The sequence below is a fragment of the Spermophilus citellus genome (assembly GCF_964194105.1).
Source record: "Spermophilus citellus genome assembly, chromosome: 17".
Lineage (NCBI taxonomy): Eukaryota > Metazoa > Chordata > Mammalia > Rodentia > Sciuridae > Spermophilus > Spermophilus citellus.
The window spans coordinates 24,065,279-24,209,457 of record NC_138199.1 but is presented as its reverse complement, the minus strand read 5'-3'; positions in this window follow the sequence as shown (position 1 = coordinate 24,209,457).

The window sequence follows — 144,179 nt, the reverse complement described above, 5'->3', positions numbered from 1 at the left end:
TGTTGTGATTTTGAGGCCCCATCTCATGCCAAAATGCTGCTACCATGCTGTTTGACCTCCAGAACCATGTACCCTGCCTACGGTATTTTGTTATAGCAAGAGAAAATGGACTGAGACACCTTGGACTGAGAATTTTAGGAAATCCAGAGGCCAGCACAGAGGAACCCCCATGGAAATACGTTAAGGCATGTTACAAGTTGGCTCAGGGAAGCCCACAAACAAAGCCATCTTGCTGTGGGCCGCAGGGGGAAGATTCACAGGATGGAGCCCTGAGAATCTGGACTCTGGTTTACTAAGGACAAGTGAACTTAACTTCCCTAAGCCTCAGTTTCCTCTCCTATACAACAGGGGTGAAAGCAGCTACCTTCCAGGGGAAGTGTGCAGAATGGAAGAGAAGAAAATTAGTGAGGTATATTAAAAACACAGCAAAGGTGGATTCTCAGGGGTGATTCTTCTATAGTGTCAGATTGAAGGGGTTTGGCCGTAACCCATCATGCTCTCAGTTCTGTACAGTGTAACCTTCTAATTGTTCTGAGTCCTCAACCATGTAATAGCATTGCCCCACATAGATCTGTCTGTCTGCCCAGCTCAAAGCCACCACATTACTTGGTCTCTGGGCCTCACTGCTCCCCCACTTACCCCAGTTTGGGGCAATCTCTGTATGCAGATGCCCCTGATGCCAGGGTTGGGTAGGTAGCATCCACTTGGATTTGCTTTTCAAAGTCCTTCCCCCAACAGATCTCCAGCCATTCCCACTTAGAATGGCCTTTGTTCTACTTAGAGTCTTACATATCCCTGAGTTCAAATCCTTAGCCCTCATCAAGCAGGTAAATTTGTGTGAGTTATTTAACCCGTCTGAGCCCCCAGGGTGCTCATCTACAGACTGGGTGAAATGCACTCAGTCATAGGGTTGTTCTGAGGATTAAGTGAGCTCAGGGATGAGAGCCACCGGCTCAGCGCTCAGCGCAGCCTCTCGCTGAATGGCCTTATTATTGTTAGTGCAGCTCTGTGCTTTGCCCACAGGCAAACAGCTGGGAGGGACACCTGCGTCCCCCTTCTCCTCCTCCCCATTCTTATCCCTTTTCTCCCAGCCCTGTTAAGAAATGCGTTTTTCTTCCTGCTGCCCTGATTTGGTTCCTCTCCTTCCTGCCCAGCCGCTGAGCTGCATGTTAATGGGCCCAAGCTCAGTCTCGGTTCTGGAGCCCTTTCAGGGAATGAGTGGTTGGACCCCGAAGTGTGCTCTTTTAGGAGGGGGACAGGAGGGTAGTGCTGCAGAAGGAGTCTGTCTGGATCCAGCCTTGACATCAAGACCTCCAGATGGCCTTCCTCTAAGATCCTCTTAGGTGGACGGAGCAGCCCTGACCAAGGAAACTGTCTCATCCCGATTTCGAGTCTCCTCTTCTGTTGAGTGTCTGAATTGAACTTTCTGGTTCTAAGATGCTGCTCATCTCAGCCCACCATGCACTGACCACGGATTCCACATATAAGACAGGTGTGTTCTTATATGTACTCGCAGATCCTTTCTGTCCGATTAGATTAACATTGATTTGGAGGTCATTTTTACTTTAAAAGTAAATTGATGAAGGAAGGTGTCCCTCAACCAATCTGCACCCAGGAGATCTACCCACTGTTAAATTTTCACGTAGATCCTGGAAGTGAGATTTTTAACCTTGTGGCTGTCAGTGAGGTCCAGTCCCTGGCTACCCAGCTCCAGGCTCCAACTGTCTTTGACCCACCCCCATTTTCTAGAATGGTGGGTTGTGGCTCCATGAGTAGAAGTGCACAGAAGTCTTCTGTGTTTCCCTGGGACCCACAGACAAGTCCTGCCCACACCAGGAATCCTTTAGATTTTACTTTCTCGGCATGGGCACTGTCTGCTGTTGGCTTTACCAGCTCTGCCAGCTCCTGACCCCTCTGCCTCGGGTGCCAGCAGCCTTCCCTGCATCCCCTCTCTCGGGGAACTCTTGCCCTGCCCACCCTGAGCAGTATAGATTCTCTCCTCTTCTGCTTTGGGATCGCTGCTTCTTCCCTGGATAAAACCTCTTTGTGCACCACTTTATATTTGAGTGTATGCTGCTCTCTCGGCACATCTCTGTGTGTTTATGGGAGTGTGACAACTGAGCCACACCCTTATGCATCTGTGTGCTCACAGAATGTGGGCTCTGGGAGAGCGCGGGCCTATGTATATGTATGTCCATAAGAACACGTGTGTGTGCATGCACCTTGGCTGGGTGTGCGTACATTTATATGTGTGGGAGTCCGTGAAGCCACATGGGCAAGTTGTAGATAACACTTTTCTGGGTGTTTGCATGGATGAATGTAAGTGTGACTGCAATGCCCATATGTTTCGTGTCTGTGTCTGTATGCATAGTGAGTGTGTCTTTTAAACTATCAGGTCATTGCGTAGGAAACTCAGATCAGGTGTCTTTATTGTAACCACCATCTCTAATCTCTAAGGAGTCAAACATGACATCAATATGCCTTCTATCCCCAGAACCCCTGACACATTCTAGAATCCCTTTAGATAGTTAATTTCACTCAGGCAATAACAATGTTATCTGCATTTTTATAGTATATTAAGATATCTGGAGAACAAAGTGTGGAAGGGCTTCCCCAGGGTCACACAAAAAGTCCATAGCTGAGCCAGAAATGAAAGTTTGGGCTCCTAATCCCCAGTCCAGTGCCCTCTTATATACCTACTGTTTTGTTGTTGTTGTTGTTGTTGTTGTTGTTGTTGTTGTTGTTTTTTGCTTTCCTGGAACATGATTAGAAGATTAAGACTAGTTTGGACATGGCTTTATTAAAATCATTCACCCATTTTTAAAATTTGTATTGTTTGTCATATTGATATTGAGTTGTAAGTTTTCTTTATACGTTATGGATACAAACCCTTTTTCATATTTATTAATGACACACTTAGAAGAACAGAGCCCTTTACTTTATACAAAGTCCAGTGTATTGATTTTTTTCCCTCAGGTGATTCACCATTTTCACGTCTTTCTAAGAAATGTAACATCATGAAGATGTCCTTTTGTGTTTTCTCGTAAAAGTTTGGTAGTAAATTTTATTTTCAGGATTATAATCAATTTTGGGGTCAATTTTTGTGTATGATATGAAGCACTGGGTTAAATTTCTATACAAATATCTAGTTGTTGCAGAAGCACTCATTGAAAAAGGTTTTTCTTCCCCCACTGAATTATCTAGGCGCCCTTGTTGAAAATCAATTAGCCATACATGTAAACTGAATTCCTGTTCTATTCCATTGATCTTTTGCTTCATGTCTGTCTTTACACCAATACTGCACTGCCTTGATGATTGCAGAAGTCAGAGACCGTGAGCTCTTCAACCTTGTATATCTTTTTTTAAAATTGATTTAGCTAGTCTAGATCTTTTGCATTTCACATAGATTTTAAAATCAACTTTTCAATTTCTAGCTCCCTATCAAGATAAAGGTCTACTGAAATGATGCTTAAGATTGCATTGAACCTGCAGATAAAATTTAAGAGATTGAATACTTCAATAAAATTAAGCTTTTCTCTTCGTTTGTTGAGATTATCTTTAAACTCAGAATCATATAGATCTTGTATATTTTTTATTGAATTTATTCCCGTGTATTTTATCTTTGTTGATTCCACTGCAATGGTATTTTTAAATTTTTATTTCCCAATTGTTTGTGCCAACATAAAAAAAATACCAATGGGTATCTAAATGTGTATTTTATGTCCCAAAACCTTGCCCCAAACCTATGTCCCTAAGTGGATTAATCCACTTACATTTAATGTAATTATTGATTACAGTTGGATTTAAATCTACCTTTGTTTCCCATTTGCCTCTTGAGTCTTTTGTTCATCAATTGCTCCTTCACTGTCTTTAGGTAAGTCAAATACCTCATAAAATTTTGTTTTATTTTCTCTATTGTCTTTTTAGCTATATCACTTTTTATTATTTACTTAACGTACTTGAGGGCTAATAATAGGCATCGTTAGCCAATTTTGTATGATTTTCCACTTCCCACATGATCCTTCACACTTCCCCACTTTACAAATTTCCACTATTTCTCACTTTACAAATATAATAACCTCACAACAGTATAATTATACTACTATATTAACACCTTCCACTCCTTCTACTAGTGTTGACACTATCTACTGCTTTTTGCATATGTTTTAAACAATAGATTATTGTTTTTGTCTTAAACACTCCATTGTCTTTCTCAAAGATCATAAAAGAAAACGTAGTCTTTCCTTCTTGGTGATTCGAGTTTCTGTCGGGTATCATTTCTTCTCAACCTGGAGAACGCCCTTTGGCAGTTCTTGCTGTGCAGATCTGCTAGGAGAACATTCTCTCAGCTTTTAAATTTCTGAAAATAACTTTGTTTCCCCTATTTTTTTTTCCTTTTCAAACTTTTTATTTTCAGTGGACAAATAATAATAGCATCTACTTATGGAGTACTACATGAATTCCTACATGAATGTGATGTTTTAATATATGCTTACATTGTGGAATTATTGAATCAGACTAATGAATCTACTGCCTTCCATGCTTACCATTTGTGTGTGTGTGTGTGTGTGTGTGTGTGTGTGTGTGTGAGTGTGCTGCTGGGGATTGAACCCAGGACCTTGTGCATGCAAGGCAAGCACTCTACTAACTGAACTATATACCCCAACCCTCTTTCAGCAATTTTGAAATACACAATACATTATAACTTACAGTTAACATCTCTGCAATAGACCACTAAAGTTGATCCCTCTTCTTTAACTAAAACTTTACATCCTTTGATCAATATCTCACCTTTCCTCACCCACGACCCCCCGTCTTTAGTGACCTTCATTTTATTCTTTCTCTGAGTTACACTTTTTTAGTTCTACATATAAGTAAAAGCATGTGCCTGGTTTATTTCACTCTCATTTTTTGAGGCATGTTTTTTACTGAATTTAGACAGAAAAATTGTCTGATTTAGCAGTTACTTTTCTCATTTGTTCTTGTATTTCTCTTTAATCATGTTAAAAATCATGTTAAAGATGTTACTCCTTTGTTTGTCATTGCTATTGGTTTTGAGATTTTTGTTGTTGTTTGTTTTTTGGTTTTTGGTTTTTTTTTTTGTGGGGTTGGGGGGGTTGCTTTGTTTTGGTTTTTGTTCTCCACCTACTGTTTCTGAGAAGTCACTGATAATTTTTATCATTGTCACCTCGTATATAATGTGTCTTTTTTTCCTGTGTCTCCTTTCGATATTTTCTCTTGACTTTGTTTTTAGCAGTTTGACTAAGTATGTGTGAATATATCTTTCTTGAGAGTCTCTGAACATTTTAGAATTGTAAGCCTGTATTTATTTCATCAAATTTTTGGAATTTTTAACTATTGTTCTTCATTCAAATGTTCATTCATTATTGTGGCCTATATTATGCATACTTGTGTGTATATATGTAGTTCTGATCAAATTCATTATTGACCTATATAAATTCATTTCTGACCTATATTCTCTTTTCTGGAATTTCTATTACACGTTATGTGACATTGTCCCCATGAATTTCCATGGCCACATTCATTTTTCTCCAATCTTTTTCCTGTCTACTTTCCTAAGATTGGATCATTTATAGTGATCTGTCTTCAAATTCACTTATTCATCCCCTATCATCTCTAATCTGCTATTAAGCTCAGCCAGTACATTTTTTTTATTTCAATTACTATAAATTTAAGTTCCAAAATTTCCCTTGGGTTCTTTTTAGTTCCCATTTTTCTGTTGAGATCCCCTATCTGTACATTCATTAAGATTGTATTTTCCTTTAGGTTTTGAATTCTGTTTATGCTTTAAAATCTCTGCCTGCTAAGTGTAAGATCTGAGCCATCTCAGGGTGAGTTTCTATTAACTGGGGTTTTGCCTTTGCTGGAAGTCAGTCACATGTTCCTGTTTCTTTGTGAATAAATCCTTGCCTCACCAGTCCCTGCCAGTTCCTATATACTGAGGGTCTCATGCTTTCAGCCCCTGTACTCTGAAGGTCTCATACTTTCAGTCCCTGCATACCTATAACTCCACTTCATTTATAGTCTACACAAGGTATTACTTTGTTTTTAAATATGACTGCTCCTATGAAAAATGAGACAATATTATATTTGTACATGCAGGGTGTCTACATCTATATATATTATTTGCATGTGATTGAAGCACAGCAGAGAGATTTCAGTGTGTGCTCATTCCAATGCCAAGTGAGATCGGAAGTCAGGAGCATTTTTTTTTTTAATATTTAGAGCTATTAAGAGAAAATGGCACAGGCTTTTAGAGTGTGAGTATTTCTCACTGCAAGAAAGCCTCTAGCTCCATACAGTGGGATGTTGTAGAGGGAATTCCTACATGATGAGGTCGCTAGAGCAGATGAACCCTCAGAATTTGTCCAAACACATAACCCATCAAATTTGAAAGTGCCCAGCACAGACCGGCACCTAAGAGAGGTTGGCAAAGTGCAAATCCTGGTTACGATTGCCGAGCGCTGGGCTCATCACAGCCCAGGCTGTTGTGGCCTCTCCTCTGGGTGACATTTACCTTTAAGCAGCAAAGAGCTCCAGTCCCAGTGCCCAGGATTGAAAATTGCTCCCACCATTTCAGAATAGAAAAGAAAATGTTTCTCAGCTGAAAACCATATTTGCTGGTTATGAAAATAATTCAGAGCGTTTTTTTCACATTCCTGTATTGATTCCCAGCCTTCCTGTTTTATTGTACAATAACAGGCCCCGGGACGCAGAATATATTACTGCACGAACGTAGAAGAATCTCTTCCCGGGGAATTGTCTGCATACCAAGAGCTGTGGCTTCCTCGGAGTTTAAAACAAAGGCAGCAGGTGGCCAAGAGAGCATCCGGGTTCTCTTTCTCTGTGGCTGGTGCCCTGGGCCTCAGAAAGCCCAAATGGACCATATGCCAGGATGGGTTTCCTGTCTAAGCACAGCACAATAGGGCTGGCTGCAAGTGGTATTGGCCCTGCGGAGGAACAGGTGAGCCTCCAATGCGATTGGAGCCAGTGGCTTGTCATCATCGTCACCCCCTAATGGGACTCATCTGTCCAGCCCACCACCCCAGCCACAGGCAGCTGCTAGGGAGAGGTCCTAATTGTCTTCCTGGTGAAACCTCACACTTCCCCTCCCAGCACAACTAAATGACTGAGTAATGGCTCCATAAACGGCCATCTGATTAGCCTGATCCCGAGGGGAGGACTACATGGACCGGCAGAGTATGCAGAGCCGTGCACCGGGATCCCCATCCATCTCTGTCACCCGAGGTGCCCATATTCATTTCTCAGCCCCTGACAGGAGCTGGGTAAAGAGAGGAACAATGGGCTCTTTGTTCCGTACCCACACAGGACCTGCTCCCCTCCCTTCTCCTTCCCACAAGGGAGGTGGGCTCTGCAGAGCAAGGTGGGGGGGAGGTCTTTCAGGTATGGAGAAGGCCTGGGTTCAGACAGGAGAGGGGCCCAGAAACTTGGGAGACAGAAGAAAGCGATGTCTAAGGAGAATACAGCCAGGAGAATCCCCTGAGAGCAAGGCCTTCTGTGTTGACTTGGGCTGTAAAAGCATATAATTGCCTTCTCTCATCCACACCTGGGTCATGGAGCAAGCAGACAGGGACCCCTTCCCTAGCTACCAGGTAAGGTAATGCTGGGAGGGAAAGGGCCAACACATGGGCCCTCCCTTGTTCATTCCTCAGAGATTCTCACACTGGGCCCAGGACATGCATCCTAACCATCTTCTACCACCCCTCCAACGTTCCCAAGAGCCCCCTGCTGTAACCAGTCACGTGGTGATGAGAAAAAGACTTTGAGAAAAAGACTTTAAGGCTAGACCAGGCTGAGAAGAGATCAGGTCAGGTCTGGTGACCCTTGCCTCTGAGCACTCAGGTTAAAAGAACTGTCTTCGTGACCAAGCACATTTTCTACTCTGTCCTAAGAAAATCCTGATGGGATTGGGATGATCCAGAAGCAAAAGGGACTTAAAAAATGAGTCCCAAACCAAAAGGAATACACAAGCACCTGAATGCAAAAATGAACTGAGTCTGTTTTCCTTGCTCATAAAATGGAGATGTTAATCCACACCCAGGGAACAGTCTTCAAAACCTTTAAAAGTGCCCAGCACCGTGCTGGCCATAAGGAAGGCAAGAGGTACCATGCTGGACTGGAAAGGAACGCAGAGGCAGAGTAAGTTCAGGACAGGGACCAGCCTTGCTCCAGGAAGCTGAAGCCTTAGGGCAGGAGAGGAGCTGTTTGTTGAGAGCTGATTGGGAAACCAACAGCTGAATCAAGGAGCAGGCCTCTTAGCTACACACAGGACCACCATGTCCCTGGAAGTAGCCTCGTCCTCATCCTGACCCTGATGGAGCCTCGGTCTGGTCATGGGCCAAGACACAACCTTGGCCCCTCGTCAACCGAGCTAGGACCCTGTCACCAGTCTTGACACTTTGATTGCCCTCTGACTTTAAGCATGATTGAGCCCCAATCCTAACTGTGGACCGAATACTGTGCCTGCCCATCTGCCTCCCAGAATCTGCTTCTGGCCCCAAGGTCTGGAAGACCCTGGAAGACGCCCATATCTTGCAGTGGAGGAGACAGGTATGAACGCTTTAAATCCCAGAAGTCCTTGTCCCTCATCTCACCTGGCAGAAGCCAGGAGCGTTAGTGATGACCCCTCTCTCCCCTCATTCCCTTCTGACCCCTTCACAGAAAAGCAACTTTTATAGTCATGTGTTTATATGCCTAATTAGAGGAAGAAAAAGAGCCCAAAGGAAGGAGCCCAGCAGGCCCTGGGTGCAACCATTAGGTCAGAATCCACAGGCTGGGTGCACAGTTCCATTCCACCCCTCTAGAGGAATAACTCCTGATGTCCTCAGAGATCCCCTGGCCACAGAGGACCCCCGTAGCCACCACTCTCCATTTTGGATGTCTTTCCTCTGAACTTGGTTACCATTTTTAATCCCCACTCCAGCCTCCACCCCATCTGAACCCCCAGGCATTCTGAACACCACTGTAACTCCATGCCTTTCCCTCTGCCAGGAGCTGTCAGATATCAGACCTCTCTCTGTCCTCTCTCAAGGCCCACCAGCCATGTTCAGGCCACAGCTTCAGGCTGCCCCAGCATCCCTGGGGGGCACCTGAATTTGCTGCTCCTACAGATAAAACCTGAATCCAAATAAGACTTCACACCAGCCAGGCATCCGGGCACATGCCTATGATTCCTTGGTTAGGTGGAGGCAGAAGATTGCAAGCTCATGGACAGCCTAGGCAACTTAGCGAGACCCTGTCGAAATAAAAAAATAAAAAAGGCTGGGAATGCAGCTCAGAGGTAGAGTGCCCCTGGGTTCAATCCCCAGTACTGAAAAGGAAAAAAAAAGACTTTATGCCAGACTTCTCTAAATCCCAGATTCACATTTGCAACTGTCTGTTTACCATCTCCACTCAGAGGCCTGAGGACCATCTCACATCCAGCATGTCCATCTCCCAGACCCTCTCCTTCCATTCTCTCTCCCGCCACTCTTCTCCGCTGTCCACGTCAATCACTGGAGTCCCAGGCACCATCACTTCCTGCCTGCTCACTGGTCTTCCTGCTTCTACCTCTGCTGCCCTACAACCTAGTCTTGACAGAGCATTCAAAACACTTCAGCCCCAACCCTCCTGGGACCTCCCCCTCACTTCCCTTGGAGAGAAACCAATGTCTAGACAATCATCTGTGAGCTCCATGGGACCTGACCCTGGGTACCATTCTGACTCCTCATTTGTACTGGGCCAATCACACTGGCCCTCCTTGCTGCTCTGCAAACATCCAGGCCTAACCTAGGCAGGGCTTATAAATGGGGTTTTCTTTGGACTGGCTAACTCCTTCACCTTCCTCAAGACTTTGCACAAAGGTCACCTTCTAAGGAAGTCTCCCCTAACTATCTCACTTGCAAAATCAAACCTCCCCCAGCCCCCAACCTCTGGGCATTCCTGATATCCCCTGACCTTGCTCAGGACAGGAGGGGAGCTGGACCTGTCAATCTAACACATTGCCTTATTGATTGATTGATTGATTGATTTTACTTATCCTTAGTTGTCCATCTCCTCCAATAGAATGGAAGTTTATGAGAACAGGAAGATTTTTTTTTTTTCACTGATGGATCCAAATGCCTGGTGCATGATAGAAACTTAACAAATATTTACTGAACGAGTGGAACCAGCATGGGTTCTGGAGTCAAAGACAGGTTCAAACCTTGTCTCTCATTTGTGACTCTGTGACTTTGGTTGATTCGCTTCTCACCTCTCAGCTTCAGTTTGGCTTCCACACCTGTAGAACAGGGATTGGGTTATTCCACTCCCACCAGACCGTTGGGAGGACCCAGTGAGACAAGGCACTTAATAAACGGCAGCTGTTTTGAGGGCGACTGTGCATTGGTACGGCAGGTACCAATGAAGCATTCAGAGCCCTGGCAGGGGCATCCGTGGAGTCTATAAATGCTGCCAAGAAGGAAGAGGAATGTTTAGACACCGCAGGCTGCAATTCAGCGCACGAGGCTGGCTTCTAAGGCTGGCGTTCAGAAGCACAGTCTCCCCATGAATGGGCTCTCAGCAGAGAGGAAATGATTTTGATCAGCGGACGGGAACACGAAGGCCATCCATCTTCTATTGTTTAAAGGAAGAATTCATCTCCGAAGTGGGGCAGTGAAGGTGATGAAGACAGGGAAGCTGGGGCAGATTTCAATGATAAAGAGAGAATTCTCCATAAAGCAACGGAACCAGAGGGCCAGCGGGGCCCAATGGTAATATTCTGTGTGTGTGCCCTTTCTGGTAGGTGGAACATGGGGTAAAAATTATAACAACCTCTGTTATGTTAAAAATCATACCAACAACCTTTACAGATTAGAAAACACTTCCATATTCATTGCCTCATATAATTTTCATAAAATCCATTTGAGGTTGACATGACTCACTTGTTGTACACAGATGGGAAGAAGAGGAGTCACAGACGCCCTGCTGAAAGGGCCTTCAACCTGCCACCGGATCTTTCATTAGCTTGTTCACGATGAGCGTTCTGTTGCTGTGTTTCTTTTCAACCTTTTTATTGATGCATAGCCTACCTACAGCACAGCATCCAAAAATGCAATGCACTTGCACTAAGGGGACCCGGAATGTTGCCAGCAACCCAGCAGCCCTCCCCAACCTCAGACTTCTTCCCACTCACGCCCTCATTTTCCCCAGAGTAATCTGACGTCTATCATCGTGCATTAGTTCTGTCTCTGCTTTAGCGTTCTGTACATTCAGTCATTTGGAATGTTGGTTTTTTTTTCCTCATGATTATGCTTGTCGCATGTAGTTAGAGCTCATTCATTTCCATTGATGTTTATCTCATTGTCCGAATATAACAAAATCAATTAATCCTTCCCATGGTTGACAAGACATTTGAGTCACGCTGGCAATCCATCTAGGAGTGGAATTTCTCTGTCATCCTGTGGACAGTATGCTTAAATTTCACGTTCCAAATAATTAGGCACATAGCCTTCTAGAGTAAGTAGAACTTGTGTTCTACCAATTTACCTTCCCCGTGGAGTACAAGAGTTTCAGCTGCTGCGTATCTATGTCAACACTTTATATTATCGGCTTCTTGAGTTTTAGCCCTTCTGGTGGGTGTGCAATAGGATTGTATTGCGGTTTTAATTTGCATTAATAAGCTGCAGTTCCAATTCAAGTGTTTAATTGGCTCTTTGAATATCCTCTTTTGTGAAGCAGTTGACCAAGTGAAGGATTCATTTTTTTATTTTCTTTTTTCTTGATTAGTATGTGTTATTTATATATTCTGAAAATGAATCCTTTATCAGAAATATAAATTACAGACATGGGGGCAGAGATTTTATTTTTTTTCAGATTAGAGAATTGTCCCACCAAATTCTACCTTTCCTGTAAGAGAGTTCTCCCGTGTACTAGGGTCTATTTCTAGATTTTCTTTATTGTTTTCATCCACTTGCCTACTTCTTCACCAGTATCAAACTGCTTTAATTTCTGAGTTTCAGATGTTGTAGTATCTAATCAGGCTGGCCCCACTTCTGTAAATTTTTCTTTTCTTTTTTTTCTGAATTTTCTGTTATTTTTGCAGATTTTTTTTTCTGGATAAACTGTGGCTTTTATTTCATCTGATTAAAAAAAAATCTTGTGAAATTTTAATTGGAATTTCACTTGCATTTATCATTTTGAGACCAAGCTCATCTCTATGGTGTTTGATACTACCATCCAATAGCAAGATCTGGCTTCTCATTTGAAGCATGCTTCAATATGTCTTTTAAATTAGAATTCTTCTTCTTAGGGAGATTTTGACCAGCTCTGGCTAAAATTATATCCAAATGTTTTTCAATTTTTCAATAGTTTCTATATCTTGCGACTGACTATTTTTAGCAAAGAGCAGAACTGCTGGTCTTGAAAATTAATTAATGTTGAACTTCACCACTCTACTGAATTCTCCTATTATTTCTAGCAGTTCTTCAGTTGGCTGACTTGGAATCAGCGAGCATATAGTCACTTTTTGCAAATAATGACACTGGGCTCCCTCCTTTTTCGGTATTTTTGTGTCGTCTCGTGGCACTGACTTGTACTTGGAGAACAATGCTAAATATTCAGTGAGGTTACACAAGAGAGCACAGCAGGAATTGTGCACACAAACCAGTGAACCTGAGAGCATGAACAAGGGTTTCTCTTCCTCAGCACTCCTGACATCTTGGGCTGGAGAAGTCCTTGTTGAAAGGGGCATCCTGCACATTGTAGGATGCTCAGGTGCAACCTCGAACTCTACTCACTAGATGCTGACAACTCCACCCCTCCAGTTATGACAATCGTGTCTCCAGACCTTGCCAAATGTCCCAAGCTGAGATTTTGAGCAAATCACCACAGGGCATCTTCTTCTCTGATCTATTCATTTTAGATTCCCCAGGGCTGTTAGACCCTTTCAACCTCTTCTTTATTCCATCCCTCTTTGACCTCCAACTCCATAAATCTAGGATTTTTCCCTGGCCGTCTTTTGTGGGTATTGTTCTCATCTTGTACGCCCTGGATTGAATGAGAACATCTCTAGTATTTCACCACTATTTCAAGGAAAGCTAAGCTTTCAAATTTTTACGATGAAGATATCAGTCTCAGCCAGTCACAGTGTTTTGGGGTGCAAATAATAGAAAGCCAATTCAAATTGGCTTGCACATAAAAAGAATCCATAATCATATTTTTTGCATAAAAATAGCTCAAAGATATATAAGTTTCAGGTGAAGCTTGGTCAGAGCTCCAGTTATTTCATTTCTCTGTGACTCTCTGAGCTCTACCCTCTTCAGGCCAACTCTGTTGTCTGCTTGGTTTTCCTCTTGGGGAAAAACTTGCCTGCTCTGTTTCAGACCTATATATCCAGGTTATATGCCATATATATAAAATCCAGAAATAAAAGATTTTTTTCCCAGGCCATGGGTACTTTTGTGGAGATGATTGATAGATAGATAGATAGATAGATAGATAGATAGATAGATAGATCTCCCCAGGAGAAGGAAAAGATTCTTTTACTTTGGGGGGAAAAATCTTACTCTTTACTCTGATTAGAACATCCTAGGTCTCTTTTTTCAAATCTTAACTAATCACTTTGGTCAATTAAGTGATAGATCTGAACTAATCACTGTAGTGAGCTATTGTCCACCCTTAACTGTTCCCTGTGGTGATGGAATTATACTAACCAATCTGGGGCTATCGGTAGCCTTTCTTAGGACAGGGGTGAGCATCATCAGTTCAACCCAAACCCTTGACTACCCGCCCTGGAGGAAGGATGGACAGTGGACAAAGCACGACCTATCCCTATTTTGTAAGGCTAGTTAGAGCTAAGTTATTAGTGAATATTGAATTCTGTTAAAATTTATTTTTGCCCCCTATTGAGTTGACCCTTAGGTGGTTTTCCCCTTTGAGATGTTAATATAATTTCATAATTTTGAAAGGCCTGTAAATGAGGGTGGGGGTTCCCTAATTGAATGTAATGTTTTATTCTTTAAATATGTTGGGGGAATTTCTGCCATTACTTCATTTAAATTCCTTTTCAGAGTGGTCATAGTAAGACTGGCTTAACGTTTTCTATTTTTGTGCAAACGTTGTCAATTTGGTATCTCTGCTACACTGGTTTTGAAAAAAAAAACTAATTTGGAATCCATCCTTACTTCTCTAGGCTCTGGTAGAGTTTAAATAGTACCAGGATCATCTGTTCCTTGAACATTTGAAAGAACTTACCTTTGAGACCATCTGGCTCTTGTACTTTTGTGGAGAATTTGCTTTTTTATAAAATTCCTAAATTTCTTCCATTGTTTTTAGTCTATTTAGGTTTTTTCATCTCTCACGGAGTCATTTTGATCATTTATGAGTTCTACCCTCTTCCTAGAAAATATCGATTTTACTCATCTTTTTAAATTTACTTTGACTAAATTTTTCACTAAATTTTTCTGTTTTAAAATGTTCCTTCAGATCCCTCGCACTTTCTCTTACTTATTTCTCAGGAGGTGCATTTGTGCTTATTTTCTAATGATTTGTCAGTTTTATTGTGCTTCCTTCCACATAAACTACTTCTCATATTTATCACTTGTACCGTTTTTGTTTTCTAAATTATCCATGTTTTTTTCTAATTTCCTTGAATTTATTAGGTTGGTCTTTCCTAAATCTTTGAAGTAGTTGTCGCATCTCTTGACTAAACCAGTCAGGGTCACTCCGCATGAATTTGAGGAATAAATAAAGACACAGAAAGTACCTTTTCTCTGGGTTCAGTGATCGTTCCTCAGCTGCAGTTCCCACAGCAAGAGAAGCACATGCTGAACCCTTTTATTGGGGAGAAGCCATTCAAATGAGGCCAGGGGTAGGATTACAAGGGAATAGGTAAGTGTAGCTCAACCCCCGCAGGTGATGCTTACACCTGGAGCCGGGCCTTGCCATCCAAGCTGGGGTAACACCCAAGTTAACACAACCTGGCACTATCATGCCAGACTGAAGGCAATAATTGGTCAGTGTCCCGGGGCATCAGGACTTGAAGGTGTCTGCATCCATGGCAGCTCCTGACAGTAGATGGTTAGTTCTCTTATTTTAGTTCTTTCTTGTGTGTCAGACAAGAAACTGTAGGCTCCTAAATTGCTGGGTTTGACTGAATAAACAAGATATCCTAATTATCAGATGCCAAAGTGAGATGAGAAATGGAGTACTATGCAGAACATCTAAAAGAGGTGATCAGGAACTAATTAGGTGAATGACCACTGTCAGGAAATAATGGGGTTGAGTGATGAGTCTCAGTAAAGATTTTGGAAGAGCATGTATTTGCAGAGCTCTGCTTTAAGTCAGATCTCACTCCAAGGAGTGGCATGGTCGGTGTAATCTCCTGAACCCAAGCTAGTGGGAAGGTGAGAGGAGAGCTTGTGCTAGAGGCTCAGAGAACTGGTACCTGACCCACCCTTGAGAAAGTGGTATGGTTTGGATATGAAGTGTCCTTCGTAAGCTCAGGTGTAAGACAATGCAAGAAAATTCAGAGGTGAGATGATTCGATTATGAGAGTTGTAACAGGATCAGTGGGTTAAATCACTGACATGCATTAGCTGGGTTATATCTGTAGGCAGGTAGATTGTTACTGGAGAAGATAGATCACTTGGGGGGGGTGCCTTTGGGGTTTATATTTTCCCTGGTGAGCAGAGCTCTCTCTGCTTCCTGGTGCTATGACCTGAGCTGCTTTCCTGTCTCATACCCTTCTGCCATGATGTTCTGCCTCACCTTGGGCCCAGAGCTGCAGAGCTGGCCAACCATGGACTGAACCTTGAAACTCTGAGCCCCGAATAAACTTTTTCTCCTCTAACCATTCATGTCAAGTCTTTTTGTCACAGTGACAAAAAGGCTCACTAAAACATACAGCATTTCCATCAATGGGAGATGAAACTGAAAGCCAAAGAAAAAGCTGTGCCAGAGAGCAAGACTTTCAGATGAAGGATCCAGTGAGGAACCTCTTCAGAAATCAGGAAAGTATGCCTAAGAAAGAGTTAAATTTGCTGAGAGCCATGGTGTGTTTAAGGTACTGGGAGTACGGGGGGCGGGGACAGGAGGACTGCAAGTTCAAGTTCAGCTTCAGCAACTTAGCAAGACCTGGTCTCAAAATTTTGACCAAAGGATGGGTAGGTGGTGATGTAGTTCCGTGGTGGAGTACTCACCTAGAATGTGTGAGACCCTAGGATCAAACGCCAGCATAGAACAGAAAAGAAAAGGTAAATTTAAACCACATGAACCATACTCCAAACGCTCAGCACATGAGGCCACCTTAGGATAGTTCTGGTTAAGAACGAGTTTTCTGGACCCCATTTCTTTTCCTCCTTTCCATCAGCTTCAAAACAAAGTGGGTTGTGGGTGAAAGTGGGAAGGGAAGTATCAGAAATAATCTTCATTACTTAAAACTATTGTTATAGCCTAGGTCTATTTGATAAAAGGTTGGTCCCAGCTTAGTATGTGGGGAGGTGAAGAAAACATTAAGAGGTGGGGCCCAGTTTGAGGTCTTTGGGTTATTGGGGTCATGCCCTTGGAAGGGGATTCATTCCTCTTGTTCACTTCCCAGCCTTGAGACGACCAATTTTGCTTCTCCACGTGCTCCCCGACAAGAGGTGCTGCCTTTCCATAGCCTGCAAGCAACAAGGCCAACAAATCATGGACTTAAATGTTCAAAACTGCGAACCAAAATAAACCTTTTTTCTTTATAAGCTGATTGTCTCGGGTATGTGTTATCATGATGGAAGGCTAACTGACACAACTATATTTGGTTTCTGAAGTGATTATGTAAAAAAGAAAATTTAACCACCTGAGAGTTACAAGAAAAGTAATGAGTACACATGTACTCATTGGGCATTGGGGGCAGAGGAGACTAAATGGGACAATAACAATAAAGACGTTTCTAATTAAATGAGTCCTACTTGTTCAACTACCAGTTATACTTATTTGGTTGTATATATGTTTTTTTGTTTTGTTTTGTTTTTTTAGAGACAGAGAGAGACAGAGAGAGAGAGAAAGAGAGAGAGAGAGAGAGAGAACTTTTTAATATTTACTTTTTAGTCATCGGCGGACACAACATCTTTGTTTGTATGTGGTGCTGAGGATCAAACCCGGGCCGTACGCATGCCAGGCAAGTGCGCTACGGCTTGAGCCACATCCCCAGCCCTGTATATATGTTTTAAGAGTAAAATTTTTCTTCAAGCTGCATCTCTAAGCATCAACATTTAGTATTTTTGTCCTCTATATTCTTAACTCAAGATCTTTTTTTTTTTCAGTTTCAGGTTTAATTGTCTTTGATGCAGGACTTATTTGCAAAAGAGTTTTTTTCTTTTTAGTTTCTAAGTGGTTGATTTGTGTGGGGAGAGTATTATCTTTATTTTACTTTTAAATTTTACCATATCAAAGTCTGATAACAAGAATAAGACCATGGAATCTTAACTTACACAGGGGTTAGGTTTTTTATTTTGTTTTGTTTTATATTTACAATGCTAGAGACTAAATCCAGGGGTGTTCTACCACTGAGCTACAGCCTCAACCCTTTTTATCTTTTTTTTTTTTTTTTTAATCTTCAGACAGGGTGTCACTAAATTGCCCAGGCTGGACTTGAACTTGTGGCCTTCCTGCCTCAGCCTCCTGAGTAGCTGGAATTATAGGCGTGTGCCATCCCCTGGCACAAAAATTTTTGTTCTAAGAAGAAAATGTTATGTGAGTTTCACCCTAATTTAAAAAAACGATTTTTAAAAAAAAAAAAAAGAAGTGAAGGAGAAAAAAGAAGAAATCAGCAATCATACTTTGATTTCCAATATTTCTTTCTGGTTCTCTTAATTTTATTTTCCATGGCATCCATTTTATTGTTTGTTTAAATGAAAGTCATGTCCTCTCAAGTACCTCTGAGGACACCCACTAAACTTTTTATTTTCTTTTGTTGCCTATGTGACTTCCATTGACTCTAAAATTATCTTGTAGGTATTTATTTTTATATTTTCTTTTTTGTTTTAGAGGTTGTGATAGTTTTAAAAGATGCTCACAAATTCTTTGCTCCTCCTCCCTTCCAGAGGTAAAACCTAATTTCCCTTCCCCAGAGTGGACTTAGTATCTTGTTTCTAATAAATGGAAGAAAATAAAAATGATGGAGTATAATATCTAACCCTGGGTTACATGAAGCTTCCTCCTGGCATTCTCCCAGAGAAGAAATCCAGGAGACATACCATGAGGACCATCAAGCAACTCCATGGAGAGAGGTCCACACGGTGAGCAGCCGAGGCCTCCCACCAACAGCCAACCAGGACCCGAGGCCTCTGAATACATGGACAGGACTTATCACTTCAGCATGATTGAGTAAGGAGAGGACCATAACACTGGAGACCTCCTAAAAATTTTAGGAAGAGGTCTCTCAATAGGTTCAAAAAAAAAAAAAAAAACTCTGATGGGGGCTGGAGATAAAGAACTTGCCTAACACATGCAAGGCCCTGGATTCAATCCCCAGTACCACAAAAAAAAAAAAAAAAAAAAAAAAAAAAAGAACTCTGATGGCTGCCAGACTGTATTCGGCAGCTTTTTGCTTCTGTGACAAAATACCTGAGAAAATCAACTTAAAAGGAGGAAAGGTTTATTTTGGCTCATGGTTTCAGAGGTTTCAGTCCATAACTATTGAGCTGCTTCACTCGGGGCCTGTGGCAAGGCAATACATCATGGTAGAAGCGCGTAGCAAGCAGAGGAAACTTTTTCAACTCATGGTGGCTAAGAAGCAAAAGAGACAGGAAGGCACTGGAGGAGCCCCAGAGTCCCCTCCAGGGCATCGCCTCAGGGGCCTGACTTCCTCCTCCTGGGCTGGGCCTTACCTCCTAGAGGTTCCGTCACTTCCCAACAGCACCACAGGCTTGCAACCCAGCCTTCAGCACATGGCCTCCGGGGTACATTTAAGATTCAAACTACAATGGATTTTTCTGTGGAAGGAAAAGGGAAAGAGGCACTGAGTGGGAAGATGCGGAATCAATCCCAATTCTCAGCCCCCACTCAGTTGACTAGGGCTTTAGGACCCCACACCTCTCTGGGTCCCAGCAGGCAAAGGGGTACCTTCTCATCTGTGTCCCCCTCCACCGGACTCTGCACTGCAGCTTTCTTTACCCCTCCTTATCCATCAACACCCTTCTATCTTTTTTTTGGGGGGGGGGCGCAGCAAGAGGTACCAAGGATTGAACTTGGGGCACTCCACCACAGAGCCTCGTCCCCAGCCCTATTTTGTATTTTTATTTAGAGACAGAGTCTCACTGAGTTGCTGAGTGCCTCACTTTTGTTGAGGCTGGCTTTAAACTTGGGATCCTCCTGTCTCAGCCTCCCAAAGCTGATTACAGCTGGGATTACAGGTGTGCACCACTGTGCCTGGCACCACCCCTCTGATTCAAAGGAAACTGTCAGTCTCCTCTCTCTAGCTGGTTTTCACCCGCTCTCTTTGACTTTGGCAATCGCAATGGTTGTTTCTTTGGCTATTACTTTCGTAGGTCCCTGGAGGAAAAGACGAGGTCTAGTCATTTAACCACGACTGTCTTCACTCTTCATCCTTGCATCGCTTTCTTTATAGTTCAGTTTGTTTCTTAACCAAATAAGAATCTGTATTGTAATAACCAAATTTGTCTTATTTGTTTTCTCTAAACCATAGCCATATTTAATATTGTCTCTTAATTTGTGTTGTCTTAAATGCTTCTGGGTGCTCATCATTTCCTACGTGGATTTTTCTCATTTGTTTTATTTGGAAAGTACACAAAATTCATTCCAGGCTTCTAAGAGTTGTCTTTCTAATTTATGAAGGATATTTAATCCATGCATTTTAGATGTCTTAATGCCTTGCTCTTGCCACAGTCTGGCTGGGCACAAATCACGAGCCACTCAAGAGGAACAAACTTTATTTCTGAACTCCACCAGCACACTCCACACACGCTCCCCAGGAACTCTCCTGAATGCCACGCGGCTCCTCCAGGAAACATCAACCGGAAATCCCTCCTCCGGCCCTTCCCCAACCAATGCAAACTCTTCAGGAATCCCTGCAAGAGCTCAACCGGAACTCAACGGGAACTCCGCGAGAACTCAAAAGTCATCATCTTCATGGCTCGCTGGCGTCACCTCTCAACCACTACTTCTGGCAAAAATGCCAGGTGTCATCCCGACTCGGCTGTGGCCCTCAACATGCTCTAAAAGAGGGCCATCATAGTTTGGATGTTGAATGTCCCTCAAAGGCCCACACATAACAGCTTGTCTCCAGGGTTGTGCTATTGGAAGGAGGTGGAAGCCTTAGGAAGTGGGGCCTAATGAAAGATCTTTAGGTTACTGGTGTCATGACTTTGAAGGAGATTGTTGGACCCCAGCCCTTTCCTCTTCCTCCTTTGCTTTCCCGCCATAAGGTGAGCAGTTTTCTCTGCCATGTGCTCTGGCCATTACCATCCAACACCCCAATCAGAGGCCTAAAAGTAATGGGTTTGCCAAATCATGGGCTGAAAAACCTCTAAAACCATGAGATGACATAACCTTTTTCTCTTTATAGTTTAATTACCTCTGGTATTTTGTTGTAACAACAGAAAGCTGACTGAGAAGGACTCAAATGACCCTTGGTTGTGTTGATATTGTACAATGCTATACAAGACTCTGCCATTGGGGAAGGAGTCGTGAAGGGGACGGGCCACCTACCTGTGTAATCCTTTGTAACTTCCTGTGAATCTGTAATCGTTTCAAAGCAAAAAGTGTTTTTAAAATACAAGGAATTGAAATAACAAAGCGAACATCATTGTAACAAGACCCACCTTGAACAAAGGTGGGGATTATGCAATGGTTGTACAAAAATAAACACCTCAGCAGGGCCCAGGCTGATAAACCATCATAGTTTTCTACTAGCGAAAACAAGCAATTTATCACAAGACCTTCAGCATCTCAGTGGGACCCAAATTGTTTAAAAATTTAAAAGGACTGAAAACGTAGCTCAGTGGCAAAGCACTCCCAGAACAGAACACCCCTAGTACAGAAAGAGAGAGAATATAAAGAATAGGAAGACGCATGAAAAATAATTCTGACGTGACCATAAGTGAAGAAAATGGTCAAAAATCCAAATTTACAGTTAAACGCTATAAACAACATAGAAAGAAAAAGAACAGAAAAGAATATACCAAAATATGAACAGGAATTTATTTAAAAATTGAAATTCTGATGGCTTTTTCACTTGATAACTAAATCTTCTCTAATTATATATAAATTTTCTATAGTCGTATTATGGTGTCTTTATGATCAATTTCTCTATATACATGAGAAGGGACATTTTTAACTAGTTAACTTATTTATAAGAACTAAATCAGAAAGATAAAGACTCTCGGGACTCCATCTCATAAATGATTCGGGATCCAGCCGAACTGTCTGGGGAGGGCCGGATTAAGACAAAGTGGTCTTGCTTATCATCCTTCAGTACTTGAACCCTGTCATTAATGAGAAAAATTAGTCTCGTTCCTCAGGATTCTGGAGAACAGAATGGAGACTTGCAGGGAAATGTCCCTTTGCTCATCCTAAGAAGAGATTCTCCAACTGCAAAACTTCCCAGCAAGAACCTGGGCTGCCTGTTCGTGGAGAGCGTCCTACCACTGGAGGTATTCAAGCCAAGGTCATCGCTGTGGGTCTCTGACATATCCAGAAGGTGTTAAAAGAGGTGGAAGAACTGGGCATGGTGGTGGGTGCATCTGTAGTCCCAGCTACTTGGGAATCCGAGGTGGGAGGATAACTTGAGCCCACACTTTCAAGTCAAGACCTATCTGGGCAACATTGAGACCCCATATCAAAAAAAGGGGTAGGGAAGCAAAAATAGAATTAAATGAGTGGGGCCAGTAGCCTCTATGAACTTGAGTCTCTCTTGCAGGTTACTATACCAGGAGGTTCATTCCCAGGGGGTTCATCAAAGGAATCAGAGTATGAGCGAAATCCCACAACATAATAATTGTGATAGAACACAGGAGCCAGAGGACTCTAGAGGCCAATTAGGGTAGTGTCCCCCATTGCCTATGAAGCAGCAAGAGAATCAGAGAGGGCCATCATGTGCTTAGGGCACACAGCTAGTGTGTTCAGAGATGTTCAAGTATGCAGTCCAGGTGGCTGACTCCCAGGCCACCCACCCATTGCTACAGTGCCTCCAGGGTGACAGACTCCCACTCTAGCCCTGTGCCACTGGGCATTTCTGCCCTCCAGAAATAAGGACAAAAATCAGCAAGGACTGGGTCCTTCCACTTGGAAAATGAGAACAGAAACATCCAGAGTCAGAATAAAAAGATGATGGCTATGCCACTCTGACTCTCTCACTTTGCTCTTTGTCACACACACACACACACACACACACACACACACACACAATCAACTGGTTTCTCAGGAAAAAAAAATTAATGACCCCTAGGCTACTTGTTGTTCTTTCATTCTAGTGACAAAAAAGCACTCGAGATCATCCCAGTTTCCTATGCAGTCAATATTAGAATGAAGGTGATATTTGTTTGGAAAGAATAACATGTCTGAGCCCCAGTGCCCCGAGGTGAGGATGGAATGCACCCCACTTCATAGTTCATTCTAAAGAAATGCCCTTCTGTAAAAAAAAAAAAAAAAAAAAAAAAAAAAAAAAATTAATCATGTCCGTGTCACTGGGTTGAGGCGAAGAAGCCACAGCATTTCTTAAGGAAACACAAGAAGAACCGATCAATAAAAACCATCAAGGACCCCGCATTCCTGAAGCACTTTGTGTAATCATTTATCCTGGACTTGGGAGTGATTGTATTGGGATCTTTTTTTCACAAGGAATCTGAGAAAATAAACAATTTGGCAGCCGAATTCTCCTTCCTGAAAGGCTTTGGTTTCTTCAAATGTGCGCTTGTGGTTGATTCGAGCCTCCCAGGCAGCCTCAGGGTCATTTGTGATGACTTTATCATTGGCAACAGGTGTCTTAGGGCTGCGGAGGCTCCTCATTGGTTGGCTCTCTCCAGCTTCTGCCTGCAGGAAGCATGAGGAAAATTATTTGGTCCTTTTGAGAGCCTTGACCAAGAGTTGATCTGTCATCTCAGAGTCCTCAATGTTGAAGCTGATGAGCCATCCCTGGCCCACCACAGGGTGAGCAAGGCCTTGCGGCTTCTCCCACTCTTGAAAACAGAAGTTTGAGATGATTGTAGGTTTGCATGCAGCTGTAAGAAATAATACAGGGTGATCCATGTACCCCCATCCCAGCTTCCCCCAAAGATAACATTTCACAAAATTATAATATGAAATCATCATTAGGATATTGGCACTGATTAATCCACCAACCTGTTCAGAGTCCCCTCGTTTTCCTGGACCTCATTTGTGTGTGAGCAGAAGCGTTAAGTCCTGCACAATTTTATCTCCTGTGTAGATCCCAAATGGTGTCTTCCTTCTACCTACCTACCTACCTATCTACCATCATCCCCACCATCCATAGACCCTGATAACCACTAGTCTGTTTGAATAGCTCAAATTCATCAAAAACTATCCATTTTATTCAAAATGTTATATAGGTGGATTATTCATATAGTACACAACTTTGGGCGATTTTTTTTCATGCCACATAATTCTCTGGAGGTCCATCCAGGTGGTTGTGTGGAGCAATGGTCTCCTCTTTTTTAGTGCTGAGTGTTACGCCACGGTATGAGTATACCCATTGGTCTAACCATTCACTGTGGAAGATCTGCTTCCAGGCTTCAGCCATTACAATAAAACTGCCCTAAAATTCATGCATAGGTTTTAACATGAACCTGAGTTTTCATTTCTCTGGGATAAAAACCCAGAAGTGCAATTGTATGGTGGTTGCATGTTTAGTTGGTTTTTTTTAATATTTATTTTTTAGTTTTAGGTGGACACGATATCTTCATTTTATTTTTATGTGGTGCTGAGGAGTGAACCCAGTGCCTCATGCATGCCAGGCGAGCGCTCTACCACTGAGCCACAACCCCCGCATGTTTAGTTTTTGAAGAAACCGACTAAATGTTTTTCACAGGGTCTGCGCCATTACACATTCCACCAGCAAGAGATGAGCGATCCGGTCCCTCCACGTCCTCACCACCATGTGACCTTGTCACTATTGTTTTTAACTTTATCCACGGATGCTGATATCTTGTAGGTTTAATCTGCATTTCCCTAATGGCTAGTGATGTTGAGCAGCTTTTCATGTATTTATTGCTCATCTGGCAAAATGTCTGTTCATTGAGCCTACTTCCTAATGGGGATGTTTGGGGGCCTTATTGTTGTTCTCTGCTTTTGACAGTCTTGACCGTACAAGGCAAATTTCCACAGCAAGCACAAACCACCCCGCTGGCCTTGCCTCACAGGCAACCCCCAGCCCACCACAGAGGAAAAGGTCACTTCGTCCCCTCCTTCCTTACCTCTTAGCTGGACAATGTCATGAAGAAAGGGCTTTGCAACCAGACTCAGGAGAATGAATTTGAATCCCAGCTCTGCCACGAACCTGTTATGCAGTCGGGGTGTGGGGGGATCCCATTCTGTCTTCTTCTGACCTTTATTTTCAACTCTATAAAATGACGACGTTGGACTTAATGATCTCTGGAATCCTAGAACTTGGTTTCTTTCTTGTCCCTGTCTCTGGGTTGGGCACACCACCACAGAAGCCAACATTTTTTTTAATATTTTTTTTAAAATTTGTTCTTGTTAGTTATACATGACAGTAGAATGTATTTTAACATATCATACATACATGGAGTATATATAATATTTTTGTAGTACATGATGTGGAGTTACACTGGTCGTGTATTCATATATGAACATGGGAAAGTTATGTCCCATTCATTCTACTGTCTTTCCTATTCCCACCCCCCTCCACTTCCCCCATGCCTCCCTGTCCAATCCGGTGAAACTCCACTACCCCTCCTCACCACCACCCCCACCCTGCCTATTGTGAATCAGCATCCACATATCAGAGAGAGATTTGGCATTCGGTTTTTAGGGACTGGCTTATTTCACTTAGCAGGATAGAGAGACCAATATTTTTGCAAAGAGAGAGGTAGCTGATTGCACTCTGGCTCTTTGGCTCTGCCCAGCAACAAGCTCCCTTCACTTGGTTAGCAGCACTGAACATCCAGGCGGCAGATATCAACTCTCCTCATCCATCCTGGTCCTTCAGAGAAAGCTGAACCCATCTACCAGCTCCTGATACCTCCCCCATGAAGGCCACATGACTAATCCTAAAGCAATCAGGTGTCTCCATCCCCTTGGAGACCTGTCACTTAGGCAGAGCCAACCCAGGAATGTCATTTACTTGTTAGGGGCAAAAATATCATCTTCCCTGGAATATGAACTGGGGAACACATAATCTCCGAAAATTAGCAGACTTCTTAGGACCCCAGGGGGAGATTCCTACTCAGAAAAGAATTAATATGAAGGAAAAGGAGATGAGAAATCAAGAACTTGAGTCCTGGTCACATCATCGGAGGTCCTAGGATAAACACAGGCTCTGAACCAAGATAATTAACTTTAGCCAGTGGGACTTCTGTTAATTGCATCCCAAAAAGAGGCCCAGGGTGTATAGATGCCCTCCAGAAATCCTGACCACTTGGAGTAACTCGGGGACACCTCCCAGTTTCCTGGCACAGGGCATCTGCCTTTGGAAATGCTGTCACATGTACTATGTGTGAGCCCTGCAGTCCTTTCTCTCTCATGTCTTTAAAAATGGCCTGTCTTTATCTTGCTTGCAACTCTGCAAATGCAGAGCCCTGACCTCAATATCCTGCCTGCCCCTCGGCCTAACATCTTCCCTGGTGTGCAGAACAAGGAGACGGCACCTCTGCTCCTCACAGCAAGGAGCCCACCTTGAGAGGGACTTAGGAGGGTGACGTAGGCCAGTGCCTGGTGCAGTCACAGTTGCACATGCTCAGGCTTCCTCCATGGCGTATTCACTGCCTGCAGTGACCCCTCCTTTCCATCCAGGCTCACAACCACCTCTCGCCTGCCTGCAGCTGTGCATGGTCAATGAGGCCCCTGTCCTTCGAGGGGGTCTCTTGAGAGGTCATCCATTCCATGGCTACGACCACCACTTATTTCCCTGTCCTACTCTCCAACCCAGCATGGATCCCTGGCAACCAAAACCACTCTACCTGCCAGTGGCTTATATCACAGTCTGAAGCATAACAAGGACCCAACAGCTGCTTACCAAGTTCATAACCTCAGTGTACCAATCTGTGCAGTGGGCACATTCCTTCTCTCCACCAAAGCCCTCATCCGGGTTCTAGTACCAGCTCAGTAACATGGGGGAAAATCAGAACCCGTCTGTGGTATCTGGTCTTGCCCTCTGCTCACCTGGGAGGAACCAGGATCTGGGTCTTTGAGCATTCGGGCTGTGTCAGCCTAGGGCCTCGGCCAGGATCAGTCTGGAAGAATGCTGTTTTGTTTTGCTGACAATCCCGTCTTTTGGTTCTGCCCTCATTAACACCACATTCCAACCTCTGAACTGATAGTTCCCTTCCAAGGTCACCTCAGTGCATTCCAATTCTCCCAATTATAATTCCAAAGAGAGGATTTCTTTTAAACACTAGCCCAGCACTTCCTGAGACTGGTGCTAAAGAGGATTCATCTCTGGGGACTCATCCCTTTGTCCCCTGCCCCCTGCCCCAAGGAAAACACATGAGTGAGCAGGTAGCATTTTTTCAATCCAATGAAATGAGGTCTTGCTCCACATCCAAGCCAGGTGTTTTTGCGGTCAAACACAATGAAGAGAGCTGTCATTTCGTTCCTTCCATCTCCATGTTTGTGAATGGTGGGATTCCACAGTCAAGGACACAGCCCTCGAGTCCCTACTATGTGCTAGGTAGGCACTGGGCAAAAGACAGGGGACTTCACTATAAAGGATACCAGCATAGCTCTTGCTCTCATGATGCAAGTTTGGAGGGAAGAAGGATAAGAATCGGAGCAAGGAGACCACTTGAGAGCCCAGGCTGCTGTAGAGTCCAAAGGAAAAGCCCCAGCTCAATCTTAGAAGATCCTGGAAGGCTTTCTACAGGAAGTGCCATCTAAGATGAGACCCCAAAGGATGAGTGGGATTAGGCAGGTGATGAGGGAGAAGAGGGAAAGAAGCATTCCATCTGAGGGCCCAGAGACAACAGCCAGCTGATGCAGACAGGGAACTTGGAGTATTTGGGGTGTCTGGCTGTCCTGGGCAGAGGGTGGCAAAGAAGGAGAGGCACAAGATTCAATCTAAGGGGCAAGCAGGACCACAGCATGGAGAGGCCTTTGGATGTCATCAAAAGGACAAGGGAAGCCATGGCTACCTTTGTTTCAGGCATGAACAGATTCCATTTTACAATACTCTCTCTGGCTTCAGGGAGGAAAATGGACTAGAAGCTGAGGCCAGGTTGACAGGGTAGTGATTTGGAGAAATGCAGACACGCAGATTAGAAAGAAAGCTCCTCTGGAGTTCAAGGAAGGAAATGAAAGACGTGTGGCCCTAGAGCTCTCGGTCACTGGGCACAGCTGCCTGACACTGACCTAGGTGGGCGGTAGCAAGAATCCAGGGATAAACAGCTGTGGGTATGCGGGGGGCTTCAGCCTGGCCTCCCATTCAGGCAACAATGGCTGTTTCCCCAAAGGGGACTGGAGGCAGCAAAGAATTCCCAAGACCCAAAAAGCCCTGGGTCCCTATCATGGGTCCACCTTGTCATGCTCACAAGGATGTGGCCTCACAGGGAGCCATAGGAAGGCAGGGCTGCTAGAACCCAGAACACTGTCTACACAGAGCATCCTCAGCATGGAGGGAAGGGGCTTCAGGACACAGAGCCACAGTCTGTAATATTTAGATAGTAGTGCTATTTGGGGACAGTTGCTGGGAAGACTGAGCAGGACACAAAAAGCCAAAGGAAATAGCTACTCACAGAAGTTCAAGTGCATACTCTCTCAGCAACAGTCCCTCAATATTCCTGCCTTTGGCTGAGGTTCCCTCAGGCGACCCTCCCTTGATTCGTTAGTGCTCGTTAAAAAGGGTGGGGAAACACAGAGAAGGGGGAGGAAATGGTCTGTCCCCTCCAGGAGCATTCAGTCTCATTGGGGAGAATCTGGGTTAAGTGCAGAAAATGGCAGCGCGCTATTTGGATATGTCTAAATACCCGGATGCTTACCATTACATAGAGTTGACAACACTTTCTCGTTGCCTGCTGGATTATTGGTCATGGTAAGCGTAACTCGAAACCTGAGACATCTCACTGGAAGGAGAAGGATGACTTTAAGATCCAGAATAGCAGAATGGTCAAACATTCCCGAAACCATCAAAATTGGATTTCATCTTGGCCACTGTAATATAAGCTGTGTGATCTCAGGTGCGTTAGTTGATATCTCTGAGCTTCAGGGTTTCCAGATGAAATGAGGACATCATTGCTATTTAAAGTTTGATATGATGAGTCCCTCAATAAATCACAAATAAAATGATGTCCAAAAAGTGCATAGGGTGGCGTGGCGCGGTGGCCCACACCTGTAATCCTAGTGGCTCGAGAGGCTGAGGCAGGAGGATTGTGAGTTCAAAGCCAGCCTCAGTAAAAGTGAGACCCTAAGCAACTCAGTGAGACCCTGTCTCTAAGTAAAATACAAAAAAAAAAAAAAATAGGGCTGGGGATGTAGTTCAGGGGTCAAGTGCCCCTGAGTTTAATCCCCAGTATCCAAAAAGTGCATAGAACAGAGTAAATGTAGCAGCTGTAAATATTTAGATAGTAGTGCTATTTGGGGACAATTGTGAGTTTCCATTCTGTGTTAAAGCCTGCATGTGGCCTTTAGATGCTGAGGAAGGTTAGACATTTTGCAATTGCAAAGTGAGATCAGCCTTCCCAAAAGGGGGCTGCCCATTGTCTTGGCTTGCTCAGGCTGCCCTAACAAAATAGCACAAACTGAGTGGCTTTAACAACACACATTTATTTTCTCATAATTCTGAAAGCAGAAAGTCTGACATCAGGGTGCCGGCATGGTTGATCTTCTCATGAGGCCTCTCCTTCTGGCTTGTAGACAGCTGTCAACTCACCATGTGCCCACATGGCTTCTTTTTTGTGCATGAGGAGAAAAGAGCACTCTCTAGTGTCTCTTCTCATAAAGGCACTGATGCTTGGGATCGGGCCCCACCCTTCAGGCCTCATTTAACCTTAATTACTTCTTTAGGAGCCCCATTTCCACACACAGCTACCCTAGGGCTTCCCTATACAAATTTGAGAAGGGAAAGAAAATGTGCAGTCCATGACACGGAGTTTGGGTGAGATGGTGGGATTAGCCAAGCCTGAAGGTTGCCCGCCCAACCCCTCTCATTGTCCCATGATCATTCTGGAAAACAAGACCCGTCTCCCTGCTGCAGAGAGACACACGATATTGAAATTGCCCCCCCTAATCTTTATGCGATTGCCTTCTCCCTGATAGAAATATTGCCTCTTGCTGAGTATTTATTGTCTCCTTCTCTCCAAAGTATTGACTTTATGTAACAGTTTGATATACATCAAATCCTTTACGGATTTAATAAACTCCTCTGGTCAGCCTTCTGTTGTGAACACAATGAGATTTATGGTCGTCTTGGTGTAAAACCCTTTTTCCTTGAAATTTTCTACTTCCAGATATCAAAAGATAAGAAGGGAAGCATTTATCATCTTGGAAATCGTACCCCATGTCTGCCTGCTGGGTATTAGTCAGAAATGACTAGTGGTTAAAGGACTAAAATATGACAAATGTTTGACTGCCAAACAGCTGAGGCTGGGAGAAAAGTAGGATCCTTTTTAAAAAAAAAAATTCTCTTCTTCTCTTCAGAGAGGATTTTTCTTTGCAATTAATCATGAGAGCATGTGGGACAGAGAACAGCCTAATTTGACTTGGATACATAACCTTGGGAAAACTGGACTAAAAGTTTAGCAAGTTGACTCAATTTGGAACCCATTTAGCAAATGCTCATTTCATACCAGGTGAGTGCTAAGCACCTGCAGATAGAGGGCATGGTAGAGAATGGAGAGGGCTCAGGGAAGTAGGAGGTCAACCTGTGGACAAACTAATTTTTCCACCAGGAGCATCTAATTCCCCTATTTTACCCCGGATGCACACAGTAGACCCACTTTTTCTGAAGTTTTGCTTCTACAGTTTCAGTTACCTGTGGTCCACCACGGTCTGGAAATATTAAATGGAAAGTTCTAGAGATAAACAATTCATAAAGTTGTGTGCCATTCTGAGCAGCATAATGGAATATCACACTGTCCTGCTCTGTCTCTCCAGGGACAGAGATGTGAACCACCCCTTGTGTAGAGTATCTACACTGTATATGCTACCCACCTATTAGTCACCTAGTAGCCATGTTGGCAATCAGATTGACTCTCATGGTATCACAGGGATTGTGTTCATGTAACCCTTATGCACTAGCCTAAGGCTACATCGTTTACCTCACTTCATCTCATCCCACAAACACTGTATCATCTCACATAATCCCAAGGTGGAAAGGGATAGGTACAGAACAATTAGATATTTTGAAAGAGAGACCACATTCAACTTTTATTACAATATATAATATATTGTTATATTTCATGATTGGTTGTTAATCTCTAACTTCATCTTATTTATAAATTTTAAACTTCCTCGTAGGTATGTATACACAGGAAAAGCACAAGTATCTATAAAGTTCAGTAGGAGCCACAATTTCAGACATCAGCTGGGGGGTCTTGGAACAGATCCCCTGCCGGTAAGGAGGGACTACTGTGTTCACCTGCTTGTGTCTCTTTTAGGCTGAACTTTATAAGAGCAAAATCTCTTTAGTGCCTAGAAGAAGAAGAGATGGCCAGAGTATTCACTAAATGAATGAACAAGAAATAGTACAGAAATCTGGCCAGGGGTAGACAAGAACAGGAAGATCATCTAGGAAAGTGACTGAAATATATTGGTGTCTGTAATTCTCCTTGAGATCAAAAGCAACTTCCTGTAAGGAAACAAAAGCCGAACAAGTAGGTAGAGAGGGAGGCAGGGAGAAGCCTCTTAAATGTTCTAGGTGCTTCTCTGAAGAAATTATGGGAAAGTGGAAAAGAAATAGGAAAGAGATTTATGGAGTCTCAAAGCCTCCTGTTAAAATTAAATGTGGTGAGGAAAGTGGGTTTCCACATTTAATTGTCTTTCTCCCAGTAACTGTGTGTCAGTCTTGCCTAAGAGCCTATTAATTCTGTAATTTAGTGTGGCGAGAGCAAGAGAGATCGACAGAGCCAGCGTGGGGTTTTTTTCTCTCCTCATTGACTAGCTGTCATCTGGCATGAATGTTAGGGTGGCTTTCTCCTTGAACACTCTAAATACCCTCAAATTTAAAAGTTTTTACAGTCTTTTTAATAATAAAAAACCTGCTTGCACATCAGTTAGCAAAAATGGGGTCCATGACACTGTATGTTATGATTTTAATTACAGCTAAAAATAACCAGGCTCGTTGGAAGGGCGCCGTGGAAGCCAAGTCCTGGAGAGAGAGAGATGACTCAAGGCGCTCTACAGGGGTGGTGGGAGCGGCATTCAAATAAAACAGTGATTTATTAGTGTGGCCCCCAAACCCGATGAGCAGTGCAAGCATGGACATTTGATAAATAGCTGGCTTTGCCCTGTGCCAGCTATCTCCCCTACTGAAGGTATCCTTGAGGACACTGTCTTGTCCTGTGTTTAATTAGGACCTCCGGCAGGACAGACTTCTTTAAAGAAAGGGTGCTCTGCAGCCCATGGGGTACTGGCCACTGGCAGCCTGGGCTGTATACAAGAAGGATCCAGGGGCAGGTGAGACTCTGTGAACTTATACAGCTGTGTTTCCATTTGCAAAGGTCTGCCTGTACTTTTACCACATTCTCGCCATAGTCCACCTGTAATACCACCGATCTTACATGAAAGAAATAGCACACATTTGCAGAGAAACACATCCAGCCCCACCTATCTCACTTTCTGGCTGCACATTAAGGATTTGTTTTAATGTAAGGTGTGAGATAAGGATCCAGAATTTATTATGCTGCAAATAGATAATGAATTGCTTAATAATGTTGTTTGATTGCCCTTTGATTTAAAATCCTTCCTTTATCATAGAGAAAATGTCCTTACAAACTTAAGCCTGCTCCTAAATTCTCTATTCTATTCCATTGATTTGTTGGTCCATTTCTGTGCTAATGGGATTTAATTATTTTTACAGCTTCTTATTTATTTTTGTAAATTCATACCACCATTGTAAAGAACCAATAGCCTATTATAATGGGGTGGAGGAGAAAGAGAAAGATAAACAGAAAGTACCCAAGAACAGTTACCTGGAGGTAAAGGGAGGCGAAGAAGTGGGATCTGGGAAGAACACACAGTGGTTTCCACAGAACTGGTTTTTCCCCCAGTACTTAGGTGGGAGGCTAGTTCATGGGCATATGCATTATTATCATGTATTGTTACGCTTTGTGACCAAGAGTACATATATTCTTCTGTATATGCAGTAGCTCCTCATATCTGCAGTATTGCTTTCTGTAGTTTCAGTCATTTGTAGTCGAACCACAGTCTGAAAATATTAAATAGAAAATTCCAGAATTCAACAATACATAAGCTTTAAATCGCATGCCATTCCGAGTAGCATTGTGAAATCTCACACCATCCATTTCCATGCCCCGAGGGATATGTATCATTGCTTTCTCCAGTGTGTCCCTCCTATATATATTGGCTCCGTTATCAGATTGACTACCTTGGTATCACCGCCCTTTTATATAGGGCTTACTATCATCCTTGGTTTTAGGCATCCTCTGGGGGTCTGGAATGTGTCCCCCACGAATGAGGGATGACTACTGTACGTACTTCATTTTTAAAGAAATAATATTGAGAGAGGGTTTCTGATTCAACCTGGTAGACGAAGATGATTAATCCCTTACTTTCTTCCCCAAGCCTTTCTAGCAGTGACAGAGAGAGAGAGAAAAATATCCATATTCAAAAACAAGGAATGGAAATCTCTAAAGATTTTAAAGTAAGGCTCCTAAAAGAAATAGAAACAGGGCTGGGGTTGTGGCTCAGCGGTAGAGCACTCGCCTCACACGTGCGAGACCCTGGGTTCGATCCTCAGCACCACATAAAAATAAATAAGTGAAATAAAGGTGCTGTGTCCAACTACAAATAAAAAATAAAAATATTTTTAAAAAAGGAAAAAAAAGAAATAGAAACACAGGGGCCATGTAACAGTAGTAAGTAGAGGCTGAAACCACACAGACCTCCCCAGACTGCAGACCAGAGGCTTGCCAGAAGCCAAGGATCACTTCCTGTTCACCCAAGGTAGTGCCAAGACTTTCTGGACCCAAGTGTCAAGGGGGATTTGAGGAAACACAAAACAGCTGAGGATAGCAGTCATCGTGAAGGGCTAACAGCAAACTCCACAAAAAAAAAAAAAAAAAAAGAAAAAGAAAAAAAATGTGGTTACAATTGAAGGAAGAGGGATCAAATAGAATGTTCCAGGCTGGACCTCAGAATAAACATTGTGATGGATTTACAGAGGTCAAGACAGAAATCACAGGCAGGACACAAGAAATAAGATGATGGTGTAAAGAGGAAGAGGGTATGAGAAGGAACCAATTAGAAATGAGAGAGAAAGGAAATGAAATGTTACAACTCAGTAGAAAACCCGACCAGAACACTGGATATGGCCAAAGAACAAAATGGAGAATGCAAAGATCAAACAGAGCAGAGTAAAAAGGAGAGAAGGAATTTAAGACTATGAAAAATAAAGCTGAGAGACATGAAGAGTTCTAGAAGCTCCAACAGAGGGCCAACCCGAGCTCCAGGATAAATGCAGATAACCGAGAGTCTGCGCTTGAAGAGGTACTAGCCACGAATTTCACAGAGCTTAAGTGAAAGCTGAGTTTATGGATCTAAAAATCCTATCAAGCATAAATTTGAAAAAAAATATTTAGATCCATGATGATAAAACTCCAGAACATAAAAGATCAAGAGGAAATCCTAAAACGAACTTCGGATAGAGATTGCTAGATGGGAAGGAGAACACATAGCCCGATATCTGAATGAGTGAGTACCACAGCCCAATCCCAGTCCTGATTCCATCTCTTCTATCTTTGTGACCTTGAGCAGGTCATATGGCTTCAGTTTCCTCCTCTGTAAAAGAAAGGTGCTTCTAGTACCACCCCCATAGGTCTACTGTAAGAATCAAGGTGAAGACCTTGGAACAATCCCTGCCACGGATTAAAAGATTGAAAAACATCCGTTTTATTAGATGCATCTATTTCTGTCACTATTGTCAAATTTCTTCTAAGCAACACTAGAAAGCTGGAGAACAGTGGAACTTAGTGCAACCCATGTCTGTTGATGGGGGTGGTCGTTTTAATCATCTGACAGGAGGAAAAAACAAGATCTGTACTTAACAGCTCACCCACCATGTATTGGGACTTTCACACAAAGTCTCATTTAATCTTTGCAGCATTTTGAGATGACTCACGGTATTGACTCATCAGTATTGCTGAGAAGCTAAAGGACTTGTCCTAAGTTCCTCAGCCAGGAAATAGTGGAATCAGTGGGCCCAGGGGTCTCTGACCCCCCAAAACGCATACTCTTGATCACCTGGTGGGAAGACAGGGGCTGGGATGCAGGATCCTGGACTTGAGTCTGGTTTCAGAGTTTCTGTCTTTAGAATTACCTCCTCTGGCCTCAGAAAATGCAGTGCTACCTTAGAGCAGGAAGGAAATAAACCATCCTGATTTCTTACAACAGCTTCAATAACCAACATGACATTGTGAAGGACGTGCCAATATTTGTAATCTCCCCTGACAAGTTGTTAAGTATTTATAGAAACATTTTCTCCTGGCCCTGCTTAAGGAAAAAACTGTATCTAATTTCCTCTGGAGACATGTGCTGGGGAAAATCAGAAAGATAATCTGTCATCATAAATAGCAATAAATAGTCACCCTGAAAGAGTTGCTTGTTTAGCAAGGTTGCTTGAATATTAACAGATTTTCCTTTAATCTAGCCTTTGTGAGGGCAAGTTCATGACTTGGGAAAGTGCCGAATCCAAGGGGTGGGGTTGGAGGGGAGCTCAAGGCCAGGGGTGGTGGCTCCTAAGCTCAGGGCTCAGTCACAGGATCAACCTGGGGAAAGCACAGATAATGAGAAGAAGATGTGTCTCCAAATTTCAGGGGGCAAATCTCTCTGGACCCACGGGAACCCATGAAACTCAGGAGTCTTCAGTGTCTCTCTTTCAGATGAAATATGATTTCACCAAACTTGAGAACCAAAAGATCTAGGATCCAGTTTTTCCCTCCCACTGGGAGACATTCAGTTCCACTGGGAGACATTCAGTTCCTCTTCTCGGAGACTCCTTCTTCCCCATCTGTAAAATGGAATAAGAGGCTAAAGCAGATTATCTATGAAGACATTTTTTTGCCCTGAGATTTTATAAGAAAGGCTTGGAAAGGTCTGATACCAAATGGGGTTTGCATTCTGGCCCCAAGATTCAGAGCCAGGCAGAGCATTCCTGATGGTTATTTGATCTGAGTACACCAACATGGAACCCAAGTGGTCCAAACACACCTTCTCCCTCCTTGGAAAATACCTGAAATGATCTTTCTACAGGTGTTACAAAATCTGGCAGAAGCTTGGAACTGCTTATTTTGTGTGGGTCAGGTGACATCTGAAGAAGAGAGTTCTACATCTCCCTCCAAGATGAGGAAGAAACTGGAAGCCATGTGCTTAGCAGAACAGGTACTTGGCCCTGATGCTATTGAGCCTTGAAAGAAGATTATCTAGTGAATGAGCTCAGTTTACAAATCTCTACAAGACTGAACTGGTGAACCACGATGCATCTTCAGGTGGGCAGGCTCTAACGGGGACCCATCTCGGCTCTGTAGATGGCAAATGGATACCACTGGAGATGCCCCCAAATTGTGCAGTTTTGGGGGGAGATAATGAATTTCCTATCACTCGGGCTGCACACGCTAAGTTCATTAAATATCTCTTGGGGATGATGAGGAAGGAATCCCTAGCCTGGATGGGAGCATTGAACTAATTTACTCTTAGGACCTTCCTAATTATCTGATTTTATTTCCAGGTCTTCCAGTAGTTTCTGCACCATTCTAGTTACCTTAGGACATGTAAAAATATCGTTGGTCCTCTGAGATCCTGACAAGTAGGGGGTGGCCCTTCCCACCACAATGGCCAGCAGCAGCATTAAGGGGCCTTTTTTTCTCTGAACCACCTTCTCTTTAGCCTCCTATGTTGCAACTTCTATGTTTATCAACATCAGACGAGTCAAATATCAAAGCAGGAAACCAAAATGAACAAACGATGTCCGGGGATTAGTGCCTCCTTAATGATTTGAACAGTGCATTAGTCATATTTCTACCGGTATGACAAAATACCTGAGAACCATCAGCTTATAAGGAGGAAAGGTTTATTTTGGCTAGCAGTTTTGGAGGTTTCAGTCCATGGTTGCTTGGCTCCGTAGTTTTTGAGTCTGTGGTAAGGCAGTCCTTGTTCCTGATGCCAATTCAATAAGGAGGACATGGTTTTGGAAAAAAAAAAAAAAAAAAAAAAAAGCTGGGGGCGGGGGGAAGGAAAGCTTATTGCTTTGCCAGCAAAGAGACCTGAAGCGATCAAGCTTCTCAGACACCCCAAGGAGATGGTACATAAGCACTCCTAAAATTGCAGAAGATATTGCCCAGCCCAGGAGGTAAGGTCAGGCACCAGTGATCAAAAGGAGGCAGATAAAAGCTGCTGAACAAGGCTTTATTGAGATTCGCTCCCAGGCAAAGACCCTCCAGTCCAATAGAGTACATCCGGGAATCCTGTCCAGGCTCAACTGGATTGGAATTTTATTGGGCTTAGGGCAGGGAGGGAGGGCTTGGGACAGGAAAGGGAGGTTTTTAGAGTCCCTTATCCTCCTGCGGTGGGTTGGGGATCTTGCTGAGATCCATGTGCTTCCAGGATTAGGCAGGACACCCCGCTGATTGACAGGTGGTTAGGAGGCACCATAATTGCTTGTCTGTTGGCGCCTGATTGGTTTTTCTTTTGCACTCGGGCTGCCTGGTACCTTGTTCCCATAGCCACCTGAAATCAACCTAACAGAGGTTGAAAGGACACTGAAGGAATTCTAAATTTCTCAAGCTGTTGTGTTACTCAAGCTCAGTCCTTGTTCCTGAAGCCAATCCAATAAAGAGGACATGGTTTTGAAAAAAAAAAGGGGGGGGGAGGAAAGCTTATTGCTTTGCTAGCAAAGAAGAAACAAGGGGACTTCTGTCCTAGAGGCTGTGATTCTGCCCATCAACAGGAACAGGGGACTTTTAAAGAGGCGATTCAACTGAATCAAGAAGAGAAGCAATGTGGTATAACAGCAGGGTGCTGTAGGTAGGAGGAAGGATATGGCATAAGGAAAAATTATAAAGAGTAAGCTCTTTAGGGTTGTAATTTATGTATATGTTTACATATAGAGAGTTGTATTTTTTTAAGTAAAATATCAGGTAGCATGGACTAGTTGGGAGAACTGTGTGAATCAAAATTTCCTATTAAAAACTTTCTTGTACAAAAAAATTTAAAAAGAGGTGATTCAAAGGCTACATTCCGTGTGTTCTCTGTTGGAGTTGTAATTCGCTTGTTAATTTGGGAGATAGTCATTTCTGAAATCTTCTGGTACCATTCCCCAAATCTGGATTTACTTCGTTCCTATAGTGGGTATGTACTCAGGACAGATAACTCTGTCTAGGATGGGGAAGAAAGGTAATCCTGTTTCCCCTGTTATTAGGGATGGGGAGAGATTAGGGAGGAGCAGGAAGAGAGGAAGAGAAAGAAGCATGTCCATTTAAAAAACAAGTCGCAGTGGCAGAGCAGCAAGGCCTATATCCAAAGCACAAAGTGGACCACGGTTACAGTTGTTTTAAGGAACCTGACGAACATGTGGTTACAGGGAAAGAATTCTGCTTCCTAGCGGCAACATCCACCATCATTGAAAGATTTCTATTTTTCTGGCAGAAGCAGTAACTTCCAGAAAGCAATGCTGGGTATTTCACACATCTCAATCTTTCAACATAAAAGAATGCCAACTTAAAAGAATGTCTTTGGGACCTGGGGTTTATAACAAAGGCCATCTCTTGACCAAATCTATTTGGCATTGATAATAACTTGCCTGTGACCTGACTTTAGCATCTTCTTGGTGAAACGTCATCCTAGGTATAACCTGCAGGCAGAGGGCTCTGACCTAGAGAAGTCATGAGAAGTCACACTGCCGACAGGTACCTGTTTTAAAATTTTCTGTTGCTTTAACTAAATGCCACAGACCCAGTAAATTATAGAGGTTCATTCAGCTCAGGGTTCTAGAAGCTGGAAAGTCTAAGATTATGGTACCGGCATCTGATGAGGGCCTTCTTACTGCATATTCACATGGCAAGAAAGCAAGCTTGGTAGCTAGGGTCTCTCCCCCTCATCTTATAAAGCCACTATGCCACAGTTGAGACCCCACCCTCAAGGCCTCATCTCATTACCTCCCAAAGGCCCCCACCTCCAAATGCATTAACATATGAATTTGGGGGGCGGGTGGGGACACATCAAACCATTCCAGACAAGCCAACCCTTCTCAGACTGCAGAAGGTGGCCTCTGTCTGCCTGCAGATGCCGGGGCACAAGGTGCCATTCTAACATGGGGGAAAATCTCTTTGAAGGGATGCACTGTCCAGAATCCACTTGAAAGAAGATGTCCAGGAAATATAGGAGCAGTCTGCATTCCCTGACACCTGGTGGCCAATGATCTGCAGGTGGCCTGGGTGGAGCCAATCCACAGTCTTCTCCTAGGAGTTTTAAATTAGCACACACACATACTGTAATCAGTCTCCGAAGGATTATGAATCGGGAGGCCATGGGGAACCAAGACCAGGGTAACGGCACCTGAGCCATGCTTTAGATAAAATAGAAATGATCACGCTGAACATAGAGGAATGAATAGATGCTCAAAAGGAAATAGAAATCAGAGACCACCTGGCAATGAGGGCAAGAGGCCACCTGTGTCCTGAGGGTTTTCCTGCTGGGGACCAGGTCTAATGAGGCAATGCCCTTCAGCCCTGGGGTTCTGAGACATACAGTATTTTAGTCAGCTTTGTGTGGCTGTGACCAAAAGATCTGATAAGAACAACTTAGAAAAGAAAGAGTTTATTTTAGATCATGGGTTTCGTTGATTCAGTCTGCGGTCAGCCAACTCCATAGATCTGGCCCAAGGTGACAGAACATCATGACAGACGGGTGGGTGGAGGAATGCAACTCAGGACATGGCAACCAGGAAGTAAGAGAGAGTTCTGCTCCCCAGGGACAAAATATAAACCCCAAAGGCACTCCCCAAGTGACTTACATCCTCCAGCCACACCTACCTACCTACCTATAGTTACTACCCAGTTAACCCATATCAGTGGATTAATCCATTAACTAGGTTACAGCTCTCATAATCTAGCCATTTTCCTCTGAACCTTCTTGCATTGTCTCACACATCAGCTATCGGAGGGGACAGAGCCAATCAGTCCCTGCCCTGTGCTTATGCTACTCTAAGAAGCCTCTTGCTATTCTTTGCAACTTAATAAATACACTCTTTTCCAAAGTTATGCAGTCATTACAATGTTGGATTTCTATCATGGGCTCCTTCTCCCTCTGGCAGACAAGCCTTTCAGGAAGGAATGAGTTCTCAACACAGGAAAAGGGTTGAACAGATTCCTCAAGACTTCATGGATTTCTTGATAGAATAGAAAAGAAAATCCAAAGGGATAAGGGTTTGGCTGCCCAGAATATGGGGCCCAAGAGAAAAGGTCATGCAAAAACCTAGCGCTTTGACACTGAGTTGGGGTCAGCAAAAAGATAGGCCAACTTCTAAATTGTAGGTTAGGGTTATTATTTTGTAGTGGGGAGGTGAGGACACGCACCTACTGACCCATTTAGATACCAGGTCAGGACTCCACCTGCTCACTTTTATTTTGTTCCAAAATTTTAGGCTGCATCTGACACCCAAGATTTTCTCAAACTGAAAATTCGTTAAATATACCCTAGAGCTGTCATTTTCCATGGCCACTAATAGGGTCCAAAAGGGCTGAAACAAACAGAAATTAAGCAAAATGTGTAAGTGAAACCTATCACACACAAAAACCAGAGGTAGTGTCCTCTGAAGGGAATGTCTGCCTTTTTAACTTAGGGTCCACATGCCCTGCAAGTGACCCTGTGAAAGATGGGCCAGGACTGTTCCCACCAGCTGTATCAGGACACAGAACACAACTGCACTATGTGGGTTTGAATGGGGCTTGAGTTGTTCCCCCAAAGTTCATGTGTTGGAAGTCTTGTTCCCAGTGTGGTGGTGTTAGAGATTGTGGCACCTTTACCAGAAGGGACCTAGGGGGAATAACTTGGTCATCTAGGTGCTGCCTCTGAAGGAATTGAAGTTGTTCTTGCAGAACCCTGGTTAATTCTCCTGAAGGGATTGTTATGCAAGAAAGCCTACCCCCCCCACACACACACACCCCTTTCTGGCTTCCTCTGTCACCATGTCATCTCTCCTTCTCACACAATACCCTCTACCACAAAGTCCTCATCACAGCACCATGCTAAATGGACTTTTATCCTCCAAAACTATGTGCTCCATAAACCTCTTTTCTTTATAAAGGACCCCGCTTCAAGTATTTCATTATAGTAATGGAAAACGGATTAATATACGCATGCTGGGAATGAAATCTACCAGCCTGTCCCCATAAAGGATATTATAGGCTGCAGAGGCCCTGAAAGAACCAAGGATCACAAAAGAGCTTCCCACACACACACTCGATATCAATCAACGTGAAATTATCAGGAAAGCAAGGAAACACAGCCTTGAGTGCTGTAAGCACTGCTTTGTTTCCTTCCTGCCAAGTGTATTAGGGAGATCCAGCCCAAGCCCCACAGCTTCCTCTTCTTTCAAGTTTCCTAGACCTGACTCCTCAGCCTTTCCTCCTCTTCTTGGGTCACAGCTTGGCCCCTTTTCCTTGACTCATGTGTTTCGTTGCCCCAGTATCTCCAACAGAAAAAAATGCTTTCCAGGCTTCAATAGCAGCACTGAAAGCTCCCAGCCAGTCTGGCCTTCTCTCTACCTCAGGGATTCTCCATCTCCCTCCAAATTCTCCTTTCCTTAGTAAGGGATCTAGGATCCATGGAAACTTAGAGAGGGTGGTTCTTTGCTGGTCATGGGACAAGACTCCAAGTCACTGTCCAGGAGGAGGTCAGACCCTCAGCCCCAGGTCAGCACCACTGTCTGCTCTAACGATGGTGTTGGAGACAAAGACAGAGGAGCTCTCCCTGGCCCTAGGTTTTTCTCAATGACCCTGTGCATATGCCTTCTATACCTTTAGTATTTCCACCAACACCCTTAGTATATGAAAAATCAACCAAAAAATATCAGGGGAAAAATCTTTCCCAAACATCGAAATAAAACCAAATGAAACATGAAAAAGTGTCAGGGGATAAGCCTGCCACTCCAGGCAGATGAATCTCACCCACACAGTTCAAGCTGGGCGATTTCCATAAGCCCATTCGTCCTTCCTAGCAATGCTTGGTTCTGAACCTCAGATAGTAAACATCAAGACAAGCCTCCCCTGAAAATCCCACCCTCTCTAGCCCTGCCAAAGAAATAATTCTCCAGTTCATTGAGAGCCCTGTGGCTGGACAGCTGTGTTGGCTACAGCATGTAGCTACAGCAAAGCGCTGGGCTTGGTGAGGTCTGAGGTCTTCGCATCCTTAGCATTTAGCAGAGTGCCTGGCATGCAGTGGATGCTCAATAAGTGTTTGTCAAAGTACCTTCTGGAAATCTCATATGCTACTAAATGGAATTCCAAGCCACCCTAGGCAAAACTCCAGCCCCTTTTCTGAAAGAAATGGAAAGGATATTTACAGAACAGTGAGCCATCAGCCCACCTTGGGAAGACCCCCATCATGATCCAAGTTGAAACTTCTAAGTCAATTTTTTCTGTAAAGGACTGAATATTACACTTTTAGGCTTTGCAGGTCATATGGTCCGTGTGTGTTCAGCTTCATGTTGTAGCTCAAGCTTAGGTACAGACAATAGGTGGGTCAAAGGATGTGGCCATGTTCCAGTAAAATTTTATTTACAAAAAATAAGCTAAAGGCTGGTTTAACCCATAAACCATAGATTGCTGATTCCCTACTATAAATTGTTAACAAACATTCAATTCTTCAGTAGTTTCTCATCCAAAAGTAGAAGTTCTAATACTTAGATTATCCTACAATAATGTCTACATACACCCAAATTCAAATCACCAAATTAATCAATTTTCAATGTGAGAAATATATCCAGTAATAATTACCATCTGAGTAGCCAGGCCTGGTAGCATATGCTTATAATCACAGCTATTCAGGTGGCTGAGGCAGGAGGATCTCAAGTTCAAGGCCAGCCTCAACAATAGACCTTATCTCAAAAATTTAAAAACTGGGAGGGCAGAGATGGGGGGGGCATATAGCTCAATTAAGAGTACTTGCCCAGCATGTGCAAGGCCCTGGACTTGATCCCCGTTATTATAAAAAAAAATTGCCAAGTGAGTCCAGCTAGAATTACCGTATGTTATTATTAGAAGAAATATAGCCTCATTTCATTTTATAAATGCTCTAATTTAATGTCCATCCAAAAGGTACATAAGGCAGTCTTCAATTTCCTCTTCCTATGAACCTGAAGTCAACTAATCTCCCTCTATTCATCTATCATTCAGCAAAAAATATATTGAATTCTTGCTATAAATCAGACTTTTTGTGCTGTGGGTCCATAGAAGCAATGGTGTGTAGGATCCGTGAGTCCTAGAGAAGGAGCTGGGCACATAACTACACATCACATGCCCAGGGTCATGGGATGACAGAGGCACTAAGGAAGGTGTGATCACCTGGACTAGGATGGATCTGGAAAAACTTCAGAGAAGAAGAGAGCTCAGAGGAAGGAAGAGCGTGGAGGTGCTCAGGGAGCAGGAGAGAAGGGAAGAGTGTTCCAGGACAAGAAGGAGGCCATGCAGATGATGTGTGTCTGGAAACTCCAAATAGCCTAGCAAGGCTGAAGGAAGAGGGAGGGAAAGGAAAGGAGAAAGAAAGCTGTAGGTCCTGAGTCAGGAAAAGTCCTGCAGGGAACTTGTTGAGGGCATAAAGGAGCTCAGTGGGTATCTAGGTAGATCTAGGTCTCTGGGGACCTAAGGAGGGTCACAGAGCAAGAACGCCCAAAGGGAGGATATTGCAATAGCCAAAGAGAACTCTGAGACCTGAAGAAGGGCCAAAGCAAAGGTGATGGAAGGCAGGAGGTCATATGTACGGTGACAGCAACAGGACTTTGTGACCATGGGCAAAGGCACTATTGGTCCCTGTTCTCCACCCCTCCACACCCTTTTCCGTTTGACTTTGCAGCTCCTCCCACATGAATGAGCTCAGCTGGGGAACGTGCTTCACTGGGCTGTTCCAAGCCATGGTCTTGAGAGATTTCTTGTGTCTAATCCTCAGGAAGGAGGAGGAGAGAGATGCAGAATAGAGCCACCATAGCCAAGCCCAGCATAGCTCATTCAACACCCAGAAACCACAAGGATGGTTGGTTTAAGCCACTGACTTTGGGGTGTTTTGTTACCCAGCCAGAGTCAACTGCTACGGTGATGGGACTATAAGGATTGGGAAAGAGGAAGGAATTGCAGTCACCTCCAGGTAGTTTTATTGATGGGATGCGTGGAGATGACATTAACCAGAATGTGAAATATAAAGACAAGGAACAGGTCTAGGAGAAAGTGACGAGTTCAGTCTTGATGTAGGCTGAATGTGCTACAGCTGGGGGTGGGGTGGACCGTAAGGGGAAGACAGAGGATATGTGGGGGTTCGGCTTAGGAAAAGGATTTCAGCTGGGGAGATATAGTTTTGAGAAGCATCAGTTTATACAAGGGAATAGAAGACATGGAAGATGTGAGACGGGATGGAACATTGGCCAAGAATGAGTCTTGAGGGAACCCCTATATTTATGTGTCAGGTTAAAGTATATGACTATCTGATAAATGTACCCTCCCTCCTTTATGGATAGTGTCTAATACATAATGGGCACTCAAGAAGTATTTTGTGAAAGAATTGATCATTCAATGGGTTGGTCAAATTATGGCCAATAAATAAGAATTCTCGAACATCAATTTTCTAAGAAAGTCAGAGCAGCCCTATAGGCCCCTGGCTTGTCAGTAAGAAAAAGAAGCAGAAAAAAAAAAAACAGATTTCATCAGTAACATCTCATATGTTCCATCACTTCTATTCAAAAGCAAAAGTTAGGTATTAGGCAGGAAAGAGTTAACATGGTAGGGCTGAGACTGCTCTCCTAAGGTCTGCTAGTAAAGGTGACACCCGGATAGCATCTGGGAACTTGAATGGGAAATGATCCCTTACACTGATGTAAAACTATGTGTAAATGATAAGAGTGACTCTCTGTGCCTAAACCTCATTTGTATAAACGATGTGGTGTATGCTGAATATCTGCTTTCCTTCCAGAAGGCTAGAGCTTTGGTACATGCTGCAGAGGGTATCTAGTGGCTAGCTTCCTGGGCACTGAGTCTCCCCTGAGCTTCGCTAGCAGACCACATTTCACACATGCTGTCACCATTCACGGCTGGAGGAATTAACTGCACCTTGTGACCCCACTGGATGCCACTTTTGGATGCCTGCACCTGGTTTCTTCCAGACCTCACCCCAAGTGCCAAAACCTTTGACAGTTCTTTGTATCCTTTGCAATAAGGGACCTCAGCCATGAGAACGGCTCTATGCTGCTTCCCGTGAGTTCTAGCAAATCCAACAAGGGAATGATCTTGGGAACTTCTGACAGAGGTATCATCTTTAATATTCATTAGTCACACAGGCGTCAAACCACCAGACCCAAGTTCAGCAACCATATTTTCTTTCTCATCCTAATCAATATACATCATCATTTTCGCCACCCCCTGAACAGAAATTTATATAATCCCCTGTTCATATTTTAAAAATTAAATTTTGAAGGGATAAATCTCAGAAGAGAAAATTACAGTAAGAAATACATTTACTTCCTATTTACTGACCTTAGTATCTCAATCTCTGACCACGCTATTTGTCCTGGGTGTGGAGTTCATTATTCTCACCCCGTGACCCACAGGCCACTGTAAAGTCTTGAAATGCCCAGGGGAACGAAATGATCATTTTATAGGGCAAAATGCTTATATTATTTATATAAGCTATGTTTCTTGTAAATCTTATTTCTTCTATAGAGATACAACTACTTTCAAATGTATAAGGGTTACACGGAGGTTAATAACACATGGATTTATTTAACAGTGCAATTGCATTTGTAGAGTGGGGATGGCTATATATCATTCTATGCAATGAAATAAAATGACTTTCAAAATCTATAACAGCCCAGGAAAACAATAAAAAGCGATGCTGGCAGTTCGGCAATGGTGAGGACATTTTGAAGAATGGAACTAGGTCTTAATCCGAAAGGCAAAGAAATCCGAGGAAAACTGCTGAAGGAAGACGTGGTTCCAGGGGACTCCAAACTGAAAAGCATTCCATAGAAGAGGAGGGATTATTCCCTGGTCATTCAGAAAAAAGGTGAACTGGGAGAAGCCATCACAGACGAGCCGGGTCCTCCCCTCTGCCTCCAGACAGAGCAAAGCTGTGCCCAGTGTGTCCATCAAGGGCCCTGGGCCATACAGACCACGTGGAAGGATGGATCCATGCACCCAGAAAGATGAGCTCCTGGCAAACACCCTGATCAGTACCTCCCACCCTGCCTCCTTCACAATCACTCCAGGCAAGCCGTGGGAAACACGAGGGTCTGGTACTCCACCAAAACAACACGGAGACACAGAGAAACCAGACTTGGCAATCTGATAGCTAAGAGTTAAGAGGCACTCAGAACAGACTTCCAGGGAGGAATAGTGTGTCTTCTTAAAAGATTAAAATTCAGACCATAAGCCAGGTGTGGTGACGCACATCTGTAATCCCAGTGGCTCGGGAGGCTGAGGCAGGAGGATTACAAGTTCAAATCCAGCCTCAGCAACTCAGTGAGGCCCCAAGCAAGATAGCAAGACCTCACCTCTAAATAAAATATATAAAGGAGGCTGGGGTTGTGGCTTTAAGTGGTAGTACGCTCGCCTAGCATGCATGAGGCACTGGGTTCGATCCTCAGCACCACATAAAAATAAAATAAAGATATTGGATCCACCTAAAAAAACTAAAATAAATAAATAAATATTTTTAAAAACATTTATATATATATATATATATGAAGGACTGGGGATGTGACTCAGTGGTCAAGTTCCCCTGGTAACCCCCCAAAACTAGACCATTAAAAAAAAACTCAAAAAATATATATTAAAATATTTTCTGTCTCAACATAAGGAATAGGAATATAATATATAAAAGCAAGATCAAGATCGAAAAGCATAGACTTGATCAGTAAAATTAAAACTGTCCTTTGAAAAATTATCAATAAAATGTGCAAATCTCCTATAACTGCAACGAAGAAATATCAGAAAGGGGCAAAATAAATAACATTCAAAATGAGAAAGTATACCTAATTACAGTTATGGAAAACACTATTAAAAGCATAATATGACAGTAGAGTGTATTTATGTGTAAGATTTTAAAATCTAGATAAAATAAAACATTTCTTTGGAAAATTACCTAAGTGTACTCAAGCAGAAATTCGGAATGGACTAATTGTAGAAGAAATTGAAATAATAGTCAACAATTATACCCAAAATAGACATCACCCCACAAATATTTGTGAGCTATTTATAACAAATCTTGAATACTTAATGATTCAAACTATCCCAGAATATATAGAAAACATCCCATTCATTCAATAAGGTATCCTGATCATAATAGCAAAACTGAATAACACCAAAAAAAAAACCCACATGCCAATTTCATTTAAGTTCTTTAATGTGAAAATTTAATGGTGATGCACACCTGTAATCCCAGTGGCTCAGGAGGCTGAGGCAGAAGGATCACATAAAAGTATACATTAATATTACAACTGCATCAATGTGTTAAAATATCAATACATTATTATCAAGAATTTTCCAGAAATATAAAAATGATTCAATATTAGGAAATTAGTAGTTATAAAACATCTGATTAATAAAGCAAATGGACAAAACCATAAGATTATTTCAATTGATGGTAGAAAAGTAGTTGACCAAATTCAACATTCTTAAATCCCATGGCCCACTAGGAATAGGAGAATATTTTCTAAATCTTACAAATTTCATCTATCAGTAGCCCAACAAAGATCAGGCTGAATGGTGAAAACACCTGAAATATTTCCAATAATATAACTATTATTTCCCCAAATTAATCCATAAATACAAAATAATCCTATTAAAAAATAAATTGGTATGTATATATATATACATACACACACACACAATAGAAATTACTCAGCCATGTGAGGGGCAAGGGGGAGGGAAAAAATAAGGGGAGAGAATCGAACAACAGCAGAGGAGGTAGAGAGGGAAGATGGGAGGGGAGGGGAGGAGAGGGGGGATAGTAGGGGATAGGAAAGGTAGCAGAATACAACAGTCACTAATACGCCATTATGTAAAAATGTGAGTGTGTAACCGATGTGATTCTGCAATTTGTATTTGGGGTAAAAATGGGAGTTCAAAACCCAATTGAGTCAAATGTATGAAAGATGATATATCATGAGCTCTGTAATGTTTTGAACAATCAATAAAAAAAATAAAAAATAAAAAAAATAAAAGCTAAAAAAAAATTACTCAGCCATAAAGAAGAATGAAATTATTGCATTTGCCAGTAAATGAATGGAACCGTAGGCTATCTTGCTAAGTGAAATAAGCCAGTACCCCCAAACCAAATGCCAAATGTTCTCTCTGATATGTGGTTACCAACACACTATAAGAGGGGCAGGGGGCAGTAGAAGTTTATTGGATTGAATAAGGGGAATTAAGGGAAAGGAGGGGGGATAGAATCAGGAAAGACAGTAGAAGAAATCAGACATAACTGTCCCATTTTATATATGAATATACTACCAGTGAAACTTCACATCATGAACAACCACGAGTGGGATCTTAATTAGAATAAGATATACTCTCCATGTATACGTAATATGTCAAAGTACATTCGCCTGTCATGTGTATCTAAGAAGAACAAATTTTTAAAAAATAGGAAGATGATTGCTAACATGCAATTATACAACATGGCATTGGAGGTTTAGTCAAGGCCATATAGCTAGAAAATTTAAACTCTAATTGGTTGTTATACTGTTTCATTTGATTCTTCTGAATTATCCAGAGAAGGGAGTAGATGGTATGAAAATGCTTTCGTCTCTTCCTCTCCCTTCCTGAGAATTACGCATCCTGCTGAATTTCCTTGCCTTATGGCCTGACCATACAGCCTGCAAAGCCAAAATATTTACTATCTAGTCCCTCACAGGCAAAGATTGCCAACCTAAGGAATAGAACATTTCATTCTCATCAGCAATGAAATCCAAAAAATATTTACAAATAAATTTATAAATTAGTGCGTAACTTACCCAACAATAAAAGTACAGAACTCAGTAAACGAAGGCCTAAGAGAAAATTTAAATAAGTAGGAATATATCTATATCTAGATAGAGACATAGACATTGTGTGTGTGTGTGTGTGTGTGTGTGTGTGTGTGTGGTGTATTGTTCTAGAACAGAAAAACTCAATATTGTAAATAGGTCTATTCTTTGCCGAGTGAATCCATAAATACAAAGGAATTCTGTTCAAAATTTCAACAAAAATTTGTTAAACTGGACCCTGCACCTCCAAAATATAAATGAAATAGAAAATGAAGGGTTTTCACTTTCAATAATGGCAAAACCATTTCACTTCAAACCAACTTCTCCTCACATACCTTAAAGACAAACCAGGTAGACCATAGATAACATTTAAAACCAAACTTTCTAAATATATAGAAAGTGTTACAAGACAGTGACAAATTATCCTATCAAGATCTGAAAAAAAAAAAAGACACATCCAAAAAGATGGAGCTGGCATTGAAAGACATCTTTGCTCAGCAAGCAATTACAAAAATCCAAAGAGGTGATTTATAAGCTAAGAAACACTTTTGAAATCTTTACAAGACAAAAGGACAAAAGCTGGAGTCCAGGAAATGGACCCTAATTAACCACCCACACCCAGGGTTGAGATGCCAAAAGAGCTAGGGAATGAACCAGAATAGACCAACCCTCACAAAGACTGCCTGTCAGTTTCGAGTCTTGAGAATATTTCCAACCTCAAAGCTCAGAATGGATTAAGGTGACCGAGATTGCTCACCCCTGACAGAATCAAATGAAAAGGAACAGGCAATATACAACCCTTCAAAGCAGATTTGAAAAAGAACCATACACAGAAAATTCTAGGCTGAAAAATACAATGGTTGAAATTAAGAGCTCAAGGCATAGCTGAAAAGAGAATTGATGAACTTAATAGTCCAAAGGAAAGTACTTACAATGAAGCACAGAAAGACAAAAAGATGAAAATTACAGACAATACAGGGAGAAAAGTTAACAGGTGTTTAGTTGAAGTCCCAAAAGGAGAGGAGAGACAAAAATAGGTCACAATGAACACTCTCGAAAACGAAATGGCTTTGAAGACCTCCATAACGCATGAGAGAAATTAACCCGTGGATCCAAGAGCCAACAAATCCTCAGCAAAGTAAATAAAAAACAAATACACACCCAGACACAGCCTGATAGTGAAACTGCAAAAAAAAAAAAAAAAAAAAAAAAAGAGAAAATCCTAAACACAATTAAGGCTGAGGTTTGCAATAAATTACACTGGTGGCTCGACAACAGCAAGAACGGAAGACAGAAGACAGAGGAACGGCATTCTCCTTGCTCAAAGAAAACAGTGAACAAGCTAGAATTCTATAGTCAGTGAGAAGACTCTTCAAGAACAAAGCAGAAATAAAGAGATTTTTAGAAGAGTAAAAACCAAGGGATTTTACCACTAACCACCTTTTTTTTATTGGTCATGTAAATATTATATTTTTCTTTGTTGACAAGATTCTGCCTAATGGCTTACTGTCATATGTCAACCAAGGTAGTTAGTGTCTTAGAGAACTTTCCCCTAAAGACAAATTCAGGCTAAAGCCAGGACATAACCTTTCATAAAATCATTAAAGTAAAATTTTACAATCTGTCTTTTAAAAAGAAAACAACAAAAAACAGAAGCTATCAGGCCAGGCACAGTGGCAAATGCCTGCAATCCCAGCTACCTGGAAGGCAAGTCCAAGGTCAGCCTGTGCAACCCAGTGACACCGTGCCTCAAAATAAGAAACTAAAAATGTGTACTAATGAAAATACTAAAGGAAAATGATCTCAGATGCAATGCTGAAAATAAAGAACAAAAAATAAAATATAGATAAACCAAAATGAATACTGACTATGTGAAAATAGAAAAAAAAACCTTGGGCTAGGGATGTAGCTCAGTGGTGGGGTGCTTGCCTGGCATGCATGAAGCCCTGGATTCAATATCCAGCACTGCAAGAATAAAAAATTAATACTATATGTATCTAAACCCTCACAGGGCAATATTATTAAGGGTTTGTTTGTTTGTGGTCCTGGAGATTGAACCCAGGACCTCACACATGCTAGGCAAGAGCTCTACTACTGAGCTGCATCCCAAGCCTAAAAAAGGGAGAGAATTGAACAACAGCAGGGGAGGTAGAGAGGGAAGATGGGAGGGGAGGGGAGGGGAGGGGGGATAGTAGGGGATAGGAAAGGTAGCAGAATACAACAGTCACTAATATGGCATTATGTAAAAATGCGAATATGTAACAGATGTGATTCTGCAATCTGTATTTGGGGTGAAAATGGGAGTTCAAAGCACAATTTGAGTCTAATGTATGAAAGATGATATATCATGAACTATGTAATGCGATAAATAATCAATAAAAAAAAAAAGAAAAAAAAATACACAACAACAGCCCATGAAGCACTTGAATAAAGACAGCAATAAATAGAATAAAAGCGTTCTGAGGCCCTTAGATTTTATAGGAGGAAAAGGAAAGTGCTGGTTAAAGTTAAATTTTGATAAGTCAACAAAGCATGATGTAATCTAGAGAGATCACCTTAGTGGGAGATCACTAAAGTACAGAAGAGCATATTCTAAATATTTTCAGAATAGGTATGGATGAATATACCCAAGAAAATTTTGATAAATAACTGAAGATGAGAAGATTTGTCCAAACAAAAGTTAGAACAAATTTTAAGCCTATATTTACTTAAGTGGTGTGTTATACAAATAGAAATAATAATGCAGTGTACTAAATGTTAAGCTCCATCCCTTCCCGCACCAAAAAAAAAAAATTTCACATGTTGAATCCAATTCCCAATGTGACAGTATCTGGAGATGGGATTCTAGGAGGAGGCATTTGGGTCAGGAAGGGTAGATCCCTCCTGGGGGATTAGTGCCCTTTCAAGAAGAGACAGGAAAGAGCCTGCTTCTTCTCGCTGTTCTGTGCCATGTGAAGATACAGCACAAAGACAGCCATCTGGGAACCAAGAGAATACTTTCTCAACAAAATCCTACTGTGCTGGCTCCCTAATCTCAGATTGCACAGTCTTGGGAACTGTGGGAAACAAGTTTCTGTTACTTAAGCCTCCCAGTCTATGGTATCTGTTATAACCACTCAAACTGACAGAGACATACAGATGCTTAGATCACAAGAATGGAACAGGATCTACAAACGATTTTATGAATATGGCAATTTCATCTAAAGTGACAATAATAATAATATTATTTAAAAAGTCAGAACTGTTTTAAGTGTTCTACTTTAAATAATTTAATATACACATTCATAATAAAATATCATCTACTATAAAGATAACATTTCCAATTCCTTGGAAAGAAAGGGCAAATCAATAAACAGCTTAAGGAAAACTACAAATCCATTTGAAAAAAATTAACTTACTTATATAACTTTGTCGCGACCCCCTTGCCCGCGAGGAAGACGCAACACCGGGAATCTTCTTACAGCTGTTTATTCAAGCTCTCGAGAGTTCTTCTAATCTCCGAGTTCTTCTAATCTCCCAGAAGTCCCTCCCAGCCTTAATAAAGTATCCAAACACCCAATGCGAAGCTGCCACGTGGAGCTTTCTCGTAGGGTGTCAAAGAACCATGTGCCAACTCTCCCAAAGAAGGAGTTGTTTATCACAGACCACCACAAGGCCAGCGCCATCTTGTAATGGCGGCTCGCCACAGTTCCCCCCTTCGTTTACTAAAAACAAAACAGGCAAGAGTAGAGGTGAATCGCCATTACTCATACAAAGCCTTCAACCAGGAACCTCATCAGACCCAAGCAGGTCAGGACGTTCCCACATGACCGTTATTGGCTGAATATGAAAACAGACACCACAAAGCTGTTAAGGCCCTGTGAGCTGGCCTCCTTGACGTGCATACAAATCAGGGCTGGATCCAAGCCCTGGGGGCCGGGGGGAATCCACTGCCAGCAGTTTTTTCCTTCTGTTTATAGCACGTCAAAGGGAATCAAGTAGCCCCTGTCTTAGGTCGTTCACTGCCCTTACATTGCTTACCCGTCTTTGGGGAGGCCCCATTCCCCTGTCTTAGGTTGCAGTGCAAGCGTGAAAGTTGCCCGTCTCTGGGTACTACAAGATCAGCTCGTTGTTGCCAGGGCGTTTAATGGTATCTACTCAGCCAGTCATGATTAGGTCTCTGAGGCTGAACTGTGGCTGTATAGAAATACAACGACAAACAAGTTGGCAACACCCTAAAAGAAAGGCACGGGTCATAGAGCGATAGAAAAGTACTAGCGTGGAAACCCATCTGTGTGCAATGGCAGTAAAGCCGGCAGAGTGCAAGGGCTTTCCAACACTAGGAGAATAACAAGGAAGGACATGTCGTTCCCAGTGCAATGTCCGTAAAACTTGGGGTGCAACGACCATGTCAAAGGTTTACTGTTTAATTTGTGCAAGCCAAACTTGAGGTGAGTTGCCAGTTTCCAAAGCTGCAAGTGCTTGTATAATCATAGCTTTATCGCGAGCATTGCGGGCCTTAAGGCGGCAGAGAAACCACAAGCAGAGAACCATACCGAAGCAACACATTGCGCCAAAAATGCCTACCCCCACCCACTCTTTAAAAAAGGAAAAGGCAGAAGATATCCAATCAGTGAATTGACCCAACGTTATGGGATCAACGTGGGTACTATTCAAGACAGCTATCTGGGTTAGTTGAGACTGGATCATGTCTTCCGCTGCCATGGACCAATTTCCGGCCAAGTATTCTCCGATGATACGGGAGGCATTCCTGGAATCATTAAATCTGACAGAGGTTATGCATAAATGTGCACGTTGATCAACACAGCCCAAAAGCACCAAATCAGCCAATTCTTCTACCTGAGCTTGGAGTAAATCTATTCTTTGGTTGGCAGCTAAGATCCCTGACAAAATATGTTGATTAATTGCATTTTGGGACTCAAGTATCATAGAAGTTTGTTGAACAACTTGATTAACGGAGGCAGCAGTCTGCACTTGATTGGCCATGGCCACTCCGGCCGCGACCGCTGCAGCAGCAGATACCGCCACGGCTGTCACTATAGCAGCTGTGATTCCAAAATCCCTGCGGACTCTAAGTAGCTCAACAATGGGGAATTTATCAGGGTCCGCAATAACTGGGATTGGAACAAAGGTTGGAATTTTCATAACCACTGCTACAGCCGAAGAACCATCCCAACATTCAGATAAGAAACAATTAACATTAAAACAATCCAGCATTTCTGACGAGGTGTCATTAGCCAAAAGGAGTAAGAACGGAGATTGAACACAAACCGCTGCAGGGGGCAATGTGGCATTATCCAACAGAGAGTTGAACGAAACAGATGTGAGTCTACTACCTCGCTCACTCTCGTAAACAGTGCCAAAAACATTAGCCAACCAACTTTTGGCTCCCAGCAATTGAGCCAGTGCAGAAATATCAGCTGAAGCCCCCTTTGTGTTGGAAATCAGCCATTGAAACCAGGACCAACCCACTCCTGTAGAGGAGTTGGCACTGTTGCTAAAGTCATAAACATACCTTTTAAGAGAGGGGGAAAGGGAGAAACCTTTAGCAACTTGACGTTTCTCCCAAGAATAATCCTGACAAGGCGTGAATGTTGGGGGGAAACCAAGATTAGGGGTACAGTAAGGAGAAGCCTTAAAATGAGTGGCATAAGGAAGTCCACTAGAATATGGGGGCATTGGAATTAGTACCTCGGAGATACTAGCCAAGGTAGTTATGGTTAAAGCAGAGCTATTTACGGAGGTTCCTGAGCCTGATTGTTCCCCTGAGACTACTTGGCCCAATACAGTACTGAGAATGCTCCCTGAGACTTGACTGGACTGCAATGGATTGTCCCAGTTAGTCAAATTCTTGGTCTTAAGACGGATACAATGAGCGTTCCCAAGGCTAAAACAAAACACTCCTGTGAGATTAACTTGAGATTGATTGTAAATGCGTTCCACGTCCCCTCTAGGAGAGGCACAGGGCGCAGACATCTCACACGAGGTAGAGAAAAGAGTGGGAAGGACACTGGAATTACCGTGAACCGGCATCGGCATTGGCCAAGCCCGTGCCACCGCCCACCATTGCATTGGTGTCGTCTGTGTCATCGGCATCAGCACCAGAGCCAGAGCACTCAGCAGAATGAAGATCCTCATCACGGGATTGCTGTGGTAATTCTTGTTGCTGAGTAGCTGGCGTCAGGACTCTTCTTGTCAGGCGTTCAGGGACCCACAATGGTTCCGTGCGATCCTGGGGAAAAACACATACGGATCCTCGTGCCCATGTCAGCACGGGGTCGGGGCCGTTCCATTGGCCCGTAAGAACATCTTTCCACTTAACATAGCCAATCACAGAGGGCTGAGGGAACACATGTCTATCGGCCGCAGAGCGACCATGAATATCCAAATTCAAAAAATTAATAGTAAAGAGAGCTAAGGACAAGCATTCTTTAGGAGTATGTCCAGCTCCTATTCCCCCTTTGTGTTTTTGTAAAGTTTCCTTTAAGGTGCGATGAGCACGCTCAACAATGCCTTGTCCTTGAGGATTGTAAGGCAGACCATGAGTAAGTTGCACTCCCATAGTAGAACAAAAGGACGTGAATTGTCTGCCAGTATAAGCAGGTCCATTGTCAGTCTTAAGGGACGTGGGCGCACCCCACGCCGCCCAGGCTTCCAGGCAATGAGTGATGACATTACGTGCCTTTTCTCCTGATAACGCAGAAGCATGAATAACTCCAGAGTACGTATCTACAGAAACATGGACATACTTGAGGTTACCAAAGTCAGGTATATGTGTCACATCCATTTGCCAGACAACCAGTGGCTTCAACCCCCGTGGGTTCACTCCATAAGTAGGGGGATGAAGAAATGTGACACAATGGGGACAGTGCAATACTATCTGCCGAGCATCTGCTCTAGAAATGGAAAAACGCCTGCGCAGTGTTAAAGCATTAACATGGAAATTTTGGTGAAACAATTTAGCCTCTTCTAAGGAGGAAGCCAAACAGATCAATTGACCTCGAGTGGCTGAGTCCGCACAGGCATTACCCTGTGATAATGGACCAGGGAGAGAGGTGTGAGCCCGGATGTGCATTGGATAAAAGGGAGCAGTGCGGCTACAGATAAGCTGTCGAAGCTGATTAAAGTAAGCAGATACATTACGGGCATCACTAATAGCTCCCACAGCCTCTAGGATTTTTAGCGCTTGCACCACATAGATGGAGTCCGAAATGAGATTAAAAGGAAAAGAACACTGTTTAAACACCTCAATAACAATTTGCAGTTCTACCCATTGTGGATTTCCAGGAGCAAATTGATGCTGGACAGGGGGAGAATCATTAATGACATAAGCTCCCATTCCAGACTTGGAACCATCAGTAAAAATATTAACAGCCCCCGGAATTGGACTGGATGAAGTTACTTTAGGGAAAATAATAGGATGTTCCTTAACAAAATGGAGTAACGGATGAGAAGGGTAATGATTATCAATATCCCCTTGAAACGAACAACATAGAATAGCCCAGTTATCTAGAGTAGCACACAAAACATTAAGTTGAGCTTTAGTATAGGGTATAATAAGAGAAGAAGGTGATTGTCCGAAAAATTGAATGCTTTGTTGAATCCCTTTAAGTGTTAATGTTGCAACAGCATCAGGATAATATTCTAAGGATTTTCCTGGGGATACATGTGGGTGTATCCATAGCAAAGGTCCATCTTGCCATAGTACTCCAGTAGGCTGCCGCATAGTGGCAAGCACACATAATTGAAAAGGTTTATCACTCTGGAGCCTGCATAAAGTGGCATGTTGTATAGCTTCTTCTACTGTCATAAGGGCCGCTCTAGCCTCTTTGGTGAGGCTACGAGGGGAAGTAAGATCTGGATCACCTTTAAGAGTAGCATACAAAGGCTGTAGTACAACATTAGAAATATGTAAATATCCTCGTATCCAATTAATATCTCCCAGCAGTTTTTGAAAATCATTTAGAGTTTGAAGATCCTGAGTTCGTATGGTGATTTTTTGTGGTTGTAATTTGTCATACCCAATTGTTGCTCCCAAATACTTAATAGAATCTCCTGTTTGAACCTTTTCAGGTGCTATATGCAGCCCACATTGTGCTAACAACTTCACGAGGTCGTCATAGGCCTCATGAACTGTTTGTTCTGATTTAGCAGCCAATAATACATCATCCATATAATGAATGATCTTGATGGAGGAGTACTTTTGTCTGAGGGGCACAAGTGTCTTCCCTACATACATCTGACACATTGTGGGACTATTAGCCATTCCCTGCGGCAACACTATCCACTCAAACCTTTGATCTGGTTCCTCGTGGTTACACGAGGGAAGGGTAAAGGCAAAACGCTGCGAGTCTTTAGGATGTAAAGGAATAGAAAAGAAACAGTCTTTAATGTCAATAACAATAATGTGCCAGCCTTGAGGAACAGAAGAGAGCAGAGGCAGCCCTCTCTGAATGGGCCCCATAGGTTGCATTTGAGCATTAACCGCTCGTAGATCATGCAGTAGGCGCCACTTCCCTGATTTTTTCCTAATGACAAATATGGGAGTATTCCATGGAGAAGTAGAGGGTTGGATGTGACCCAAGTCAAGTTGTTCTTTAACTAGAGCATGGGCTGCTGCCAGTTTAACCGAGGGAAGAGGCCACTGAGGCACCCAAACAGGCTCCTCGGTGAGCCATGTTATGGGTATTTGAGCCTCAGCGGCCCCTAGGAAAAACCCAGACCAAATCTGTCAAGCTTTTGATGACCTTGTACAGGATGCTTACGTCCCTGTAAATGTTTTCCTAGTCCTAAACCTGGCCTATACCCCATATTGTGCATAATTTGTTGGGACACTGGGGAATAGTCATTACTAAGAGTGAACCCCATGTCTTTCATCAGGTCACGGCCCCATAAAGAGATAGGTAAATTAAGTACATAAGGCTGAAAAGTACCATGATGTCCTTCCGGGTCCTTCCAGGAAAGATGTCTACAGCTAACCTGAGGAGCCTGGGCATATCCAAGTCCTCTCAGAGATTGATCAGAAGTCTGCACTGGCCATCCCTTAGACCAGTCCTTAAGTGCAATGATGCTACGATCTGCACCTGTATCAAGTAAGCCCACAATTGATTTACCTTCTATGCTTAATTCCAAAGTAGGGCGATTACTCATATCTAGTGACAAATAAGCACAATTCCCTCCGGTGGTACCAACCTCATTCCCTGTCCGTGACTTTGAGTCTGCAGGGAAATGATCATGTAAACTAGGCAAAACCAGTAATTGAGCAATCCGATCTCCTGGGGAGATGGACACAATGCCTTTTGGAGCTTCCACCATAACCTTTACTATCCCTACAGTATCAGGACTTATGACTCCAGGGAAAACATGAAGACCTTGCAAAATGGAAGATGCACGTCCAATTAGCAAACCTACAGTGCCAGGTGGTAGAGGCCCTTTGAACTCAGTTTCCACCAATTGGACTCCCATCTTAGGTGTTAACACGAGTCTGGAGGTGGAACAGAGGTCCAATCCCGCGGCACCTGTAGTGGCTCTCCGCGTTTCATGGGATGGCGTAGAGATGGCCATGTCTCGGGTTCGGGTGTGACATTCTCCACTGCCCCATATATTTGCGGGCCCTGGGGTCGGGGGCCCCGTCGGCCGTTTTTTGGCCCAGCTGAAATAAGCTGTCCATGGATGTCCCTCACTGATGTACACTCTTTTGCCCAATGCTTCCCCCTTTTGCACCTTGGACACAATCCCGGTGATCGAAGGCCAGTGGAAGGGCCACCGTGAGGAGGTCCAGTAAAATTGACATTTTTGGGACACTCACGTCTGATATGACCGGGCTGACCACAATGGAAGCATGTTCTGGCGGCAGGATTGCCCCCTTTTGCAATCCGAAGGACAGCAGCTGCAAGACCTGCATTAGTTAAAGGCCCTCCAATCTCTCTACACACTTTCATCCATACTTCTATGCCTTTGTTCTTATAAGGAGCGATTGCTGCTTTACATTCCTTGGTGCATTGCTCAAAGACCAATTGCTTAACAAGGGGCATGGCTCTATCAGGATCCCCAAAAATCTTTCCAGCAGCATCCACCATCCTTGCTACGAAATCTGAAAAGGGTTCTGTAGGGCCTTGTAAAATCTTGGTCAAATTACCAGACACTTCTCCTCTATTTGGAAGTGACTTCCATGCCCGAATGCAAATGTTATTAATTTGATCATATACCTCAGGAGGGAATCCTGTCTGTTGATTAGCAAATCTACCTTGCCCCAAAAGCATGTCCTTATCCCAATGAGGATGTCCTGCTGCATGGTTTTGGGCGGCCTGCTCTATTGCGCCCTCTAGCATAAATGCTCTCCAGTCCAAATACTTGCCCGGAGAAACACAAGCCCGAACAAGGCTAGCCCAATCAGAGGGAGTCATACAGAATCTAGACAGACTCTCCACCTGAGTTAATGTGAAGGCGGCATCCACCCCATAAGTGCGTACAGACTCTGCCAGGGTCTTCACAATTTTGAAATCTAAAGGCTCCGAAAATCTTCCCCTATTCTCATCCTGAAAAACTGGATAAGCAAGACCCATCTCAGCGTTAACAGCCTTCCATGTTTGAGCATGGAAAGCCCTCCCCGAAACACCCCCACCATACGGCGGTGGGTCCGGAGGATCACATTTCTTGAGCCCCGGTCTATCTTCGTTCCCTTCTCCAGCAGCTAAACTCCCTAGCTGGCGAGACAGCCTCCCAAGCTCCTCCTCCTCATCCTCCTCTTCTTCTGACCCGCTTCCACATGGGGGTGTGCGCAGCGCACTGAGATCTGGATACAAGCGTTTCCTCCCCTGCTTCTCGCTCCGCACGCTCCCATCCTCCCGAGATACCTCACCTTTTGTCAGAGATAATCGTCTCCTCCCCTGTTTCACGCTCCGCACACTCCCATCCTCCTGAGATATCGCACTGCCTGCTGTCTCCGATTTCTCCTCATGTAACTTTTCTAAAACCTCCTGTCCTTCAGCAAGTGCGTCATGACATCTGCCATCTGTGAGGCAACTACGGACTATCTTCCAAAGGGGAATCACCCCACCCTCCAATATGCCCTGCTCACAAGCAAAGTCAAGATCCTTGCCCAATTTATCCCAACAAGGCATAGTAAGGCTGCCCGAATATGCAAACCACGGTGCAGCAACATCTACTTTCTGCAAAAATCTCTGTAAGATACTATGTTTCACTTTCAGGCCTTTGGAACGTAACAGGCCGTCTAGTGCCAGAAGAAGCGGGCTTGAAGATGTGACACCCATGACACAGCAACAGAACAGATACAGAGGACAAAACGAAAGTACACAGAAACAAAAGAAAAGTACACAGTGCAGCTGCAATAAAATATGAGGCTCTCTCTGTCTTTGTAGAGGAGCTGATTCCGCTTTGGTCGCGGGTCCCACTAACCGGGACTATCAGGTCCCGCCCACCGGGACTGTCGTGTCCCACCCACGGGGACTGTCGGGTCCCACCCACGGGGACTGTGGGGTCCCACTTACCAGGACTGTTCAGTGCACCACCTCTGACGACTTGCAAGTTTTGATTTTCCCGGGTCTCGGCACCACTTGTCGCGACCCCCTTGCCCGCGAGGAAGACGCAACACCGGGAATCTTCTTACAGCTGTTTATTCAAGCTCTCGAGAGTTCTTCTAATCTCCGAGTTCTTCTAATCTCCCAGAAGTCCCTCCCAGCCTTAATAAAGTATCCAAACACCCAATGCGAAGCTGCCACGTGGAGCTTTCTCGTAGGGTGTCAAAGAACCATGTGCCAACTCTCCCAAAGAAGGAGTTGTTTATCACAGACCACCACAAGGCCAGCGCCATCTTGTAATGGCGGCTCGCCACATAACTTGTATGATACAAGAAAATAAATCCCTGTTGCATTAAAATGGTAACTAAAAAAAAAGGTACAATAAAAGAGCTGGAATAAAACTATAAAATAATTCTTATAATCGTGGTATTGGACAGAGTTTCCTAAATAAGATGTATAACTCAGAAGGCACATCAGAGAGGATTAGCATTTTTAATCTCATAAAATTTTAAAATACTTTTGTTGAAAATGACACCTTAAATACAAAGTTAAAATACAAGCGGCAATTAGGAGACATTATATAAAACATAGTTAACATGTACAGAATTTAGAGCCAGAGTATATCAAGACCTTATAGAAATCAATAAGGAAAGATACCACAATAAAGAAGACAAATTATATGAGTAGGAAATTCACAAAAGAAAAATACAAATGCCAATAACCATATGAGAAAGTGCACAACTTATACTAATTGGGGGAACAGAAATAAAAACAATAAAGAGATGTGATTTTTGCACTCCTTATATTGCCAAAACTTAAAACGATTGATATTAACAAATATTAACAAGGATATGGGGAAACAGACTCTTTGGGATATTTGCTGAATGTGGTGTGAAATTGTGGGGTCATTTGGAACCCTTTAGGCATCATCAGCCGGTGTTTAAATGTGCCCCCCCTGAGCCCTGGCAATTTCACTACTGGAAACCCAGCCTAAAACACTAGAGGCACATGCACACCAACATATGCATACACTGATGGTTGTTGTAGCCTAATTTGTGTGAGCAAAACTTTGGAGGCCTGGGGATTTATAAACAGCATCAACAGGAGAGTGTCTTAAACTATGAAACCATGAGATTCTCTACGGACATTAAAATAATGCAGTAGACATCCACGTACTGAAACAGGAAGACATCAGACACATACCACCAAGTAAAGTTAAATTAAAAAACATAGTACAGCATCATTTGCTTTTATCTATATCTTGTACATACACACTTGCACACATACTTGCGCACACATGCGGACACGCAAGTACATTGGCAGAATGAACACTAAGATTTTGACATCGGCTCCCTATAGGGAAGGGACAATCAATAATGAGCCAAGAAATGACGACATTTGTGTCTGAAAGAAAATATGTTTTGTCCAAATCTCAGACTGAAGCAAACTGTGTGTTCAGCATCTATAAAGACATGCGGGGGACATTTTCTGAGAGGTTTAAGGGAAGTCTGGGCCCTGGGCCTCTGAAAGCTGATACCTCATGGTGAATGGGCTCCTTGTCAAGGATGTAACCCTGTTGCTTGGTACATCCAATTAATAGCCCCTGATCGATCTGTTATCCTTTCCTTCTCAGATATATAACTTGGTGTTCTTGATTAATGAGTCATGTCTGATGGTGGTTCCAAATTATCCATGCCACAAATGTAACCCTACTACTGAGAGAAATATGATTTCTTTATGACCATATAAAGTCAGGCAGAGAGCGATGTCCAGCCGGTCAACAATGGGACAAGAAACAGAGGGCCACATCCAGCTAAGAGAGGTAAATCTCTCCCCCAAGACATTTGAATCCTTTGCTCCCTTTGCTGCTTGAGCTAAACCTTCATTAATAAACAGTAAACCCTGACTCGTGTCTGGAAATTTTAATTGACCATCCGTTGCTCTGTACTATTTAAATCTTATAAAATTCTACCAATAGACTGATGTAACACCTGTAAAAAGTAGAGTCATATATAAATGTCCCCAAACTGTAGCTTTTTATTGGACATTCTCTTAATCAATGGGCATTGAATGACTCATCTGTAAATTTAGAAAACAATTTAATGTTAAAAATAGTTTTTTTTTTCAATACTCTAAAAACTTATTCTGCACTACGTTGGGTATTTTTCTCCGTAACTGCAATGGATGAAAAGGTATGAGCTGAAGACAGAATGACACAGAAATAGATGAATTTTTCATTTTAGAGAACAAACCTCCAAAGAAAAGGACCATCACCAAAGCCAAATTCAGAATGAATCCCATGTCCCTCAAATGGCCTGAGCGCACGCACACAGCCTACCATCTGGACGTCACGGGCCAGTGAACCTGCCCCCGAGAAGTTTCCCAGCACCCCTCCCTCTGTCTATTGGCTACATCCTCCCGGAAAGACCCCAGCCTGGTCCAACATGATCATCTCACGTCTGCACACCTGCACTAGAGCAGGTAAGAGCAGGTAAGAAGATCACTTTAAATGAACGGAATAGGTACCCTTGAACACCATGACCACAATCTTCAAACAAGGACACACTCCTCAATGCTGCCCTCCGTGGTTTTCCCTTGGGTTCTCTTTGCTGCTGATCATGGTCGGAACGTGTCCCCCAGAAGTTCATGTGTTGATCTTTACTTAACCAGTGCAGCAGAGTTGGAAGTGGGCCCTAAGGGAAGGTGTTGAGGACATAAAGGTTCCACCCTCATGAATAAATTAATGCCACTCTTGCCCACGTGAGATAGCTCTTGTGGGAACTGGTTATCATGAAGATGAGTTCTGCTCCCTGCATTCTCCCTGCCTTCTGCCATGTTAAGAAGCAACAAGAAAGCTGTTTGGGTTTGGATCTGAAATGTTCTCCAAACAACACCCATAGGTTAAAAGCTTGGTTCCCAGTGCCGCAGAGGTGGGGCTTTGGGGAAGTGATTGGATCGTGGGGGCTATGACAGCATCAGTGGATTAATCCATTGATGAATTAATAATCTGAATGAACTTCTGGAAAGTGGTGAAAACTGTAGGTCACTGGGGTCTGCTCTCGAAGAGCATTTCTTGTCCACAATCCCCCACCCTCTCTCTCTCTCTTTCTTCCCACCCCTTCTGGCTTCAATGAAGTGAGTAGGTTTCCTCTACCACTTCCTTCTGCCTTGCTCTTCTGCTACAGTGTTCTGCCTCATCTTGGGCCCAAAGCAATGGAGCTGGCCAACCCATGGCCTGAAACTGTGAGCCAAAATAAATCTTTCCTCCCATAAGTTGTCTTTCTCAGGTATTTGTCACAGGAATAAAAATCTGATTAACACAAACACATTCACCAGTAGCCAGCATCATGCTGCTTATGGAATTCAAGGCCTCCAAAAATATAAGCCAGAAATAAACTTCTTTTCTTGATCAATTATCCAGTCTGTGGTATTTTGTTACAGCAACAGAAAATGAATTAAGACAGTCACTTTTTCAGAAAATGGTTATGTAATTTCTCACTCCTGTGTTAACCTCTTCCTACTCCCACTGGGGCCAATGAAGACACCTCACTCTTCATGGCAGAAAAAAAAAAAAACAATCAACAATGGAAACTTTCTCCTCTTCCCAGCACCCAACCAGCCAATGAGCCCAAAGTTGGACTGTCTCTGTCATGTCAGCTGAAAGTGCATCCCTGCTCTTCTCAGAGGCTTGTGTGCCCTGGAGCCCAAACATCCTCCCTTCCTCAAGACTTTATGCCTCTCCTGCATTTTAAATATTAAACTTAGGTCTTTTCCTCTGCTCAAAACTTTCCATGTCTCCAGGTACAATGGGCACATGCCTGCAATCCCAGTGACTCAAGAGGCTGAGGCAGGGGGATCAAGTTCAAGGTCAGCCTGGGCAACTCAGCAAGACCCAGTCCCAAAATAAAAACAAATAAATAAATAGAAAGTGCTGGAGGGTGGGTTTCAAGATGGCAGAATAGAAAAGGTGGCTTTCCTGGCTGCTTTGTGGCATGAAACCAAGAAAACAGACAGGCAGCTCCTCACCAAAGTGGGTAAAACAACAACAAAAAAACGGAGCATTTAAAGCATATCAGGGACTCAGGAGGGTGGATATAATAACACAAGGAAGAAATACCCAGCACCACAGCCACCGTCATGGCCAGAGGCACTAGCCAGAGTGGTCCCTCCATGAACAAAGTGGAAGGACAAAGGAATTAGAGGAAACTGCATATTGAGGAGTTGAGGCATGGCTGGGAAGGGAGAGTTTAGAGATCAGAGACACTAAACTGAAAAGCACGCGGCACAATATCCTGGTGTGGGAAAGAAGCTGAATCTCTCCTGGCTGTGAGCAGGAACAGAGGAAGGAAACATTTTGTAGTGGTGGTGCGGGGGCAAAGCAGCTGGGAGAAGTGATGCCTCACAAATTCCAGTTGGACAAAAAAAAAAAAAAAAAACAGGCCTGGAAAACCCACACTGCACAACACAGAGTGTGCCTAAGTGAGAAGGAGAAAATCAAACATGGAGGCAGATTTACAGAGGGCAATATTGGTCGTGGAAACCCACGCAGCTCTCTCCATCCACCTCCAATCCAGCTGCTTACAGGATTCTGTATTTCTTAATAAAATACAGGAGTTTGAAAAGGCATTGATGAGACAGATTGAGTTTGGAAACTGAACCTGAGACCAGGAAACGTGGGGTCTGCAGGAAACATAGTGTACCTGGGATGCAGTTTCCAATGTGGACCAGCAACTGCTGGGCCCTGGAGGTGTGCTGATTTAAAATCTCCCAACCAACTGGCATTCAGTGACCTACCCCAACCGGAGCCTACCTAAGCCTAAACACCACCTCCAGGAATTCTGTCTATGGAATTAACTCTCTCACCCCAGCAACCCCACCTAACACTGCTGAGAAGAGAAGCTGAGAATCTTTTGAACTTCAGTGGAAACTACTCTAAAACCTAGAGACTAAATAATATGCTATTGAATGACCAATGGATAGCAGAAGAAATCAGAGATGAAATTTAAAAAAATACTTTGAGATAAATAAGAATAGGAATACAACATATCCAAATCTCTGGGACACTACGAAGGCAATGCTAAGAGGAAAGTTCATTGCATTGAAATCATTCATTAAAAGAACAGAAGTCAACAGATAAATGACCTAACATTACATCTAAAAATCCTAGAAAAAGAAGAAATCAACAACAAAAGCAGCAGCAGAGAGGAAATAATTAAAATCAAAACTGAAATCAATGAAATGGAAACAAAAGAAACAATCGAAGAAATTGACAAAATAAGAAGTTAGTTCTTTGAAAAAAATAAATACAATTGATAAACCCTTAGCCAAGCTAATTAGAGAGAGAAAACTCAAATTACTAAATTTATAATGCAAAAGAAAATATCCCAACAGACACTACTGAAATACAAACAGTAATCAGAACTATTTTGAAAATTTATACTCTAATAAAATAGAAAATCTTGAAGACATCAACAGATTTCTAGAGATGTATTACCTACCCAAATTTGATTCAGAAGGATGCAGAAAATTTAAGCAGATCAATTTCAAGCAATGAAATTGAAGACACCATCAAAAGCCTACCAAAAAAGAAAAGCCCAGAACCAGATGGTTCTCAGCCAAGTTCTGTCAGCCCTTCAAAGAAGAACTAACACCAACCCTCCTCAAATTATTCCATGAAATAGAAAAGGAGGGAACCCCTCTAAACTAATTCTATGAGGCTAGTATCATCTTGATTCCAAAACCAGACAAAGACCCATAGGGGGGTAGAGGGGATTCAGACCAACATCTATGATGAACATGGACTCAAAAATTCTTAATAAAATACTGGCAAACCACATACAAAAACATGTTTTAAAAAATAGTGCACCATGAAAAAATGGGGTTCATCCCAAGGATGCAAATTTAGTTTGACATACAGAAACCAATAAATGTAATTCATCACATCAATAGACTTAAAGACAAGAATCACACGATTATCTCAATAGACACTGAAAAACATTTGACAAAATACAACAACCATTCATGGTCAAAATACTAGAAAACCTAGGGATAGTAGAAACATACCTCAACATTATAAAAGCTTTCTATGCTAAACCCAAGGCCAACATGGTTCTAAATGGAAAAAAAATTTGAAAGCATTCCCTCTAAAAACTGTTGAACAAGACAGGGATACCCTCTTTCACTGCTTATATTCAACATAGTCCTGGAAATTCTAGCCAGAACAATTAGAAGAAAGAAATTGAAGGGATACCAAAAAGAAATAAAGAACTTTAACTTCCCTATTTGCCAACATGATTCTCTATTTAGAAGACAAAAAAAAAAAAAATCCACCAGAAAACTTCTAGAATGCATAAATAAATCCAGAAAAGTAGCAAGATATAAAATTAACACCCGTAAATCAATTTCATTCCTAAACATCGGTGATAGATCAATTGAAACTAGGAAACTAGGAAAACTATCCCATTGACAATAGCCTAAAAAAAAATAAAACACTTGGAAATTGATCTAACAAAAGAGGTGAAAGACCTCTACCATGAAAGCTACAGAACACTAAAGAAAGAAATTGAAGACCACCTTAGAAGATGGAAAGATCTCCCATATTCTTGGATAGACAGAATTGATATTGTCAAAATGGTCATACTACCAAAAGTGCTATACATATTTAATGCCACTCCAATTAAAGTTATGATGACATTCTTTATAGAAATAGAAAAGGCAGTCATGAAATTCATTCGTAAAAACAGGAGGCCCAGAATAGCCAAAGCAATCCCCAGCAAGAAAAGTGAAGCAGGAGGTATCACAATACCAGACCTTAAATAATACCACAGAGCTGTTGTAACAAAAATGGCATGGTATTGGCACCAAAATAGGCATGAAGACCAATGGGACAGAATTGAAGACACGGAGACAAACCCACATACATACAGTTATCTCATACTAGACAATAGCGCCATAAACATATCCTGGAAAAAAGATAGCTTCTTCAACAAATGATGCTGGGAAAACTGGATATCCATATGTAACAAAATGAAATTAGACCTCATCTCTCATCCTGCGTAAAACTAAACTCAAAGTGAATCAAGGACCTGGGTATTAGACCAAAAACTGTGTACCTACTAGAAGAAAAAGTAGGCCCAAATTTCCATCATGTTGCTTGGGAACTGAATTTCTCAACAAGATTCCTAAAGTACAAATCAAGAATCAATAAATAGGATGGTATCAAACCATAAAGCTTCTTCACAGCAAAGGAGACAATCAAGAATGTGAAGAGAGAGCCTACAGAATGGGAAAAAAAATCTTTGCCACTTGCACCTCAGATAGAGCATTAATCTATAGAATATATGAAAAGCTCAAAAAACTTAACACCAAAAAAACAAATAACCCAATCAATAAATAGGCAAAGGAATTGAACAGACACTATACTGAAGAAGAAATAAGACTGGTCAAAAAATATATGAAAAAAATGTTCAACATCCCACTAGTAATTAGAGAAATGCAAATTAAAACTACTCTGAGATTTCATCTCACCCCAGTCAGAATGGCAATTACCAACAATACAAGCAACAGTAAATGTTGACAAGGATATAGAGAAAAAGATACACTTATATATTGCTGGTGGGACTGAAAATTGGTGCAACCACTCTGGAAAGTTGTATGGAAATTCATCCGAATATTTGGAATAGAACCACCATTTGACCCAGATATCCCACTCCTTAGTTTATACCCAAAGGACTTAAAATCAGCATATTACAGTGACACCTACAATAAATGTTTACAGAAGCTCAATTCGCAATAACTAAGCTATGGAACCAACCTACATGCCCTTCAACAGATGCATGGATAAAGAAAATGTGGTATATATACACAATGGAATATTTCTCAGCCTGAAAGAGGAATTAAATTATGGCATTTGCTGGTAAATGAATGGAATTGGAGTCTGTCATACTAAAATGAAATAAGCCAATCCCAAAGAAACCCAAAGGCTGAATGTTCTCTCTTATAAGCTGATGCTGACCCACAATAAGTTATGGATAAAGGAAGAGGGATGAATAGAGAGAGAGAGAGGTTTACCAGATTGAGCAGGGGGAAGTGGGGAGTGGGAAAGGGAGTGGGAATGGGAAAGACAGTAGAATGAATGGGACATAACTGTCCTATGTCCATATATGAATACAAAACCAGTGTAATTCCACATCATGTACAACCACAAGAATGGGAAGTTATACTCCATGTACGTATGACATGTCAAAATACATTCTACTGTTATATATAATTAAAAATAACAATAATTTTTTTTTTTAATTTAAAAAAGGGCCGGAGATGGGGACTGTGACTCAATGGTAGGGCATCACTGGGTTCAATCTCCAATACCAAAAACACAAAACAAAAAAAACTTCGTGACACTCACTGTGCTTAATAGGAAATCCTTAGTTCTTAGCCGTGGCCTCGGAGCAGTGGGCCTGGTCTCTGTTCCACTCCCCAAAGTGCTCCATGCTGTCATGACTACAGCTGCCTTCAGATTAAAAGTCATAAAAAATGGGAGACTTGCTTCATGCCAGTTCCTTCTTCAAAGTTTCAAATACCCTACAAAATCTACCTGCTTCTATTTTCTCCACAGAGTCTTTAGGATTTTTATATTTTGTCTAGAGTTTATAGTTAGTACCTAAAGGAGGGTGTGTCTGTGAGGAGATTACCCCCATGCTGGAAGAGGAACTAAAATATAATCAACACCATGGCTTTGGAAGCATGCTCGGTGTCATCAGTTTGATTATACCCATACTTTAATGCCAGTGCAAAGTCAAATATCATGAGAATGAGGATTTTCAGATTTCATTAGTTAATTTTTACTGGTTGGAAACCAAGAAACAGCAGCAGATGTATAGAGAACAGTTACGATAAAACCTTTCAATGGAGGAAAGCAATTAAGAAGAAACTCTGGAATTTTCTTGCAGCCAAGAAAAAAAGGAAAGTTACATGGATTGCCTATGATTTAGGGTCGAGTAATAGGAAACCTAACAGTTCATGGAGGAATTCACTCTTGTGGTCCTGAACTCAATGATGTGATGTGGCCTCTCCTGTTGGTAATAATACTCACATATACCAAGTTTTTTCTTTTCTTTTCTTTTTTAACACTGGGACTTAAAGGTTAAATGGAATGATTCAGGTAAAGAATTCCCCACAGTGCCCAGTGCCCGTGAAAAGCAATGATCATGATAACGAGGTAGGGAGGGTCAGCCGATAACGGTGGCAGTGGTGGTATGTTTGAAAAGAGGACCGCTTTCACTTACTGACAGATTTTAACCCACTGTGTCAATGACTCCTAAGTCAGAATGTCACTCCCTTGACTTGGCTCTGGTATGAAACTGTCTCCAAAAAAAAAAAAAATAGCAAAACCATCATCCTGGAGGCTGAACACCATCTGCTACCTGGGTAGACTCTGGGCACCAGCCTCCCGGCCCCTCAGAGGCTGAGACAGAGTAAGCACGCAGCAGAGGCCTGGGAGCCAGCACTGGGGACTGCCTGTGGGGTCTTCCATTCAATCTCCACATAAGTACCCGGAGCTTTGTTCTGAGGAATTAATCAGAGAAGCAATGATCTGGAGAAGGTGCTTGGGGAATGGGGGAAAGCATGATGCGCATTAATCAGTCTTTCGTGGGAAGCCAGGGCAGCCTTTCTTATGTAGTATCGATGTTCCCAAGGCCTCCCCAGCCCCCAGCCAGAGGCCACCAAGGGAACGTGGGCTTTCAATTGTGTCTCCCAGTCATGAAGGAGGGGGGTACCCTGCAGAGAGTATCCAGATCCCCTCCCTCATCTCTCTGTGCATGAAGGGGCCGGTGGAGTACAAGCTTGCAAAGGGGTCAAAGGCCAGGGTTAGTTTGCATTTAAAATCAGGGCTTAATCTGTGACTGCAGTCAATATTTAAGCTATGGTCACGGGCAGAGGTCAGTATGTGGCAAGAATTAGAGAAAAATATATTTCTCCCTTGATAGCCTCAGGGGATTGGTTCCAGGAGACACACACACACACTCATACACTCTCAAGTACCCAAATCCATAGATGCCCCTGTCCCTTATATAAAATGCCATAGTGTTTGCATACATCCTATGCAAATTACATCAAATCTAAATTACTTACAATATCTAAGACAATGCAAATGCTATCTAAATAGTTCTTATATTGTGTTTTCAGGGAATAAAGACAAAGAAATAAGTCAGTTTGTGGTCAATGCAGATGCAGTTTTTAAAAAAATATTTTTGATCTTCTATTGGTTGAATTCATGAATGCAGAAAGCCACGTATATACTGTGTACGGCCAGGATCAGAGTTCTATCTGTGGATCCGAGTTCTATTAGGACTGTCCTTATCTCATTCAGTGACCAACATACTCAGCTTATGTTCATAGTCAGGGCTTAGCCGATATCCATTAGGACCCCAGAGACACTGATTAAAACTCAGATGCCTCTGAGGTCAAGGAGGGTACCGGCAGGTGTGAGGGAGCTCAGATGCACACCTGTCAGAAGCTGCATGAGCCATATATCCCAGTTGACTGGAATCTAACAGAAACTACATCAAAGCCCTATTTGGGGATGCTTCTTTAAAATGCAGATGTTGCAGCCTCCCCAGTTAATCCATGAATCTAGGAGGTTGCATTTCCAAGATACCTCCCAGGTGACCTGATACACATTAAACTTTGAAAATCTGCTTGAAATCTCCCCCAAGGCTTCTGGGAACCACCAAAGCCACACTCCTCACCAGTCCCAGGACATCTACATGCAGTTCCCACCCCTCTCCCCATTTTGGGACTCGGGGCTGTCGCAGATGCAACAATTCACTCCCTGTCTCCTGCCAGCACTTAGCCTTGGAACTTTAGATGCCTCAGAAATCACCTATTCCCTCCTTTAGACAATAGGGAATGAAAGTGCCTTACGATCTCACTGTGTACACCCCTGGCTGGTTTTCCCCAGTCATAGACAGCAGATCCTAAACGACAGTAGCAGAGATAATAAATAGTAGCAGCTCACATTTAGGGAACACTTACAGTTTAGCAGGCACATAGTAATGCATGAGCTACTTGAATCCCCATAACATTTAAGGTAGGCCATTCTCATTCAGAGATGAAAAGACTTGCCGTAGTCTTGGCTGGGCACAGAATCACGAGCCACCACAAAGCTTTGTAGATTCAAACAGCAATTCTTTATTCCCGAACTCACACCGGCCTCCACACACGTTCTGGGGCAATCCCAGTTCTGCTGCCACCCAATTCACCTACTCCACGAGGCTCCCTTTCCCAAAATCCTCTCTGAATCTCACGAGAGCTCAATGGGAGCTCAGGCAGCAGGAACGCCCTAATTCCAGCAGCAATAATCCTCAACATCGAACTTCCCTAAAATCCAAGGTCTTAAACTGGGAACACCCTTAACCCAAGGAGCAGGATACTTCCTCAAACTGCAGGACACACCCTAATCCTGGATCCACCCTGGTCGTTGAGCAGGGTCACCTTTCTCAAACACACATGCAAGGTCAACAGCGAAATTAACATGGGGTACGCTGGCAAGGAAATTTCGATGCGTCATTTCTACTTGGTAATGGCCCTCAGCAAAGACTAAGGCCCAGAGAGGTTCAGAAGTTCCCAGGTTCAGAAGATCGGGGCCACATAACTAAAGAGAAGCAGAGCCAGGATGGATACCGAGCGTGCTCCCCTGAACCTCCCCCTAAGTCACAGCAATCCATGATGTCATTCCCCGAAAATGTGAGTGCTTGCTAAAATGGACACTGTAACAAGAAGCATCGCCCTCAACAACTCCAGCTATTTTCCTTCATTGCTTGATCAGATGCTGAGCTGATCTTAACTTTGCAAAATGGAACTTGTGCCTTTTTCTTATTTGAATTCCTTAAAGGTTTGAGAAAACTCTGGGCCTTGCCCCCAATTTCTAGTTGTGGAAAGAGATGTTGCTCTCTTCTCTGCCTCTTCCCACACATCTGCAAAGACTGTTACCCTTGCAGAATTCTGCTGTCTCCAAGCCCCAGGGCCCCAGTCACCCTCAGTCTCCCCTACCACAGGCAAGAACAGGGCTCCTTTTCTGACCTGGCATTTTCCACCCATCACAGTCATCTCCCAGAAGCAGCTTCCTAAAGAAATATTGCTCTTTTTTTTCCCCTCTGAATCACTGAAGGCATTTGGACATAATTGGGATATATAGTGGTTTCTCTCCAAATCTAGGCCACCAAGTGGGTTGCCGAGATTTGCCCTTACGAGGTTCATGCTTAGCTGATTGGAATATGGCATTTTCCCCTCTAGTAGGTGATTTCAGTGGGAGAGGAAAGAAAATGTCATTTGTTTCATTTGTTAAATGTGCATTTTACAGTCAAAGTAGTGTATACACGTACTCTAAAAACTCAAGCCCTTCAGAAGGGCTTATGAGACGCAGCCCAGCTCCTCCCCATCCCCAGGTAGCTCTTTACAAGGACTCAGGAAATATTTGTTAATGAATAATTTCACATTTCTATTTATCTTTCTCAAAATCCAGCAGCGCAAAAATGAAAGCCTTTTTTCCTCATTTATTTTATTCAACATCTACTGGTGAAGTGGTGGTCATTGCCAAGTTGGGCACAGGACAGAGACTATCAATACATATGATCTCCCACCTTGAAATAGTCTCTAAGGCCAAGGGACTGAGCATTAAAAAAGATATTTATAATGCCAGAAAGAAGGAAATAAGCAGCGTAAAAGTCCAGGTGAACATTTTTGGAGCCTGGGGGAAGATACAGTCAGGGGCTTGAGTGAGAGTTGAGAGGGGGGAGTTGAGAGGGGAGAGTACTAGGCATCAGCCCTTCAGTCAAGACTTGAATGATAATAGGAAAGTAATGAGCAACTTCCTGCAAGTGGGAAAATTTACTGGATGTTATGGAGGAGTATAGTAGATTCCAGATCAGAAAGAGTCAGACACTCTCTGGCTTTCATGCTACAGGGCCTGAGGAGCAATATTTCAAGGGACCTTGATTTCTTCATCTGTAAGGTGGAGAAAGTATTACTGATCAGAATTGCATGAGGTGATACACATGGAGCATTGGCACAGTGTCTGGGAAAAGTAAATTCAATAGATCTTAGCTAATAACATCCCATCCTCCTACCTGCCCCTCTACTCCAGCTGCCCAAGACATCACTTCCCCTCCAAGTTTAAGACATGGGAGTCTCTCACCAAGATCCTCGACTGAATCAAGCGAGAGGCAGGGTCCAGGAGACTCTGGCAGGGACCTGGGTTGCAGGAGGGATGTTCTGAGGAGAGCCTAGTGCACACCTGCTCAGGACCAGTCAGTCTGGGGCTTCTGGAAGCAGACTGCACAGGTGTCCACCGGTCCTGTTAGAATCCCCGGTGCATCTGCATACACGAATGTCAGGCAATAGAAGCTGGTTGGGAAGGTGATTTGTGCAGGGGTCTTGGCTCTGTGGGGCCTGCTGCCTTTCATCTGCATCTTCTCATCATAAGGGCAAGTTCAGCCTCAAACCAAAGCCCCAGGTCTGTTGTGTCTCTGGCATCTAAAAGAGCAATTGCCACAGCAAGAGTTTGGTGAGTAATGGCTAGCTAAGCAAGGGTGGACTTCCCTCCTTTCCTGGCAGTCCCTGGCATGGGGAGCCAATGGCAGTGCCAAGGTGTACCTTCTAGCTGGTGGCCATTGCTAGAATATTCTGTCCCTAGCTCCTCCCTGCTGAGTCAGACTGAGGCTATCTTGCTCTTCCCTGGCATGGTGTGGGGAGAGAGACCAGGAATTCCAGGGCCAGCAAATCCCTAAGATGACCCTGTCTGATCATTGATGCATCTACTGACTGACAGCTTTCACCTCCCTCCTGGGAGCTCATCTAGCCTTTGCTCACATAATGTTAGCTGCCTCCAGTGATGGGGTTCTCACCACCACGTAGTTCCTCCACTGAATTAGAGCAGATTGAAGAAAAAAAAAATGTTGGTGAGCTGAAATCTATCCATCTTGGGAAGGGTTAATAAGACAATTCCTAGACCCTTCTTGTCAGAGCCTCCCCATCTCTCACTGAGCCTAAAAGCATTAATTCCATTATCAAATGGTCAGCCCTGGGGAATGAACTTTTAAAGGCTTAAAGCAAGGTAGGTTAATTAAAATCTTTGATCAAAGCCTCATAAACAGCATAAAACTTCCTTCTCTTAATTATCCTGGATGGTCTCACATGCATTAAAGCCAAAGAGAAGAAGATGAAGAGGCAGGGAGGTGGGGGTAGCAGTGAGGAGCTAAGGAGAGAATATTCTGGCAATGGCCACCAGCTAGAAGGTACACGTGGGCACTGCCATTGGCTCCCCATGCCAGGGACTGTCAGGGAAGGAGAGAAGCCCACCCTTGCTTAGCTAGCCATTACTCACCAAACTCTTGCTGTGGCAATTGCTCTGTTAGATGCCAAAGCATAAGAAGAAGGACCCAGATGCTTCCACTGAGGTAGCCCCATGGGGAGACCAAGAATGGATACTGGTAACAGGGTGTAAGAGGTCCCCACACAAAGCAGACAAGAAGGGGCTGCAGAATCCAGAGTGGGAGCTCCTAGCCCAGCATAATAAGGTTGAGAAACACTTCCTGAAGAGTAACCTTGAGCTTCGATGGGGCAGATGTCTTGGAGTTAGTGAAGTCCCGGTTATGAACAAGTACCGGACAGAGTGGAAAGGTCTGGAGGCATGGAGGGGTCAGCAGGAGTGGGAGGTGCAGTCCAGGAGGGCAGAGATGAGAGATGAGACCAGAACAGAGCGGATCACAAAACAAGTTGTGCTAAGGACAGTTTCCAGGGGAAATCCCTTAGAGATCTCGGTAGTTTAGAAGCGTCAGTCTTGCTATTGTGTGGGGAGGATGGAGAGAGGGGTCAGCACCAGGAGACCGGAAGCCCAGGTTGCACATGTTCACTGTCCAGGTCAGAGAAGGTGCTGCCCAGTCTCGGGTAACTCCAGGAGAAGGGGTGATGGAGAGAAGCAAATGGATCCGAGAGATAGATGTCTGGAACAAGAGAGAAGAGGCCAGGTGATGGCCAGTCTTCCTGATTAGGTGTCCGAGTGGGTGGTGATGACACTGAGTTGGTGACATCAGAGGGAGAGCAGGTAGAGGGATGGTGGAGAGCATGAGTTTAGATTTGGGCGTTTGGATGTGATGGGCTGGTGATCAAATCAAAACCTCACTTCTAGGCTGGAGTTGTGGCTCAGCGGTAGAGCGCTCACCTAGCAGGTGTGAGGCCCTGGGTTGGATCCTCAGCACCACATACAAATAAATTAATAAATAAAGGTATTGTGTCCAACTACAACTAAAAAATAAACATATATATATATATATATATATATATATTTTTTTTTTTTTTTTTTTTTTTTAAACACCTCACTTCATTCACCCACTTACCCTCAAGGACAACCCTCAGTGACTTTCCACATCTCTTAAATGGGATCCAAAATGCTCAGAGGGCCTCTAGGCCCTGCCCAGGGCTCTTGCTGCAGCCTCATATTTTCCACACCAACCACTCTCCAGCCACCAGAACTTCTGTCCAATCCACAAGCATCTCAGGCTCCTTCCTACCTCGGGGCCCTTCCACACTCTGTTCTCTATGAAATACCCTTTCTCTTGCCATCTCCTCTCATCCACTCTTTCTGCCTCACTTCCATCATTTCATTCACAGGGAAGGATTCTCTTACTCCAATCCACCAAAGACTGGAGGACTGGGTTAAGGTGCAGACTCTCTGGCCCTACTCCTCTGCAGGCCCAGATTCTGATTCAGCAGCTCCAGGAGAGGGCCCAAGAATCCTCATTTCAGCAAGCCTCCCACATGGTTCCAGGCATGTAGTCCACGGACCAAGATCTGAGAAGACTGCACTGCGATACCCTGTCTCACCTGGCAGTAAATCTCTACCATTAAGTAATGTGAGATGGCACCAGAGAGAGGTTGAGGAGACCTTTGCTGCCTTCCACTCCACATCTTCTGCTCCACGATGGACATGCATATAAATTAATAGCATAATATTATGTCCATTACAACCATAACTTTTGATGTGGAAAATTCATGCTGTTGCAATCTTAAGTAAAATTTAAGTGAGAGCAACCTAAGAAAACTCCTGCTTTTACCAATTTCTATTCATATGCAACCCAAATAAACACAATATGCTTTCTATGCAATTGCACTTTCCAGGGAATATTCTGGTCCTCCTCTCCTCCAGCCAGGTTGTTCCTCTTAAGATTGCATGTAGAAATTCTGGCATGGAGATGTTGAAATTTCCCTAAGTCCCATGTTCCAGGAAAATCTCCCCACCCTTTTTCTGTGTTTAGGTAAACATTGAACCTCCAAGCACCATGCTTCCCCATAATCCTTAGATAAGACTTAAAGATAAGACCCCTTTGTTTACCAGGATAAGACCAGACACCGTCTCTCCAATTCCCACTCCTTGTCTCATAAATGACTAGCTGAATTGTTGGTCTTCCTGAAACTAGCTGGACACAGAGATAAACATTTCCTGTTTGGCAAACTTATGGAGACCTCCCCGGATTACAAAAACAATCCCAACTACAAAATCACCTCACCTATTTATAACTTGGCTACTTCTCCCCAGAAAAATCCAAGACACCCTACGGAGACACTGATCTCTGGATCTGGGTGCTCTCCCTATTGCATAAATAAAATCCGTTGCTTTGTGTATTTGGTTTTATCTTCAACAGGCATCACTACAGCCAATATCTACCCGTTGGGAAGATGATTGACCACCAAGGTCAGAACAAAGGACTGGGGCAAGGCCATATTATAGCTTCCAATAAGACCACCAGTCATTGCCCAGAGAAGGTGGGCAAGGGGTGGGGGATTCTGTGTACAAGAACCAGGGGCTGTGTGAGAGGGTGGAGCACAGCAGGGAATTATGGGAGGAAAGGGGTTACCAGGCCCAGAAAGGCAGGAGCAAAGGTCCAGAGTCTCTCCAGAGAGGTCCATTCCTAAGCACTGTGCAGCTCGGGCAGGAGCTGTGTGGCCGGTCCCTCTGTGGTCACAGATTAAGGGGAAATGAAAGCTTTCCTGAATTGCTGTCATCCTGTCTGGAATCTTTTACGCATCTGAATCCCGGAGACCACAGCCACCAAGTTGAGGTTTCCAGTGAGTGGTCCTCTTCCTCCCCACCTCAAATAGGCTTGCCCCCTTCTCGGCAGGTCCTGTTCACTCTTCAAGGGCTGATTTCAAATGCCCCCCATTCCAGGAAGGCCTCCTGGTAGTTTCTGTATTTTCTGTATCCTAGGGAAGGATGTGTTCCTTCCCTTGTACTCAGCTCGACAGCTGTGCCGCAACCTTGGCTTTGCCAACATGAATTGAGCCCCGTGAAGCAGCACTTCACAGTGGGAAACAACCAGGTCTTGGAACCAGGATGTGCGTTTAAATTTTCCATTTAACTTCTCGCATCCCGTGGCCTTGACTAAGCTGCCCCCTTCCCACTGGGCCTGTTTCCTTGTCTGTAGAATGGGAAGAATAGTCTGTTCAGGAACCACCTGGGGGGATCTTGTTAGGCTGCAGATTCGATTCAGTGGTCTGTCTTTCCAACAAGATCTCAGGCGATGTCATTGGTCCTGGTACTGAACCACACACTTCCATAGCCAGACATCATACACTCCGTTCCTATGAGGGATGCAGAGAGTGTTCTAAAGGGCCAAGCTTATACGAGAAGCTAAATAAATGAGAGCTGTTATTAATCCTATTAGTATCTCTATCACCAGTGCCTTGGCAGCTAGTGACCTCCTCTTCTTCCTGGGGAGTGTCCTGAGAACAGGATGTGTGCCTGAAATGCTTTGCACATAGAAAGTTCAACTATGCAGCTTAAAGGAAGCTCTGAGGAGTACTCCTTCTCTCCTGGGTTTCTGAGCATATATGCAGAAAATTATGGCCAAGGAGGGACCCTGACCAATGCCAGTGCCGCCCTGTCCTCTCCTCCTGGAGAAGGAGTCTGGGCTTCCCCCAGAGGTCTCCATCCTCAAGAGCCAATTTCAGATGGAAATGAACTCCCTGCCTCAGCGCATATGTACAATGACGGAAACAGTTGGCTTAGTAACCTTGGGGGGATAAAAAAGAGAAATAAAGGAATCTCGGGAGATTCATCAGAGACCTCAGGAAGCCGTAAAGCATATGTTGCAACATATTGATCCTCGACAAACTCCACCAGCAGAGGAAACCCTTTCCCTTCCACCCTGGCTAATGAGGACCGGAGGGCAGTGTCTTCCCCACTGCCCACCCTAGCAGGGTTCCATCTGCAAAGTCTCCATCTCAAGCCTGTCCAACCAGGCGAAGAATAATCCACATCCATCTGAGAACTCTTTCTGCCTCCAATGCCCCCAAGATACAAGTGTGCAGCCCAGGTGCTGGCAACCCTACTCAGGGGTACAGCCCAGGTGCCCAGAGCCCTTCAATCTTCAAGTGCCATGAGATCAAGTTGACCTCTCCAGGCATGAGGAGGGCCGTCACAGTCTGGAACAATACTTTTCTTAAAGAGAGAGAGAGAGAGAGAGAATTTTTTTAATATTTATTTTTTAGTTTTCGGCAGACACAACATCTCTGTTTGTATGTGGTGCTGAGGATCGAACCCAGGCCGCACGCATGCCAGGCGAGCGTGCTACCGCTTGAGCCACATCCCCAGCCCTGGAACAATACTTTTCTACCCTGGTTACTTATTAGAACCAACTGGGGACCTTTAACAATTCACAAATGTCTAGGACCCACCCTCAGGAATTCTGAACTCTGGGGTGCTGCCTAGGTTTTTAAAGCTTCCTACATAATTCTAACCAGCATCCTAGGATGAGAACCACTTGGCCTCAGTGGTTAAAAAAGTTATTACTCAGATTTAACTTTCAAAACTGAGCTTTGAAAAGATCTCCATATACAATAAAGTATTTTTCATTTGCAAGAATTTTTTTTTTAATGCCACTTGAAAAGATCAAATCCTGGAGGGCCAAGATCACAGAGTTGGAAGACGCTGAACACAGGGGGAGAGCAGTTTTTCCACTCAAAAGGAAATTAAATTCTCTTAGAAGAGAGCCAGTAGAAAGGACATCAAGCAATGGAGGATATCTCCTGCCCCCAGAGAAGGCTGAGAAGGGTCTTGTGTTTCCACACTAGAGCTCTGGCAGCCATCTGGAAGACTAAAGGGATGACATAAATAGAAGAGAAGTGATGGCAGAGAGGTCAACATAAAAAGAGGGGTCTGAAGAAACCTCCTGTGTGGTTCCGAGACCTGACCCTGGTCTGGAATCTGGAGGTGATTATCACAGAATCAGCCCCAGCCATGGCGCGGTCTGAACAGCAGGGGGCGCCAGCATCCGCCCATGCCCCTGGTACAGAGGTGCCCCCCAAAGACCAAGGCACAGAAGATCAGCAAATAGGCCAAAGGAATGAGAGCCAGGGTGGGAGGCAAGGCCAGTGTTCACCAGGAAGTGACTAAGCCCGAAGTTACATGGAATCAAAAGTGGGTTTGTTTCTGCTGAGTTGGAAATGGGGGGAAATTCAGGAGTGAGTTAACCTTAGTTATAAAAAATGAAGACAGGTACATTTCTGCACATCGGAATGCAACTATAAATCTCACACCCACTGTGAGGTCTGTTCAGAAAAGAAGAAATATACATGGCCAAGGAATAGGAAGAGATGCTCACCCTCAGCAGTAATCTGGGAATCACAAATCAAAACCCTAGCAATACACTGTTTGGGCCTCTCGGATGGGAGGCATTTTAAAATCTAATACCCATCTCAGCAAAGTTAAAGAAGCCAGTCTCTGATATATTGGTGGTGAAGTGCATGTAATTTTTTGAGGGGCCACTGGGTAATGAGAATTAAAAGAATTACAATAAGCACACTTTTGTTACAGCGGTTTTAGGAATTTATTTTAAGAAAATAATAAAGGATTAGAAAAAGCTTTAAGAATAGGGTTGTTCATCAGAGCCTTATTACAATCCTGAAAAACTGGTGGACAAAACCCCAAATAGCCAACAAAGTAAAGCTGGACAAAAAGTACTACATTACTAAATACATCGTGAAATAATATGAACCTTTAAAATAATTTTTCAGCTAGGGATATAGCTCAGTTGGTAGGGTGCTTACCTCACATGCACAAGGCCCTGGGTTCAAACCCTAGCACCACAAAAAAATAATAATAATAGTAATAATAATAATAATTTTTTAAGAGAGAGAGAGAGAATTTTTTAATATTTTTTAGTTTTTGGTGGACACAACATCTTTATTTTATTTTTATGTGGTGCTGAGGATTGAACCCAGCGCCCCGCGCATGCCAGGTGAGCACGCTACTGCTTGAGCCATATCCCCAGTCCAATAATTTTTATATTAATATAAATAGAAATAGTTTTAGAAATAGGCATGATATAGCTAAGTGAGAAAACAGATTAAAAATAATGTTTATTGGCTGGGTGTGGTGGTACATGCCTATAATCCCAGAGGCTGGGAAGGTTGAGGCAGGAGGTCAAAGCTAACCTCATCAGCAACTTAGTGAGGCCCTAAGCAACTCAGTGAGATCCTGTCTCAAAATAAAATACAAAAAAGGGGCTGGGGATGTGGCTCAGTGGGTTAGTGCCCCTGAATTCAATCCCCAATACCAAAATAATAATAATAATAATAATAATAATAATAATAACAACAACAACAACAACAACAAAACAACAACAATAATAATGTTTATTGGTTCCCATATATATTTAAATATATATGTGATGTTAACAATCGTTTTCTCAAGGTAACAGCTTTATACTCTTTATCTTCTTTCTTTTTGACTATATTTTCTAATCTTTCTATGGAAAACATTATTTATGATTTTTAAAAAGTTAAAGATGGCATATTAACACATGCATTTAGTTCTGTTCTTTCTCCTACCCAACTAAAACAACAATAAAATTGTTTCTCTTAAGGGATAAACCCATAGATTTTTTAAAAAATAAGTGAAAAACACAACTAACAAAATTTTGGAATCTGGAAAGCAGTTGGAAGTGTTGTGACTAAGAAATCAATTCTCAGTCAAAAGTAAGGAAAGCCAAGAATGAACCTGGCTTACTTCTCAGACCACCCACTACCTCCTCCTTCGTCCATTGGAAATGGAGATTAAAATGCAAGGAAAATAAAGCCATGGTTGAGAGACTATTTAAGATCTCGAGACCCCAGAATTGTCCCCGGAATGCCAAGCAGGACATGGGAAGATCTTCTGTACATCTGACAATCCCACAAGGAAAAACCTGAAGATCCCAACATCAGGGTCTCCCAAAGACCACCTACAGTGGTCAACAAGTTCCACCAAAAAGCACAGCTCCCATTCAGTCTTTATGCAGGAGCCACAACCATGCCCCACCCCAGACATTTGAGAGGAAAATATGGATGTGAAAGACAGGAACAGAAACCCACAGGAGCAGAAGAGCAACCTGGAGGAAGCAGAACCCATGCAGAGAACAGAGAGTGGTATTAATCACCATATGGAAAAGAAGATTGCTGTCCAAAAAGAAAAGACTGGAACAACAAAAACACCCGACAGCTCTCGAAATTATTCAGAAAAGAAAAATCCAATAGAAAACTGGAAGATAGAAATCTTCTAGAAAATAGAACAGAGAACAAAAAGATGAAGGAAAATAGGAGAAGAAGATCTAAGATATTAGACCGAGCAGAAGGTCTAACATGCAAATAATTGAAGTTTCAGAAAGACAGGACCAAGAGATAAAGGGGAGAACATCATGAACAGAAAAATTGAATATGAATGGCTGAAACTGGAGGATCCATGTTGAAAAAAGGATGATTTCCAACCAGTATGTCTTCACCCAGCCAAGCTGTCAACTATGTGCAGAGGTCAAATAAAGATCTTTTCAGATGTGAAAGATATATTAAAAAAAAAAAAAACTACCAACTGGACACCATTGTGTGTGTGTGTGTGTGTGTGTGTGTGTGTGTGTGTAAACATTGGAGATAAGTGGCATCTAACCAAGGGTCAACAGAGAAAGAGAAACCTAGGATAGAAGACACAGGCAATTCAATCCAGAAAAGAGGAAAAGGGAGTCTCAATGGTGAGGAGACAGAAGTCCCAGATAACAACCAAGCAGCAAGCTAAAGAAAAGCAACTGAGATAGGATGATCAGAGACTTCTTCAGGAAAATGAAAAAAAAACAGAATACCTGATACCTCTGGACACCGGCGACATTTTTAGACAACTGGTGGAGAGTTTGCCATCTGGTTGATGATGAGTCCATAGGAAAACAATGAAATGAAAATCCCAAGACAATTATTGACTACATGGAAGACAAAAGGTTGAGCGATTGTAGCATATAGGAAAAGTAACCACGGGATGCATCATGGTCCTGCTATGAAGGGACTGACAGAGAGATCATAATGCAAACATTGCAGAGTGGGTTAGCTTTCCATGACGACAACATTTCTGAGATAATCAAATTGTAAAGAATAAAAGGTTTGTTTTGACTCACGGTTTTGGAGGTTTAAGTCCATGAATGGTTGGATTTGTTGCTTGGGGCAGGACAGTACATCATGGCAAGAACACAGGCGGAGTTCCTGTGACAGAGGAGTGACACTAGCCTCAAGAATAGAAAGCAACTGGGGTGCCACAGTCCCCTTTGAGGGCACACCTTCAGTGACCTGAGTAACTCTGACTAGGCCCCAGCACTCAAGGGTTCCATCACCTCCCAGTAGCACCAAGCTGGGTTCCAAGCCTTGAACACATGAACCTTTGGGGACCTTCCAGATCTAAACGATAGCACCGAGGGATCTCACCAAAATCATTACTTACTGTTGGTAGGAGAAGGGGAGTGCTCGGCACAGGAGATGAAAGAGCTAAATCTGTCTCATCACAGTTGGAAATCAGTATCTGTTGCTCAGAACAGAAAAATAAGAAGTAGCTACACACTCATTATTTAATATAAGAGATTAAGACAAGAACAGGCAAAGAGTTGAAAGTTGTTGCCTCTGGGAATAGGAAAAAAAAAGAAGAATTATTTCTCCTAACAAGTCTCATAGACTTATTGGGCTTTTTGAATGATATATGTATGTGTAACTTGGATAAAATAAAAATAAATGAGACCTTTTGGAACTTGGGCAGTCGAACTAAAGGATTTCTGAAGTCACTTTCGGCTGTGACAGTGTGTGACTCCGAATGAGTTTTCTCGAACTCCGAGATAGATCTTCCAACCTCACTTGGTGATTGCAGAATGAGCCCCTTAAGTCAGCAAATAAATCGGATTCTCATTTCCTCCGTGTATTTAGTTTGGGTACATTTTGGCACAATAGTGACCCTGAGCCCTGTGATTCAACTGTAAAGCACAGAACTAATGAGATGTGGGTGCAGATCGGCTCCCCCACTGAACCCCCAACTCATATCCCAGACAGACCTCTCACTGGCCAGTCAAGGGCAGCTTGGGTCCCCTGCGGGGTACTCTCCTCCTCTCCTCTCTACCCCTTCATGGGGCTGCCGCACATGTTCCCTGAGATGGTGCCACTCTCCCTCAATTAAACGCCAGTCTATGCTCCGCCACCTGTTCACCACCAAGATCACATTTGTTCCCACTTCACATCCACACTGAGTGCTGGAGGCCATGGCCCGCGGCTGAGTCACTGCCCGGAAAATGCTCAGCAGCTTCCAACCAGAGAGCAGGTGGCACCAGCAGCCACCCAGCCTGGTCACCCCACAAACACAGCAGCAGGGGGTTTTCTTTACTGTGAAGCTAGCATTTATTATTCTTAAAATAAAGTGGTGCCATGAGGCATTAATTCAGGAGGAGAAGCTGCAAATTCTGGGCCCTTTTGAAGGCTTGTTTTCACAATGAATTAATGGGCCTTAATTTAACAGTGCATCAACAAACCCCAGCTGCTGAAAGAATTCCAAGTAGCTGCTTTCTGCACTGGTTCTGGCCCTCAGCAGCCACCACAGTAACCTCACTCATCATTGTGTAGGATGGTCACAGCCAGAACTGATGTTTACTGAGCGCTTACTATGTGTCAAGCACCGTGCCAAATGCTTTATGGGCATTATTTCACTCCATCTTCACAAAAAAGCCTTTGAGGGAGACACCACTGCAAACTATTTTACAGAAGAGAAAAGCTTACAAAAGTGAAGTGGCTTAAGATCACATGGGTAGGGAGGGGTAGAACCCAAATATGCACCCGTGCATTGGTCAAAGTCCTCAGAAAAATCCTGTTTGGGGATCCAGGTGCCCTAAATTTACCATTTGGTGACCAAGTACTTTCCTTTTGCTCATCAGATCATTTAAAGTCAATGACAGTGAGCTGGGGATGTGGCTCAGTGGTTGAGTGCTTGCTTTGATGCCTGAGGCCCTGGGTTCAACCCCCAGCACTGCAAAAATAAATAAATAGGTGAAAAACTTATCAGCTTTAAGTACAAACAGGCTGGTGGAAACTGATTAAAATTTAGCTGTTCATCTCATTGTCCCACTTATGGGATATCTAAAAATCTTTTTTTTTTTTTTAGAGAGACAGAGAGAGAGAGAGAGAGAAGAATTTTTAATATTTATTTTTTAGTTTTCGGTGGACACAACATCTTTATTTTATTTGTATGTGGTGCTGAGGATCGAACCCAGCGCCCTGCACATGCCAGGCGAGCGCGCTACCGCTTGAGCCACATCCCCAGCCCATTAATAATCATAAATTCTAGGTGATGATTTCCAACCTGTTTTTAATGCATCTGTGTCAAGTTCATTGGACTATTCGCAGAATTAAAAACTTGGGACTTAATGGGTTAGTTAGGAGGAAACGCTTTGTTTGAAATATAAAGAAATATAATTCCCAAGGCTTGCTGGGCTAGTTATACCTGAATGGCCCTGCCAGTTGGATCCTGGCTATTCTCATGAAGAGTTCAAATTGGGCCCAAGACCAGCTTTCTGGGACAGCTGTGGCTCTGACTTTACCAAGGATCTCCAGCTGGGCTGCTGTGCCACCTGACTGGGAAGGTAACCCCACTCACTCAGCAGCCTGCAGGCTGCCAGTGCCCCGCTCCCCTCCTCCTTCCAAGTATTGGTGGGTCTTCCAGGGAGGGTGAGAGGCTGGGACCCTTTACTCCCCAGGGGGAAGGGACTCCTTGCCTTCCTTCACACTAGACTTGGGCAGGTTGGAGGAAAAACTTGTCCAGACTGTTTTCCATGTCAGGACTCATTTATTTAAAGCAAAAAGAAGCTGCTTTCATTCCAGCTCACAACTAGAATTTTGGGGGTTTTGAATAGGAGAAAACTCCCAGAACCTGTGTTCTTGGACCCTGCTCACTGCTGCCTCTCTTTTCTGATCAAGAACCTGATTTCATTTGGCCACATATTTTCCATGTGGTGGCCTCTTTTTTGAGGCCCCTGGATCATAGAGATGAATCAGGCACAGTCCTGCCCTTCACAGAAGTTTCCAGACCAGTGGGAGAGCCAGACACACACTCCACTCCCTCTCCAGGAGAAGCTGGATGGTGATCAATGTCCCAGAGGTAACAACAAAGGGCATTGGAGAAAAGGACAACTGGTCCCCCTTTGGGTTAGTCCTGGTGTCAGAGAAAATTTGATGTGTGAAAGATGAGTAGGATATCGACCAGGCAGGGATGAGGGGAGAGGGCAGGCACAGGGGAAAAGGAACAACAGGAGGTGAGGCAGGGAATCGTGAATGTGCACCAGTTCCTACAGAGAAAAGAGAACGGTGTGTGGAGGGGGAATAAAAAGTTCAAAAGGGCAGAGAAGAGGAATAATGAGAGATGAAATTCTAAGGAGGCTCAGGAAGGCAAAAGCTCTGAATGCTCTGCAGAGAACTTGGGACATTGTGCTCCAGGTATGAGGGAGCCATGCATGCTGCCAAGCAGGATGACAACATGGTCTAATTTTTGCAAAGAACCCACTGTGTCGATGTGGAGGACAGAATATAGGGAAAGAGATGGGATGTGGATAAAAGCATCTGGAAATCTGCAAATAACTTCAGGCAACATCTTCTTAGTCTTTGATGGGAATGACATGTGTATAGGTTTTCTATTCCCCTCACCCCCAAAGGGCACCTGAAAGTTCTATGTGATAGTAGAGAATGCTCTAAGCCTTTTTTGAAAAAATCACTGTGACATTCAGGCTTCTTGTGAAGAAACCTGAATGATAACATTGTGATTTATATGCATGGTGTTTTTTTTTAAACAAAGAGATTCAGGTTCAAGATGGTGGGTTGAATATTCATACATATCTCCCCTTCTGGCCAGATCACATTAAAATGACAGAAGAAAAATAAATATGAGAAGAAGCCCATAGCTGCATTGGAAAAACAAGGAAAAATACTATTGTTAAAAGTTAACAATCATCAACAAACAGCAAAGAAGTAAAATATAGATTGAAAAATTTTTCAGAAGAATGAGGAGATAATAGCACAGTGGAATACATTAATACAAACACCTCTCTTACAAATTATCTCATCAAGCATACCCTCAAAAGAAAAAGATCTCAATTATAAAATCAACAAATATGATCTGATAGTTACAGCTAGAAGAACTTCATAACCTACAAGCCAAGCATTGTGCATTTACAAAGATTGGCCAGGATGAGGTCATAAAGAAAACTTCAACTGGTGGCACTTGCTTATAATCCCAGTGACTCAGCAGGCTAATGCAAGAGGATCACAAGTTCAAGTTCAGCCTCAGCAACTGTGGGGGACTCTTGTCTCAAAACAAAAAATAAAAAGTATTGGGGATGTAGCTCAGTGGTAGAGCACCCCCATGTTCAATCTCCAGTACAAAGAAAGGGGGCAGAGAGAAAGATTCATTAAATCCCCAAAGATAGGATGTTTATAACGTCTATTTTCTGGCCACAATATGATAAAACTAGAACTATTTAACAAAGGAATGATATTGAAAAACTAATCATTGAAAACACTGTCCAGAAATAACTAAAAATCAAAATGACAGATCATTTAAAAGTCAAACATACAAAGATCACTATGTTTAAAGTCCCACAGGGTAAATACCAAAGCCCAAACCAAAGAAAACTTGATCACCCAAAAGACTGTTAGCATTTTTCAAAAAAATGAAAATTAATCAACCAAGATTCCAAATCAAAAAGTTAGATAATAAACCATGAAACTTTTAAAAGGTAGGATAAAAGACTAAATGGTTTGAACAACTAATAATAATAAAAAAATAATAAAGTTAAAAAAAATAATAAATGTGGTATAATTCTTAAGATTTCACTGATTTTGAGCTTCCAATGAATGAGAAAAAAAGTTACAATACATTAAAAATGTTTTAATTCTATAAAACTAAACAAACTAAAAACTGGCTTTTTAAAAATTTTAATAAAATGTATAAATTTCTGGCCTGCCTGCAAAGTATAAAAGAAAGAAAAAACAAATACTCAATCTTTTAAAGAAGTGATTAGAGCTATAAAGATTTAAGGTCACAAGAGAATACTAGCTACAAGGCTGCCAATAAATTTGAAATAATGATTTTCCTGGAAAAAATCAATATTTCAAACTTGATTGAGGGTGGAGCAAGAATCTGAGACCCTCAGAGAAGCATAGAAGCTGATTAGATTGTCCAATAAGCACCCCAAAAAATGGCACCAAAGTTGAAGGCTTTCCAGGGAATGCCTATTGAACATTCAAGGAATGAATGCAGTTCATGTCATTTAAATTGTTACACAGCATAGGAAAAATATGGAAAGCCTCTCAAATCACTCAAAGAGGTAAGCAAAATCTTGAAAACCACAGCATGCAACACACCGTGCATGCCTGCGCACACATACACCAATAATCTATCAACCAGGTCACTTATGAATACTGATGCAGCAATTCCAAATAAAATATTAGCAAATTAAATTTAGCTGTGCATTAAAAAGAAGACTTCAGCGTGTACAACTAGGATTTATTCGATCAATACAAGAATTGTTCAACACCAGCCAAAATATTAACATAATTTACTATAACAATGGGTTACAAAAACATCCTTTGTGGAACTTGGGTTTCCAAGAAGATGGAAGAGACGTATTTGTGTCTATTCCTTCTATCAAACATAACTAAAGTTCCTGTGTGAGTGTGTGTGTGTATTCATAACAAGATTTGGAAATATGAAGAGAGTAAGGCAAACTTGGAACTTCAAGACCCAGGGAACAGCATAGTGGCGAATTTCCTGGGTTATCTTTTGGCCTCATTTTGAGCTGAAGAAGCCAGCCACCCCAATTCTAGTAGTGCAAACCAAAAGACCCCAACAAAGCCTGCTCTCTCAAGCCAAAAGGCCAGGGGAGAGGTATCCTGGTGAGACAGAAAACTTATAGCTAATAACTACTCCAACAAATCACCACATTGAAATACTGTGGCCTCTACTTCCATACACTTCAGCAAAGGCTAAATGAAGAACCTACACTTCCACCCCACCAGATAGTAATAAAGTCCCTCTCCCCAGTGGGTTGGTACCAGAAGAAACCTATTAGAGTCATAACTTCTACTATCACCAGAAGTTATAAGGGCCCACACCGCAGTGATGTTACCAGAAGTTACATGGGGTTCACCAATGAGGCATTCCTATTCTCTCACACAGGGAAATACCAGTGGAAGCTGAGTGAGAAATGAAAAATCACACCAGTAACAGAGAGCTCCACCAATCCTGGCATCAGGAAAACCAAGGAATTCTACCCACACATAGAAATAACAAGGAAGGGTCCCCTCCCCTGATGGAGTGGTATCAGAAGAATCCAGATAAAACTGAAGGTTTGAGTAAGATCCAGAGTCTCGCCTATGGTTTGAGTATCCTCCGAAACAGAATGTGTTAGAAATACAATACAATAGCATTGGGAGGTGGGGCCTATTGACAGGTGATTAGGTCAGGAGAACATGGAATGATGCTATTATCACAGGAATGAGTTGTTAGAAAAGGGGGAGTTTGGCCCTCTTTTTCTCCATTTCTCTCTTCACTCCCAATCCTAGGCCTTCTGCCTTCTGCCATGGGATGATGCAATGAGAAAGAAAGCTCTCACCAGATGCTGGCTTTCATCTTGAGCTTTCCAGCCTCCAGAAATATGAGAACATAAATATCTGTCCATTATGATTTATCCATTTTGTGGTATTCTGTTATAGAAATACAAGATGGTCTAAGACAGTCTCATAATATAATGTCCAAATAGTCCAGGAACCAACCAAAAATTCTGATTAGCTAAGAAGTAGAAAAGATCTAAAAGTGAATTTTTAAAAAGGCACTCAAAATATACTCTTAGGGGTTGAACTGTGTTCATCTAAAAGATATGCTGAAAGTCTAACCCCTAATTCCATAGAATGGGACCTTATTTGGAAGTCGGATCTTTTCAGACGAGGTCATACAGAAATTATCCAATGTGACTGGTTTCCTGATTGATTGATTGATTGATTGTTTCTTTATTTTAAAAAAAAGGAATAGATTCAAGACGGCAGGTTAGGGGAGGGCTGCATTCGTAGTTGCTCCATAGCTTATGATTCAAGTGGTGGGAGTACTGCTTCTCAAAGAGATAAGTGAAAGAGGGATTTCACTACAATTCAATACTGGGTAGTCAGAGTGTCTTAGAGACTCAGAAATTCTGATTCATTGAGAAAAGAAGAAGGAGGACACTGGAGCCAAGTCAAGTGTGACAGCAGTTGCAACAGCAGCACTGCTCCACCTCAGAGGGGCAGGATTACAGAGGGAAAAAAAACACAATTTGGTATAGAAATTTGGTATAGAAAAACTGTAGATCAGAAAATCAGCCTGAAGTTAGCTGATCCAGAGGCTACGCTGCAAACTAGTGTTTGAAAAATGCTCCATATTTCTCAAGTGGCAAGCAGAGTAGAGGGTGAACTCACCTTGAAAAGGTCACGTGGAGCTTGCTGCTGCAGGAGGCTGGGAAGTCATAGCTAATGTTGCTATACTGTCCCAGCAGGGTCTACCATGTGACTCAGGGTGTACCTAGAAGACTGTGAGTGAAACAGGCACAGAGAAGATTGATTGAAGGGGAGCCCAGTTTGCTTTTCCTCTGAGTCTGGAGCTCACATGACCAGCTGAAGAAGGTCAGGAATCTGAACAGGTGGGTGTGAATACACTCAGGGACTGACTGGGAGGGCTGTGTTAGTGGGTTGAAGAGTGGATGGACAATGGGCTCCCCTGCCCCATGAGTAGAATTCTTGGGAGGCTCTTGAGATCCAGATTCCTGACAGAGATCAGCAACTGCCTGGCCCTAGGGATGTGTTGATCTAATCTTTCCAGAGCAGATTCCACCAATAAAACCCCCAAGACCTGATCAGACCAAAGCCTCAGCCACAGGAACTCCCCTCACAGAACATCGCAGCAGCCAGACCCTGGGAGCACATTGTCCTGGTCTGTGCAGAAAAACTCCACTTCCCATTCCATCCTACCTTCTAAGTAAGAGGGGAAGCTGAGAGCTATTTGAACCAGCTTCAGTCTTACACCACTCCACTGGCAGCTCAGTGAGCAATAAAAAAGAGCCAGGGGTTAATAACCCCCAACCTCATTCTCTCTCTCTCTCTCTCTCTCTCTCTCTCTCTCTCTCTCTCTCTCTCTCTTTCTCCCTCTCTCTCTCTCTCCCTTTTTCTCCCTCCCTCCCTCTCCCCCCATAACCCAAGAAGAAATGGAAAGAAGGACAATTCAACATATGCACACATGTACATATACTTGTACATATGGATTTGTTTCCTTTTTTCTCATTTTTAGCATTTTTAAATATAGTTATTTTTTTTCTTGTCTTGTCTTTTGAGGATTAGGGTTTTTGACTTGTTCATTTGAGTTTGGGTTTTGTTTGATTGTCTTGTTTCTCTTCCCCTCCTTTATTCATCCACTAATAACCAAATTATTTTCTTTTTCTCTCCCTTTACATTGCTTTTCCTATATCTTCCCCTTCCTTATAACCATCATTTGTTATATCTTGTCCACATTCTGTTTACATTGTAAACATTAAAAACTCTCTTCTACCTTCCTATCACATTTCTTTTTCTCTAAATGAACTATATTTTTGACTATCTCTTAGAATTGATCCGTTTTTATAACCCCTGCCCCACCATTCATGTTGTTGGAATTATTACTGCTAAAATGACAGATCCCTGCTGTTTCTTTGATGCCAGATATAGTTCATGGTTATTTGTTTTTGCTGTTATCAATTGCTGACCACATAACTCCTCTTTTGTGGTTATTGGTGTTGTAGATATCAGAGTAGAAACCAGGTATTTAGTTTAATGCTGCATATTATTTGCATCCGTTGTTGCTATTATTTTTCCCCTTTCTGTGAAGTGCTACAGGGACACTACAAGGTCACATGGTAGAGACTCTACTGCTTAACTCAGTCAAAAGATAGCACACCTTGCTTCACACACAAAATAACAACACTGAAATTTCAACTGCACTTTAATATACAAAGAATAGAAAAGACACAAACCCAAACTAACAACCAGGTCCCAAGTAGGAATAGATAGGGGTGGACACTCAGATTCCTCTCACAGATAGCATCTGCTACAGCAAAATCAGAGAGAATTAAAACAAAGGCTGAGGATACTACACCTATGAGGGAATCTCAATCTAGGTCAATCAAGATCACTTTCACAAGGGAAGACTGTGTCCTACAAAAGCCCACATAAAAGATTGTAAGAGAAATTCATTCCAACTTGCATAAAGCCCAACACAGGAATACAAGAAATATTTTTGAAAGGTATCATGACACTGCCTAAAGTTCATAATTGAGCAGCAACTAACCTCAAAGAAATTGAAATAGATGAAATATTAGATAAAGAATTCAAATGAATGATTCTCAAAATGATCAATGAATTCCAAAAGAACACAGAAGAATAACCAAATGAACTGAGGAAGTCAGTACAGGATATGAATTAGAAATTCAGTGAGATAGAGAAATTAAAAAAAAAAAAAACTAAACACATCTTGGAAATGAAAGACACAGTAAATCAAATAAAATGTTTAGTTGAAAGTCTAATGGAGTAGACTGTACTGAAGACACCATCTCAGAGCTGGAAGACAAAGTGGCCAGCCTTGAATATTCATATAGAATTAAAGAAAATAAAATAAGCAGCAATGATCAGAGCATACAAAAACTCTGGGACAATATTAAAAGATCAAATTTAAGAATCATTGGAATTGAGGAAGGCTGTGAGATGCAGGCAAATGGAGTGGCTAACCTCTTCAGGGAAATAATAACAAAAAATATTTTCGAACCTTCAGAATGAGATGGACATCCAGATACAGGAGGCATTCAGAACCCCAAATAGACAAGATCAAAAAAAGAACTTCTCTAAGACATATTATAATTAAAATGATAACATACAGAGCAAGAATAAATTCTTAAAATCCTCAAGAGAAAAATGTCAGGTCACATTTAGAGGCAAGTCAATCAGAATTACTGTCAATTTCTCAGCACAAACTCTAAAAGCCAAGATGGCTTGGAATGATCAATTCCAAGTGCTGAAAGAAAATAAATGTCAGCCAAGATTGCTATATCTAGCAAAGATATACTTCAAAATAAAAGAAGAAATAAAAACCTTCCAAGAGAAGCAGAAAGTAAAAGGATTCATGACTACTACTTCAGCACTATGGAACTTACTTAAAGAAATACTCGACATAGGAAAAAAATCAAAACCAAACCCCAAAGTTCACAAATGAATAAATCTTATTTGAAGAGTAGTTAAGAAAATGAATTTGAAGAGTAGTTAAGAGAAATAGTAGCAAGTAAAACATTAGAAGTAAATCAAAATGGCAGTAATTAATAAAGATTTTTTAATAATAACATTGAATATAAATGGTATCAACTCTCCAGTTAAAAGACATAGGCTTGTAAAATGGATTTAATCATAAGACCCGGCTTTTAGTTGTTTGCAAGAGACTCACCTTAGAGGAAAAGACATCCACAGGCTCAAAGTGAAAAGATGGAACTTGATATATCATGCTAACGGCACCTGAAAATAAGCAGAAGCAGCTACTCTCATATCTGACAAAGCAACCATCAAACTAAAATTAATCAAAAATGACAAATAAGATCACTTTGTATTGGCAAAGGGGACAATACAACAAGAAGATATAGTGATAGTAAATATTTATGCTCCAAACATGGTGCAGCTAATTACATAAAAGGGACACTACTCAAATTAAAGCCTTGGATAGACCCCAGTATGATAATACTGGGTGATTTCAACACACCACTCTCACCAATACATAGGGCATTTAGACAAACACAGTAAAGACTCTGGACCTGAAAAAATTTATAAATCAAATGGACTTAAAAGACATCTATCGAATATTTTTTCAAACAACAGCTGAATACACTTTCCTCTCAATGATTTATGGAACTTCCTTCAAAATAGACTATATTTTGGGCCACATGGTAACTCCTGGAAAATACCAAAAAAAGGTATAATTTCTTGCATCTTATCAAATCATAATGGAATGAAATTATAAATTAACACAAAAAGTCATACAGAAAATATAAAAACACAAACAATGCACTTTTGAGTGATGGATTGGTGATTGAAGAAATCAGGGTAGAAATTTTAAAATTCTTAGACTCAAATAAGAGTAGTGATACAACATATCAGAACTTCTGGGACACTATGAAGGCATTTCTAAGAGGAAAGTTTATAGCTATGAGTGCCAACATAAGAAAAACAGGAAGATCTCAAAGAAACAGCCTAATGATGCATCTTAAGACCCTTGATAAACAAAAACAAACCAATTCAAAAGCTAGTAGAAGGAAGGAAATAATTAATGTCCTAGCCAAAATCAATGAAATTGAGAATTAAAAAAACAATGCAAAAGACAAATGAAGTGAAGAGTTTGTTCTTTGAAAAGATAAACAAGATTGATAAGTCCTTGACTAAAATAACCAAAAGAAAAAGAGAGAAGATCCAAATTAATAAAATCAGATCAAAAAGGAGAAATCACCACAGTCATCACAGAAATCCAAAGGATCATTAAAGACTATTTTGAAAATTTACACTCCAAAAAAGTGGAAAACTTAGTCAAAATGGATACATTTCTAGATACATACAACCTGCCAAAATTGAATGAAGAGGACATAGAAAACCTACACAGACCAGTAACTAGCAATGAGTTGGAAGCAGTAATAAAAAGCCTTCCAGAAAAGAAAAGCCCAGGACCAGATGAATTCTCAGCTGAATTCTACCAGATTTTTTTTTAAATTTGTTATAATTAGATACACATGACAGTATAATGATCTTGACATATCATACATTTGAATCAGATGGAGTATAATTAGAACAGATTATGCTAAGTGAAGTTAGCCAATCCCCAAAAAACAAATGCCGAATGTCTTCTCTGATATAAGGGGGGTGACCCAAAATAGGGAGGAAGAGCATGAGAAGAAGATTATCACTAAATAAGGAAGAGAGGTAGGAGGGAAAGGGAGGGAGAAGGAGAATTGCACGGAAGATGAATTTTACCAGATCTTTAAAGAAGAACTAGCCAATCCCAATGCTCCTCATATTATTCCAAAAAATAGAAAGGAAGGCAACATTTCCAACACCTTCATTCTGTGAAACCAGAATCACACTTATCCCCCAAACCAGACAAGGACACATCAAGGAAAAAAACTACAGACCAATATCCCTGATGAAACTAGATGCAAAAATCCTTCACAAAATATTAGCAAGTTATGTTCAACAACATATTAAGAAGATTGTATTTTATGAACAATTTGGTTTTATTCCAAAGATGTAAAGATGGTTTAACATATGCAAATCAGTAAATGTAACTCATAACATGAATAGAATGAAGGACAAAAATCATTTCATCATCTCAATGGATGCAGAGAAAGTCTTTGACGAAATTCAGTATTCATTCATGATAAAAGGCTGTGACTACAAGATCTGAGCAGAACAACTTTAGGGGAGGAAAAGTTCATTTAGGGGCTCACAATTTCAGAGGTTTCAATCTGTAGACAGAAGGCTCCATTCTTCAGGGCTCTAGATGAAGCAGGATATCATGGTGGAAGAGTGGTCAGAGATAACCAGCTCACATGATCATTAGGAAACAGAGAGTGGTCTCCACTCACCAGATACAAATATATGCCTCCAAAGTTACACCCCCAATTCCCCTCTCTTCCAACCATACATTACCACTTGAATTACTGCTCAGTTCATCCTTATCAGAGTATTAATTCACTCATTGGCTTAAGACTCTCACAACCCAATCATTTCTCCTCTGAACCTTCTTGCATTTCTCACACATGAGCTTTGAGGGGACACCTCACATCCAAACCATAACAGTATTTCATTTAAAATTTATAACAAGACAAGGATGTCTGCTTTCACTACTCCTCTTTAATATAGTACTAGAAAATCTAATCAGAACAATTAGGCAAGAAAAGAAAAAAGATAAAAATGGAAAAAGAAGAAGTCAAACTATCACTGTTTTCAGCATGGTATGATCCTTTATACTTAGAAGATCCAAAAAGTATCATCAAAGACTGCTAGAGGTATAAACAAATTCAGCAATGTAGCAGGTTACAAATCTAACCAAAAAGGTGAAAGACCTTTACAATGAAAACTATAGAACACTGAAGAAAGAAATGAAGAAGTCCCTCAAAAGATGGAAAGACCTCCCCCATGTTCATTTATAGGCAGAATCAATATTGTTAAAATGTCCATATTACCAAAAGCAATATACAGATTCAATGCAATACCCAACAAAATACCAATGACATTCTTCATAGAACTAGACAAAAAAGGCTTAAAATTCATTTGGGAGAATTAAAATATCCAGAACAGCCAAAGCAATTCTAAGCCCAAAAAAGCAATGCTGGAGGCATAACAATACATGATTTCAAATTATACTATAGCTAGAGCTATAGTAATAAAAACTGTGGGTTACTGGCATAAAAAGAGACATACCAATGGTACAAAATAGAACCCACAGAGACAAACCCACACAGATACCTTGACAAAGTTGCCAAAAACATACATTAGAGAAAAGACTACCATTTTGACAAATTATTCTGAGAAAACTGGTTATCCATATGTAGAAAATGAAACTAGACCTTTTCCTCTAACCCTGCACACACACAAAAAAATCAACTCAAAATGGATCAAAGACCTAGGAAATAGACCAGAACTATGCAACTTTAGAAGAAAACAGGGTAAAAACTCCAGCTCATAGGTGCAGGCAATACTTTCTCAATAGTACCCCTAAAGTTTAGGAAATAATACCAAGAGTTAATAAATGGGATGTCATCCAATTTAAAACTTCTTCACAGCAAAGGAAATTGTTAAGAATGTGTGGATAGCACCTACAGATTTGGAGAAAATCTTTGCTAGCTACTCTTCTGAAAAAGGATCGATATCTAGAATACATAAAGACCTCAAAAATTTAACACCAAAACCCCTAAATAACCCAATTAATAAATGGGAAAATAAATTAAATGGACATTTCTCAAAAGAAGAAATTCAAATAGCCAACAAATATATGAAAAAAAAAATGTTCAACATCACTAGCAATTAGAGAAATGCAAATTAAAGCCACACTGAGATTTCATGTCACATTAGTCAGAAGGGCAGTCATCAAGAATACAAGCAATACATGTTGGAGAGAATACAAATATATGCCTCTGCTAAGAGCCACAGCCAAGTAATATGATGCATGGCATTTTTGGTTGAAAGGTGATGCCAGCAAGCCATTGAGATGATATGATTATGTTAAGATCTGCATTCATATGGATATTGGACTCCTGCTGTCCACCTCGGCCTGCTTAGGGACTCCTGGAGAGTTCCCATTGGTTGAGGAAGTGTGGTAGGAGGGAATTCCAGAGGAGGGACTTCCTGTTGGGGGCCGGGAGAACGCCGTGTGGGTTGATCAGCAATCTGCCCGGGAGCGTACTGGGCATTGGCGGCAGTTTCAAAAATAAAGTTTATTTCTGCTTGAGTGGCTCGTGATTTTGTGCCCAGCCAGACTGCAGCATTTGGTGGCCCATGTGGGGGTCGCCTGAAGCTTGGAGGTGAGTAAAATTGCTCGCCCTTGAGGGAAGGCGAGAGAATGGGTGACCATTTCAAAAATCAATGTGTTCTTGTTTTGATTTATTTTGTTTTTGTTTCAAGCTGTCTATCCCTAGAACTTTCTCAGGAAAACTGGGGAAAATGGTTGGCTCAAGGTTTGAAGTTGTTCGGCCCTGAGAAAGAGAAAATTGATACAACGATTTTTTGTTCTGTTTTTGTTTCATTCTGTTTTGGTTTTGTTTTATGTTATCTTATTGGGTTGCATTACCTTTATAGTAGATTAGAAATTAGTAAAAAAAAAAAAAACTGAAAGACTGTTAAGTAAGTTGTTAGAGGTCCAGACTATGGTAGAAAACATGTTAGGTCAAGCAAAAGAGAAGGTCTCTCGAGCTAGTTGGACAGAGGAAAATTTAAAGGAAGAAAGCTTAAAAGACAAACAACCATCGGGGCGGAGCTACAACAGGAGGCTGCTACTAACTCTGTTCTATCACCAGAGGGCGTAATTCAACCAACAGCTCCATCTACAGCTGAGTAGCCCTCAACTCCCGTAGTTGATGGACGGAATCCTGAGGCAGGACCCCAAAGATTAGCATGCCCTGTACTTGAGCAGGCAGGAGGGCAACAAATTCACTGTGCTTTAGATTTCAAAACAGTGAAGCAATTAAAGGAGGCTGTAACAACCTATGGCCCGCAAGCACCCTTCACTGTGAGCATGGTCGAATCCATTACCAACTTGGACATGACTCCAGCAGATTGGGCTAACATGTGTCGATCTGTGCTAAATGGAGGACAATATTTGTTATGGAAGGTTGCCAATGAGGAATTTTGCATGGAGACAGCTAGGCGAAATGCAGCAGCCGGTTACCCTCAAAGAAATCTAGATATGTTGTTAGGAAAAGGACCTTATGAGGGTCAACGACAACAAATTGAATATGATCCTGGTGTATATGCACAAATTGCTATAGATGCTGTTAGGGCATGGAAAACTTTACAGGAACATGGAGATTTACAAGGACAATTATCTAAGGTAATAAAAGGAACTAATGAACCTTACGCTGAATTTGTAGACAGGCTTATTCAAACGGCTTCCAGAATTTTGGGGGATACAGAAAAAGCAATGCCATTTATAAAACAACTGGCTTATGACCAAACAAATCATTGCTGCAGAGAGGTCATTAGACCATGGAGACATGAAGATTTAAACACATATATTAAATTATGTAGAGACATTAATGAACAAGGGCAAGTTTTGGCAGCAGTACAACAGGCTTTAGATGCCAGGCCAAAAACATGCTACAATTGTGAACAAACAGGACATTTTAAAAGGAGTTGCCCCATAGGAGGAGGGTTTAACAAAGCTAGGTATCAAAGGAATAGAATACCGGGTATTTGCCCATGATGTCATAGAGGGAGACATTGGGCTAATAAATGCCGTTCTCAAACCACCATAGAGGGTACTCTGTTATCAAAAAATGGACAAGGACCAAGTGTTTACCCACGATATCATGGAGAAGGGCATCAGGCTCCATTGCCAAAAAACGGACTGGGGGGCCCAATGCTCCGGGGCCCACAACCACAAATATACGGGGCAATGGAGGAACCCAGCAACACCATCAGGGTAGTGCCCAGGACACATTATCCATTAAATCCCTCATCCGACAAACTAGAGGGAGCACAGGGTTGGACATCTGTGCCTCCGCCAGAGCAGTACTAACTCTAGAGATGGGAGTTCAAATCATTCCCACAGGAGTAAAAGGACCTCTTCCCCAAGGAACAGTAGGCTTATTATTGGGACGCAGTTCTTCTACACTAAAAGGACTTATGATAAGTTCTGGGGTAATTGATCCCGATTATGAAGGTGAACTAAAAATTATAGCTGGTTCTCCAAGAGGTATATCAGTAATTTCACCAGGAGATAGAATAGCACAGTTATTAATAATACCCAGCCTGCATGATAAATTTTCCAGTCGTTCTGTAGAAAGAGGTTCCAGGGGATTAGGCTCCACAGGTGTGGATTGGGCTATGCTGTCTTTAAATTTAGATTCTCGCCCAATGCTAAAACTAAATATTCGAGAACATGAATTTAATGGGCTACTGGACACAGGTGCTGACCTTAGCATCATATCTCATCAAGAATGGCCAAAACATTGGCCATTACAACAAGCCACTCAAATGCTTCGAGGCCTAGGAGTGGCAACTAATCCCCATAGAAGTGCAATGGGATTAGATTGGAAGGATCCTAAAGGATGTGAAGGAACTATACAGCCCTATGTATTGGATCATCTTCCTATAAATTTTTTTTCCAATTTATGTTTTTATTCTCCACGATTTCTTTTTTTTTTTTTCTCTTCCTATAAATTTATGGGGACGAGATGTCCTAGATCAATTAGGTTTGACATTAACAAATAACATCAATCCTGACACACCCACTACTAGGGCTAGACAAGGCTTTAGGAAAGAAAAAAGATTAAGAGAACAAGAACAAGGTATGACAGCACCAATTCAAATAGATCAAGGAATTAATAGACATGGATTGGGTTTTCAGAAAGGGCCACTGAGACAATCAAAATTACTTGGAAATCAGAAAGACCAGTGTGGGTTCCTCAGTGGCCCCTGACTAAAGAAAAGATACAAGTAGCCCATGACCTGGTCAAACAACAATTAGAGGAGGGACATATACAACCTTCGGTATCTCCCCATAATACTCCCATTTTTGTCATTAAAAAGAAATCTGGTAAATGGAGATTATTGCAAGATTTAAGAGCCATTAATAATGAGATGATTATTATGGGACCTGCTCAATCAGGGATTCCCCAATTGTCTGCTTTACCAAAAACCTGGTATGTTTTAGCTATAGATATTAAAGATTGTTTTTTTTTTTTTCAATTCCAGTTCATCCTGAGGATAGTCCACATTCTGCATTTACTATCCCTGCACTAAATCATGAAGGTCCTGATCAGAGATATGAATGGAAAGTACTCCCTCAAGGGATGGCTAATAGTCCAACTATGTGTCAAATTTATGTTAACAAAGCAATCCAGCCACTTAGAAATCAAAATCCTGAACTACAAATATTTCACTATATGAATGATGTGTTATTGGCACATAAAGATAAAAACACATTGCTAGAATGTTATGCCACACTTATAAATTTATTAAAAAATTATAATCTAGAGATAGCAATAGATAAAGTATAATTAAATCTTCCAATTAATCATTTAGGAGTTCTATTATCCTCAACCATGGTCCGTCCACCAAAAATTCACATACGAGTAGATCAACTCAAATCACTTAACGACTTTCAAAGGTTTTGGGAGACATAAATTGGATAAGGCCTTATTTAAGCATACCAACAGGAGAGCTAGGACCTTTATTTGATATCCTAAAAGGTCCATCAGATCCAAATTCACCCCGCATGTTAACGCCTGAAGCAAGAAAGGCATTAAAAATCATTGAAACATATATGGAAAATATGCATTTGGATAGAATTGATATAAGTTTGCCTTTATTATTTATTGTATTACCAACAAAAAATATTCCTACAGGAGTATTTTGGTAAGAAGGTCCATTATTGTGGATACATTTATCTTATTCTCCTAACACTATTCTTACTAGGTATCCTAGGCTGTAGGACAATTAATACTCAAAGGAATAAGAGCAGCAAAGGGAGTATTTGGGATTTCTCCCAATAAAATTATTACTCCATATACTATGGATCAAATTGATGAGTTAGCTAATGAGTTAAATACTTGGGCAATAATCATGTGTAAATCTAATGTTTCATTTGATAATCACTTACCATCTAATCCTTTGTTGTCTTTTTGGTCCAAGAATCCTGTAGTTTTTCCAAAAATGACAAGAAAAACCCCTATCATGAATGCTCCAAATATATTCACTGATGGGTCAAATAATGGTACAGCAGCAGTAGTTACCCCTGATCAAACTCTTACATTTTTAGTACCCAAACAATCAGCTCAAAAGGTAGAGCTTAATGCAGTATTACAAGCTTTTGTGATGTTTAAAGATTCTGTATTTAATTTATTTTCTGATAGTCAGTATGTAGTTAATGCTATAGTATCCCTTGAAGATGCTGGTAGGATTTCCCCTTCTTCTACTGTTTTCTCTTTGTTTTCCACTATACAAAGTCTAATCTGGGACAGAAAAGATCCATTCTTTATAGGACATATCAGGGCACATACAGGATTGCCTGGAGCCCTTAGTTTGGGCAATGAATTAGCAGATAAATCTACACATGACATACATATTTTCTCCACAATAGAAGAAGCTATAAATTTTTATAAAAGGTTCCATGTCAATGCTAATACTTTACAAAAGCATTTTAAAATAACTAAAGAACAAGCCAGACATATAATAAAACAATGTCAAAATTGTGTGACCTTTTTACCACAAGTTAATCTTGGAGTCAATCCTAGAGGACTGATACCTAACCATATTTGGCAGATGGACGTCACACACTTGCCAGAAATTGGAAAATTAAAATATTTGCATGTTACAGTTGATACTTCTTCCAGATTTTTGATGGGCTCCCTTCATGCCGGAGAAAAAACTCGGCCTGCTACAGGACTCCTGGAGAGTTCCCATTGGTTGGGAAAGTGTGGTAGGAGGGAATTCCAGAGGAGGGACTTCCTGTTGGGGGCCGGGAGAACGCCGTGTGGGTTGGTAGGCAATCTTCCCGGGAGCGTACCGGGCATTGGCGGCAGTTTCAAAAATAAAGTTTGTTCCTGCTTGAGTGGCTCCTGATTTTGTGCCCAGCCAGAATGCGGCATGCCTCCAAAGCCACACCCCCAATTCCCACCTCTTTCTTTATCCATTTATCCATTGATGAACCAGCCAAGGTGTTCATCAATGGATGAATGGATAAAGAAAATGTGGTATATCCACACAATGGAGTTTTATTCAGGAAAGGAAAACTTTGACACTCTTTTTGGGATTGTAAATTAGTACCATCACTATGAAAATCTGTATGGAGATTCCTTAAAAGATTAAGCATGGAAACACAATATGACCCAGTCATACCAATCCTCAGTATTTAGCCTAAAGAATTAAAGTCATCATACTATATACGTGTGTGTGTTTGTGTGTGTGTGTGTGTGTGTTTATAGTATCACAATTCATAATAGACAAACTATGAAACCAGCCAAGGTGTCCATCAATGGATGAATGGATAAAGAAAATGTGGTATATCCACATTATGGAGTTTTATTCAGCTATAAAGAAGGATGATCTTATGTCATTTGCAAAGAAATGGTTGGAACTTGAGAACATTATACTAAGCAAAATAAGCCAAACTCAGAAGGTCAAGAGTCATATGTTTTCTGTCATATATGGAAGCTAGAGAGGAAAAAGGGAAAGAAATATGAGGGTGGGGAATCTCATGAAAATTGAAGAAAAAATAGTACAAAAGAAGAAAATGACCGGGAGAGGTAGGAGAATGAGAGAAAGAGTAAATAGGGAGAATTATTTTGGTCAAATTATATTGTTATAGTGTGTGCATATACTAATATGTAACAACCAATCACACCAACTACAATGCACCAATAAAAATGTGGGGGAAGAAAATAAAGAGGGAATTTGCTTAAGAAAAAAGTCACAGAGAATAACAAATATACAGAGAATATCATGTGAAGACAGAGACAGAGGTTTGAGTGATGCATCTACAAACCAAGAAATGCCAAGAACCAGAAGTTAGATGAGAAGCATGGTTTGGATTCTCCAACAGAGCCGTCTGAAGGCACCAACACTAACAACACCTTGATTTCAGACATCTGGTCTCCAGAACTGTGAGAAAATACATTTTTTGTTTTGGTTTGGTTTTAGCTACCAAGTTTTTGGAAGCTTTTTTACAGCAGTGCTAGGAAACTAATACATAGGGCAAAATTGATATAAAAGATATACTGGAATTATCTGATAATGATTGTAATTCAAATATCATAAAATACTCAGCCCAAAAGAAAAATGAAATTATGGCATTCACTGGAAAACAAATAGAACTGGGAAAATATCATGCCGGAGGCCAGCCCCGGCGGGGTCCAGGGAGTCCCGAAGGAGGAGTGGCGTCGGCGAAATGATGAGACAGGAGTCGTTCCCTTTGAGCAATCTTCAGAGAGAGAGCTAAAGCAGCTTTTCTCTGGGTCCCCTTTTTATTACAATTTTTCTCATCATTATAGATTCACAATACGTCATTGATTATATAACTTAAAACTTTGCCAAGACATGACATTTCCTTAACCATGATTGAGAGCACACCGATCTACATTCTTCCAGGATATGACCCCCAGCCATACAATCATCAAAGTACAGATTCATCAATAAAACATGTCACCAATTTACATCCTTCAGATTTTCCCAAGATTTACTATTTTTCCCAAGATGTTATTTCCTTATTAACTAATGTCAAGCTACGTAACCAGACTCTAAGTCTCCTAATTAATCATTAACCTAAAGTACACCTGCACTTTATTTTTAATCTAAAATTCCCATCTAAAAAAGTCCCTTTAAATCTTATATTTAAAATGTCCTAAAGTTTATGAATCATCCTTAAAGCATATCAGAAACCTATATAACTAAAGACTTAATAATTTCTAAACTTAAGAATCTAAATAATATTTTTAACATTATTCTAAAACTGTGTCTTATAAAGCTATTTTAATTAATTCCTAAATTTATTCTCATAAAACTGGTTGAGCTGCTTTCTCAGAGAGTTTCTTTTGTTTCTCAGTCAAGGTACACTAGTTCTCAAAGAATTTGTTTCTCAGTCAAGGTACGCTAGTTCTCAAAGAGTTTGTTTCTCAGTCAAGGTGTACTAGTTCTCAAAGAGTTTGTTTTTCAGAGAATGATTGTTGTCTGTTATTAGGTTTGTCCACAATGTACTAAGATAGAAGAATAGCCTTTTATTTTGTCCTTGATATGCTGAGGGGTGGGTAGCAGAACAGCTTCCAAGGCATGAACTACCTGTTCTGTTCTAGCCATCTTAAATTTAATTGTTTGGCATTTAACATACTCATGCCTCCTGTGAGAAACATAAGCATGAAAATGCAAAGTCCCAATTACATAAAAAAGGGTCTCATGGTTTCGGCTACCCACCAACCAGTGTGGCTTTGCCAGCATTCATCCTCACTGTGACCCTGTCAAGACAGTGGGAGAGCGGCTTTGCCAACACTTTTTCTCACTGTGACCCTGTCAAGACAGTGAGTGGGGGATCGCCTTCACCAATATCATGCTAAGTGAAATAAACCAGACTCAAAAAAAAATCAACAAATATTTTCCCCCATATGCAGAAGCTTGAGCAAAATGAGCAAGGAAAATAGAGGGATATCAGTGGAGCAAAGGAAGGGGATGGGTGGGGAGGAGGGAGGAAAGAAAAGAACTACAGAATGAAATTGACACAAATTATCCTATGTTCATATATGGATATACTACAGCGAATTTCACTTTCATGTATATCTTTAAAGTACCAATTGAAGACACAATAAATTAATAGAAGGAAGACCAATAAGATAGGGGGAGGGAAAGGGAGAAGGAAAGTAAAGAAGAAGTAGTAGGGACTGAAATGGAGCAAATTATATTCCATGCATGGATAATTAGATAAAAATTAACTCCACTATTATGTATAGCTATAATGCACTAATAAAAACATTTTAAAATATTTCACTGGGAAATTGCAAGCACACTGTATGAAAAAAAATACTCCAACCAAGAAATAGGAAATTCAAAAAAATAGAAAATGCAAGTAAGAACCAAATAGAAATTTCAGAATTGAAAATACAGTAACAGGGCTGGGGATGTGGCTCAAGCGGTAGCGCGCTCGCCTGGCATGCGTGTGGCCCGGGTTCGATCCTCAGCACCACATACCAACAAAGATGTTGTGTCCGCCGAGAACTAAAAAATAAATATTAAAAAAAAATTCTCTCTCTCTCTCTCTCTCTCTCTCTCTCTCTCTCTCTCTCTCTCTCTCCCCTCTCTCACTCTCTCTTTAAAAAAAAAGAAAAGAAAAAAAAAAGAAAATACAGTAACCAAAATTAAAGATTCAATGGATGAGCTCAACAGAAGAATGGAGGAAAAGAAGGAATCAGTGGGTTATAATATAGAACAATATAAATTAACCAACTAAACAACAGAGTTTTTAAAGAGTCTAACATTCATATTATCTCAGTCCCAAAAGAATATGAAAAAGAGGATAGAGCTAGAAAATTACTCCAAAAAAATGGTTAAAAACTCCCCAAATTTGGCAAAATACATAAACCTATGAATTCAAGAAGCTGAATTAATTAATCCAAATAAATCTATACGAAGACCCTCGAAAGTCAAACACTAAAAGTTAAAGACAAATTTTTAGGAAATTGAAAAAAGTCACATCTTACCTATAGGAGAAAAAGCAATTTGAATGACAACAGAAATCATGGACACCAGAGAAAAAAGTTCCAATGTATTTCAAGCACTCAAAGAGAAGAACTGTCAATCCATAATGCTATGCCCAGTGAAAATGTCCTTCAGGAATCCAAAAGGATTTGAGCAATCCTCATCTGAAGGAAAATTAATTTATTCCCAAAAAAAACTACCCTGAAAGAAGTTTTTTCAACATAGAAGAAATGATAAAAGAAATATTCCAGGAATATCAAGAAGAAATCAAATATATGGTTAGATACAACAGATTTTCCTTCTTGAGTTTTATAAATTGTTTTTAACAGTTGAAGCAAAAGTTATAATACTTTCTCATGTGGTTCTAAATGTATGTAGAGGAAATGGTTAAGACAATGATATTAGATACGCAAGAGAAAAAAAGATTGTAAAGAGAAAGGAGGTTTCTACATGCCAGTTGATCTAATCAAATAACAACATCAGTAGCCTGCCATAAATGATGTATGTATAGTATAATACTTAAGAGAACATTTTTTAACAATGCGAAGACATACACTCAAACATAATAAAAGTTGAAGTGGGAAGGCTGAAAAAATAAAACAGAAATGAAAAACAGAGTGAGCAATGAAAAGATAAAATGAAATTTAAGCCCTAGCATACCAATAGTTATATTAAATGTACTTAATATAAATATACCGATTAGAAGAGAGAGATTGGCAAAGTAGATTTTAAAACATGACTCAACTATATGCCATCTATAATAAATGCACTTCAACAATAATGTCATAAGTTGAAAATAAGAAGATGAAAACATATATATCATTCAAATATTAAACAGTAGGAAACTAGAAGTGTTTATGTCGATAGAAAAGAGCTAGACTTCAAGCCCAGCACAGTGGTGCATGCCCGTAATCCAAGGGGCTCGGGAGGAAAAGACAGGAGGATTTCAAGTTCAAAGCTAGTCTCAACAACTTAGTAAGGCCCTAAACAACTTAAAGAGATCTTTAAAAAATTAAAAGGGCTGGAAATATGTCTCAGTGGTTAAGTGCCCCTGGTACCAAAAAAAGATCTGGACTTCAAAGCAAAGAAAATTGTTGAAGACAGAAAGATACTATTATATAAGTAATGATAATAGAGTCAATTCTAAATATATAAGTACCAAAATATCACACACACACACACACACACACACACACACACACACACACACGGGTACATATTGAACTAAATGAAGACAAAAGTACAACATACCAAATCTTGTGGACACAGCTAAAGAAATACTGACAAGGAAACTTATGGGACTAAATACATTAGAAAACAGGAAAAATCAAAATATCAGAGTTTTAAAATATGTGAAACAAGAATCAGAGAAATAAAGGAAAATATGAAAAGTATGGTTATAATTGAAAAGTTTTACATTCCACTCTCTACAATTGATAGAACAACTTAGAAAATCAGCAACAACATAGAGTAACTCAACACCGTCAACCAAAATGAATTAATGAACATTAACAGGACATTCCACCCCAAAACAGAAAAATGTACAATCCTTTCAAGTACCCACAGAGCATATGCCAAGATAGACAATACCCTGGGTCATAAAACCAATCTCAGTGAATTTAAAGAATTGAAATCACAGAGTATGTTCTCTGACTACAACTGAATCAAACTAGAAATAAATAAAATAAACATAATAGGAAAATCTTTAAATACTAGGAAGCTAAACAACACACTTCTAAATAACCCACAGTTAAAGAAGAAATCTCAAGGTAAATAAAACACACACACACACACACACACACACACACGTACATATTGAACTAAATGAAGACAAAAATACATTTAGTTCCAAAAATGTACTTAGTTCCATAAGTTTCCTTGTGGACACAGCTAAAGAAAGATTGACAAGGGAACTTATGGAACTAAATACATTAGAAAACAAGAAGAGTCTCAGTCATCTAAGCTCTCACCTCAGGCACCAAAAAGCAAAGCAAAACAAAACAATAACAATTGAATAACAAAATAAATCAACCAGAAGGAAGGAAATAATAAACAATAAAAAAAATCAATGCACTGAAAACAGAGAAAAACAATGGAACCAAGATCTGGGTGATCTTGAAAAAAATAAAATTGACAAATCTCTCAAAATGACAAAAACATTTAAAAGATACAAATGAATTCAGACATCAAAAGAATAATAAGAGAGTATTACAAACAACTGGTACACACAACTTTGACAATGTAGATGAAATGAATCAAGCATTTACAAATAAATAAGAGAAAATAGAAAAATAGGCAGAGAACATAACAAAGCAGTCTATAGAGAAAAACAAATGCATATGGCTTATAAATATGCTCAGTGCCACTCATAATTTAAAATTGTAAGCATTTTCAGTCTGATGTGCATTCGGATGTACTTTCTCCTGCTCATGTGCCAACACAAAGATAGATTAAAGTTTTGCTTTATTTTGTTATTTCTTCTGACATATATTTACAACACTCACCTTACTCAGCACATTGTTATACTTCACAATATATCATGGTCCTTATACAAATATCTCTTTCCTTTTAATAGTTGCGTACTGTTCCATAGCATGAATGTGCCATCATTCAGTCAACTGCACACGTGGTTAAAGACATTCCAATACTGAACTCCTCAAATATTGAGACATTCTTGCTCTGCTATCTTTGAGTTCTGGCATTTTCACCAAAAAAAAAAAAAATAGAATGCTGAGTCAAAAGGTATATACTTGCCTGATAACAAGGCAGGGAGAGAGGGTGGGGATCAGTTAATTTAATTTTTTTTCAATGATAAGCATTGAACCCAGGACCCTGCATAAGCTAGATAAGGACTCTACCACCAACCAGGGCAATTTAATTTTTAAAAAGTCTCTATTTTGTAGATGTATTCAGAATTTATAAAATTTATATAGGAGAAAGAGAACTTAAGGCAGCCTGGAGTGTCAAATAAAGTCACAGAGGTGGTGGCATGTCAGCTGAGGCCTGAGAAGGAAACAGATGTTTGCCAGATGACAAACAAATGTGGGAGGCACAAGTCAGAAGGGAGAGAGGACACTGATTCCAGGGAAAGGGAACAGCAGGTGCAAAGCCTGGAAGTTTCCAAGTGAGAGCCTGGAGACCATCACTGCTGACTAGGGAGACAGGGGTTGACCAGATGGACCAGGGGAATGATGCTCCAGGTGGAGGAAGCAGCCTACAGGCCCAGGTAAGGAGAAACGTGTGTGTGTGTGTGTGTGTGTGTGTGTGTGTGTGTGTGTTGAGAGAGAGGACAGGATAGTGGCAAGAAAAAAGATAGAGAATATGATTTACCTTAAATCCAACTGGAGTCCATTGAAGACTTTTAAGCAGGAGAATGACACAGTGAAATCTAATTTTTTTTTTTTATCTCTGTAGGGAGAATATCATCAATGGAAGAAACCTGGGGAATGGAGAGAGTGTGCTCCAAAAGAGGATTATTTACAAAGGCAATATAAACCCTTGAAAACTCACATATAGGGTGAAGGGATCAGTGGCCACTAAAGGATATGAAGCATGTGACTCCGTGAATATGCCCCTGAGGCTTCTACTAGTGAGCTCCAGAGTCCGCAAGCACACGGAGTCTGCCGAAGCTGTGGCCACACAGGGTGGCTGACGTCAGATGTGTTTATCCACTGGAGTGAGCCCAACAGTCACGCCCTGCAGCCGTCCCCGACTGCTCCATCCCAGCATTCTCTCCACCCCCTTGGACACCCAGCTATGATTACACACTTTCTTAAGCATGTCCGTGTTCTGCCTTGCTGTGCCCAACTTCACGGCAAGTCCTCCAGGGCAGAGACTCAACTTGGCCTCCATGTCCACGAAGAGTTGAAAGCAGGGCTCCAGCCCACGGGTGTTAGTAACACATGTGACAAGTGACTGGCCAGCTGCTCTGTGGTCAATTGAGAATCACTCAAGTTGCTCGAGGTTTTAGAGATTTCAAAATAGAAGACAAGAGTTGTTCTTTCCCCTTCATTCATTCTTTTTGCATAAAATATCCTAAAAATAAAATCAAGATGCCCTGTCTGCTCTCCTCCCAATTTGAGAAGAAAAGTCCTTAGTTTCCTTCCAATATATTGTCTTTTGCTTGTAAAGATAATGCTCCTGACCTGTCCCTCCTCTCAAGACAGGAACAGGAACTGGCTCTGCATTCTGTTCAAGGAAGAAGGCATTTACAACACAACACACACTTGTGACCTAGTCTGCAGAGGTCACTGGGGCTTGGAGCTTGTCTTGGGATTCTCTGTTCAGGATCTGAGTTCCTTTAATGGCTGGGGTCAAAGACCGCTGTGGCTTGATGAGCATGCCTCTCAGGTATCTTGTGACAACCATGGCATCCTGGGCTTCTGGATCTCACTGAAGACTTAGGAGGCCCAATGCCTCCAGATCCAAGACTGCAGATATTCCCAGTCGCTCAGTCATTCTGCTTCAGACCAGACCTGCCTGGCACTAGAGCTGCCTCAGCATCCGTGCTACAGAGCAACCTGACAAGCGTCCGCCTCGCAGGTGGATGCTCAGACATGGATTTATTATCCAGCCCTGGCATCTTCTCCCAGGATGTTATCTGAGTGTGTGCTGGGGCCAGCAGCGATCTGTATCAACATCACAATCATGCGGCAGCCCAAACATCTCTTCTCCTTATTGTCTGTCTCTCCATCCAGGCCTGTGGGTTGCCTTTCAAAAATTAAATTAAGAAATAAGAAAAAACGAAAAAGAAAAAAAAAATTACTGTTTCCACAGTGAGGGTCGTGCCCAGGAGTCTATTTATGAAAACCCAGGAATAGCAACTTATCTGGCCACAGCTGAGCCCTATCATGAATTAACAGGAGTCCTGGGTCCTGGAAGATGTCCCTTGAAGGAGAAGGACATGTGGAAGAAGGACACTAAGCTGTTAAGCAGAACTGGGGAGAGACTTTGGTTCCCTGGGGATGAGGGAAAAGTACCCTAGTTTTCACCAAAGATTGTCTATGCTTAAAATCTCATTCTGCAACTAGATGCAAGCTTCCTTATATGGCCTGTGGCCAGAGGAAGACTGTTATCCTCCTGGTATGCTAACACATCTTGTAGTAACTGGATCTGGTTGCAGCACAAGCTCCCTTGGCTTTGTGGAATACAACAGTGTTGCTGAGGGAGAGCGTCATAGAGACAGCAGCTCTGTGGGCCGGGAGCAGCAGAGCAAAGACAAACACTGAGGGGCTTTCTCCAGTCTGCAGATTCACGCAGGGATGACACATATGGCTCTGGGACCAGATCAATGTGCTAAGGATGCCTTTTACATCTTTCAAATGCAAGAAGAGGAGGGGAGGAAAAAGAGAAAGGAGTATAGGGAGGAAAGAAAGATGTGTCACTATATGTAGCCTGAAAAGCCTAGAATATTTACTCTCTGGCCCTTTTCAGAAACACTTAGTACTGAGTCCTAGTCTAAAGCAAAAGTCTAGAATTCCAATCACAGTCCACACATTTAATTGTGAAATACACATACACACATATCACATCACATCACATCACATGCTTTATTTGTAAGTTTATTGTATTTACATCACCTGTTCTTCCAGGGTGGCATAAACCAATCTCAGTCCAGTTGAGAGCCTGCTCCTTTCCCTGGGGTTGTGGTCACATTCCTGCATAGTTTCAAGGTAACAGGATGCTTCAATGTGGTCCATCCACATAAGCATCCCCTGAGATTCCCATCATCCTCTCTGTTCATCCCAGGTCCCTCACTCCCACATCTAGGCCTTTCCAGTTTGGACACTCCCTCCTCTCTCTCTCAGTGCTTGTCTGCAAACTGAAGAATCATCAGCTGAATCTCTACCGTAACAGGGGGCAGGAATTTCAGCGGATAGCCTACGACCCCATCGTATCTATAACTTCTTTCTCTAAGCTTGGCTGTGGGTCCTCCAAGAGAATGTCCTCTCTGCTCTTAGATCCCACAAACCTCCCTTGGGTCATGCTGTCCAGGGGGTAAAGAATAGATTGCTCATCATGGGACCCACAGGCAACTATACACTCAGCCTTTCCTCCACCATTTTGTTTGTTCCCCGTCAGCATTTGAATTTTTTTCCATTCCAGAAACCATATGGTTGTTACTGCTCTCAATCCTCTAGTCTTAAACGGTTGTGTCTAAATGTCCAAAAGAGCTTTCTGTTCTGTCTAATTACATTATTTTAGAACACAGAATTCAGGAGGCAAATTCACAAGTCTTTCCCCACTACCATACCACACTCCTTCTCTGAGGCCATGAACACAGAATGATTAGTCTGCTTGTAACTAGAGGGATGGTTATACTAAAGGAGAAAAAGAAAAGTCTGGAATATTTTGCAACTGTCTTCCTGTCACACTAAATTGTTTGTTTATTTATTTATTTATTTATTTATTTATTTATTTATTTATTTATTTATGTACTAATGCCAGTTGGACTGTTGTTGCCAATTGCTAAAGTTTCAGGACATTTGCGAACTATTGGTGACTTGCAATTGACTGCAATAGGGATATTCACAAAAAAGTGGCAAGCATTGCAAATCAGGGCATTCTCCCCCTGCACCTCCAGAGAGCTGTTTGTTAACATTATTAGCACATCACTGCTGACATAAAGAATTTAAGGTCTGTTTTCCAAAATTTAGTGTGTGAGAGAGGTTAATCAATGCCAATTCCACTTATGCCCTTTTCTAATATAATTTTTTTCTAGTCACAGTTTCTGCTTTAAAAAAAAGTCAGCTATATTTTACACCGCATGGCTTTGTCCCACCCCACCTCATACAGAGTCATAACTAACTGGCTTGCAGTGGGCCCTTGAAAAAAGGCCAAGCGATCCATACACTGGCTAGGAAACCATGTCTTGGAGACCTTGGCTCAAGAAGATGAGCCTGTATAGGATTCAACTTATGTGCCACCCCAGATCTGCAAATTTTATATCTAGCTAGAATGGCCACCACCAGAGCATGTCCCATTCCTGTGGTCTTACGGTCTAGTTGGTATTGCCTCTATCACTGTGGAAGATAAGGGACTTGCTCAGACTCATCCTGGGCACACACAAGTGTCCCCTAACCTCATGCCTATTCCACAAGCCTCTTGCCTCCCACCTCTTGATGTTCTTGTTGTCACTGAGAAAAGAATCACCAAGGGACCCAAGTGGGATTCACATACTGAATTAGTTACTTTTCCATTATTTTATCAAATACCTTATATAATTCACTTATAAAAAGGAAAAAAAAATGTTTTTCTGGCTCACAGTTTTGGAGTTTTTAATCCATGGTCAATTAGCCCCACTGTTTGTAGGCCTGTGGCGAGGGAGGACATCATGGCTGAAGCACATGGTGGAGCAAAGCTGCTCAATTCATGGCCTGGAAGCCCCCAATGACCTACGGCCTCCCACGAGGCCTTACCTCTTGCACACTCCACCACCTCCCAACAGTGCCGATCTGGAGACTAATCCTTTAACAAATGGGCCTTTAGGGGACATTCCAGATTCAAACTACAGCACACAAACAATCTGGAAATGTGAGGAATTGATATCCCATGATGCAAATTCTAGCCAAAGGGATATGGGAGCCAAGAGATAAGTTCTTAATGTTTCTCCCCTTAGAGTTCAGGCTCCATCAGTGTTTCTCAGCCTCAACCCTGTTTACATTAGGGACCGGTCTTTGGGGATGGGGGATGCTGTGCATGGCAGGGTGTTTGGCAGCATCTCCTGCCTCCACCCATTCCATCACTAGACACTAATAGCATTCCCCCTAATTGTGACCATCAAAAAAGTCTCCAGCCAGGCCTAGTGGTTCATGCCTGTAATCCCTGCAACTTGGGACACTGAGAAAGAAGGATTTCAAGTTTTAGGGCAGCTTCAGCAACTCAGCACGACCTTGTCTCAAAAACAAAACAAAAAGGCCTGGAGATATATCTCTGTGGTAAAGCACCTCTGGGTTCAGTCCCCAGTATCCCCCACCAAAAAAAAAAAGTCTCCAGACATTGTCAAATATTCTCTAGAAAGCAAAATCACCCCAGGTAGATCATTTGGAAATACCACAGTTTCATTTGGCGTCTCCAAAGATTTCCTGCAAGATGCAAGACATCAGCTCGTTAGCAGCTGCAGTCACCTCTGCGATATACTCCCTTCCATTTGCTCCCCCCAGTTTCCCACTTCAATTCTTTTCCTTCACTCCTGCCTCCCTGCGTGTGTGCACTTCCCAATAACCCAGAAACTTTTGCCTCAACTTCTATTTTCTACAGAACCTGGGCTAAGGCACTTGCTCATCCGATTCCAGCTCAAGAATATGAACTAGAGAGAAATGTTGCTATTTGGTGATGGAGGCCACTGCTGGAAGTGACTGCAGGGTAGGAAAAAGCCCCTGTGGCTGAGGTTAGGAGCAGGGTGCAAGATCTATGAGTGAGTGCAAAGCAGAATAAGCTGCAAATAAGAGAACAGAAGCACAGAGGAGCCGCCCTCCTAGAGAGGGAGAGCTAGAGTGGGAGAGAACAGGGATCCTCTCCTGTCCTCACTGTAGACTCCTGACTTGAGTTAGTATTAGTGAGTCTCTGCTTTTTACAACAAAAAGCCTCCCACTAAAACATCTGGAAAGACCCTAATTTCTTGCAAATTCATACAAGGCTGATTTCAGTTCAACTAAGAAAGAACATCAGAACCATTAGAGGAGTTCTCTCTTATAGTGGAGAGATGCAAGGCGAAAAACAAGCAGAAGCCCCTCTCCCACTGCAGTCCACCCAAAAGGAGTGAACAGCCAGCCTCTCATCAGAAACAAGGCAGGGGGTCTGCTCCCATACTGGAAAACTGAGGGGAGCCTCCTGGGGACAGTCCTTCCCCACTCCACCTCTCATCCTCTGACTCCAAGCTTCCACAATTCCTGAACTTAGATTAAGAAAAACCGGGTTTTCTACCTTAATCCTCTTGCCAACTTGCTGTGTGCCCCTCAGCAATCTCCTGCCCTTGGTCTAGGTCTTGTTTTTCTCATGTGTGTAGAATAAGGTTTAATACCATACCTGAGAAATAGCTGAAAAACCTACCATTTGCATGATGGATGTCAGAATCAGGAGCCCAAGTAATCCCAGCAGTAGGAGTGGAAGGAGTTCATCAAAGTAAAGACCTACACCTGAGTCCAGAAACGTGTCTGTGTTACACGGCGGCATCAACAGGCCTACAAAATGACTTGGAAGAAGTAGTTATCTGTAATTTCATTAACTAGCAGTGTGATATACTGTCTGGGCCACCTCAGTAGGAGTACAGAGTGCAGAATGTGGGATAATACTCCTCTTTACACGGCTCCAGACACATCTGAGGTAGTGAGCCCTCCGTCTTCTCACAGGGACGTGCGCAAGCTAGACTTGACCAAGTGAGGGTGACCTAACCCTAAATGAAGGACCAGAACCCACTGCATTGGAAGAACATTCAGGGAACCTGGAGAAGAAAAGATAGGTGAGAACAGGAGCACAAATTCAAGGACCCAAGGGATTGTCAGGGGTCAGAGGGAACTGGCTTCAACTGTGTGACCCTATAACCCACACCTAGTTGGAGGTGAATGATTGGAAGCTACTCGACGACTGATCACAGCTAAATGTGAGGCAGGGCTTTCCCATCCTCGTGGATTGGGTTGCCTTAAAAGGAAGGGAGCTGGATGGGGTCTGCAGGGCCTGGAAGAAAGCAATGATCATGGTTGCCGGCACTCCCGCTTGCTGAGTGCATACTCAGTTCATCTCTGTAACGACCCATGATGCAGGGATTACCATCTCTAACTCACAATAAAGGAAACCAAGGTTTGGAGATGGTAAGTGACTGGCTGGTGGAAGATGTGGGAAGCACCCATCTATGACCTGACTGCAAAGCATGTGCTCCGGTGCTATTGAACTTGGCAGAGATACCATGGAAAAAACAAAAGCGTCAGCTGAGAGCAAAATAAAGATAATAGAGGATGCCTGCATGGCACCTAGGGAAGGTAGGCCCCATTTAGAGTGTCAACAACACAATGACAACAGCCCTTTGAGACAGGGACTATTATCATTCACAACTACAACAGGGAAACTGAAGCATGGTAAACTTAACTTGTCCAAGGTTACCAGTTCAGAAAGAGTGGGGTTGGAATGCTCTTAGTTACTACATTACCCTGCCTCCTACCCATATGAGGACTAGAAGGTTTCTCTCTAGTGGCTTCTAGTTTCAGCAGATATTACTACCCACCTAGAAGTCCCAGGAGAAAAATCCTTTTTCCCCAAGGCTTGCCAAAATCATAATTTGGTAGGGGGGTGCCTTTGTCTCCTATAGTAGCTGGGTTTTGTCCTTTGCCAGTTCCAAATCCATCTGAGAGTTACTCCAATTCACAAGGGTGATGGACGATGTCCTTGAATACAGGCACCCGCCTCATCACCAGCCCCTCCCACATCTCCAGGCTCTGAAGCCCAGCTCTGCCTCTGGGCCACTTCACTCTCCCCGACAAGGGCAGCTATTTTGGGTGAGAAATGGGGCAGGCAGAAAAAAATTTCATTCAAGCAATTAAAGAATCACTGCATTTTTCATGATTAACTTCATGTTCGCAGATTGAATGCAAAAAGCTGTTAGCAGAGCATTTCCATTTCTGTACCTGACATGAGCAATGGGAATATTTGTTCTGCCCGGGAGGATTACACCTTCCATTAATCTCCGTTTTATTGAAAGTTTAAATAACAGACAGACACAATGTGATCAATTAGCAGTGTAATTCCAAGGAGATGTCATAGTAAAATTAAATCTCGAGCACATTCGCCGCAAAGATGCCTGCAAGTTCTCTCTCCAGTTTCCCTTCACCATCACAGTGTGTATATTTTAATTGAAAGTTTATTCTGCTATGTGCCTCGTCTACTAAATTTTAATTTAACATTGTAATGAGGAGGGTGTTTCTAAGGAGCTCTTCACAGGCAAGTCAAGGAGGTTTCACAAATTGAGAAAACAAGTGAATTAGCGGTACTTTTCCAGACAGCCATAAGGAGGAAGGAAGACCCCCTCCACCCTATCCCCTCCACAAATCCTTTGGAGAAGATCCCAAGGCCTGGAAAACCAGCCCACAGCATCTGTGGCCATTGAGCCAAAGGGTGAACGCACCATACAAGCCAGCTTCCCAAGAGACTGGGATCTCCAGCCAGGCCACTTGCAAAGAGCAAAAGGTATCTGTCTCCTCTCCCAGCCCCTGGCTTCCAGTAACCCTTCAGCACCCCCCTATTGGCAAAACCCAGTGGGAAACCAGCTGTCAAAATAAAAATGACTTTTGCAGTCTCAGCCCCAGCTTGGCAGAGTATGAAAGGACAGGACTGGGGTGAGAGGCAGTCGCTGAGTAAACAATGAAACAATATTTGGGAATATCACTTTGCCCCTCTGACCTCTAACTTCCTCAACTATAAAATGGGGTTAATAATATCCAATTCTGAGGGTTGTGATAAGAATAGAGCAAGATGGAGACTGGCTGGGGGTTCAGAAAGTACAATGCAGAGGCAGGAAGGACTATTATTTTCTGTTGTTTCTCAGAAAAATCTCAAGACTCCTTCTTTCCAGGTGACCTAAACCAAAAACATTATGGCATAGAGCTGAAGTGTCAGAAAGGCCTTGATTGGATTGGGAAGCTCAAGAGGAGATGGAATGTTAGAGCCCGCAGTGACCCTCAACAACATAACCAAAGCAGAGTGAGCACTGGGCTCTTTTGTTTCATCAGTCATAAATTGGCCATCCCATGGGTCACTTCACCAGCACCTTGAATTTACAGTCCACTAGACTGTGTCTGGCTTACTGCTGAAACCCAGAAGCTAGCCTCCATGGTCCCTGAGCCCTAGGAGGCCCTCAACAAATGTGTGATGGATTTCAAATGGAGGAAATTAGAGAACTGTAGGCATTGAGTGCACTAGCAGCCACTGCTGGTGAAAGGTGTTGTTACAACCCAGCTATAATAGACACTATTTCTGCCCAGAAATGTCTCTGAAAGTTGCCAATGCGGAATCAAGAGATTTCCAGGAAAAAGGGGGAAATACTAATGGTGAATATTTAAAAAGCTAAGTGGCACAAGAGAGGAAATAGTTGTATTCTCTCTGACTTTACTTTTCTCCCACTCTACCCTTTGCTCACTCCACTTTAACCACAATGCCTTCCTACCCTTTCCCAAACATATCAAGTAGGTCCACCTCAGGTTCTCTGTCCTGGCTTCTCCCATTACCCAAAATACTTTTGTATATGAGAGAGCATATACTACTCAAATGTCATCCCCTCAGATGTGACTTCTCTCACCACTGCATTTAAAATAACAAAAATACCTGTACCTCTTGCTTCCCTTTTTTTCATTGAATATTACCTGCCATTATCTTTATATCTATTCAATTTTTCATCAGTGTCTTTCAGAATACAAATTCCCTGTGGATAGATGTCTTTATTGTCTCCTCTATTATAATCCCAGCACCTAATATAAGAGTCACTGAAAAAGCATGTGTCAAATTATTAGAGAAAATCAATGTAATGTGACTTAGTAACCGTGCTTTGAAGGTGATTCCTACCTTCCTAATAAGTTGTGCTGTGAAGACATTTCTCAGCTGATCCTTTGCAATCATCTTCATGAGAAAGGAGCTCCAAATCTAGGATTCAAGGATCTATCAGGGTAATGGGTTCTGCCAACGTCCTTCCCTAAATGTCAATTCTTGTCTTCTTTGGTGAAGTGTGCTCTACAGCTCCGATATGTGCACCTTGTCTGTGTGGAAGTGGTATGTCATGCTCTAATGAAAGGATAAGAGAACAGTAAATAGTTTATAAGGCATTCAAAGACCTTAGACAACAGTGCTCACAGGCCCTGGGCACTCTGGAGTAGTCTATGGAATGTCTGTCAGTGCCCCACATTATATTGTTACCCCCCCTCTTGTATCCATATCTGAGCAATCATTAAATCCTCTCTCTGACATCTCTCTCTGACTTAATACTAGACCTTAATGGAGAACTAGGATTCATTTTCAGAGATTTGCTTTTCCATCACATTGGCTGAGATACAACTCATTCTATAAAGCAATAGACTACCCTGATGGTGTCACTGATCCCAACCAGCCTATTCCACCTCATTGCAGACAGCTAACGAGGGAATATTGAGTAACTTAGGGACAGAAAAGGTTTTTTTAACAATAAAAGTTGAAGTACATTAAGGGCCAACAAGGTTTCCTCTTGAATATGGTTGATCTTGTGTCCATGAGAAACAATAAAGGCGCTTAAGGAAATAGCACCTTCTTTTATAAACTTCAATCCAAGGTCCAGATCAAGTTTACCTTATCCATTAGATCATGGTCTGCATCTTCCAATGGACCCTTCAGAGTCACTGTCACTGGATCCTGTGCCCCAGTGTCCAGCCACACAACTTAGAAAGCAGATAGAGAGGAGGTCTCCATCTCTGACCTTCTTTTCCTCTTCCAAGAAGATGCTACCACATCTCACAGATAACGTATCTTCCACCCCTCTGGCCCAAGAACTCTCTGGATCTTTGATTCATCTGACCTCACATGACTCACTTTCCAAAATTTTCATCCAGGGCAGGTGAGGATATTCCCCAGCAACCCTCCCAGCCAAGCCTTCCCATAGCGTCTCACATACCTGCTATTTCTCAACTCCAGCCTTAACTGCTTATATTATACTTCTAGCCTCAGAGGAAATGTTTCCCACATCAAAATTCTTCAGCAAGTCTCTGGTTTTCTTGTTAGAAATGCTTGTAAATATCACCTGTGTCTTTTCAAAAATTATGATCAAGATGGAATGGCCCTGAGAATAGAAAGCTTGTCAGTCAGGTTCCAGCAAGACACAAGATTCAACTGAAGAGATGCAAAGGAAGAGACCCAAATGAAGGGACTTCTCCAAGCACTGTGAGTAGAAATGATGAGGCACCCAATGTCCAGGCACAGTGGGGAGGTGTTACAATGGAGGAAATAAGGTGACTAAGGTGACTAGAGCCCCAGAGTCATTGAAAAGAACCACCAGACAGGACTTGAAAGGATCCAGAAACTTCTAGAATTGTGACCCAAAGCAAAGAAGGTCTGAGATACTGCCCCTTAACACATATCATCCCTCCTCCTTTTTCTCCTCCTCTCCTCTTTTCCAGTCTTCTATCAGTGCCTCAATGGTCAAACCCAACAAAATATGCAATAAGGAACCCCTGGGTGGTGTCCTCCATATGAACCAGCTTACATAGTCACAGAAGAGAAGGTTAAGACATGGATCTACAGAGTGGTGCAAGGTTGCACAGAGAATAGCAAGTATAAGCAAAATTGGGTCATGAATATTTATTCTTCCACCCGCTCCTTCCTCCCCGACACCCGAGTGTCCCCCCTACTCCTCACCACTCTGTCCTGCTTTGCAGTCTCTGACTGTCTATCCTAGCTCTGTCTGCAGAGTCACTGGTGAACCTGAGGAATGTAGAATCTCTCCAACCTCTTTCTCTTCTTGCTATTTCCTCCATTTTCTTGGGGGAAAAAAAATTCTCAAATATGCTTTTTACCTAAGTCCCTGGTCCAAGACAGCTCTGTGGAGCCTAGAGTCACTTCAATGGCCATGCAAGGAAGCAGAAGGGAAAACACATAGGATCCTCTCCTAAAATTCAAGAACTAGGAGCCAGGGTCTCCACAATGTCCTCCTCTGTAAACTGGCCAGGACCGCGGACATGTGGTTTTTCTCCACAGGACAGCAGATAAGCTGCTTTCTAATTCTTGCACCATCGCTGATTTCCTTCCAGTGAAGTTACCCACCTCATACCAACAAACTGCTAAAGAAGCCTTCTTCTTAAAAAAAGAAAAAATTCTATGGGAAGAGTCACAGAACTGGAAGAAGCTATCATTGTTCCTTTGGGGTAACGGGGGATTCGAGGCAAACCCAGCACTACAGACTTAATATATTCTGAACGAGACAGAGATCGGTGGAAACCCCAGGGGCGAGACCTCCATTTTGTCAACTTGCCCCCTTCCCAAGTTGAGCCCTAATCCCTCTCTCCTCCCCCACGCTAAGGCACACTCCCATGTTATTGGTGTCTTTTCCATGGGGTGCTCCCATGGCAGGATTGCCTATTAAAAATGAGCTTCGCTGGCCATTCCACCAATTCACAGCCTTGCCTGACAGCTAACAAGCTCCATGGCCAGGAAGCGCAGCAGAGTGAGGGCCCAATTACAGCCGAGGAGAGCCTCCTACAAAGGCCTTAAATGTGCTAACAAGCCATTGCAGAAGGGCAGGGAGCCCCTAATGGCCCGCCTGCTGTCAGAGAGGCAGCAAAAGGCTGAAAGCAAAACGGGGCCGCTCCACAACTGCAGCATGCGATGCTTGTCACAAATCTCTCTTGTTCAAAATCAGTCCTGTGGGCCAAAATAAGGGGGAAGGCATCTCCAGGCCAGGGGACAAAGCAGAGCCATCAGGTCATTTTTGTAAAGCATGGCTCCACATGACTTCTTATGCCCTCCTCAAATACTTTTTGTGGTTCCCCATTGCCTGCAGAACAAAATACCAACTTTCCCCTCTCCCCATGATCAGAAAAGTCCACTTCCCCACAGCTGGGGGCTCAAAGAGCAATTTGTCACCAGCATTTACCCTCAAGGCAGAGGTGCATACCCCTTCCAAGTTTCTGAACTAGAATCTTGGGGGCAGGGCAGGAACTGGATTCCGGATATTTAACCAGCTTTCCAGAGGGATTCTCAACAAATTCATTCATTCACTCATTCATTCAGTGATAGGTATTCAGTGAGCAGTGTCTCTGGGCTCGGTACCATGCTGGGAGCTGGGTATGCAGCAGATACAGAATCTCTGTTCCCCTGGGGACACAAACCCAACAATCACACGTGGGAATGCATCCCTGATTACCAACTTTGGGTATGGCCAGCTCACACTCAGTGCCCAGGATAGCAGCATGACATGGGAGTTGAAAGCCTGACTTTGGAGTCAAACCCAGGCTTCTCTTGACTCTGCCTCTGGCCATGAGGCCCAGGACAAGTTACCACACTTCTCCAAGTCTCTGTTTCTTCCTCCATAAAATGGAGCTAATCATACATCCCTTGGACAACTGAGAAAGGAGTAAGAGAATCCACGGGAAGACTTTTCAACACGTCTAGTGCTTTGTAAGTGTGTAATAGATTTGGGCCAGGGGTTAGGGAGGTGGTTTTTGGTGGCAAGGACTAGTGTTTGTTGTCATGCATCAGCAGGTGTGCAGTAAAGCTTTAATGGAGTTAGAATTAATCTTTGACAGTTTCTCCTAATCATATATACTGATGTGGGTATCAGAGCTCAGTTGGGTATCCGAGTGCCTTGCTTTCCTATGGAGTCAGCTGCTCTCACCCTGTGCAAGGACCCAGATCTGCCCCCCAGATCCTGGGGGGTTGAGACTGTCTCATGTCCTGGGTCGAATCGCTTGCTCCCCTGAGCAGTGGCTTCCTCACCCAAAGAACAAGGAGAATGGACTGAATGATGGCTAAAAGCCTCCATGCAGGGATCAGTTTCTTTTTCTGAGATAGGACATTTTTTTAATGCAATTATTAGTATTTTATCTGAGAATATTATTTTAGCACTAAAAGAATAAGGAGGACATTGTTTCAGAAAAAAAAGGACAATCATCCCCCCCCCAAAAAAAAAGAAATGTTGACAATATAGCACACATATGGCATTGAAATTGGTTCTCACTTTTGACTGCCTGATGAGAACTTCCCTTCCAGACCAGCCACAGTCTGCAGACCCACATTTGATGATGATGATGGTGGTGGTGGTGGTAGTGGTGACGACAATGAAAGTAATATTTACAGTAAACAACATTGCACTCTGTATAGCCCAGGCACTTTGGATCTATTCACTCAGTGCTCTCTGCAGCTCTATGAATTAGACCTATGGTTGCCCCCCCTTTCACAGGAAAAGTAACATTCCCAAAGTGCCGCTGGTGGAAAGTAACAACAAGTTGGAATGTAAACCCAGCAAATGTGGGTTAAAAGTCCAGTGCTCTTAAGCACACCACTCTACAGATAGACAAACTGAAGTCAAGAAAGAAAAAAATAATAATTGCTCGGGGTCACAAAACTAGTAACACAGCAATGATAGCACAAATACTATCACCTTCTGACTTTTACCCTCACCACACTGGTTGATTGAGTCAGCCTTCCATGAGCCCAAACCCAGCTTCCCTCAAGCAGTCGCATGTACTCCCATTGGCCCCTTGGAAAGAACCATCTGAGGGAGTCCAAACATTTCACATTTTTAAAAAGAGGCATCTCATCATTGGGATGATTTGATAGTTCTTTTCTGCCAGATTTTTGCAGCCAGCAGCCCAGGTTGCCCAATGGAGACAGTCAGCTGCTGGTGGATTCTACTGGACCTTTGCATGGCCACTAGGACTGTGAAACCATGATAAATGGCTTGAGGGTCCAGCACCCCCAGACACAGAAGAACAAGTCCAATTAATCATCTCCAAGCCATTGCCAAAACCCGGAAGGATCCAGAAACTTCTAGATCTTTTCAGCCCTACCCAGAAATCCAGCTGAGGCTGCTCAGATGCTCAGCAGGGAGGAGATGTTTGCCTCTCCTCTCCTCTTATCTCCAGCTCTTCATCTGGCATGGACTGGGCTTCTGCTATATGTCAGGGGACCCAGGGATACATCAGAGTCAGGTCTGGAGTCAGAGCTTGGAAGGAAAAAAATAAACAAACAACTCACCACAACACCATGTGGCAACTGTCACAGCAAACAGGAGAATGAACACTGAGCAAAACCAAGGAAGAAACGTCCGCCTCAGTGTGCAGCCTTCAGTGAGGATGTATTCTCCAAGGTACTTGACGGACAAGGAGGCTGGTTAGGGCAAGGTGAGGCCATTAGCAGAATGGGAGTCCAGCAGTGGCTGCTGAACCCTGGAACGTCCCAACCTCCAAAGCAGGGTGGGAAGCCCCATGAGCCCTCTCCCCTCCTCATGGGGTGACCAGCTTCCCTCCCTTTCATAGAGGAAAGACGTGAGTTCCCCAGCTGGGCCATGCCAAGCCATCACTCAGAGGAGGCTTAATGGTGGGGAACAGTAAAGAGGCACAGATGGCTGCCTGCAGGACCCACTTCCTCAGCTGAGCACTTTCTTGTATTGTACTTAGATTCACAGATGCATAAAACAGGCAATTTGGACTTGACCTCGAGGTTACTTTTCTGTGCTGGGAGGTAGTGATCTGACCCAGTAGAAACAACAATCTTTTAAATTTGCCTAACATTATATAGTCACACCTCATTTCATCTGGCTGGTACCTGCAGATGTAATCAGTGTTCACGTTCACCCTTGTGACTGCCCAAAGTAATCCTCTGTGGAATGTGGTATAAACCATGCATCCAGCCACCAGCCAAGACTGCCCTAATCTTTGTTGCCCATGTACTCAGGTGGATTCAAGGCTTGGGCAAAGCAACCTTCTAGTCCTTCTGCAGGAGAATAAACTGTCCTGAGTAAGTGAAGGGAATCTGAGATAATAGGCAATCTTAATGAGCAGCTCGCACAACACCCCGCTCGGTGGAGCACAACGAAGCTGACAGGAAACATCTCATCTCCAAACACAAACACCATGTCCTGCAAAAAGCAGCCAGCACAGGGATATGCTTGACTGAGAAAGAGAAAAATGACTCTGAGTGGAGGGGGAAAAAATCCCAATTACCCCAAACTTGGAAATTGATTCTCCTTGCAAAAAATGGAAGCCCAGCCATGCGTGGAGACCCAAGGAATCTCCCGGGAGAGCAATGGGAATTGCTAGTGAAAGGTGCTTTGAGACTATTTGCTACACAGCCCCACGGAGCTTGGGGGACACAATGGATTGGCATTGGATCCATGTCTGAGTCGAAAGTGCAAAAGATTGGCTGAAGGGGCCAGTGACAGCATTGTAGAAAGCTGGAATGAGATGATCTTAAAAGAAATTTCTCAAAAAGGGCTACGTGGGGAGGCAACAGGGCCCCCAAGAGATGGTCTGCATAAGGTCTCCACCACCAGGAATGAGAGACAAGGGGAAATGTCATAAACTGTCCATGGAGACTGAGGCTATACATTGACTGATGAGTCATAATCATTCATTCCTTTATAATGACACAGTCATAAGCTGGTTATGGCCTTGTGGTGAGTACAGCTAACTGGCATGACCCTCTACTTTGAGCTGGGCCAAGGACTTGCCATGGCCAAATAGGTCTCACTGGAGCAAGACGGGGCTGAGCAGGGGAGGACTATAATGCCCTAACACAGCAATGAGGCCTGCCCTCTTGATTTCCAGTGATCCACCACGTCTAGGCAACCACTTAGAGGTCCTCAGCCTGGACCACAGACTAAACATGGAGGTGCTATGTACCAAATCCATAACCTGGAGCCATGGCCAGCTGGACCCATGGACCAAAACAGACCCACCAGCCAAGCACAGTCTAGACCAGCCAAGCTAGAGTCAACCTGCAGACCCATGACCATGAGGATTAATGCTGTTTTGTAAGCGAATGAGTCTAACAGCCATTTCTTACGGAGCATTATCCAGCAAAGGTGATTAGTGTCACAGGTCTGAAAAACTCAGAAGCACCTGTGGGTGAAAGGGTCAGCTATAATCAGCAGCGGATGCCAGAGGAAATCATTGCCAGACTCTCCTCACCAAGTCATTAAGACCATTCCCGCTCTCTTTCCTCTCCTCGTGGCCCAGCCCACCGGGGCTATACTCAGATGCCTCATTAGCCAGTGGACTGCGGGTGGGAGAGTGTGATGATCAGTTTTATGTGTCAACATGGCTAGACTACAATACCCAGTTATTTATCCAAACACTAATCAATATATTGCTGTAAGGTGATTTAGAGATGTAAGAAGAATCTTTAATAAGTTCACTTTAAGTAACAGCAATTGTTCTACACAATCTGGGTGGGTCTGATTCAATCTGTTAAAAGTCTTAAAAGCAAGACTGAGATTTCCATTAAAAAAGAAGAAATTCTGCCTACAAAGAGCTGCTTTCAGTTCATGCCTTCAAGTTCCACTTTCCTCTCCTGACAGTCTACTCTACAGATTTCAGACTTGCCTATAATCATGTAAGGCAATTCCATGCAATAAATCTCTTAATGCATATCTCCTATCGGTTTTGTTACTCTGGTTAAATGCTGACTGATACATATTTTTCAATGCCTGGAAATGAAGCAGCCCTGCTGTAAAAAATACCCCAAAATTGGGAAGTGGCTTTGGAACTGGGAAGGGGGCAGAGAATGGAAGAATATTAAGGAGCATGATAGGAAAGGCCAAGATTGTCTTAAACAGACTACTGGTAGAAATATGGATGTTCAAGACCATGCCAGTGAGGGTCCCAAAGGAAGTAAGAAACAGCATATTAAAATCTATATCTGGTCTATACTCAAAGGACTTAAAACAGCATACTACAGGGACACAGCTTCATCAATGTTCATAGCAGCACAATTCACAACAGCCAAACTGTGGAACCAACCTAGATGCCCTTCAATAGATGAATGGATAAAGAAATTGTGGTATATATACACAGTGGAATATTACTCAGCAATAAAAGAGAATAAAATTATGGCATTTGCAGGTAAATGGATGGAGTTAGAAAATATCTAGCTAAACAAAGCAAGCTAATCCCCCCCCAAAAAACAAAGACCAAATGTTTTCTCTGATAAGTGGATGCAAGTCCATAATTGGGGTGAAGAGGATGAGTGGAGGAACTTTGGATGGGGCAAAGGTGATTTCACAAATGTGTGACCCTACTTTGGGTACAGCCAGAAAATTGGTGCTCCACTTGTGTACAATGAATCGAAGAGCATTCTGCTGTCATGGATAACTGATTTAAATAAATAAATAAATAAATAAATAAATAAATAAATAAATAAATAAAATCTACATCATGTATATTTTAAACATCTAAAGCATCATGCACACACTGTTGTCAGAAATATGAATGTTCACGGTATGTCTAGTAAAGAAAGTCTCAGAAGGAAATTAAGAACATTTTGGAAACTCGGGGAAAGGGGATCTCTGACATATGGAGGCAGAAAACTTAGCTTAAATGTGTTCTAAAGTTATAAGTAATGCTTATTAAGCAATAAACATGGATGTTTAGATGAAAAGATTTCCAAGCCAAGTGTGGAAGATACAACCTGGTTTCTTCTCAGTGCTCATAGCAAAATACCAGAGGAATGAGATAAACTGAGGAAATGACTGTTAAGGCTCAGCCTATCCATTTTTGCTAAATATTCTAAAATTTGGGGATTTATTGTCAAGAAAGTATGCACTGAAGAGAAGGGAGTGTAACATCTAATGGTGTGGGTCCACAAGCCATCGAGTGCTGGCAGTCTCTAGAAACTAGAAAAAGCAAGGACACAGAAAAATCCTTAGAAATTTCCACATGGAATGAAGTCCAGGCCACCCATTTTAGACTTCTGAACTGTAAGATAATGGATCCATTAACTGCAGGATAATACATTTTTGTGACTTGATCACTACATTCATGTTAATCTGTTATAGCAGCAATAAGAAACTGATACACGGAGTAAAGAGAGAGAGAGAGAGAGATCTACTCCAGCTTCCTTTTCTCATTGCAAGTTTTAAATAAAGTTTGGGAGCTTGGGTTATTACACCAGTCTGGACATTCTAATTACTGAACTGAGATTTGAGATTGTCTGGAGGCTAAGGTGACCAGAGGACATTTTGTGATCTAAGTGTGAGCAGAGAAGTGTGGGACCTTCTGTAGATAGCAGGAGCAAGGAGAAGCCATCTCTATAGAAGGAGTCTAAAGAGGCAAAAATGAAGTTACTTTATGAAGGTATCCAGAACTCCCTCTCATTCCTGAAAATGGGGCTGCTTGGACATTTCAGTGAAGAGACAGAGATATGGGTTTGACCACAATCCAGGGAGAACATGGAATAGCATTGCTTAGGATGCAGATGGCATTACCATGGCCACAGCAGGATCCCAGCAAAGAGGAAGGTGAAGTCCTATCACATCAGCACCGGTGGACCCCCCTCATTATAGTTTGGCTCTGGAATGTCACCCAAAGATTCATGTGTTGAAGGCTGGGTCCCCAGTGCAGCAATGCCCAGAAGTGACTGAATCACAAGGGCTCTGACCTCCTTGATTAATTAATCCATTCATAGATTTATAATTCAATGACATTATTAGGAGGTAATGGAAACTTCCAGAAGGTGGAGTCTCACGGGAGGAAGTCAGTCACCGGGTATGTCCTTGAAGGATGTATCATGACACCAGCTCCTTTGTCACTCTATCTCTTTACTACTAGGAGGTAAACAGCTTTCCTCCACCATGCTGTTCCTACACGATGTTCTGTACCACCTCAGATCCAAAACCATGGAGCCTGCCAACCATGAACTAAAAACTCTGAAACTGTAAGTCAAATTAAATCTTTAATCATCTAAATTGTCTTTCTCAGGTATTTTGTCATGACAACAGAAAGTTGACTAACCACACTGCTCATGGATCTGGCCATTGGTTTTGTTTTGTTTGTTTTTTGTTTGTTTGTTTTATTCCTCTATCTTCAGCTCAATGACATTTTGAGCCTCTGGATTGTACCATCTCTGAGCCCTCTTAGCTGCACCCCAATGGAGGGTTAAGTCACATAAATTCCTTCAAGCTTGGGAGCATTTAGGAAATAACGGGCCAAAGTCCCATGCACTCGGTCCAATTCTAGAGTCAGAGGTCAATTCGCTGAACATGAAAAAAGAGACATGTTGGAGGCCATAATGAGCAGACCTGGGCACCCAACAGTGAAGCTGAAGCCTGGGTGGTCTTTCTATTTAGACAGGACTGTCTCCCTCTCCAAACTCTGCCACTTCTGAGATGTGTATCTTCAACAAAAAAAAAAAAAAACTGAAGTTCTCTGGACCTTGCTTCCCTTACTGCGAGGATCATGGTGCTCATCTCATTGGGCTCTAGAGAAGGATAAAGGAGACTGGTGCACTGGGTGGTGGATAAATGCTCAACGAACAGTAATTGGCATAACAAGAATTATGAACAGCTGGACATCCCTTCCTGCACCTGCCCCCGAGCCATCCTCCACCTGCACCTCCACCTGCACCTGCGGTGCACTGCCACCTCTACTGCTGTTCCTCATCAGCCCCAGCCCAGCCCCAGCCCAGCCCCTCCACCAGCTAACGCAAGAACCTCTCTCCTGAAAGCCCTGCGGCCATAAACAGTTAATGTGATTATTGCATTTAGCTCACATTTGCAATAGCTTCCTCTCTTTAATCACTTTGAAAGTATTTCAAATTCCTTTCCTACGTGACTGAAATCAAAGTGGCACCTGGGAAGGCAGAAAGCCTGACTGCCAGAGCGAGGTGGAGATGTAAAACAGTCAGGCTTTGATGGGGAGAAATTATGTCTTTCTTAATTCCCTTTACCCTGTAATTACCAGGCGCGACCACGTGGATTCATAGCAAAAAATAACCCGCCACATAAAGGCGTTGTCTCTAGAATCCCTGTTGGAGTCCTCATGGAAGACCCACAAGGGAGGCCCTGATGCAGCCCTGCCCCAGGCATCTGCACAGCGCCACAGCCCACCTGCCTCGCCAGCTTCCCAAGGCCACCACTGACACCCACAACCATCAGTGGTCACAGGTTGCTGCAAGCACCGGAACCCAAGTTCAGGTTCAGGTTCTGGAGATGTCCACTATTCCATGTCTCCTCCCGCCTCTGCAGCATTTGACTAGTAACCACCTCCTCTCACACCCTCCTGGGCTTGACGTCCCCCTATTGCCCTTCTCTCTCCCTGCCTTCACCAACAGTCTCCAGGGGAAAACCTCTCTCTCCTCCTCCTCCCTTTGGCCCCTGCAATGTCCTCCCTGAGGCTTGGTCAGTGGGCATCTCTCTCGGCCTCCTCTCTCCCCTTCCTCATCACTGCACTCGCAGACACCCACCTGTCGCGTCCAGACTCCAGGACAGCAGCAGGTGCCCGTTTAGCATTTTTGATAGGGCTCCCCTCCTGGGTCTACACCCACTCCCTCCTGAGTTCTCTCTCTCCAAGTAAGGATTCCATGCCAAGGCTTAAATCTCAAAAGACTTCTCCACATTGTCTTTCTCCTCACGTCGGGATCCCATCTGAAGCCACCCACACAAGAGCTATCACAGTGTGGCTTAGAGGAAATCACCGGTTGCTCCAAGCACAGGAACCCAAGTTCAGGTTCGGGTGATGTGACTTTGGGCAAGTTATTTCAGCATTCTTATTTGGAAAATGACAAGGAAAATTCTTACCTCCAAGTCCTTCTGTTGTTGTTGTTGTTGTTTTAATTAACCTATTTATTTATTCTAATTAGGTATATGTTTTTTAAGAACTAAATTTCATGGCATATGAATGTAGTGAACATAGTTTCCCGACCTCCCTCCGCCCCACTCTTTTCTGCCCTGCTTCTGGCTTTTTACTGAGTTTATATCAATCATCGTAGACTCTTCCCTTCCCTTCCACCAGTACCCCCACAGCCAGAAAGCTCTTGCCAACACTCAGTTCTGAATCTCTCTCACTCCTACCAAGAACCCTCAGGGGCATCTCACCCCTTGGAGGGTAAAAGTTCAAAGCAGAAGACACATGGGCATGATGGAGGGAGAAGAACCTTGACCGTGGCATTGTCCAGGCTAATTCCAAATCCTCGTTTCTTAATGAATTAACAGTTGGAACTTCGAGTCTTGGTTTCCTCGACAGTTGTATGAGAATGATAATTCCTAATGGAAAAGATTGTGCTGGGAATTAAACAAGCTATGACAAGGGCCAACCTGGGTTTCAGCCCATGAGAGGTGGCTCCCCTGCCCTCCTCAGCCCACACACACCTTCCACCACCACCACCACCACCCCCACCCCGGGAAAGGTGGTCCACACTCTTTCAGGCTTCAGTGTTTCTGCTTCTCCACCCTCCTCGGTTTGCACATCCTCCTCTTACGCTCTTTGAAATGAAGAAGTGACTTCAACTTCCTGCCTCCATGTTGGAGAATCCTCTGGGATGGCCACACACACAGCCCATGAGGCTATTGACGACACAGCTTGAAAAAAAAATGTCTTCACAGCAGTGTCCACCTTGCTGGAAGTTTGGACATTGTGCTGAATAAATTCCTTTACTGCCCAAGATTTTTTTTTTTTTCGATCCTTACGTGAGCTCTCTCAATGAAGAAGTGGCAAAGGTGGCAATGTTATCAGTAGAGGAAACATGTTGATGAAGGAAACAGACCCTGAGTATCCACCTCCTGCCTCCCCAGGGTGGAATCTGAGCAGAACCATGGGAACAAGGTCCCAGATTAAAGAAAGTCTCAGGGCGGAGCCCCGCAGAGGGGGACACACCTCACAAGCAAGAATTCCTACAAGGAGAAAATGATGATAGAAAGGTCAGGACTGATGTGCTCAGTTGGTTTTTTATTGCTTAGTTGTTATGATTTGGAAAGAAGGTGTCCCCCGTGAAGCTCCTGGGTTAATACAGGAATATTTGGAGGTGAAATGATTGGATTGTGAGAGCTGTGACCTACCTACTCAGTTGAATGGACTAACTGGGTGGTGTCCGTAGGCAGGTGGGGCATGGCTGGAGGAGGTGGAGATGTACCCTGGAAGGGTTAATTTTCCCTGGGATCCCTTCCCCTCTCTCTGCTTCCTGGCCAGCCATGAACAGAGCAGCGTTCATCTTCCACATCCTTCCGCCATGAGACTCTGCCTCCCCTCGGGCCCACAGCAACGGATTCACACCCAGGATAGACTAAACCTCTGAAACCATGAGCCAAAATAAACTTTGACTCCTCGAAGTTGGTCTTGTCAGGTATTTTGTTCACAGCACAAAAAGCCGATTGAAACACTTGGTTCACTAATAAACATATGCAAGTGTCTATTTTTCCCTGAAAAGTGTTTATACACTGCTAATAGTTGGATGCTATGTAGCCAAAGGGTGGGAAAAATAATTTATGGCTCTTGCTTTTTCTTTCTTCTGAGAAAAAAAGAAATTATTTTGATTTAAAAATGTTTTAACTTTAAGCGGAGTTCGGTGGCACATGCCTGTAACCCAGCAGCTCGGGAGGCTGAGGCAGGAGGATCGTGAGTTTAAAGCCAGCCTCAGCAAAAGAGAGGCACTAAGCAACTCAGTGAGACCCTGTCCCTACATAAATAAAAAGTAAGGCTGGGGATGTGGCTTAGTGGTCGAGTGCCCCTGAGTTCAATCCCTAGTACCAAAAAAAAAATAGTTTTAACTTCAAAAAAATTATTTAATTGATACATACAATTAATATGTATTTATGGGATACAATATGATCAATCAGTACATGTCTACAGAACATAATGATCAAATCAATGTAATTAATATTTCCATTTTTTCAAACATCTACCATCTCTCTTTGCTACCCATGGATGGCACCTCTGGATTTGCTGTGGAGCAACTGTCCAGAGGATCGTGAACTTGGCTTCAGTCTGCAGTTGCCTTCTCTAAAAGCTATGTGCCTTCTGAGCCCTCCTCTGTCCATAGCCTCCCTCCAGTTGTCCACCAAAACCTTCCCCTTCCTTCCTCTCAGCCCATGGCACCTTACTCAGACCTATATCCAACCACTTCCCCTTGTTTCCCTATTGCATTTATAAAAGCCTTTTGTAAATTGTGTTGAAATATACCACACATAAGGTTTACTATCTTCACGACATTTTTAAGTGTACAGCTCAGTGGCGTTAAGTACATTCACCTGTGCTGCCATTCCCCATCCTTCCCTAGAACTCTCCTCCTCTTGCTAAACTGAAATTTCACACCCATTAAACAACTCCACGTTCCCCCGGCCCCCAGCACCTGGCAACCACCGTTCTACCTTCTGTCTCCATGAATTCCACCACTCTGAGGACAGCATAACAGAGAAATCGTGCAGTATTTGTCTTCTCGTCTGACTTATTTCACTTAGCCCATGTCCTCGAGGTCTGTCTATAGCATGTGCCAGAATTGCCCTGCATAACATTCTGTGATAGGCACCTACCACATTTTGTTTATGCATTCATCAGAAAATAGACACTTGGGGGCTGGGGTTGTGGCTCAGTGGCAGAGCGCTTGCCTAGCATGTGTGAGGCACTGGGTTCGATCCTCAGCACCACATATAAATAAATGAATAAAATAGAGGTCCATCAACATCTAAAAATTATATTTGAAAAAATAGACACTTGGATGCTTCCACCTCCCAACTCTTGTGAATATCGCTTCTGCAGTCATGGGAGTCCAAACCTGTTTGAACCTCTGCCTTTGCCCTTTTGGAGAAGGTACCCAGAACTGCAACTGCTTCTCATGTTCTGTTTGGCACTATGATTACCCCTCACCCCCAAAGCAACAGCCCCACAAAGGGCACAAACCCTTCCTGAAATATGGTCTCTCTCACTTCAGAGTGCACTTTGGCCCCTGTCTATGGGTGACCCAAGGTAAGCACTCAGTAAAGGTTTGAGATGTGAACCGGGTCCAAGGTTCTGCTGCTGGACATTCTCCTGGCCAGAGCCTCCCTTCAGCTTTAAAAACAAAAGAAAGCCAAGAAGTGCCCATTTTTCTTAGATACCAGACACTCAAGCCCCTCCCTCGTGCTTCCTATTCGTTGGGAATGTCCGTCATTTCAGGCCCTTGGGAGTGTGGTAGGAAACCTCACTTGCCAATAAAGCACCCTTTTGGTAGGACAGGGCAGCAAGGGCCAGAAAGTAGATCAGAAGCCCATGAGGTGAAGCTGACTTGACCTAGATGTGGCATTAGAAGGTGCAATGCCTTCCTGGGCCAGGTGTGCAGAGAGCACTGGGGATCCCAACTCTGGATCCCAAATGCCCAGGGGTGCCCAACACCAGGTTTAGCTATCACTAAAGGGACTGGGAAGAGAAGTAAGCTAAGCCATGGGGACCTGAAGTATCCCTGAGCCTCCCCTCACCCCTACCTCTCTCTCTTTTGGTGGGGTACTTGGGGATTGAATCCAGGGGCACTTAACCACTGAGCCACATCCCCAGCCCTTTCCACATTTTACTCAGAGACAGGGTCTCACTGAGTTGTTTAGGCCCTCACTAAGATGCTGAAGCTGGCTTTGAACTCGAGATCCTCCTGCCTCAGCCTCCCAAGCTGCTGGGTTTACAGGGTATGCCCCTGTGCCCGGCCCTGAGCACCTCTCTTGCTGACTTCTTAAGAGAGAAAACAAAGACAAATCTGTGCCACCGTAAACTGGGGTCATGAATCACAATAAAGCAATACCAGACATGGCTGGAGAGGCCTAATAAAGTCCCAACTTCAAGGGAGAGAAAGAGCACCAAAATGAATGAGCGAGCCCAGGGAGAGTGGTCTATGGGACGGCCCCACCATCCCTCTGTGCTCTTCCACAAGGTGATTCTGCAGCCCTCCCCACTCCCACCCCCAACCCCAGACCCTGACTTCAGGTTCCCTTATGACTTGCACTAACCCAGAGACTCCAGTCCAGCGATGCCTGGGCCTTTTGGGACAGAACTTAAGAGACCCTGTGGTTTCTGCTTCTGCCCTCTTTTTTTTTAATTGATTTTATTTTTTAAATACATGACAGCAGAATGCATTACAATTCTTATTACACATATAGAGCACAATTTTTCATATCTCTGTATATAAAGTATGTTCACACCAATTCATGTCTTCATACCAGTACTTTGGATAATGATGTCTATCACATTCCACCATCCTTGCCAATCCCCTGCCCCCTCTCTTCCCCTCCCACCCCTCTGCCTATCTAGAGTTCATCTATTCCTCCCATGCTCCCCCTCCCTACCCCACTATGAGTCAGCCTCCTTATATCAGAGAAAACACTCGGCATTTGTCTTTTGGGGATTGGCTAACTTCACTTTGCATTATCTTCTCCAACTCCATCCATTTACCTGCAAGTGCCGAGATTTTATTCTCTTTTATTGCTGAGTAATATTCCATTTATTATGAAGACAAACAACAATAAGTGTTGGCGAGGATGAGGGGAAAAAGATACACTCATACATTGCTGATGGGTCTGCAAATTGGTGCAGCCAATATGGAAAGCAGTATGGAGATTTATTGGAAAATTGGGAATGGAACCACCATTTGATCCAGCTATCCCTCTCCTCAGTCTATACCCAAAGGACTTAAAAACAGCATACTACAGGGACACAGCCACATCAATGTTTATAACAACACAATTCACAATAGCTAAACTGTGGAACCAACCTAGATGCCCTTCAGTAGAGGAATGGATAAAAAAAAATGTGGCATAAATACACAATGGACTATTATTTGCTTTTGCCCTCTTTCTAGCACGAAATTGCTAATGAAAGAAAAATCCTTCTCAAGCAGCCAGGTGGAGGTAAATTTGGGAACCCAGGCAACAGCCAGAATTAATGACCGGGCTTGCATTGCGAGGCCAGCTTGGACCCTTCCAGCCCCACTGACCTTCCACAGAATCAAGTAAGCCCATCAACACTATGCAACAGCCAGCCAACCCGCCCAAGCATAGCAAAACAAAAAGTCTTGGTGTTGAGTGGCTAAGGTTTGCAGCACATGTGCAGAGAGCAGGGCCTAGGTAGGAGGCTGGTGTGAGCACAGGATTTTTTTCCTGCCACAGCGCAATGCCAAGCCAGCTTCTTCAAGATGGCAATGAAGACCCCAGCCTTGGCCACCCACTACTGTCTCTCTTAGAGGCGCCATCATGCCCTTGAAGGTGCCCTCCCAAGCATTTCCTTGCAGATGGGGAAAAAGGAAGTCAGAGTCTCGAATTGGGTTCTCTTTCCACTCCTGACATTACCCCAGCCCTTTCCACCTCAGACCTTGACATTGATCATACCTTCCTACTTCCAGGTTCCCAGAGCCAACACTTGGGAGCTGAACTAACCCAGTGAGTTGACCATTGAGCCCCCAAATCTCAAAATCTGACAGGGTTTGAAAGATGCAAAAGGGTTGCTGACTCTGGTTTGGCTCCAGGCAGAGGTTGGGAGCAGAAGTGGGTCAATGAGGGGTGTGAATGATCCATGAACCACCCGAGGGCAGCTGACACACAGTGCGTGGCTCTCACCCACACTTTTTTTTTTTTTTTTTTTTTTTGCATTTGGAGCTGGATGGACCAGTAAGCCTCAGGATTGCTGAGTGGACATCTTTCCCTGTTCCATAAAGTCCTTATTGAAGTGCTTCCATTAATCATGCTTCTCGACAAGTAAGCAGCCTGTGGGAAAAATCCATCCTACCTCTTGAATTCTCATTTCTAATGATCCTCAAGAAATTATTGAGAAAATCAAAACACTATGTTTCCAAGTGCTCTTCAATATGCACCACAGTTCAAACGGTTTCCATAAATCCAGAATGCAAAAAGCATTTTTCAAAGGTTTACTGTTCCCCAAATGACAATAAGACTGTATTGACTGACTGCAGGGGAGCCCTGGGAGTTTGGAAAAACCAGTCAAGCAAGCAAGATCTTTAAGTGAACAAAAAAGAAGAAGAAAGTTGGTGAACTTGACAGTTTTGTGAAAGTTTGCAGCATTTTTCTGTTTTGACAGCATTTTTGCAGGTCTCGATGCCTCTGGGTGTCGGATCACACCATCCTCTCTGTCTTACAGCTCTGGCCTCCAGCATTGCCGACACCAGTCTGCCCTCCTTGCAGCCGCCGGAGCCGTCTTTCTAGAACACAAAATCGAACGTCACAGCTCAAAAGCTCGCTGCAGCTCCTGGAGTGTTATTCTTGAAAGACACCGTGACAGTCTTCCAACTTCTCGAGACACCAACTCCCCTCCCCTCAGCCAGAAAAGAAACTTCTGGAAATATTGGCAGTCAAAGACAAATATTTTTTTTAAGTACCCATTGTAGGCCACACCCTGAAGATTCATGATGGAAGGAGGGGGGAAGACCCAAATCTCTGCATTTGTGGGAATTACATTATAGAGAGGAAAAGAGACAATTGAGATAAATAAGGAAGATACACTGTCTGTGAGGGATACATCAAAACATCAATTTGTTGGATGATAAAAGCAACGTCACATGGACCTGGGCCCAAGATACAGGGCAGGAAGCAAGCCACATCCCTCCTTGTTGATATCCACGTGACTCCCACCCAGTTGTAGCCCTCCTGGGAGTAGGTAGGGTGTCCCACCTGGGGTGGGGTTCTAGGATGCCTTGTTCCTGCATCGTAACCCAAGCTGAACTGTCACATCCTCTCTGCCCTCTTCTCCCCAAGGCAAACACATTCCTCCTTCTCAGGTACAAACCTCTCACTTTTTTTTTTTCCTCTATTCAAGGCAAGCAGCCACTTGACTTTAATAATGAAAGTCTTGCAAAGAGGAGGAGGGAGACAGCATCACAGAGTTCCTAATAATCCAGAGGGATTGCCCCATAGAGAAGTAGGAGGTAGGGAAAGTCCCCATAGCAGGCTGGATCTCCAAGAGAGGGCAAATGCATGCTGGTCCCCAGAATCCAGACAGCGGTACTTCAGCCCAAATCAGTTGGCCCAGAAAGGCAAAGGGCTTGCCCGTGTCTGTAGAGCCCACTATGGAAGGAGCAGCAGAACTGATCCCCGGGGGTGGGCAGGTCTTCTAGGCAGTGTTAAAGTCTAAAGGTTCAGAACAAGGGCTTTGAAGGCAGAGAAACCTGGCCTTAAACTTGCCTTTTGCTAGCCATGTGCTACGCATACATCATCTCGTTCTGTGCCTCAGTTTCCTCACCTGGAGAATGGGGAAGGCAACTGTAGCTGTGTCCCAGGCAGGTTGTGAGAGTTGAAGGAAGTGTTGCCCAAATTGCTCCTGTCACTGAAGCATGCGCTTAGTAACGTCAGCTCTTTGTCATTGCTATACTCACCCCAAAATTGTCCTGCTACACCACAGCCCCACAGACTCCTACAAAGGTGCCATTCAGTCATTCACTGTCTCTGTGGTCTCTGTGCACCCCAGTGTATATTCTCTGTCGGTTTGTGTGTTGGGGTACCTATGTGTGCATGTGTGCGCGCGCGCGTGTACATGCATGCGCAATTGAACTCCTCTCTCTGCACTTCTATGTGTGTTCATCTATGACTGTGACTGTCTATTTCCAAATCTTTTCTTTTTCTCTTTGTTTGCTTCTGTCTTTGCACCACTCTCAATATTTCTCTCTCCTTTCCTCCCTCCCTCTGTGTCTCTGTCCCTGGCTCTCCATCTTTCTCTCTCTCTCTCTCCTTCTCTCTATCCCTCAGTCTGCCCATCTGTCTCTGTGTATCTCTGTCCCTGTCTCTCACTTGCTCTTTTCCTCAAAACCAGGAGTGACCCCGCTGACTCTCTCAGTTCATTACCAGGAAAACATGGAACAATCATTCTGTGCTCGTGCAAGGAGCTCGACAGCTGGAGCAAACAATGAGAAATTCAGAATTAATTGGGCCCTGATTATTTGCCAGAGAGAGAAAAAAAAAAAAAGAAGTTGTGAGATATATATGAAACAAAAGACAACCTAGCAACAGTGAATCCCTCGGCACGTAGCAACAAAAGCAATCTTAATGAAGCATGACGGTGCCAGTGTGGAGCTGGCAGCCGGCCACTGCAGCTCAAAGGAAGTAAACAAACGATCATGCCGCCCAGGAGCCAGGCAAGGCCATTCAGGGGCGCTCAGGGCTCTCAACAGCCCAGCCACAGCCTCCTGGCACCTCCGTGATGAGATGTCAACCCCATGGCCCATACATGGACCCAGCCCCCTTCACTCACTCTCCAGGAAAAAAATAACAAAGCACCTGCCTTGGCACTCGAGAGGTGACCATGACCTAGACAAATAATGCCCACCTTGGACTGGAGGGGAGAGCAAACAGACAAACCACTGTGACATGTTACAAGAGCTGTGGTGCCGACCGCCCTGGAGCCCAGAGAGTACCATTTTGGACATAGAGGTTTCAAAGTGGGGTTAACGTGTGGGCAGAGTCTGGAAAGGGGAACGTAAGTTCATTACATGAGGAAAGAAGGACAAGCATAATGTGCTCGAGGAAGAGCATGTGTGAAGATGGCACAGAGGGCCCCAGGATCAAGAAATGAGGCTCAAGGTGGTTCCCAAAAAGGTTACTTATAGACTTACCAGATAACCCCACAATTTTACCCCTTGGTATAGTATTTATATGCCCAGAAGAATTGAAAACAGGCCTTCAAGCAAATCCTTGTGCCTTAATATTCACTACCAGCCTTATTCATCATAGCCAAGATTGAAAACAACCCAAGCATCCATCAGCAGATAGATAAACAAACCCTAGTACATACATACCATGGAATATTATTTAGCCATCAAAAGGAATGGAAGTACTGGTATAGATTACAACCACCATGGATGAACCCCGAAAACACAGTAAGTGAAAGAAACCAAACACAAAAGACTCTATGGTATGTTTCTATTTGTACAAAGTGCCCAGAATCAGCCAATCCATCAATAGATTTGTGGTTACCAGGGGCTGGAGAGAGGGAGGAGTGGGGAGTGGCTGCCAAAGGGTACAGGATTTTCTTTAGGGTTGACGAAAATGTCTTGAAGCTAAACAGGGGCCATGAGCACCCAACACTGTGAAAGTACTGGATGCCACTAAATGGTGCACTTTAAAACAGATCATGGTTAATTTAATGTTCTGCAATTTTTATGTCCGTGAGATAAAATAAAAGTAAAAGTAAAGGAACCAAAGCTGAGGTTTAGCATTGGGGGGGGGGGGGGAGACGGGGCAGGGCCCAGTTGCCAAGAGCCTTTGTCTTATCAGTGACAAGGGGCCCTTGAGGGGTCCTTAGGATATTGGATCTAAGAGGTGGTATCACCTCACATGCATACTTCAGGATTACCTCTGAGGCTTGCAGGGAAGAAGGACTGGAAGGAGTTCATCAGAGACAGCAAGACTCTGCAAGAGACTGATACAGTTGGGAGCATTTTAAGGGAGAGTCAAAAAGGCTGGCAGGTGGCAGGCTCATTTGGAGGATGAGCACCAACAGGTTCATGGGAATATGGGCTTGGACCAGGGAAAAAACCTCAATAGGTCTCTTCTCCGCAGGCTGTTCACTTTAACTCCCCAAAGCCCTGGTACCAGGTTCCTGGGGAGGGACGCTCAGGGACGTGAGCCGGAGCCCTTTGTCCCAGAGCGGGGCAGCTCTGGAAGCACTGGGCGGGGAGCTGCAGCTGGGGCACAGGGTCCCATCATTAGCAACACACTCCAGCAGAACTGTCCGTCTCCGAGATTTCCCTCAGGAGCCAGCTTCCAGGTCTGTGCTTTAAAGATTTGTTTTAATTAGATCCATCTCAGTGAGAGGCATTGAACATTATCTCCATCTCAGCTGGCTCCATTCCTTTGCTTCTTTCCTATTGACTTTCAGAATCACTGCCAACCACATTGGAGCTTTGATTGTTTTATATATATATATATAAAGCAAAGCAAGTTTTCAGAAGCAAAGAGCCTACCCCTCTGGGGGTAGAATGGAAGATGCAAGGTAAGGCCCTGCATCTGGGCCGACTGGCTAGTGGCCATTTTAGGACACGGCTCCCCACCTCCTGCAAACTGACCCTGGTCCATGCATGCCCTCCCCTCCGGCTTTGACCATGAGTGGCTCCACTGGAAGTGCTGGCATAGGGCAGGCGAAATCTGAGGATGGCAGGGACCAGAAACCAGCCAAACATGTCACCACATACCCGTTGAATGGGGCCCCCAGGCAGGTAGCAGGCTGGCTGTGCACCAGAGATAGGAGGGCAAGGCCCTGGAGGGTGACAGAAAGGGGATTCCGGGAGTGCAGGCCAAGCTGATCATGACCGAGCAAACCTCATCTATGCTGCAGTTCAACCATTCTTCCATGTGGTCATTTTCCATCTATTCATCTAATTAGTGTTCACGGAATGCCCTCTCTGTACCAGTAACAGTTCCTTAACTCAACAGAAGATAATGTGGGACGATAAAAACAGAGAAAGACTAGGACCACATGACCAGGCGCTTCCAGCACCCAGAGCAACTAAAATGTGTTCAGAATATGAGATCAGACAAAACATAAGAGGCCAGGAGTCTTAGAGAAAGTAGAGTCAGATTTCAGACTCCTGAGATGAGGCCACCACCACACAACACAGCAGAAGACCCAAACAGGAGCCTCCACACATGGTCACAAATGGACCAGCAAAGAGCTCTCTGAGCCTACATCCCAGAACAGGCTTTGGAAGCTTTCAAATACCTCCTGGATGGACCCAGGGATGGTCCTGAAGCTTTCAGAAGAGTTGAGCCTGCAGGTGGGGTTAGAGTAAGGCCCAGATGAGAGATTATGAGACTTCAGGAAAGAGGTAGGGACTAAGACTCAGGGGTCCAAGCCCCATGGTACCCTTCACCTTAACTATGGGTGGTGCTGCATGTTTATCTTCTATCCACATCTTTGTGCCTGACTGTGCCAGCCAGGAATCAATTCTGGGTTCAGAAGCACTCCTGTGGTTTGCTTGTGAGAGCTGTTCTTACAACACTAGAGGTGGGACCGTGGACTAACTTGCCCAGTTTTGGGGGTCTAGACCTTATCAAGGAGGAGCTGGGCATGATGGCACATACCTCTAATCCCAGAGGTTCAGGAGGCTGAGGCAGGAGAATTGCAAATTCAAAGCCATTCTCAGCAAAAGCAAGGTGCTAAACAACTCAGTGAGATCCTGTCTCTAAATAAAATACAAAATAGGGCTGGGGATGTGGCTCAGTGGTCAAGTGCCCCTGAGTTCAATCCTCGGTACAAAAAAAAAAAAAAAAAAAAAAGAACCCAAGTAGGTCCTTGCTGATGTAAAGCTGTTATCAACCTCAATACCCAAAGGAAAATGTCCTTTTGGGAAGTGATATGGTGCTCAGAAGAGGTGCAATTCCCTGAGTTCCTAATGTACTCCAAGGAAGGTTCAGAGTTCCCACTGAATAAAGCATTTTGGAAGGAGACAGAATAACAAGCATCACAGCCTCCACCTGGCAGGGTATTTGGTGGGCAAGATGTGACCTGAGAAGAAGTGGGCCACCTGGCAGCAAGTTCATTACTACCTTCGTAATTGTCCTCATGGTTCTCAGGGCGATCACAGAAACCCGGGGAGGAAAGCAGAGCTATTACAGGAAACAAATGTTTGTACCTGATGATGTCCCTTGTCCTGGACCATTTAGACAGTTACCCAGCCAGATTGAGACTCCGGTCTCCAAACTCCACCCCCCACTGTGTCGTGCCTCCTCCTCAGGACATCACATGGGATTGGACTGCACAGGGCTCTAGTTACTAGAAGGGTGTGCAAGAGAACAGGGCTGGGATGACATGGGCACCAAGCCCACCGGAGGGGTTGGGGTTGGGAGGCAGGTGGTTTAGGACACTCCCAACCTCAGGCTATTTTAGACAGCAATCTCCATCTGGAAACCTCCCTGGGAGATGAATTCAATATATTAATTTAGAGATCTCTTATAAATTTACCAATATTTCTTCTTCGGCTTCCTGTACAAATTCTCTCTCTCTACCTCCTCCAGAGTATTTGAAGCCCTTTGTCGGTTCCCCAGTTTATCTTGAGCCTAGTTACGTGGTAGACATTTAGCACCCATCTGAAAATGTCACCCACTGCCTGGTCTTTAAATCTAGCCGTCCAACCAAGCACTAGCAGCTGCACATTCATCCTCCCCTAACTTAACAACAGCAACCCTTCCTTTCTGCAATGGTTTCTACAGGACCCCGCCACGATGAACCTACTCAGATCACCTGCCCATTCCTGGACCATTTGTTGTGGCTGCAGAGGTGATATAGACAAGGACAGGCGGGGACTGAGTCCCAAGACCATCCCTGAAACTGGAGTGAAGAGGAGGCTAAGTAAGGTGCTGTGGCCAGAAAATAGGAATGTGGGTGCAGGTACAACTACTAGCTATGCCCCACAAAAGGGCCCAGGCTTTGGACCTGATGGAGCATCAGAAGCCCAGTGGGGCTTAGGCCTCTGCCATTCTGTTGTGGTTTTGATGGAGCCCCATGAGCTAAGCCCTCACTGCATAAAACAGCTCCATCAGTGGAATCAGATGCAGCCCTGAGCTCAAGAGGAAGTGAGTTAGAGAGAAGAGAGCTTCCAGCCCCACACCTCCTCCTTGATCAAACCCAGATATAAGCTAGCAGTTCACTCCCTATCAGTCAGAGGGATGGCCACTGCCCCCCCCCCCCCCCCCGCACACACATTGCTGATGGTCACAGAGCCATGGCCCTTCCCTTGCCAAAGAGAAGGGGATGTTACAGTTCGGGAAGTCTCAGCAAAGCTGTATGAAAAGGTCACAGTGGAATAAATTATGGAGATTAACAGAATGCCCAGATCTTCGGAGGTCCAACCTACACACAGCCTCTCCGCTTTCTCTTTAATCATCAGTCTAATTCTGGGACATAAAATTACAAGCTCATTGATAATGATCAGTGATTTACCGGAGAAAAGCCCAGCCCTAATTAAGAGCGGGAGAAGCTGACGCTGCTTTTCAACTTTGCTACCAAAGTCCAGCAAGGAAATTACCTGGTTCTGCAGAGCAAAATCACACCAGCGGGCACGTGGGGGGCCTGGGTTACTTGATGAACATGTGCTTGGCCGAATTAATATGCAGAGAAGGTTGCTTCAAGTGTTAGCAATTTTCTAGTAATTGGGGCATTGACAGACACCGGGGAAGGAGGCTGAGCTCTCAGGTCCATGAACACAGGGCTACACTATCTGCTCTTACAGGAAGACAGAAGATTTGCGGACAACAGCCATGAACAACTCTCCCAGTAACCGCCTAGGGGTCAGAGGTCCAGGGCCAATGTGTAGCCAGACTCTCAGTCTTTGTAGAGAGTTAGGGATCAGAGCTCAGTGATCAGCTTATGGTCAAAGAGAGGTGAATCTATGAGCTGTTCTGCATCTGGGGTGAGGGGCTCAGGCTCCATTTGAGTCTCCATCCTGTCCCCTGCCCCTCTAGCCTCCCTTCTTATGCCTCGCAGCAGAATTTCTCCTCTGTGTATCTCACCTCTTGTTGCCTCTTCTTTCTTATGACCTCAGCCATAGAAGAGTTAGAGATTGGCCTCCCAGCGTTTGTACAAAGGGACCTCTTCATGCACTTTGAGGTAGAGGCTCTGATTGTTTGAGATCTTTGGCATCCACAGGGCATATTGTGACCACCCCCCGCCCCTTGGAGTCATAGCCAGGGAAGGGCAGGAGGGCAGGTTGTACAACTCCAACTAAGGAACATCCCCACCCCCTGCCCTGTAACCCTGAGCCCAGAATCCCATCGGGGCTCTTGGTTCTCAGTGCCCCTCATCAAGACACTGAGAAGTCTAGCAGGACAACTACTTGATCATGACAATGGTTCTGTCCACTGAATGAGGACTTCTTCCAATGCCAATTAATGGCCATCTTCTCAAGATGGCTCCAGGAAGGAGGGCCTGGCGCTCCAAAGCACACAAGATGCTAGGGAAAGAACTGATGCTTTGGTCCTCACCATCAGTCTAAACCCAAAGGTGTCCAACCTGGAAGAGAGCAAGTACAGCATGCATCTTGTGATCTAGTCTCGAACCATGTGGTTTCCTGGGACACAAGACCTTCTATACCAAAATAGGGAGAGTCCCAGGCCAATTGGGATGGGTGAGCACCCTAGATTCCCAGGAACATTTGTTCATCTTGTCCCTGGGTTCCAGGGCTGTTCTGAGCCTCCAACGTTCAAGCTGCAGACAGGGGGACAAAGAGATTCGTCTTGCAGAATGTTAAACCTTAAGAAGGGGAAAGATAAGAGGAATCAAGAGTCAGAAATGAGATAGTGG